This window comes from Perognathus longimembris, chromosome 20 (assembly GCF_023159225.1).
Source record: "Perognathus longimembris pacificus isolate PPM17 chromosome 20, ASM2315922v1, whole genome shotgun sequence".
Lineage (NCBI taxonomy): Eukaryota > Metazoa > Chordata > Mammalia > Rodentia > Heteromyidae > Perognathus > Perognathus longimembris.
The window spans coordinates 27,546,894-27,691,072 of record NC_063180.1 but is presented as its reverse complement, the minus strand read 5'-3'; the positions used below and the strand labels follow the sequence as shown (position 1 = coordinate 27,691,072).

The 144,179-nt window shown below is 44.8% G+C and overlaps 2 protein-coding genes across 2 annotated transcripts; one reads left to right on the top strand and one right to left on the bottom strand.

The window, feature by feature from the left end:
• The first annotated feature begins 99,439 nt into the window (after nucleotides 1-99,439).
• Nucleotides 99,440-106,312, top strand: LOC125368169. Its single transcript, XM_048369024.1, is given in 8 exon segments — nucleotides 99,440-99,449; nucleotides 100,819-100,937; nucleotides 101,073-101,171; nucleotides 101,427-101,594; nucleotides 101,944-101,976; nucleotides 102,573-103,433; nucleotides 103,435-105,014; nucleotides 105,177-106,312. Coding segments are annotated over 8 exon segments (3,951 nt in total). The 3' UTR covers nucleotides 106,258-106,312.
• Nucleotides 106,313-109,176: 2,864 nt separating this feature from the next.
• Nucleotides 109,177-142,186, bottom strand: LOC125368167 (zinc finger protein 345-like). The gene is given in 4 exon segments (XM_048369023.1): nucleotides 109,177-109,206; nucleotides 140,412-140,479; nucleotides 140,565-141,547; nucleotides 142,182-142,186. Coding segments are annotated over 4 exon segments (1,086 nt in total).
• Between the last annotated feature and the right edge of the window lie 1,993 nt (nucleotides 142,187-144,179).

Below are 144,179 nucleotides of genomic sequence, written 5' to 3'. Positions count from 1 at the left end.
TTGAGCCACAGCCCCACTGTCTGCTATTTTGTGCTGAGTAAGAGAGTCTCCCAGAGGTTTGGATGGCATCAAACCACCACCCTTAGATGTCAGCTTTCCTGTGTAGCTACGATTGTAATTGGAAATAGAGTAGCTAAGAGAATACAATATGAATATAATCTAGATAATACAACTGAATCTCAGGAATCCCACAGTGGCTCCAAATTAGATTAAGATGCTGTTCATGTAACTCCATGTTCACAAGCAATGGGAAAATACAATATATGGTCTAGGGGTGGATTCAGAAGTAATCCCTCAGTTTCTATTTCTGGCTTAACAAAATACAAGCTACCATAAAAAGTGTATTCTGACAGACTGAATTCACGTAGAAATTCCAGTGGAAAGAAGCCGAGTCAATGTATATGTATGTATATATGTGCTTAATTTTATACACTCACATTGATAAGTATATATGTGCACTGGACGGGTCCCAGTACTCACCGATGGACTCCAGCAGACAGGCAACCTCTGACATCACATCTCTCCACAGCTTCCTCTGTCCTGAGTTCATCAGGTCCCACTCTTTGGGGTGAAGTTCACAGTTACATCCTCAATGTTCAGAGGTTCCTACAACACCCAAGACAGTTCCCATTCGACAGTGCAACAGGGACAAGTTCAACAGACAAGCCTTGAGATGACGCCAACTGAGGTAGGTAGAGGGGAGACCGGGTATGCACAGAAACCAATGGTTTTCTGGCCTAATGGCAAGAATTCTTGCTTCCTTTACATGAAGCCCTGGGTTCGATTCCCCAGCACCATATATGTAGAAAAGGCCAGAAGTGGCGTGGTGGCTAAAGTGGATCAGTGCTAGCCTTCAGGCAAAAGAGGCCAGGGACAGTGCTCAGGCCACACATACCACACAGGTGATAGCAACAGACTTACAGAAGTGAAAGTGGCAGTTAGTGATCACAAATAGTAATTCTAGTAAAACTGTGGCGAATAAAGCAATGAAACATTAAGGCAATCATTAAAGCAATCAAAATCTTCTTTAATTGTTGGTTCTGGGTGTAACTGGTACTTACTAAGGATCCAGCTATCTTCTTTAAAACATGCAAATGGGGTTACTATCAGGCTTGATCTCTCTCCTTCCTTTCATTTACAAGCTCCAGCAGCTCCAGGCCCAACTGCTTGGGGCTCCTGTTATTCCAGTCAGTTTTGCCCCTCCCTAGGTCAACTACTTTGTCTAAGCCTGCTGTTTCTAGGGACCCTAAAAAGGAGGCTCCCCCATGCCTTTTACTTGTTTTCAACAAGTTGACCAAAGACCTGAAAGGACACCCACAGAGGCATCAGCTCTGGGCTCTCACCACAGGAGGGGCCCAAGCCAATTCCTCTGGATTCTCCTCCTAGCTGTCTTTTGCCTAACCTGGAGTCACTAATCTCTGTGACCTAAATCCTCATAAGCTCCTATGTGTAAGGTCCACCCTGGGAGGCTCCATGCAGATGCCCCCACTCGTTTAATTCTGCTCCCAGGACCTGAGTTACCTAGGTAACTGAGATACCTGGGAGCAGCTACCTCTGCCATCTCTGAGGTCACATCCAATCCACCTGGCCAGATCTCCAGCCTTTCCCTATATAATCAAGCTAACAGCAGCCTCCCTTCCCCTCCTCATCCCCCCCCCCCCCTGTTTCCTTTTCGCTCTATTTTCTTTTCTCTGCTTCCTTCCCCTCTGTCTCCCCACGCCTCCATCTTGTGTGGGCTGGCAGTTTGCTCTTCCCCCACCCCCACCAAATGTCTTTCTACTGGACCGTGTGTTAGGTTTCCTTCCCAGCCAACCGTCCAATATGCTCATGCCATCAATTCTGGCCTCGGTATTTCCTGAACAATGAGTCCAGTTGTCTCCGTCAAGGGACACTGGATCCCGACATCTTGAGGGACCGACACGACACGTGTCTTGTAGGTGCTTGGTGTAATAGGGAGGTCAGATCTGGCCAGTGCCATCATTAACTGTGGAGGGACTTCAGGTTGACTCCAGCTCAGATAAGAGCACAAGCCAACTCCCTGCCACTAAACCCTCCCCGACCCTATTCAGGGAAGCTCCCCTTTACTATGTTAAGTTATGTAAATTGATCACCTGAGGCCTGGGAGCTTCAAGGGAACCTGTGCCCTCCCATGGATTAGCATGTCCACCTGGGGCCCTGGAGCTTCAAGGGAACCAGTGTCCTCCTCTTTATTATGATTAGTTATGTAAATTGACCACTGGAGGCCTGGGAGCTTCAAGGGAACCTGCTATGAGTAGGCATAGAAAGATACATTAGTTCAAATAGATATTATGAGACAGACTAACTCTATTTGCCACCTGTGTGCGGCCTAGCAAGCTCTGTAAGTGTTGCATCTTCATTGGTCACCTGCGTGTGACAAATTTGTCTATGATGTTTGACTTATAGCCAGGCTGGAAGGCCACACGGACACGCGGTCCCAGCTCCCGAGTCTGGGCTGCACAGGTGTGCGCGGTCCCAGCTCCCGAGTCTGGACTCTGATCTTGCACTCGTGGTTGGCAGTTTCAGCTCCCGAGTCTGGCCTGCGACCAAGGGCAGTGGGTTCACTTTTCATTCACTTTTTTTTTTTTTTTTTTTTTTTTTTTGCCAGTCCTGGGCCTTGGACTCAGGGCCTGAGCACTGTCCCTGGCTTCTTCCTGCTCAAGGCTAGCACTCTGCCACTTGAGCCACAGCGCCGCTTCTGGCCGTTTTCTGTATATGTGGTGCTGGGGAATCGAACCTAGGGCCTCGCGTATCCGAGGCAGGCACTCTTGCCGCTAGGCTATATCCCCAGCCCCTCATTCACTTTTTACTTCCCCAATAAAACTGTCTTTTTGTCACCTTGTAGCTGGAGACTGTGTGGTGGACTCTTGGGGCAACCAGGAATCCCCTCCCTTGGGGGGGACCCCGTTTCATTGTAGCGAACCCCCACTCTACTTCAGTGGACTCTTGGGGGAACCAGGAATCCCCTCCCTTGGGGGGGACCCCGTTTCATTGTAGCGAACCCCCACTCTACTTCAGTGGACTCTTGGGGGAACCAGGAATCCTGTCCCTTGTGTGGGGGGGCGAATCATTGTAGAAAACCCCCATTGTACTTCATACTGGTGCATAGATTTGATGTCAGGTGGATATACCCACTTCGGAGGGCACGTGGATTTGACTTCAGGTGCACAAGCCTACCCTAGGGAGGACATGGGTTCCCCTGAACATTCGAGGCCTCAAGGGGTCAATTTATATAACATCATAATAAAGGGGAGCTTTCCTGGATTGGGTGGGGGAGAGCTTAGTGGAGATGAAATTGGCTTCTGCTCTAATCTGAGCTGAAGTCAGCCTCAGGTCCCTCCACAGTTAATGATGGCACAGGCCAGATCTGACCTCCCAATTACACTCAAGTAGATGGACTCCCCAACTTAGGTCCCTTCTCCTTTCCCACTCTGACTTGCTCTGCTCTCCTTGCTCTCCTGCATACTTTGTACCCTCCGAACTGATAGACTCTTGTAACAATGAAAGAGGCTATACGAGTCCCCTTGAGTAGGAAGTTACCCAAGCCCCTCTCCCTCCGGGACACGAGGACAAACCCCCCATCCTGCCATCTATTGTCATCTGGACTTTGCAGTTATCTGAACTATGCAGCCTGCAAGCAGTCACCCAACCCCACCTTGAGGGGAACAAACAAAAGGCGCCAGCCCGTCCAAAACGTCACTTGCACATTCCAAGAATCCTCGCACACATACAACTTGGCACGTATCCCTTACCAGCCCAAATTAGGATTCCTTAAAATGATTGGTAAATGTTTGTGACTCAGTGTAAAATGATTGGCTGCCTGCGTGCAGACCACGATGTGTTACTTTAAATCTATTGGTTACAAATGCGCGGGCTTTACCCTAACGGATAGTAGAGTCCTATATAAGGTCACCCTCAGAAAAGCTCGGGGCTCTCAGTTGTTGACTGGTTTACGGTCATGCTGTCAGCCCGAGCTTGCTCGAATAAACCCTTTGCTTTTGCATGAGAACGTCTCTTGGTGTCCTCCATTCCGTGGATGCGCTTCTCCACCCTTTCACTCTCACTAGACCAGGCTGAGGAGACCAACCTTATCCCTTAGAGGGTGGGGGGGGGGGGATGAGTGGGGCGGGGGGATGGGGAGTGGGGTGGGGTAATAGCTGAAATCCCTCCCCCTCCTTCAGCCCCCACCTCATTGAAGATATCACCCACCCCGCCAAGCTCCTCCTCCCTGCCTCCCTCTTCCTCCTTCCACTCCCCCTCCAGCCCTCTCTCTCACACAGCCTCTTTCAGCTGCCTAGCCTGTTGCTTGCTCTTGCCCTCTCCAGAGCCCTTCCCCATTGGCTCCTCTCTTCCCCTCGGGCCCCCTTGTTCCTACTCAGGAACAGACTGATGTGTCCCCAATTCCCGTAAATACTACCACCGACTCAGAAAAGCAGGGTGAGGAGCCTTTACTATCTCATGACCACACTGCACAGGGCAGTCAGCAGAGTGCAAGGCCAGCCTTCTTTCAGCAGAGCTTAGACAGGGAAAACCACACACGGTGCTTCACATGGAAGCCAGTGGATTTACAGAAGCAATGCCAGTAGTTAGTAATAACAGGAAACAGTGAAAAGGATTAGGGCCCCTCCTAACAAAATTGGTTACACATAGGCAACGCAAACAATGTAGGGGAACAAGAAGGGACAATCAGCACCACAATTATCTCTGGAGACTCATCTCCAATTAACCCCCAGAACACAGAAGAGTAGCTGAAAGTGGTAGAGTACTAGCCTTGGTAGCTCAGCACCATGTATATGGAAAACGGCCACAAGGGGCACTATGGCTCAGGTGGCAGAGTGCTAGCCTTGAGCGGGAAGAAGCCAGGGACAGTGCTCAGTCCTCTTGTTTTCGTTGCCTGGAGTTCATTTTGATCCATATATTATTTTGTGTGATCAGAGGCACGTGGCGTTGTTCCTTTCTATTCCTCTCCTGCAATCACATTGGATCCTCGTGAGCAGTGGCCGTGTAACAATGCTTCCCCAAAACACAGACTTCATGGTAACAGCCTCTGGACCTTGCTGCATGCTGCCATAAAGGGTGACGCCTGTCATGAGATTCAATCCTAGACAGTTTTCCGCTTTTGGGCTATTTGGTAAGATTTGGAGTGCACGTTGTGGGTTCTTCAACAGTTACATTCGTGTAGACCTTGCACATCCTTAGAAACCCTCAGGAAAAGCAGGGAGAAAAAGCACTCTGACATCACAGTCCCCTCGGCCCCTCTGAGCTCTGTTCTTATTCTGTGCTGGATCAGGTACAAGGGTCCACATTATCCACTTGAATCCCTCCTTTATGAGACAAAGCATGAGATGTGCTGTTGAACCTGGGTAACTGCAGTCGAAATCAGGACACGGGGGATGCAAGGCGAGTGAACCAATGCATACTTTATTCCAAGAGGGCCAGGGTTTATATAGGGTTAGAAACCAATTTTACAATTACAGGGTAAAAGATCAATACAGCATGACATTTGTCTCAAATACAGAAGTGGAGGAAATTTCCTACTGTGAGGGCAGGAACTTGATACAAATGCTTTTCTAATTACAGGAGGTAGTGACTACAAAGATTATTGATATCAAAACAAGGAACTGTATACAACCGAGGTAGAACTATAATTATCTCCTAGCTACTATCTCCTTAAGGCTAGATAACATCAATCTTGACTTCTCCAAATACTTGTGAAATAACAGTGAGGAGACTTTCCTGTTTACAGTGAGAATCTAGTGAGGAGACTTTCCTGTTTACAGAGAGAATCTAACACTAAAGGCAGCTGGTCTAGCAAGTCTCCTCAGGGAGACTTGCTAAGTAGGGGGAAAAAGGAGATTCTCACAACAACTGGTGGCTTCCTTTGGCCCACAAACACCAGAAATTCCTTACTGGGAATGTGTTCCCAAGGGCCTATTAGTGTGCTAATGAGGCATCAGAGTAACCGTGCCGGGGCTAAATTTTTCCATTGGTTGGAGACTTTAATTCTCCAACAATGTGCTTCTCTTGGAAAATGGGAGACTGGGAGGTGAGCTTTCCTCTTCCTTGCTCCTCCTACTATGGATGGGTACACCCCCACTGCAACTGTTAAAATGCAGTCACATAAATAAATAAATGCAAGTCCTAACACACAACTAATCGCTCTTCCTCCGAACCAGGTTTTCCCGTGTGATCTGAGACCATCAACCTGGTTCTTCTCTTCACACTGATGACATCACTATTGCGAGGATAAAGAAATACATGTAGGTGAAAAAAGAGGAGCTTTTAACAGCGGTATTTCAAGTGGTGTACAAAGATGGCGTTGAGTTCTCCTCAGTGAAACTGAAAGCGACGTTCCTCCTCAGAACTAACTACGGAAACAGAAGCCCAATCCCCAGTGCCAGTAGTGAAAGGGCAGTGATTACTGAACCCTGAAAGGGTCGAGAAGCGCATTCATGGAATGGAGGTCACCAAGAGACATTCTTATGCAAAAGCAAAGGGTTTATTGCAGGACCAGCATGCTGGGGCTCACAGAACTCGCAGGAACTGAGAGCCCCGAGTAGAGAAAACTTAAGGTTTTTATACTGTATACTACTGGGAAGTTCATCTTAAGGTCACTATGTTTTGTACAGGTTAATAAGTAGAAGTTTTACTCAAGCATGCGGCAATTTCAGTAATTGCAGGAGGAAAAACATTTCTCAGAAAGTTTGATACATTCCTGGGTGGGGGGAGTTTCGGTGGAGTCACCAACTTTACACTTGTTAAAGAAAATAATTTTCTTTTCCTTTACATTCCCCACTTCTCTTTTTGACCATTTCTAATCCTAGAAATCAGAATCCTGAACCTCATTAAGGGTGGCATACTGTTGTCTGATTATCATAAGTTTTACTTGGCCTATTTGCCCCTGCAGGAATGTCACTATTCGGTTAAGCACGCAAGGCCCGATAGTGATGGCCAACAGTAAAAGGATTATGGGTCCAGCCAACGTTGACACCAGGGTGGTTAGCCAGGGAGACCTGGTGAACCAACTCTCAAACCAACCCTGTTGTTCCTAAGGCTACATATGAGCCCAGGATTTCCAGCAGAAATCTGCTGCTTTTGATAAGAGACCCATTTGTTTTACCAAGATAGGGTTACACAGGGTGAGTAGATTTTTTTTTAGATGACTGTCAGACTGTCCTTGATAGCTTACCCTAAGTTAACCTAAGGCCTAACTTTAGTCAAATTTCCTTGTATTTTCCTGATTTCTTTTTAAGCACACTAGCTTTTGTAGGCTGAATGTCAAGACAGCTTTAGGTAATCAATGGCCCTTGGGTCATTTCACCAGGGCAATCAGTTTAAATCAGATATTTAAAACCAACATAGAAGGCTTGGCCTGTAACCATTTTTCCCAAGTGCAGTTTTTGTACACTGTTAACTCTGTTTTTCATGCCTCTAGTTTATCCTGTCTCATCTTTCCAAAACCAACTCTGGTCCCTTGGTCCTAAAGGGGGGCTGATGGGCGAAGATCACCCATCTTCTGTAACTTCTTCAGGCTGACCCAGGGGCATTGGCTTTACCTAGCCAGGAACCTATTACCTTAGTCTACTTTATCAAGGGGCTTCCAGGGTTAGATGTCTATTGGGAGCTTTACTACAAACTGAAAATTACATTCAACATTTAACTTAACTATACAGACGTTTTCGGGGCTACATCAGTATAGCCTTTTAACATTTTAGTTTGCAAAAGCATTTTCCTGACTGGCTGGGGAAATGGATTTTTGATAACCTAACAATGCCTAAATTAATTTTAGGTCCACAAGTATCCTTTCCTGAACAGATATGCCAACTCAGAATTTTCACTGCCAGTTAGGGCTTTGAGCAGACGCAGGGGGTTGGGATTTTAAGCTATTTCCCCATTTGATAATCTTAGCTTTACTACCCACTACCACAGATGACTGGCAAGTCCCTGTCCAGTTACAAAGTAGATAGACATGGGCAATAAAAGGCATGCTTGCAAACTATTCTTCTAGGACCTCCCGGCTCTGACTAACTTTTGAAAGGCCAAACAGCAGTGACTCTAGGATCTGACACCCTCTCTGCCATCCAAACAGTGGCTTACTGCCTCTGGATGCACAATCACTCTGTCCCAGGAGTAACTTTTCCATGCTGGTATAAAAGCACCTTTGGCATTTCTCTTGGTCCATCACTGGTCCATCTCTCTTGCAAACTATGTTCTTTGCTGTGCAGAAGCTCTACATTTTCATGCAATCCTATTTGTACAAACTTTCTTTGATTTGTTGTGTTCCTGGGCCCGTTGTAACAAGGACCCCAAGTGTTTCTCCTATTCTTTCCTGCAATGCAGTCAGGGTATTTGCTTTTACCTCGAGGTCTTTTGTGAAGAAATTTTAACCTCTTACTAGGTTACTGTGGTACTGTTAATAACTTCCTCTGCAATATCCAGGAAGCATTTTTATTTATTGGTTGGTTACTGATTGATTGGATGACTGATTTAGTGTTGGCATTTGAAACAAGATCCGGATACTTGGTAGGCCCATATCCTAACATTGAATATGCTTGGTCCTATAATTTAATTTTAGTAATTAGTATAATGCATATACAACAAAATAATCTGAACCTAAAGTAACAAATAATCTTTATGAAGAACAAGAATTTTTCATTGTTTTCCAATTAACTTATAATACTGGAAAAAAATGATGCTTCCTCTCAGTAACAATTTTATATATTCAAGGCCTCATTCTGATATCCATTTAAAAACTAGCTCATACATTAGTTTGTAATAGATACTGATTTAGCAAATGGACAATTCATGAATGAAATAACTGACATCAAGTACTACTTCCTGGCTGGGGATATGGCCTAGAGGCAAGAGAGCTTGCCTCGTATACATGAGGCCCTGGGTTCGATTCCCCAGCACCACATATACAGAAAACGGCCAGAAGTGGCGCTGTGGCTCAAGTGGCAGAGTGCTAGCCTTGAGCAAAAAGAAGCCAGGGACTGTGCTCAGGCCAAGTCCAAGCCCCAGACTGGCAAAAAAAAAAAAAAAGATTACTTCATGCTGGAAACTGAAAAACCAAGTTTGCCCTTCTTCTTTTATGTACCTCAAATCCTGTATGCATACAAAATGACCTCTTTCTTGTAATTATATTTGTCTGTGAGCACTAATTAGCTTTAAACTTGAATCTTGACAAAGTTATTTTGTTACAAAGCATTCAATATGTTCCAAAAATAATATGAATACCCAATATACACAAGGTACATTATACTTATGGCATATTTGTAGCCCACTTGGTTCTATTTATTAATAAAGTAGTTACCAATTGTAAAATAAAATAAAATAAAATTCAAGTATTTGCCTCTAATTGTTTCAAGTTAATTATCCTTTTTTTTTTTTTTTTGCTGGTGAGAAATTAATGGATTCTAAGAGAAAACACATTCAGTAAGTTTTAAAGGTATGAGTATGTAAAATGATGCAACAATACTCTAATGCAGCATAAATTTCATACAAGATTCAAAGCATAAAGAAAAGCCACAGAGGGGCTGGGGATATGGCCTAGTGGCAAGAGAGCTTGCCTCCTATACATGAGGCCCTGGGTTCGATTCCCCAGCACCAGATACACAGAAAACGGCTAGAAGTGGCGGTGTGGCTCAAGTGGCAGAGTGCTAGCCTTGAGCAAAAAGAAGCCAGGGACAGTGCCCTGAGTCCAAGCCCCAGGACTGGCCAAAAAAAAAAAAAAAAAAAAAAAAAGAAAAAAGAAAAGTCACAGAAGTGGGAGTTTGTTTCAACCTAAGAGTTCCAGAAAGTTGTCCTGAGGAGTGGTATTCACATGACCTTTTGAAAGCATGGACCAAGCACTAAAGGACAGCCAGAGATGGGTGTCTGCATGCTTGAAGCCCTCGCTTAAAACATCAGGGACTAAATATCTGTATGTAGTCTCTTTCCACAGATGGTAGACAGTGGCTTAAGGTAACAGGAAGACATTTGGAGCTGCCTTCTCCACCCGTTCCTTACAGGACTACAGATTATGTGGAGAAGTAGATGTTGAATCACATGCTTTCTTCAAAACTGAGCAACTTGTCTTTGATAAGAACCCAGTACTAACCACCACTGGACCACTCGTTATGGTCGCCACCGCCCTGATGATCTGACAGGCTCAGAGCTGGGAAAACATCTGATGATCGACAACAGGGCAAACCACCTGGGTTGGAATCTGAATTCTGATCCTCACAAGCTGAACTTTGGGCTGCAATTTCCTCTTTAAATGGGAATGATAATATAACCGTGGTGAAGACTAACAGAACTGTTGACTAGAATAAAGAAGGAAACTAACGTGGTATGATGAGGAAACTGAAGAGAGGAAGGGACTGAAATGTGAGAGTAAAAAAAACAAATAGTGAGTTGCATGTGCTGTGTGAGGAACTCCTCACCGAGTCCTGCTGGGGCACGGTCTGGTGTCAGCCCTGCGGATGGGCATGGCTGTTTGGTAGGGTGATTGACAGGCTGGCTCAGAAGATGTAGGACATGACTTTGCAGACAGGATTGGGAAGACTAGCATGAAGTTATTTTTGCTCTGTATATAAAACTCCCGGAACATAGGGCAAAGTGCATGATCTATCATTTCTCTGCCTGTAACATAAATTGCACAGAATTACCTTTTTCTCTATATCAGACACTAAATTTGGAATTCTTTGTGTCCATCGTGGGGCTTGAACTCTGGGCCTGGGTGATGTCCCCGAGCTCCTCAGCTGAAGGCTAATGCTCTACCAATTGAACCACAGACCGTCTTCACACATTTTCTGAGTAGTATATTGGAGATAAGAGTCTCACAGACTTTCTTCTTCGGATGGCTTTGAACCATGATCTACTCAGCCTCCTGAGTAGCTAGGATTACAGGTGTGAGCCACTGGTACCCAGCTTGGAAATATATTTTGGTCAGATTGTTTATTCAAGTTAGAAAGTATGCAGCCAGCATAATTGCAAGAATTATTCTATTAGTGTAACATAATCATAATTTTAACTGTTTACATATAAAATGCACGTTTGATTTTTTGGGAATGAAAAGTTTTTAATTTTTCCTAATTAACTAGTAAAGATATTGTATTTATTTTACTGGAGGTTGGAGCTCAGACTGATGTATTCAAGTAATACATACATTCCTGATCTTTTGATGCCTACATGAGAGGAATTCTGATGGGAGACTGGTGATACAGCTTTGCTTCCCTTTCTAGTAACTCATAACCAACTGCTTCCTCCACGCAGCCATTGAAGGAATTTAGTGAATACTGCGCTGTATGAAAATGGATGGGCTCTATGAAGCAGAATGCCTTACCTTCGAAGTAAGGATCGGGGGCTGCAGATCTGAGCTGACACCCTTCTGCTGTAAGAAAAGAGTGTACTTCAAGAACTAGGCACTTGCTGCAAGAGCAAAACAGAAGATGCTCCACAATGCTGGTGACTCCCGGGAGCAAAATGCTCTGGATCTTCTCTTGCACCTCAGAAATTTGAGCTGCTTAATGTTATGTTGATCCAGATTTTAATGTTAGATGAAATACCCTTCCTCAGCCACCAGCTTCTTCCAGATGGAAATAGTGATCAGATTGTCTTTGTGTCTCATCTCTCAAGCACATACCTGTTCATTACTTCATTGATGGATAACCTGAGGAAAATACATAAAAAGGAAGAGGACAGAAGAGTTATATGGGTATTTGGGCACTGAGTTCTACAGCTGTAGCCCTGGCTTTAAACAGAGGTTTGCCTTCAAACTTTTCTGCCAAGATTCTAGTGTCTGTGAAAGGAAGAGGTTGGCCTACACAACTAACGGACTCTCTGCGAGACACTAACTTGTACTGCTCCAAAAGTAACCCTACTCTGTCAACCAATCTCTCTTTTTCCCTCACCCTCACAGCTAGAAAATACTTAGAATATCTTCCATGTCCAGTATTGAAAGCCCCCCAGCAAGCACATGTAAAGCCATCTTGCAATAAGCTGACATTTTGACAAAACTCAGGGCCTCATGCAGGGCAGATAACCACCCCCAAGGCTAGGCAGGGCAGATAACCACCCCCAAGGCTAGGCAGGGCAGGTAACCGCCCTCAAGGCTAGGCAGGGCAGGTAACCGCCCTCAAGGCTAGGCAGGGTAGATAACCACTCTCAGGGCTAGGCAGACAACCACCCATGATTACTGGAAAAACCGCAAATTCCCTTTAAGGAAAGGACCAATTAGAACCCTGTAACTATGCTTCTTGCTTCTGTAAACCGCTTCTGCAAACCCCTTAAAAACCCCCCACAAATCGAGCCTCGGCGCGCCATCTCCCTGCGAGGACTTGGACGCCCGGGTACCCGTCCCATAATAAACCTCTTGCTTTTGCATCCATCGTGTGTCTCGCTGTTCCTTGGAGGGGTCTCTCTGACTGATCGACTTCCCCAAACTCGTGGGGGTCTTTCAGCTGGGGGCTCGTCCTGGATAGAGACCCCCACCCAGGGACCACCGACCCACCGACGGGAGGTAAGCTGGCCAGCAATCGCATTTTACTCTGTGTTGCTTCTGTGTTGTTTTTGTGAGGTTTCTGTACTGCGCCTGCGTCTGCACTAGTTGGCTAACTAGCTCTGCATCTGGCGGACCCGTGGAGGAGCTGACGAGCTCGTACTCCCGACCGCAGCCCCTGGGAGACGTCCCAGTGGTGTCTGGGGCCAAGGTGGCCCATCTGTTGTCTGGGGCCAAGTATTTGGCCCACCAGCATTCTGTGAATCCTACCCAAATAGGACTGTTTGGGGCATCTCAGCTGTCCGACGGGTACGTGGTTCTTCTGGGAGACGAGAGTAGCCGGGCTCTCACTAGGTCTCCATCTGAAGTTTTGTTTTCGGTACCGAAGCCGCGCCGCGAAAGTCTGTCTTGGTCTTGTCTCCCTGCTGTTCGTCTTGTCTGTCCTAGGACTCTGTATATCTCTTTTGTGTCAAACCTGCATAACCTGTTCTGTTACCTTGTCCTGTGTTGGCGCCGAAATTAGTAGATTGTTTATGGCATATTAATTCCTTTATGCGTTTTTTTTTGTGGTCTGTGTGTAACTGTGTCTAACCTCCCTCCACACTGGCGGGAGAAATTCCTCCTAGGCATGGGGACTAAGCTAAGAAAGTGGCAAACAGAAGACTTCCAGAGGTGACTCCTTCTCTTTCTCTTTATGTCCCCAGCAGAATTTTCCTCCCTACCTTTCCTTAGCAGCGTTGCTTCTCCAGATTTGTCAAACTGCTTTTACTCTCGCCACTTTTGTATGTTTGTCTGGTTTATGTAAAATGCTCTGAGAAGTCTAAATGATGTGGTTAATTGGACTTTGATGTAAAAGAGAAAGTGAAATTGAAAGCAGAAGGGCCTAGGACGAGAGTGAGTACCGAGGAGACTAGGTCTGGTGGTAAATTAGAAAAGAAAGTAATAGTAAATCCAATTACATACTAGAGAAAAATTATGTTGCAAAAAATTTTTTTGTCTGGTCTGGACTGTTCTTCCCTGTTTTTGTATCTCCTGACTGTGACGGACGTAATAGGACATATTCCCTCTACCCCCTTGGATTTATATTCAGCTCATTTGAAAGATGTACAGGCGACAGCCCACAATCAGAGTGTGAGTGTCCGCAAAAAGAACTCTGGGTGACCCCCACCCAGCCTTCTTCAGCAGAAAATTATTTGGTGTGCTAAAATTATCAAGCCCTGGAAAATGAGGCTGGAGAATGCTAAAATCATTTGTTAAAAGCTTTGTCTTAAAATTTGGGAGTTACAGGAGTAAGATTGGCAAAAATACCTCCTGCCACTGGAAAATGTACGGCCGATGTTAATTTTGCGCGCTTTAAGATCTTTTAAATGTGTGTGTGTATGTGTATGTGCATGTGTGAGTGTGAACATGTACAAGACTGTTAGTATGATGTAAAATTGAGTGAGTTTAAGTTTAAATTCAAATGGACATTAAGTTTGGGCATTGCCAAATGCTTTAAAGGATTATTGCATTGTTTTAAAGAGGAACTGTAGTTAAAGAAAATGTTTCATTAATTAAAAAAGAGAGAAAAAAAATTGCTTGGGTTTCTAGGAAAGGAGAAAAAAAATGGGCCTGTATGCCTATCCACAGAAGGGGTGGTCTGGCAACAGTACAGCTTAGCCAGCCCACGTGGTGGCACAGGCCCTGGAGGGAATCCACGTGGTGGGACAGCCAAAAGGGGGTGTCCTTGCATGGTGGAAGAGAAGTGGGGCCGGCACCAAGACAGTTCATCAAGCTCTGAGGAGTAGGATGAAAGGATAAAAATAGGCTGTTTGGCAGGACAGGCCATGGAGGCCTCTCTTTTGACTCTTTTGTTTTCAGGTGAACTTTGGAAACCTGGTGGTAAAAATGAATGGTTTGGCTGGAATTTTAAAAAAACTGCCCCTTGAGGTACTAAGAATTAAAAAAGTTTTTTAATGGTTAAAAAGTATATTTATCTGATGTAATTTGATTCCTGTGCTATTTTGTAATTCGGATGTATTGAAAAAGCAAAGATGCTGAGACTGGATTTCATGTGTTTGTAATTTTGGTGACTGTTTTAACTTTTGTTACAATTGTTTTGGATATCAGTTTAATGATTCAGGTACTGAATTTTATGTGATGTAATAGTAAGACTCGTAACTATCTTAAGTTACACATAATGAGGCAAGTATAAAAGTAAACTCTCATTAACTCTCTGTATGTAGGAGGAAATGGCAAAAATGGGCTATCTCACTACTTTATTGGAAAGCTGAATGGATAAGTATTTCTAATTTTGTAATTGTAATTCTTGCATTAAGGAAAAAATTGTCATTTGAGTCCAAAGGTCTTCATGCCATGTGGTAACTGGGACTAAAGAAAAAGAAAAAAAGGCTCTTTTAAAACGGGCAGCCCAAAGGCAAAGGGCAGTACCGGTTTCAGAATGCCTCTAAGCTTCAGAGTTTTTCCAACACAGATAAGAGCTAAAGTGTTAGTGTTAAACAGAGGTTAGTAAAAGACCTTGCAAATCAAGAATGCATTTCTAGATAAGAAATCTGGAAGTAAAATTGTCCTAAATGATTATTGCAAAGTGAAAAAAAAAAAAAAAAAAGGAGAATTATAGCTACCAAAATGTTTAATTGCCATTCCAGTTTCTTTGTAGGTTTTTTTTGTAACAGTTTCCAGCAGGCCCCACAGAGTTCTACAAGTTTGTCAAGTTCTACGAGTTCTACAAGTTTGTCAAGATCTAACATTGGCCCTTAATAAGTTCCAGGTAAGAGCATGCTTAAAAACTATTTCTGTGTGGACCACCTTGTTGCTTTTAATTGGAGTTAAGTGGCCTCTTGTAAGACTCATTGATCTGAAATCTGCTGTTCGAAGCCAGCCCGGGCAGAGAAAGGTCCCTGTGGGAGTCTTCGTGTCCAGCTGACCAGCAGAAGTGCTGGAAATAGTCATGAGTTGCTTTGAGGCTCAAAAATGGTAGGGTGCTAGACTTGAGCTGGAGAGCTGAGGGACAGCACTCAGGCCCTGAGTCCAAGTCCAGTGATGGACCAAGAGAAATGACAAAGGTGCATTTATACCAGCATGGAAAAGTTACTCCTGGGACAGAGTGATTGCACATCCAGAGGCAGTAAGCCACTGCTTGGATGACAGAGAGCGTGTCAGATCCTAGAGTCACTCCTGTTTGGCCTTTCAAAAGTTAATCAGAGCCGGGAGGTCCTAGAAGACTAGTTCGTAAGCATGCCTTTTATTGCCCATGTCTATCTATTTTGTAACTGGACAGGAACTTGCCAGTCATCTGCGGTAGTGGGTAGTAAAGCCAAGTTTGTTAAATAGGGGATAGTTTGAAAATCCCAACCCCCTGCATCTACTCAAAGCCCTGACTGGCAGTGAGAATTTTAAGCCGATACATCTGTTCAGGAAAGAAAGTTTGTGGACCTGAGATTGTGTCCTTATTGAGATCTGTTAAAGGCCTGCAAAGGTAATGTAGGCATTTTTTTTTGGTCATCAGAGATCAGTTCCCCAGCCAGTCAGGAAAAAGCTTTTACAAACTAGAATGTTAAAAGGCTACACTGTGGTAGCCCCAAAAGTCTGTATAGTTAAGTTAAATGTTGAATGTAATTTTCAGTTTGGAGTAAAGCTCCTACTGGACATCTGACCCTGCAGCCCCTTGGTAAAGTAGACTAAAATTATAGATTCCTGGCGAGGTAAGGTCAACGTCCCTGAGTCAGCCTGAAGAAGTTACAGAAGATGGATGATCTTCGCCCATCAGCCCCCCTTTTAGGACCAAGGGACCAGAATTGTTTTTGGGAAGATGAGACAGGATAAATTAGGGGCATGGAAAACAGAGTTATCTGATTTAAACTTATTGCCCTGGCAAAATGATCCAAGGTCCATTAATTGCTAAAGCCATCTTGACATTCAGTGATGTGCCAGCCTACAAAATCTAGTGTGCTTAAAAAGGAATCAGGAAAATACAAGGAAATTTGACTAAAGTTATGCCTCAGGTTAACTTAGGTTAAGCTTCTCTAACCAGTCTATGGAGAAAGTTGCAGGTAACCCAGAAGGTGTGACATTCTACTGGAACCGCTGGAAGCCACTACTGCCTGATACCACCATGACCCCTACCCATTGCATTTGAGTGAGGATCAAGGAGAGTCTAACAGTCATCTGGAAGAATCTACATTTTCACCCTGTGTAGCCCTATCTTGGTAAAACAAATGGGACTCTTATCATGAGCAGCTGATTTCTGCTGGAAAGTGCTTTGGATCTGCTGAAACTAAAATTTTTGGGGGGCATTCTTGAGTTAACTGGAGATAGCTAGCTCTATTAAGAAAATTGGATATTGTAAGAAATTTTCAAGCAGACTGGCCTGCTGCTAAAATCAAAGCATGTATGACAGGCTGGAGAGTCACTTCCAGGCAATGCCTGGAGTGGGAGTATTAAAATGTGTCCAGATGAATTAGGGTGTGACCTCAGAAGAAAGGGAGGTAACTGCCATCAGGTGTGCCAGATACCAAGGTAACTGGACAGAGATTTAAACTGTCTGGGGGCATCTTCATGGAGCCCTCCAGAGGGTGGATCTTACAGATGCCACTGGCCAACCTTAGGCACTTAAAGGCACTGGAATCAGGAAAAATCCACTCTAAAATAGTAACTCATGATAGTTGGCTCTGGTCTGGCTTTTTAGGAGCAACAGTCCCCATCAGGCTGACCCTTGCCCCACCTTTGTTTTCCCCAACAGCCTGTGGGTAGAGTCACAGTAAATTGCCTTGATGTAGCTGAGATAAACTAGATTCTACAAACCAGAGGAAGAGAAAATGTAGACAGTTTAAAACTCTAGCAGCAAAGAAGCCCCAGAAACTGTAAAGAGGAAAGTTAGTATAGTAAGCCTTGGAGAATAAGAAAGGGATTTAAAAAGTCAAGTGTTACAGAACGTTCCAGTAAGTCGCTGATGGCATGAGGAAGTAAAAGATGATGTGAGTGGGGATATGTTAAATTTAACTTTAGAGAGAAAATTGGGAAAACAAAAAGTTTCCTTTAGATTAAAAGGTTTTGGCATGTTAAAAGTGAGAAAGACAATCCCTAGAAAGTGAGTATGTGACATATGGTATCAGTATGTCTTAGAATTAAAGCATATGAGTAAAGTTGGTATGTAATCAAATTGGCTATAATATAAATAGGGTCAGAATTGGGACTTCGGTGTAAAACTATGTTAGTCTGTACCTGCATCTGCAGGGCTAAGGGAATTGGGTGATGTCATCTAAATGTTAACCAGAAAGATCTCATGTATCTTTAACCACTTGATTCCCTTGCCAAAATGGTTTTGTATGTAAAGCCTGGATTTGCTCATGTGTAGCCTTAGGATCAGATTTGGGATCCCCTCCCATAATTCCTAGCTTGCAATTGCATTTGTTATGAGCTTTTACCCCCTCAGAGCCCTATAGCAGGTCCACCAAGAGATCTGGCCCAAGGTAAGGGCCCTTTATGAGACTGGACCTCCTCCTGAGCCACACCCGCTACCAACTGAGTAAAGCGCCACCCACAAGCAAACCTGGATGACTGGAGCCTGTGGACTCATTCGCAGTGAGAGAGAACATTCTATCCTGGCGGCACAACAGAGGCTGTGTACCAAAAGATGGACTTGGCTAACTTTACCTTGCTAGGCCTGATATATATGGTTAGGTGCTTCCGTAGCTAGGGAGAGAGCCTAGACACTCATAAACCCTACCTATGGGTAGTCTGGTGGCTTGGGGATGAGCTACTGTAAATCCCCTGGCCACTATTATTATTCCTACTAGAGTCATGAGAGCAAGGCCCCACCGTAAAAAACTTTGAGTTGTGACCAGACCCTTGTGTGTGATTATTCTTGTCCTGATTATAGGACCCTGTATTAATAAGTTAGCTGCTTTTTGTTAAGGATAGGACGTCTGTTACACATGCCCTAGTGCTTACTCAACAATACCACCAATTAAGGCAGTATGAGCCTGAGGCCGCCCGAACAACAGCTCTCCTGGTTGAATAAAAGATTTTATTCAGTTCAAAGAAAAAGGGGGAAATGAAAGCCCCCCAGCAAGCACATGTAAAGCCATCTTGCAATAAGCTGACATTTTGACAAAACTCAGGGCCTCATGCAGGGCAGATAACCACCCCCAAGGCTAGGCAGGGCAGATAACCACCCCCAAGGCTAGGCAGGGCAGGTAACCGCCCTCAAGGCTAGGCAGGGCAGGTAACCGCCCTCAAGGCTAGGCAGGGTAGATAACCACTCTCAGGGCTAGGCAGACAACCACCCATGATTACTGGAAAAACCGCAAATTCCCTTTAAGGAAAGGACCAATTAGAACCCTGTAACTATGCTTCTTGCTTCTGTAAACCGCTTCTGCAAACCCCTTAAAAACCCCCCACAAATCGAGCCTCGGCGCGCCATCTCCCTGCGAGGACTTGGACGCCCGGGTACCCGTCCCATAATAAACCTCTTGCTTTTGCATCCATCGTGTGTCTCGCTGTTCCTTGGAGGGGTCTCTCTGACTGATCGACTTCCCCAAACTCGTGGGGGTCTTTCAGTATGATCTATAATGTGAAGTTACACCAAGAAAGAGCGTCTATCAAATCTCAAGTTGGTTACATAATGAGTAACATGATAAACCCACTCTGGTCACTTGCAGTAAATATATATCAATTCATGGCTTCCTCAAGCAGCAGTGTGCCCCAAAGTCATAGAGTTCAATCTCCTGACCACAGGTAATCTGATGAAAAATATCAGGCAGGTACTGTGTTAGTTATCCACATATTCCGTCTTCAAGGTTTTAGTCTTACCTTCTCAGCACACGTCTAAACATAGTGTTCTGGAAGCAGAGAGAACAGAGGGCAGTCCTGCAGATGGAACTGTTAGGAGCAAAGGTGAATATCTGCATGAGGAAATTGCTTCAACTTGAGATGAAACAGACACCTACAACACCCCTGTCATAGTGCAATGATTCTTGCCTTATCGGGGCCATAACAAATTGGAACTTGTTCTTTGCCCAACTTGCCTAGCCTTGGAGTCCCTGTTTCCAAACACAGCACGGTGTCTTCCCCAGATCATTGTCATCACAAGAGACCTGCTTCTCCTACGAGGGCACGAGTTCTCAGCTCTGCTGCAAGGAACTCCTTTCCAGCCCTGCTTGGTTAAACTGGCTTCCCGTAGACTCCTAAAGAAATATAACAAGCTATGTGATGTTTTGAAATTTTTAAAATACGTCTTCAAAGATTACATTAGCACTGGTCTGACTTTATGGCAATAAACTTTGTCTTCTTTTCATGTGTGCTGAAGTCAGAGCCTAGGCTCGGTCCTTTAGCTTTGTCACTCAGGGCTGAGACAGGGCTTCAGTTCTGGTTGTTGCCAGTGAATTGGAGATGGGGCAGGAGCCAAGGTATTATCCACCCGTGGGAAATTCCCGATGGCTCCATCTGCATGCAGGGGCCCAGGCAGCCAAGTTTTCTGTGATGACTTGGCATGTGACTTTTACACATAGAGAAATGTGCACACACTTACAGTGTAATTTTATTAGCCCTTTGCATTGGATGCCCTGAACCACCTGTGCCTCCCTGGAATACAATCAGCCTGGCCGCGGAGTGCCAGTCAACATGATGGTGCCATGCCACAGAATTCCACTGGGCAGAGGAGAGAAGCTGAGGAATTTTAAGGGATTAGATTGAGAGATTATAACACTATTAATGATGCTTTAAGGAAACGGGTAGTCATTTTCTTCATTACTTATTCTACAACACCTTTTGTGGCTCCAAATTGACAGGAGAAATGTAGAATGAGTGCCACCTACCGTCAAGAGAGTAGAAGTAATTCTAGGTTCAAAAGAGACCCAGACAAGGAATCCATGTAAATAAACCCAGAGGGCTTCAGAGAGGGTCAGATATCCTGAAACTATGTGTTATCTATATACACTCTGAAAGTTGCTTTAGATTGGTTTTTTTTTTTTTTTTTGGACACGTTGTGACAACTCTAAAAGTGAAATGCATTTTGGAACAGAACTATGTGTTCTGGACCTACAATAGAATGCATAATTCAAAACAGATGTTGTCTTTTCTTTTTTTTTCTTTTTTGCCAGTCTTGGGGCTTGAACTCAGGGCCTGAGCACTGTCCCTGGCTTCTTTTGCTCAAGGCTGGCACTCTACCACTTGAGCCACAGCAACACTTCTGGCTTTTTCAATACATGTGGTGCTGAGGAACCGAAACCAGGGCTTCATGTGTACGAGGAAAGCACTCTACCACTAGGCCATATTCTCAGCCGAGATATTGTCTTTTGCAGAAAACCTTAGTGGACATTTTTACGGTATCCAAACAGGTGATTGAAAAAAGGTGGTGTGATCTAAATTCAAGAATTGGGTAAAGAGTAAAAAGACAAAATCCTCACCAGTAGTCAACAAAATACTTTAAAAACCAGAATTCTGTGCCAGAGGCTGGAAGAGGACAAGTTAGAATTCTAGTTTCCTCATGCGATGGGTCAATTCCCTATGGACTAATAAGAGGCCAGGCCTTCTTCAAGATTTGGCCTTGAGGGAACTTTAAATTTCCATTTGGGGAGGGGTGCTTGAACTCTGGGACGGTGGGCTGTACCTAGCTCTTCAACTCAATGCTAGTGTTCTACCACTTGAGCCACAATGCCACTTCCAGTTTTTTGTGGCTAGTTGGAGAAAAGAGTCTCACAGACATTCCTACGTGGGATGCCTTTGAACCTCAATCCTCAGATCTCAGCCTCCTCAATAGGTAGGATGACAGGTGTGAGCCAGTGGTATACAGCTGATTTTTAGATTTCTACATCATAGCCTAAATATTTGCAGATTTTCTGATGCTTAGCAAAATCTTTTTTCTTTTGGTACATAACAAGGCTGGAACTAAGGGCTTTGACACTGTCCCTTGAGCTCTTTTGCTCCAAGGCTCTTGCTCTACCAATGTGAACCACCGCCCAATTTGGAGGTTTTCAGTGATTTAATGGAGATAAGTCTCATGGACTATCCTGCCTGGGATGTGTTTGAACCTCTATCCTCATATCTCAGCTTCTTAAGCTAGGATTATGGGCTAGGAATGTGGCTTGGCGGTAGAGTGCTTGCCTAGCATGCACAAAGCCCTGGGGTCTATCCTTCAGCACCACATAAACAGAAAAAGCCAGAAGTGGTTCTGTGGCTCAAAAGGGAGAGTGCTAGCCTTGAGCACAAAGAAGTTTAAGGACAGTGCTTAGGCCCTGAGTTCAAGCCCCAGACGGAAGCTAGGATTACAAGTGTGAGTCACTGGCACCCAACTCAAAATTTATCCCTTTCACGTGATTGTTGTCTCCAACTCAAGTGAATTTATTATACTGCAGCTGAAACCAGGGACTTCTAATAGAGTACCTGTAATTCAGAAGAACGTTTATTTATTTATTTACTTATTTTTTGCCAATCCTGGGCCTTGGACTCAGGGCCTGAGTACTGTCCCTGGCATCTTTTTGCTCACACTAGCACTCTACCTCTTGAGCCACAGAGCCACTTCTGGCCTTGTTCTGTATATGTGGTGCTGGGGAATGGAACCCAGGGCTTCAAGTATAGGAGGCAAGCACTCTTGCCACTAGGCCATATTCCCAGCTCCTCAGAAGAACATTTAAAGAAGACCCAGACACAGTCAGCTTCTGGGAAAGGTACTTGGTTACATCCAGTCAACTTTTGTAAATTTAGGGGTCCTGTTGATCTGTCCACAGAGAGCATGGATTGTTCTGTCGCAGTCTAGTGCACAACCCAGTGAAGTGGCAGCTTGCTGAGTGAGTCTGAGGAGTACTTGACCACGACTTCCCATCACCTCCTAAATGTTGTAGTTTTGGAGAATATGAGCTTTAGCTAAGAACGGAGAGCCCAGGCACCATTCCAAACTCACTAACTCCTCCAATGCCACATTGAGAGATTGTTGGCCTCTCCTCCCGAGACATCCCCCCCTCTGCCCCCACCTCATCCCCTTGATCTCTTCCCTTCTCTACCACCAGACACTATGTGTTCATCAGCAAGTCACCCACTGCTAATTGCTTTCCTCCTTTTGTAAACCTTTTTTACCTTGGTGTTGATTTCCATCACCGTAATAAAAATTCAGGACACAGACAATTTAAGCGACAAAGGATTTATTTTGATTCATGTCAAAGGATTCTCTTCTCTGTTCCTGAGACCCATGCAGTGGACACAACATGACCACAGTGGGAAAATGGAGCAGAGAATTACCACATTTCCTAGCAGGCAGGAAGGAGGCTGAGGGAGACACTGAAAATAGCAGAGAAGGGAAGGAGGAGAGGGGAGAAAGGAGGAGGATGGGAGGGAGGAGGGAGAGCAGAAGAGATTCCTGGGAGAGCCGTCAAAGCCATACCCAAAATGACCTGTTTCCTACACTCAGACGTCTACTAAATGCTCGGTATCTTGACATTTCATCATTTATTTCTAATTTTAAAAATATATGTACATCTTACAACAAACTATAATGCTATTTAATATACTTCCTAAGCACCATGTGCTACTTGTAAAGATATGCTCAAGATAACCTGAATATAGGTAATTTGAGAAGTTGTATTGAGAAGTGTTATGCCAAGTCACGAGGAGACCACCAAGAAGACCACCGAGAGCCAGACATTCCAAAATGCAAAAAGAAGGCAAGGCTTTGTTCAGGTGAGCTGCAACTCGGGCCTCGTCCTACCCACCAACACAGCGGAGGTTAGGAGGAAGCTCCTACCTGCGATTATACAGAGCTTATAAAGGCAAAAAAAAGTTACAGCAATCAGGTGTTCAAGCAAGCAAGATTAGGACACAGGTACAAACCTGATTGGCTCAGGGCTCGAGGCATTCTGAGGGTGGTTAGAGTTCTTGACCAGCTGGAACCTAATAAGCTTGTCCTGGGTTTGCTCATAGTTTATACAGACAACAAAATAGGGGTGCCTGAAAATGGGGTTTAACCCTTGAGAAGCACACTTTTTCCACATTATTGAAAATATGACACCAGTGAGTACTTACATAAAATCGGTAAAATCTTTCATTAAGGAGCTTCTCATTGTTTCTTTTCTTCTGTTGATTCCTTGGGCTTGAGTTCAGGGTTTGTGTTGGGCCTGAGCTTCTTTACTCAAGGCTAGCACTCTATCCCTTGAGCCATCATTCCACAGCTGACATTGGGGCAGTCAGTAAGAGACTCATGGACTTCTGCCTGGGCTGGCTTCAAAAAATAATCTTCTGTTCTCAGCCTCCTGAGAAGCTGGGATTACATATCAGAGACACTGCGGGCAGACACTTTTGTAGTAAATGATATATTTCCATATATTTTATGTAAATTATCTCAGGGCTATCATGATGATTTGACTTAGAGGAGCTCCCACCATTACTCTGTCCGAAGAAGATGTTTAAGTACAAACATCAGGAGTATTCTGAGGGCCTGACCAACAGACATGGTAACACGAAAGTACTAAGGAGGACCGAGGAGCCCCAAATGCCTTAGGCTCCATACCCAGGCACTCATCTTTGACATAGTCATGCCATTCCTAGACACTTGGGAAAGAGACAAAACCCTGTGCTGTGTTTCTCAGCACATTTGGGGATTTCTGCTAACATGAAGAAGTTGGAAATTATCTCAGTGGAAAGGATATTGAAGGAAGGGATGGCCCAAAGTATGGGCTCAATATCTTCTCACCTGTCAAGGAGTTCAGATCCAATGTTCTGGTTTAAACTTCATGATCAAAAGTAGAACAAAATAAATGTCAGATCTTCTCAAACTAGTCTCTCAATTATTTGAAATCTGTATTCCTAATTCTATCTGCAAATTAGGTTCTGTCTGGTTGACCTTTAGTTTGGATTGCATGTCTTCCAAATCTACATGTGGTGATTCCTCTTATTAATTTTATGCAATCTCACTATATATATTCATACATACCTATATATTGTTTAAAGATACTTTGACATCCAGTAAATCAGAAATGACTCCACTTTCTTTTTAAGATCAAGCTTCCTCAGTGAATCTTACTGTTGAAAAATACATCGTTATTGACTCAGAGATTTTCATCACTCATGACACTAAATATATACAATAGGGAACATTGCATTTACCAAAAACTTGGCTGTTAAACAAAAAAGTTATCAACTATAAAAGTCAATCATTCATTTAGATGGAATACTTAAGAGTTTTCAGAAGTTGTCACTAGAGGGTGTTTTGCATGCCATAAGTGGAGCTTAGGTGAATATTTGTTCACAAAATTAAAGACAAATGAGGTATGTCAAGTGACGTACTCTCCTATTACTTACAAATCCATTGTATCCCAGTACTGGTGGCTCATGCCTGTAATCCTAGCAACTCAGGAGGCTGATTATCTAAGGATCAAAACTGAAAGCCAGCCGGGCCAGGTAAATGCTCGAGTTAACCTAGCAAGCAGGAATTGAGGTTGTGGCTCAAATTGATAGAGTGCTAGCCTAGGGAAAAAAAGAGCTAAAGGATAGTTGTCAGCCCTCACACCAAGTTCAAGCCAGAAGACCAACAAAGAACCAAAACACAAGATTTCTCCATTAAGTGTGGATTAGGAGTTTCCTTCCTGCTAAGGCCCTTAGGGTATTTGAAACTAACATTGTAAGTACAGACTCCTACATTTGCTAGAATCCAAGCAGATTACACACATACATCTTTAAATGTGGTTGTGCATAGGGACTGACTAGCCAAACTGAGTTTGGGTCTTTAGTTGGCTTTTCTTGTTCTCTTTCAACATATTTAAATTTACACTAAAGTTTGAGTCATAGTCATAGTTCTTATGTGGATAATATTCGAATGATATAGTACCCCACACAGCTATATTCTTTCCTTTTTTATTCCCACATGACATTAAAGGGCTGAGTATAGACAGAAGGATTTCTCACATGAAAAATGATCTGTGGATTTTCATCAGTGTGCTTTGTTTGATTCTGTATACGAGGAGTAGATCAGTTCACAGCTTTCCCCCAAGTGACACCCACGGTTTCTCTCTGCCGTTTGTTCTTTGAGGAAGCCAACCCTCCATGATGACTGAAGGCTTTCCCAGAGCTATGATGTTCATAATCTTCTTGCCCGTGGATAGTCAGGCCTAAAGACTCTCACAAAGATGGTTTCTGTCTGTGGTTTCTGTCTAGTATATGTCCTCTGCTGTTGTCTTAGATGAGTTGATCGACTGAAGACTTGGCCATACCGATGAGACTCCTGAGTTCTCCCTCCGGGAGGATTGCTCTTACTTTGTAAGGTTACAGGGTGTACCAAACCCTTATACACACAGGTTGCATTTGTGTGATTGCTCTCATTTCTTGTCCTGGAATGGTTTAAATGAGATACTGAATGATTTCCTTCCCTGATGACACGCATCATTTTTTTCTCTAGTATGGTGAAAAAGACTGGAGGCTAAACAGGAAACTTTCCCACAGAAGTGACACTCATAAGGCTACTTTCCAGTTTGTGTTCCCTCATGTGCGACACGTTAAGATGGTGTAATGAAGGCTTCCCCACAGAAGTGACTCTCTAATAGGGATTCTGTCCAGTACGTATTCTCTCATGTGTGGCAAGAGAAGATTGCACAGTGAAGGCTTTCTCACAAAAGTGATACTAATAGGGTTTCTCTCCAGTGTGTATTCTCTCATGTTTGGCACAATGAGATGAATGTCTGAAAGCTTTCCCACAGGTGCGACATTCATAGGGCTTCTCTCCAGTGTGTCTTCTCTCGTGTGTGGCACAGTTAGATGAGTAAGTGAAGGCTTTTCCACAGGTGCGACATTCATAGGGCTTCTCTCCAGTGTGTGTTCTCTCGTGTTCGGCACGGTGAGATGAGTAAGTGAAGGCTTTTCCACAGGTGCGACATTCATAGGGCTTCTCTCCAGTGTGTGTTCTCTCGTGTGTGGCACGTTGAGATGAGTAAGTGAAGGCTTTTCCACAGGTGCGACATTCATAGGGCTTCTCTCCAGTGTGTGTTCTCTCATGTGAGGAACGAGAAGATGGATGAGTGAAGGCTTTCCCACAGGTGCGACATTCATAGGGCTTCTCTCCAGTGTGTGTTCTCGCGTGTCTGGCACCTTGAGATGAGGAAGTGAAGGCTTTTCCACAGGTGCGACATTCACAGGGCTTCTCTCCAGTGTGTATTCTCTCATGTGAGGAACGAGAAGATGGAGCAGTGAAGGCTTTCCCACAGGTGCGACATTCATAGGGTTTCTCTCCAGTGTGCACTACGCTATGTTTTTTAACATAGCATGGCCATTTGAAGGCTTTGCCACGGATGAGACACTCATGCCGTTTCTCTTCAGTGTGTTTTCTGTTATGTGTCTTAAGGTCACTGGGCCTTTGGGAGGTTTCCCTACTGGGAGGGCATGCCTGTGCTTTCTCTCTGGCATGTGCTCTTTCCTGACTTCCAGAATGAGACTGCTGAGTGACCGCTTCCCACACACAGAGGGGACCTTCATCTGCCCCTCCTCCAGTGGGCATGTCCTCCTGCTGCCGGAAGTGACTTGGCTGAATGGAGGGGGCACTACACTGGTGGCTCTCATCAAATTCCTGTCTATTGTCTCCTCCATCCTGCCAAATGAGCTCCCTGGATTGACCGACTACATGCCCCAGGTCACTATCCTCACATGCTTTGTCTCCATCGTGTGCAGTCCTATGGTGACTGAACTTTGAAAGAACCAAGGCTGTCCTACACAAACTACAACCATGTGATTTCCCTCCAGTGTCAGTTACATTGTGTTTACAGTGTTCATTGCTCTCAACAAAGACTTTAGCACACAGACCACAGTCACACTGTCTGTTTTCTTTGAGAGACTTACTGCATTGTGTCATATTTAACGAATTCTTTATAATGCCATTGCCATTTAGATGATCAATTTCTTTGTGGTCCATGTGCTCAGGAGTATGTGAATATTCATGGTGGTTCTCTCCCCGGTGTAGGCTAACACAGGAGATGGCTTCTGCATCCTTTAGCAAACTCTGTGTCAATGAAGAGCTGTGATTCTTCGTTTCTGTTGAGTCAATCCTGTCCAGTGAGTGCTGCAGATGAAGTGATTTCTGCTGTGGGAAGATGATGAAACATGATCATCAATACTTCACATTCACCTCTATGGCCATATCTCCACATGAGAATACTAGACTACTTAGCCTAGACATAAATCGTATTATAACTGGGCACTGATAGCTCACGGCTGTAATCCAAGCTATCCACATGGGCGAGATCTGAGGATCATGATTCAAAGTCAGCCAGTTCAGGAAAGTCCAATAAACTTCCAATAAACTATTCACGAAAAGGTGGAAACAGTGCTGTACTTGCATTCGTAGAGTGCTAGCCTTGAGGAAAAGAAGCTGAGGGACAGTACCCAGGCCCAGTGTTCAAGCCTCAGGACAAACAAAAACAACAACCAACTTATTTTTTTCTTTTATATCGCCAGCTTGAAAGTGCCAAAGACATGCTCCATGCAGGATGTCAACAACAGAAGAATCCAGTTAATTTCTAGGTAGTCGTGTGTGTGTGTGTGTGTGTGTGTGTGTATGTGTGTGTGTGTCTGTGGTTGTCTGTGTGTGAGAGAGACACACACACAGACACAAAGAGAGCAAGAGCCAGAGAGAGACACAGAGAGAGAGAAAAAGAAAAAGACACAAAGAGAGACAGAGAGAAAGTATATGCATAGAGGAAGAGAGAGATATAGACAGACACACAGATAGGAAAAATCATTGGCTTTGGACTATTTTATATTGCATATCTGAGATTAAGTTTGTTATCATTTTTGCTTTTGCTAATCCTGCGGCTTCAACTCCAGACCTGGGCACTGTCCCTGAGCTTCTTTTGCTGAAGGCTAGTGCTCTAACACTTCAGCCACGGCACCACTTCTGGCTTTTCCTGTTCATATACTACTGAGAAATCAAAGCCAGGGTCATGTATGCTAGGCAAGCACTCTACCACTAAGCCTCATTCTCAGACCCTGAGATGAAGGTTTTGAAATCCTGTTATTTTCCTTACAAAATTCAAACTATGTGGAGCTTTTATCCAAGCAATTTCCTCAGCTCAACAATGAGGCAGGCACTTGCTTTACCAGCTACTCTTTCCACTGCCAAGTTTTTACTGGTCACAATAGCATTCGCATCCCTGTAACTTACCACTGACGGGATCATATGGACCTTCCTGCTGACTTGTTGTATGTAAAGATGGCCATCTTTTCCATGTGGAAAGGAAATGCCTGTAGAAATGTTTAAAAGCATACCTGGCATGAAACCGGGAGGAGATTTTTAAAGGCACCTTAATCCGCATTTGAATAGTCATTAGATGAATCAAAGGAAAGAAAACACTTCTTAGAAAAAGCACCTCCTGTCATATTCACGATCATGAATGATATTTTCTGTCATCACTGATGCTTCAAATCAGGACTTGTGTGCTGTTGCTGAGATTTCAGCCTCAAGGCTAGTGCTCTACCACTTGAGCCACAGCCCCACTTTCTGCTTTTTTGGGCTGAGTAAGAGAGTCTGCCAGAGTTCTCCTGTTTGGATGGCATCAAACCACCATCCTCACATTTCAGCTTTCCTGTGTAGCTACAATTGTAATTGGAAATAGAGTAGCTAAGGGGAAGACAATATAACAGTAATCTAGGTAATACATTGAATCTCAGGAATCCCACAGTGGCTCCAAATTAGATTAAGATGCTGTTCATGTAACTCCATGTTCCCAAGCAATGGGAAAATACAATATATGGTCTAGGGGTGGATTCAGAAGTAATCCCTCAGTTTCTATTTCTGCCTTAACAAAATACAAGCTACCATCAAAAGTACAATCTCACAGACAGAATTCACGCAGAAATTCCAGTGAAAGAAGCTGAGTGAATGTATATGTACATATATACGTGCTTAATTTTATACACCCACATTGGTAACTGTATTTGTGCACTGGACGGGTCCCAGTACTCACCAATGGACTCCAGCAGAGAGGCAACCTCTGACATCACATCTCTCCACAGCTTCCTCTGTCCAGAGTTCATCATGTCCCACTCTTTGGGGGTGAAGTTCACAGTTACATCTTCAATGTTCAGGGGTTCCTATAACACCCAAGACCGTTCCCATTCGACAGTGCAACAGGGACAAGTTCAACAGACAAGCCTTGAGATGACGCCAGCTGAGGTAGGTAGAGGGGAGACCGGGTATGCACAGAAACCAATAGTTCTGGGCTGGGCTATGGTCTAGTGGCAAGAGTGCTTGCCTTATATACATGAAGTCCAGGCTTCGATTCCCCAGCACCACATGCATGGAAAGGGCCAGATATGGCGCTATGGCTCAAGTGGCAGAGTGAGGAAAGAGAAGCCAGGGACAGTGATCAGGCACTGAGTTCAAGGCTCAGGACTGGCCAAAAAAGAAAAGAAACCAACGGTTCTTTAGGGCAACAGTCGGGTCCCCTCAGCATGAGTGGCCTCACCACTGGCCACACTGCACAATGTTACAAAGGCCTCCAGCCCACACATACCAGGAACACTGTGGGGAAACAGGCCAGAGAGGGAAGAAAGAACAAAAACCATACCAGCAAACCAATCCAGCTCCAATGGAGAGCTGACTTGGGATGCCATGGACACTGGAGACCAGCTAGGAGACAGGACATGGGGAAACAAACATGGAGAGACAAAAAATGGCACCTGAGATGGCCTGACCCTAAATAGGCTCAGGTCTAGGGGTTGGGTCACAGGAAGCTCCCAGAGCCAGGCACTTGACTGACAGGTTCATAACCTATAGGCCAGCAAGCACACCATGAAGGTAAGATGGCAGGTAGTACAATTCACAATGTGGCCAGTGATGGCGCTAGCTAGATCCGACCTCCCTATTACAATAGAAACCTCTATGTTGGGGTCTGTCCAATTTTCAAATTTTACCCAATGCTTTCCATTTTTTCCTATATTCTACATTTATTCCCACTTTTCTACTACATGTATACCTTCAGACTGAATTCTGTTCATGAAGTTTCCTAGGGGTAACAACCAGTCATAAAACATCAAGATGGTGATGGAGGCCAGATCTGGCCAGTGAAAGAGGGCAGAAGCTGACTGCATCTCCATTATCTCCCTCAGCCCATAGCTTCAGAGTTGAGGTTCCTGCCCTGACTTCTAGGAAGATTTACCCACTCACTATAAACAACACTCATTGTCCTCCCCACCAACCCTCAATCCACCCTTCAACTCTAACTAGATGAAAGGTTGGTTCAAGCAGATACTACGCAACAGGTTGTTACTCCACTAGCCACCTGTGTGTGGCTTAGCATACTCTGCCTTGGCCTTTATATCTCTATAAAGCGGCAGCTCCAGCACTCCCCAAGTTTGGGTTGTGGCCCTGTCAGGTTAGTTTATTCTTTTCTTTTTTTTTTTTTTGGCCAGTCCTGGGCCTTGAACTCAGGGCCTGAGCACTGTCCCTAGCTTTCTTTTTGCTCAAGGCTAGCACTCTACCACTTGAGCCACAGTGCCACTTCTGGCTGTTTTCTGTATATGTGGTGCTGGGGAATCGAACCCAGGGCCTCATGTATACAAGGCTAGCTCTCTTGCCACTAGGCCATATTCCGAACCCCATTATTCTTTATTCCTCAATAAATCCATCTTTTTACTGAAGACTGTCTGTGAGTGGTAGACTAATGAAGGAGAGGGAGACCCCCTCCCTGGGACACTTCCCCCAGTACAAAGGGGTTTAAAATTAGATCAAACAAACAACTGCTTGTGACTGAGCTAGAATAAGGCTTTGGGTTTCCCTCAGCAATGCCCGGATCTCCCACTCCAACCTGGGCCACTGGGGAGAGGAACTGCAGTTATGCTCGCCGGACACCCACAAGGACCACCAGAGACCCAAACCAATGCAAAAGCAAAGGAGTCTTTATTGCAAGCTTGAGCTTGGCCCTCTGTGCACTGGACAACCTGATGCTAAGAGGCCATGATCCTAGGGCTATCAGCTGTTTTATCCATTGGGGGGGGGAAGGCAGGGACTTAGCATTCATCATAGCATCTTTTAACAAATCAACACACACAGCAGGAAAAGTATAAAATAATTCTAAAGCATGTTTAATTCTAAAATAATTCTAAAGCATGTACATTTGGTGTAGGGAAGGAATCTGGAAAGGGTCATTGTTCAGATCAAGAGACCAACAAATTTAAAATTGATTGGTTAAGGCATAAGGGTGTAGCAAGGGGGATAGTGCACAACCACAGGGTTTTATATACTGGAAACCACACCTGGGTGGGGGACTTCTGGTAACTCTAAACCTTGTTTATCTTTTCTGCTGGTCACTCTTATGGGTGTGTACAGTTTTTCTGAAAACTATTGAAAGACTAGGAAGACTCCATCTTGAAACTGCAACCATCCTGTTGTTTGTGTTAAGCTAAGAATAACCCATCACGTACACGTACATAAAACCGGGAAAATGGCTTGTTTGGTGAAACTAACTAGACATTATACAGATTCCAGGAACAGAGTTGTTTGTGCCAAAACCAACTGGCCATAAAAACCCATTTCCAGAAACCAACTGGCCATAAAAACCCATTTCCGGGATGGCCAAACCAGTTTGGGAAAGTTCCAGATACTTTTACCACCCTGGAATGTCATCAGACCAATTTTAGAGAACCCCTAGCCCAGAGCCAATCAGATTTGTCCTCGCACCCCAAACCTGCTTGCACCTGGTTCATGCTAATCAGATTTGTCCTCAAACCCCAACCCTGCTTGCACCTGGTTTATGTATATTTGTGAGTTTTTTCCTTTAAATACCCATGTAAAACTCTGCTCGTCGCCTTCCTGCTAACTTCCGCTGCGACCGAGTGTAGGACGAGCTGCGGGCTGCAGCTTGCATGAATAAAGCCTTCCTTTGGCATTTCGGAATGTCTGGCTCTAGATGGTCTTCTTGGTGGTCTTCTAGGACTTGGGCACAACACTATCTGCCCCAGGGCATATTATGGTTTTTCCTAGGTCCTTAGCCACAAAGCGATTTACAAAAGCAAAATTAGCAGTTAATAACTACTGAAAGACTAGGACAACTCCATCTTGAAACTGCAACCATTTTGTTGTTTGTGTTAAGCTAAGAATAACCCAGCACATACGTAAAACCCAGCAAATGACTTGTTTATGGTGAAACTAGCCAGAAATTGTACAGATTCCAGGAATGAAGTAGTTTGTGCGGATGTTTGTGCCGAAACCAACCGGCCATAAAGCCCATTTCCCAGATGGCCAAACCGGTTTGGGAACGTTGACTGCCCTGGAATGTCCATCAATCAATTTCAGAATCCCCTAGCCCCGAGCCAATCAGATTTGTCCTCGCACCCCAACCCTGCTTGCACCTGGTTTATGTAATTTTGTGGTTTTTCCCTTTAAATACCCATGTAAAACTTTGCTCAGGACCTTCCTCCTAACCTCCGCTGCGTCGGTGTGTAGGACGAGGTCCGGGCTGCTGCCCCGGCCTGCGGGGTTTCGTCAACAGGAGCCCGAGGGGGATTGACCTGAATGAGAGACAAACCAGACACAAGGAGGGAGACCAAGACAGGATTCTGATCAAGGTCTCAAACTTTATTTTTGCACGGCAGCTTATATAGTAATCAGCAAAGGGTAACTCACGTAGACAGGGTCATTAGGTTGCTAGGTTACAGAACCATGGGATGGTCTTTCTCAGGACAGGGACTGAGTAAAGTTTACAAGGTTGTTAATTAAAACTAGACAAGATGTTAGGCTTAACAGGCAAGGTTGTAAAAGCATCAAACATTCTTATCAGCTAAGACTTATAGTGTCTTCTTGTTAGAGCATGACAAACAGTGCCAGATTTTCTTATCAGTTAAGTTTTATAGTTTCTTTATGTTACATCCTGACAGCCATTTTGGCTCCCGGCATCTCCTCCCTTTTTATTATAATTAAAAAGCCAATTATTTGGTGGGGGTGGAAGGACCAGAACATAGCCAGCGCTTTAGAAGACAGTTTTTGTACAGTTATGTCGGGAATGAGGGCATTAACCCATGGAAGGAAGTAGGGACCCATCCCCCTAAAGTGTTTTAATGATCCTTTTTTGAGGGGAGAGGATTTTAAATGGATCCAACCTCTATGCAGATGGGTATGCTTCCACGAGCCCGAACGGCAATTGTTTATAGCCCTCGCCGGCAGATACCGCTAGGTTCTACCCTCCCATAGGTGCCCATGGCATATGTGTCTAGCCGGTCCGGGTTCCGGCCGCCTTGGGGGCACAAGGCTCTCTGTCCTGGCCACACAGGTAGCAGGACACAGTGACCACACTGCTGTTGTCCTGCCTTTGGCTGGCCAAATCCAGCCTATGATAGTGAATTTGAAGGGGTTTAGATGCAAGGGAGTCAATTTGCTGTTTTACAAAGCTCATAATTCTATTAAAAATACAGGGGCCGACAGCCACAAAAATTAACATTCCAAGCAGAGGGCCTAGTAAAGGGAGAAGATAGGGAAGGAGTCCGTTCAGTCCGGTCCACAATGGGCTGTCAAACAGTTCTCGCCTCCGTTTGATCAGGTCCTCCTGGAGCCTTTTGACCTTGTCTCTAACGATCCCAGATTTGTTGGCATAAAAGCAGCAGCGTTCCTGTAAAGCTAAGCAAATCCCTCCCTGTTCTGCAGTAAGTAAATCCAGTCCCCTCCTGTTTTGTAGGACTACTTCAGCCAGGGAGTCAATTTGATCTTGAAGATCGTTTATGGTGCTGGATAGTGCCTGAACATCCTCTATTAGCTGATTAGACAGTTTTGCATAAGAATGTACAGCTACTCCCAGGCCTGCAGTTCCCGAGCCCAGGGCAGCAGTTACACCTAGTCCTGCCAAAAGGGGTATAAGTTGAACTGCTCTTTTCTTTCTTCCTCCTATCATATCAAAACTAGGAATGGGTAATGGTTCACTACCTGGAACAATGTCTATGTCTGGAAGTAACAAAGCAACCACACACAATCCGGTCCAGTTAGCAGGAAGCATAGAGAAAGCCAAGTTTCCTCCACATACAAATATCCTTCCTTTTGGGGGGCAAAGGGGGCTTGTGGGAGAAGAATAATTAGTTACTTGTAAGCATTTGCCAAATGAGATCAGGCCCACATCTATATCTAGGCTATTATTTTGGAAATCACCATATATGCAAATAGAAAAATTACCAACAGGTTGTATTTTAAAAGGCAGACTCGGACTGCAAGTAAGATTGTTATCTGTAAAATTAATTAAGTTATCAGAGGGAATAGCAAGGGGCATGGGCGTTCCTAAAGATATGCATAACCAGCAATCATTAGCCAATTCGGGGCTGGAAGTATTTAGGATGTTAAGTGTGGCCTTTAGGATATCCGAGGTATGGACATCTAGATTTGTTTCCTTGGGCCTTGGGAGGGCCAAGGGGTGGTAATCAATTTTGGGGTAAATCTGTCTTTCTAGTTCCTCAAGCCTTTTTTGTACTTCAGCTTCTCTAATTATATCTATAGGTCCTCCTCCATCAGAGATATGAATAGGGGCTTTAGTGGGCCAACAGGCATCAGCACCTGGGGTGCCCATGCAGGAGGCTTGAGTGTATTTATTGTTGCCCACTACTTGAGGAAAATTGGACCAATCGCCTCCCTGAACTGCCAGTTTATTTTTTTGTAATATGGCAGTAAAATATCTTTTGCCATCCGTACCAGTGCATTCCTGTACAGTGGAATAACAAGAGGAGTGCATTTGGGTAACATAGCTACAACTCTGGGGACATTTTCCAGGAATACCATTATTGGATGGTATAATTTTTGGTTTATTGATGCATATCCATTCTTGTTTTCTAAAACCTCCTGCATTACTACGCTCCATCTGAAGGTATGCAGTGCTAGTGCCACAGTCAACAACATTAGTATATCGTTTAGGAATGGTCTTAAATCGTCCTCCCTGACACTCACATGGGGGACCAAAAAGGGCTTTAAGCAATTCTTGTTTGTTTATCGGGGCCCCCAATCCAGCATGAGTTGTGAAGGGCAGGGCCAACAGGATTGTTGTTATAAAGGTCCAGGTCATCATTGTTATTCCTGAAAAAGAAAAAGATGTTCTCAGGGGATCATGTTTCCCTGGAAGATAGGTTATGATCAACAGGTTTAATCAAACATTCAGGAAGCCAGCGTGCTGCACCTTCTTTGTTGTCAAATATACAAGCAGACCCTCGACCCCAGATTAATACAGGGTCCGGGCCTTTCCATTGAAAGGTCAGTGGATCTTTCCACATAACAGTAGCATAATTATGAATTGTTTGTGGATGCCAGAGACGATCGGCTGCAGATTTTCCATTAGCGTCTAAAGTTAAGAAATTAATGACAAACAAGGCATGATGAAGAATATTTTTGGGGGATCCTTTTGTGAGGTAAAATTCCCCCGTTTTTAATTTCTGAAGAGTATTTTTAAGAGTTTGGTGAGCTCGTTCAACAATTCCTTGGCCTTGAGGGTTGTAGGGAATGCCAGTAATATGTTTTATTTGTAATTGGCCACAAAACTGTTGAAAGTTTTTCCCTGTATACCCAGGGCCATTATCAGTCTTGATAAGTTTGGGCTTTCCCATGACTGTTAGACAATTAAGTACATGGGCAATAACGTTTTTAGAGGCCTCTCCAGTGTGGAGGCTGGCAAAAATAAAGCCACTAAAAGTGTCAATGGTAACGTGAAGATATTTAAGATTACCAAAAGAAGGGACGTGGGTAACGTCCATCTGCCAAATTTCATTAGGGACCAATCCTCTGGGGTTGACACCTAAGTGAGGGATTGGCAAAAAGGTGACACAATTGTGACATTGTTTGACAATTTGTCGTGCCTGCTCCCTGGTAATGTTATAGAGGAGGCACAGGGTTTGGGCATTAAGGTGATGCAGAGAGTGAGCTTCTTTTGCTCGAGCTATAGGGTCACATTCGATCAAAAGGGCAAGTTGAGTTGCTTGATCAGTTACTTTATTGCCTGCTGTCAAGGGCCCTGGGAGACCAGAGTGAGCGCGAATATGTCCTATATAAAAAGGACAATGTCTAATTAAAATATGTTGTTGGATTAAGGAAAACAATGGAGTGGCATTTGTAGTTGGTTTAATATAGGATACTGTTTCAAGTAAGGGGATGGAGTGGGCAATATAAGAGCTATCTGTATACAAATTAAAAGGAGTATTAGGTAACTGAATAAACACTTGTAAAACAGCAAAAAGCTCAACCATTTGTGCAGAGCGATAAGGGGATTGTAGGGAAGTGGTTTGGTTGTCAATAGTAAAGGCTGCCATTCCATTTGAGGACCCATCAGTAAACACCAGGGAAGCGTGAGAAAGAGGTTGATGAGAAGTTTGAGTGGGGAAAACAAGGGATTGGTATTTTAAAAATTGGAGGAGTTTATCAGCAGGGTAATGATTATCAAAGATTCCTTGAAAAGAAATGCAAGACACCGTCCAAGTGTCATCATTTTGCATTAGCCACTGAATCTGAGTGGGGGAATATGGCAATATTATTTTATAAGGGTCTCTGCCAAACATTTTTCTGCTATGTTCTCTTCCAACTTTAATTAGTTCTGCCACCCAGGTGGCATAAGGGGTGAGAACTTTAAGCGGGGAGACAGGTAAATGAACCCAAAAGAGGGGTCCCTCTTGCCAGAAAACTCCAGTAGGTGTAAAGCTGGTGGCACAAATAATAAATTGGAGGGGTTTATTGTAAGAAATAAAAGTTACTTGTTGATTTGTGATGGCAGTTTCCACTATCTTTAAGGCCTCTTGGGCGGGGGCAGTTAGTGACCAGCTAGAGGTTGGATTTGGGTCCCCTTTAAGGATGTCAAATAAAGGCTTAAGTTCACCAGTGGTTAGTTTAAAGTATGGCCAAAGCCAATTAATGTCTCCTAAAAGTTTTTGAAAATCATGCAAGGTACACAAATGAGAAATCTTAATCTGTAATTTTTGACTAGTAAAATAACAATGACCTAAAATAAGACCAACAAATACTTGCCAGAGTTCTGCTGTAACACTTAGAAAACAGCAGACTGAATGAGATCCATGTGCCATCAAATGAAATCATATTATTTAACCTTACCTTACCAGCAGGTAGAAGAGAACACAAATGAATAACAATCAAGAGGGCAAAGGATCAAGACAATGTAAAAGTCTCAGCTTCAGTGGATCCCAAGTGGCTTATGTCTTACATCCGGAATCAGTAGGCCAGCAGGAGGGATGGGTTGGATCTGGGCAAGGCTGTAGTGGCATCTCTCTGAGTCCCCTGAATAGATTGTCACACCTTCTTCTGAGTTTCCTGCAAATTTCTACACAGACTGGTTAAAGACATTTGAAACCTTCCAGTATTCCTTGGTTGTTTACCCTGAGTACTCTGGCTTTTGTTGGCTGGTGCCCTACTGGTTTAAGCAGGGTGACAACTTTAAAAGATTTTAGAAGGCTTGGGCCTTTAACCATCTTCTTAGTCACAAAATCCACAAAGGCCAAACGCCAACAAAGTCTGCTCTCTGCAGCAGCCACGACAGTGTCTGAGACATGGAGGGGGAAGATACCAATGCTTCCCCAATGCAACCCTGTGGCCACCAAACACAACTCTGATGCTTTTAACTTTGGAGTAAATCTCTGTTGCAACTCTGTCATGATAGGCCTGCTATAAATCCAACTCTAATCTTGGGAGGGGGTGGGGCAGAGCTGGGCCTGTCAAAATCTTTACAGGACTCATAGATTTCCTGAACAGTTTTCCATGAAAGAGAGAGAGAGTAAGGAATCAGTAAAACTAGGCAGTTTGGGAGCAGACTGTGGAGGCAGCTTCCTGTAGCCACGGACTGCCACAGTCCACACAGCTAGCACATGTGCATCTAGCACATATGTCGACCTGAATCCTATAAAGCAAAATATTAATCCTGGGTCAGGAAAATATAGGTTAGCAGCCACATTTGTATACTTGTTTTAAAATGACTCTTGTCCCTTGATCTTAAAAAGTTTATGAGAGCACAGAAAAAGAAAAAAAAAATGGAGAAGCAAAATCTTAATCTATACCAAAGAATTGTCAGGATTAGATGTACACTTGACTTTTAACATAGATAGAAATAAAGAATAAAACACTGGTTTTACATCATTGTACTTATATCACGTGCTGTATATTAGAACTTTTTGGAGTTTTTCTTAGATACACTTGCTTGCACCCAAACATGGGTTTAAAACCTGTTTTGTTTTGTTTTTTGTTGTTGTTGTTGTTTTACTTTTACCAACAGACATACAGACAGACAGACAAACAGACATACAGACAGTTGTGCACAAGCTTTGGGGCGCGCTTAGAATTGTTTTTTAATTGGCCATGTAAATTTTCTGGAATTCCAGTAGCAAAATGATATTATTTTGCCCATATTTTAGAACCACGTGGTTAGAAAACAAAAAACTTTTTCAGCAAACAAAAATTTTCACAGATTATCTGAGAAGCCACATTTTGAGAAACCAGTTTAGCTCCAATGAGGAGCTGAAATGGGACACTATGACCAGAGAAGTTCCAGGAGATGGGAGACAGGGCATGAACAGAAAGAACACAGACATGTGGCAAGGCATAATGGCAAAGGAGCTGGTCAGAGCCTTAGCAGGCTCACAGCAAGACAGCTTCACCTCCCAGCATTTGAATTGCAAGGCACCTTTGAATTGCAAGGCCACAGTTCCAGAGTTCAGGGTGGGCTTCCACCGCCAACCAATTCTATTGTCCACCATGTGCTGAATGCTAGAGAAAACTTAGGATTTAGCCAAACAAGCAGAATTTAATGCAATCTCCAAACTTAACAAACATTAATAACAAGAATAAAAAACCTTTCTTTGTGTCTTTTAAAACAGATGCTAAACAAACATTGGTACCTTTGGAAGCTAGCACCAGCCCATCACATATCACAAGCAGGCAGGCAGGCAGAGTTTAGAGAGAGGCAGAAAAAGAGAGAGACAGAGAGAACTTCGTCTGCCCAAGCACTCATAGAAGTTAAATAAAATATTCCAAATTTGTAAGGCTGGGCTCAAACTTGAGCAGCTTTTAGATTGTGCTCCTCCCATTGTAGAGCACTCGGTCAGGAGAAGTTACCTCAGTGGTGTTAGCACTTCCCTAGCCTCAGTAAGACGTCCGATAAAATCACTATACGGCTCATGGGGCCCTTGTCGAATCTTGGCGAGGGAGGTGATAGCAGATCCCTGAGAGGGAAGGCTTTTCCAGGCTTTAAGGGCTGCATGCTGAATTTGAACAAGCAGACCCGGAGGAAATTTAGCCTGCTTTTCATTAGTATTAAATGGTTTATCGCCTAACAATTTTTCTATGGTCCAGGATTTAGAATGGCCACCAGCAGACATATTGCGTCGGGCTATGTCCTGACATCTATCAGCATAATCCGCTTTCCATAGGAGGAAATCGCCTGTGTTAGGGTGGCTTTGGTCAGCATGGCCCAGTCATTAACTGTAAGCCATTCATCAATTAGCAATTCTAGAAGGGAGATGGTAAAAGGAGCAGTAGGGCCATATAAAGAAACTGCATTTTTTAGTTCCTTAACATGTCTGAATTTGAGCTCTGATCAAAGCCTCACTGTCCCGTCCCTCCTCTGAACTTTCTGACTAGGCAGGCTCTCCTGTCTCTGATACCTCTTTTTCACCCTCCTCTTCACCCTCTGCCTCAGCCTCCTCTTCCTCCCCCTCTTCAGGTTCCTGAGTTGGAGTCTCACTGGGGGTATTCTTTGTTGATTTAGTCACAGGGAAGGCGTGAAGAGTTTGTTTAGATTTTGGCTTCGTTTTGCTTAAAGAGGTGGGAGGAGATGTTAACTCTAAGTCAAGATCTCGCAACTGTTTAAGTAGCTGAGACCTTTCCTTTTTGGCTTGAAGAAGGGCTTTTAAGGACTGAGCCTCCCAGGAGAGTTTAGCTATTGCTTGTCTGGTTATTTCCTCAAGATCGGGGGAATCGGCAAGAGTGGGAGCACAAAAGGAAGGTGCTGTATTATAAGGAGGTGGCCGTGCGCTGGAAGCGGCCAAGGGGGGCCAGTCAGGATTATGGTATTTGGCTGCCTCCTCCCCTAAAGTGGCCCTATCTCCCGGTGGCTAAACCAGAGAGGACCGGGTAAATGGACTTTGGGCCCCTAGGCTGGGGATCACTGCTGACTTCAGGCATGGGAATGGAAACAGAAGGACAAGGAGACATAACAGAGGGAGGGCGGGGCCTTTTAGCAGGCTCCTTGTGGAGAGAAGCCTGGCTTCCTTTGAATTTTTCTTTTAGGAAAGTTTCACTATCCTCAACTACCTTGGAAACATCCGCCTGATAATGGCGGACTTGTAGAACCTCATGTATAAGATTCCAATAGGAGAAGGCCTGCACAGGTACCTTCTTGGGACCAAAAGTCTGATAATAATCTTTAAGGCAATCTCCAACACGACACCATCTTTTTTCATCTATCGTCCCTTCTTGTGGGAACCATGTACAAATATCTTCCAAAAATATAAAAATCTCTACTAAGTCTTTTTTCTTAACCCGTACTCCTCGTGCCTTGATAGAGGCCTTTAGCCCCCGGAGAAACAGCTCACACTTGCTGAGTGTTTGTCCCATAATTGCGTCGCCTCTCTTACCTCACGGATCTGTATCGCAGATGGGCATTTCTGCGGTGATCTCAGTGCGGATCTTCACTCACCGGCTGGGTGGCGATCCAATGAAGGGTGCAGCTGCTCTATGAGGTCGACGTTCAGACCAAACTCCGTTCCTCGAGCCCCACGTTGGGCGCCACTCTGCCCCGGCCTGCGGGGTTTCGTCAACAGGAGCCCGAGGGGGATTGACCTGAATGAGAGACAAACCAGACACAAGGAGGGAGACCAAGACAGGATTCTGATCAAGGTCTCAAACTTTATTTTTGCACGGCAGCTTATATAGTAATCAGCAAAGGGTAACTCACGTAGACAGGGTCATTAGGTTGCTAGGTTACAGAACCATGGGATGGTCTTTCTCAGGACAGGGACTGAGTAAAGTTTACAAGGTTGTTAATTAAAACTAGACAAGATGTTAGGCTTAACAGGCAAGGTTGTAAAAGCATCAAACATTCTTATCAGCTAAGACTTATAGTGTCTTCTTGTTAGAGCATGACAAACAGTGCCAGATTTTCTTATCAGTTAAGTTTTATAGTTTCTTTATGTTACATCCTGACAGCCATTTTGGCTCCCGGCAGGCTGCAGCTCGCCTAATAAAGCCTCGCCTTGCTTTTGCATTTCGGAACGTCTGGCTCTCGGTGGTCTCTTGGTGGTCTTCTAGGGCTTGGGCACAACAGTTGGGGGCTCGTCCGGGATCCCCAAAGACCCCCGAGACCCCAGACCCCGAAGGTGAGAAACAGCGCTGTTAATTTGTCTTGTCCTGTCCTTTGTCTAGGTGTGTGGTTTTTTTTTTTTTACTTTCATTTTCTCTTGAATACGGCCGTTCTGGTTTGTTTTATTTTTTTTAGGGATTGTCAGAGCAGACGTGCTCATATGACAGCTCTGGAGGAATTGGGAGACGTCTCAGACCCTCCACCCTTGATGGGGGACCCCTGGAACCCCGCCTTGATACTTGTAGGGCACAAATCAGTCTGGTTTCTAGCCGGCACTGACTGGGAGAGTCTCCTCACCGAGGCTCAACCTGCCCACCTTGAACTTGGGTCCATTCCTTCTGCACCCTAGCAGGAGGTCGGGGGCCGACTTGGGAGATCTCCAACTTGTACTAGTAACTTGTAACTTGTCTTTTACTCAGGCCTGTGTGTTTGATACCTTTTCTGTTGTTGTAATTGTTGTGTTTTTTGTAGCTGTCTGGATTGAACACCTGACCAGAGCTATAGGTAATGTACCATCTAGCCCCCTAGACTTGATCCTAGCCCACTGGAAGGACCCCCCAAGTCCTCCAGCCCAAGCCACCCTCAGGTGGCGGGGAGTGACCCCACCGCGCAGCGCTGTCTGTGCATTATTTGTGAGTCTGACAGTCTCTTTTGTGTCAAACCTGCATAACCTGTTTTGTTACCTTGTCCTGTGTTGGCGCCGAAATTAGTAGATTGTTTATGGCATATTAATTCCTTTATGTGTTTTTTATGTGGTCTGTGTGTAACTGTGTCTAACCTCCCTCCACACTGGCGGGAGAAATTCCTCCTAGGCATGGGGACTAAGCTAAGAAAGTGGCAAACAGACGACTTCCAGAGGTGACTCCTTCTCTTTCTCTTTATGTCCCCAGCAGAATTTTCCTCCCTACCTTTTCTTAGCAGCGTTGCTTCTCCAGATTTGTCAAACTGCTTTTACTCTCGTCACTTTTGTATGTTTGTCTGGTTTATGTAAAATGCTCTGAGAAGTCTAAATGATGTGGTTAATTGGACTTTGATGTAAAAGAGAAAGTGAAATTGAAAGCAGAAGGGCCTAGGACGAGAGTGAGTATAGAGGAGACTAGGTTTGGTGGTAAATTAGAAAAGGAAGTAATAGTAAATCCAATTACATACTAGAAAAGATTATGTTGTAGAAAAAAATTGTCTGGTCTGGACTGTTCTTCCCTGTTTTTTGTATCTCCTGACTGTGACGGACGTAATGGGACAGATTCCCTCTACCCCCTTGGATTTATGTTTAGCTCATTTGAAAGATGTACAGGCGACAGCTCACAATCAGAGTGTGAGTGTCCGCAGAAAGAACTCTGGGTGACCCCCACCCAGCCTTCTTCAGCAGAAAATTATTTGGTGTGCTAAAATGTTTTGCTAAAATTATCAAGCCCTGGAAAATGAGGCTGGAGAATGCTAAAATCATTTGTTAAAAGCTTTGTCTTAAAATTTGGGTGTTGCAGGAGTAAGATTGGCAAAAATACCTCCTGCCACTGGAAAATGTACGGCCGATGTTTATTTTGCGCGCTTTAAGATCTTTTAAATGTATGTGTGTGTGTGTGTGTGCACGTGTGAGTGTGAACATGTACAAGACTGTTAGCATGATGTAAAATTGAGTGAGTTTAAGTTTAAATTCAAATGGTTATTAAGTTTGGGCGTTACCAAATGCTTTAAAGGATTATTGCATTGTTTTAAAGAGGAACTGTAGTTAAAGAAAATGTTTCATTAATTAAAAAAAGAAATTAAGGTTAAGTGTCAGAAATTTTGATGTAAAGGTTTATCACTGTTAAAAAAGAAAAAATTGCTTGGGTTTCTAGGAAAAAAAAATGGGCCTGTATGCCTATCCACAGGAGTGAGGGGTGGTCTGGCAACAGTACAGCTTAGCCAGCCCACGTGGTGGCACAGGCCCTGGAGGGAATCCACGTGGTGGGACAGCCAAAAGGGGGTGTCCTTTCATGGTGGAAGAGAAGTGGGGCCGGCACCAAGACAGTTCATCAAGCTCTGAGGAGTAGGATGAAAGGATGAAAATAGGCTGTTTGGCAGGACAGGCCATGGAGGCCTCTCTTTTGACTCTTGTTTTCAGGTGAACTTTGGAAACCTGGTGGTAAAAATGAATGGTTTGGCTGGAATTTTTAAAAACTGCCCCTTGAGGTACTAAGAATTGAAAAAGTTTTTTAAATGGTTAAAAAGTATATTTATCTGATGTGATCTGATTCCTGTGCTATTTTTGCAATTTGGACGTATTGAAAAAGCAAAGATGCTGAGACTGGATTTCTTGTTTGTAATTCTGGTGAACAGTTAAAAGTACTTTTGTTATAATTGTTTTGGATATCAGTTTAATGATTCAGGTACTGAATTTTATGTGATGTAATAGTAAGACTCGTAACTATCTTAAGTTACACATAATGAGGCAAGTATAGAAGTAAACTCTCATTAACTCTGTATATATAGGAAGAAATAGCAAAATGTGCTAACATTTCTCACTAATTTATTGGAAAGCTGAATGGATAAGTATTTCTAATTTTGTAATTGTAATTCTTGCATTAAGGAAAAATTGTCATTTGAGTCCAAAGGTCTTCATGCCATGTGGTAACTGGGACTAAAGAAAAAGAAAAAAAAAAGAAAAAAAGGCTCTTTTAAAACGGGCAGCCCAAAGGCAAAGGGCAGTACCGGTTTCAGAATGCCTCTAAGCTTCAGAGTTTTTCCAACACAGATAAGAGCTAAAGTGTTAGTGTTAAACAGAGGTTAGTAAAAGGCCTTGAAAATCAAGAATGCATTTCTAGATAAGAAATCTGGAAGTAAAATTGTCCTAAATGATTATTGCAAAGTGAAAAAAGGAGAATTATAGCTACCAAAATGTTTAATTGCCATTCCAGTTTCTCTGTAGTTTTTTTTTTGTAACCATTTCCAGCAGGCCCATAGAGAAGGACAGATGATCCCTACAAGTTTGTCAAGATCTAACACTGGCCCTTAATAAGCTCCAGGTAAGAGTATGCTTAAAAACTATTTCTGTGTGGACCACCTTGTTGCTTTTAATTGGAGTTAAGTGGCCTCTTGTAAGACTCATTGATCTGAAATCTGCTGTTCGAAGCCAGCCCGGGCAGAGAAAGGTCCCTGTGGGAGTCTTCGTGTCCAGCTGACCAGCAGAAGTGCTGGAAATAGTCATGAGTTGCTTTGAGGCTCAAAATGGTAGGGTGCTAGTCTTGAGCTGGAGAGCTGAGGGACAGCACTCAGGCCCTGAGTCCAAGTCCAGTGATGGACCAAGAGAAATGCCAAAGGTGCATTTATACCAGCATGGAAAAGTTACTCCTGGGACAGAGTGATTGCGCATCCAGAGGCAGTAAGCCACTGCTTGGATGACAGAGAGCGTGTCAGATCCTAGAGTCACTCCTGTTTGGCCTTTCAAAAGTTAATCAGAGCCGGGAGGTCCTAGAAGAATAGTTCGTAAGCATGCCTTTTATTGCCCATGTCTATCTATTTTGTAACTGGACAGGAACTTGCCAGTCATCTGCAGTAGTGAGTAGTAAAGCCAAGTTTGTTAAATAGGGGATAGTTTGAAAATCCCAACCCCCTGCATCTACTCAAAGCCCTGACTAGCAGTGAGAATTTTAAGCTGATACATCTGTTCAGGAAAGAAAGTTTGTGGACCTGAGATTGTGTCCTTATTGAGATCTGTTAAAGGCCTGCAAAGGTAATGTAGGCATTTTTTTTGGTCATCAGAGATCAGTTCCCCAGCCAGTCAGGAAAAAGCTTTTACAAACTAGAATGTTAAAAGGCTACACTGTGGTAGCCCCAAAAGTCTGTATAGTTAAGTTAAAGTTAAATGTTGAATGTAATTTCCACTTTGGAGTAAAGCTCCTACTGGACATCTGACCCTGCAGCCCCTTGGTAAAGTAGACTAAGGTTATAGGTTCCTGGCTAGGTAAGGCCAACGCCCCTGAGTCAGCCTGAAGAAGTTACAGAAGATGGATGATCTTCGCCCATCAGCCCCCCTTTTAGGACCAAGGGACCAAAGTTGTTTTTGGGAAAATAAGACAGGATAAACTAGGGGCATGGAAAACAGAGGTAACAGTGTACAGAAACTGCACTTGTGAGAAATGGTTACAGGCCAAACCTTCTATGTTGGTTAAAAAACAAAACCCTAGCCTTATTGGAAATATTTGATTTAAACTATTGCCCTGGCAAAATGACCCAAGGGCCATTGATTGCCTAAAGCTGTCTTGACATTCAGTGATGTGCCAGCCTACAAAAGCTAGTGTGCTTAAGAAGGAATCAGGAAAATACAAGGAAATTTGACTAAAGTTATGCCTTAGGTTAACTTAGGTTAAGCTATCAAGGACAGTCTGACAGTCATCTAAAAGAATCTACATCTTCACCCAGTGTAGCCCTATCTTTGTAAAACAAATGGGACTCTTATCACAAGCAGCTGATTTCTGCTGGAAAGTACTTTGGATCTGCTGAAACTAAAATTTCAGGGGGACATTCTTGAGTTGAGTGGAGTTAACTAACTCTATTAAGAAAATTGGATATTGTAAGAAATTTTCAAGCAGACTGGCCTGCTGCTAAATTCAAAGCATGTATGACAGGCTGGAGTGTCACTTCCAGGAAATGCCTGGAGTGGAAATATTAAAATGTGTCCAGATAAATTAGGGTGTGACCTCAGAAGAAAGGGAGGTAACTGCCGTCAGGTGTGCCAGGTACCCAGGTAACTGGACAGAGATTTAAACTGCTGGGGCATCTTCATGGAGCCCTCCTAGGGGTGCATCTTACAGATGCCACCAGCCAACCTTAGGCACTTAGAGGCACTGGAAACTGGAGAAACCCACTCTAAAATAGTAACTCATGATAGTTGGCTCTGGTCTGGCTTTTTAGGAGCAGCAGTCCCCATCAGGCTGACCCTTGCCCCACCTTTGTTTTCCCCAACAGCCTGTGGGTAGAGTCACAGTAAATTGCCTTGATAAACCGGATTCTACAAACTAGAGGAAAAGAAAATGTAGACAGTAAAACTCTGGCAGCAAAGAAGCCCCAGAAACTGTAAAGAGGAAAGTTAGTATAGCAAGCCTTGGAGATTAAAAAAGGGATTTAAAAAGTCAAGTGTCACAGAATGTTCCAGTAAGTCGCTGCTGGCATGAGGAAAGACAATCCCTAGAAAGTTTGAGTATGAAGCAAATGATATCAGTATGTCTTAAAATTAGAGCTTATGAGTAAAGTTGGTATGTAATCAAATTGGCTATAATATAAATAGGTAAATAGGGTCAGAATTAGGGCTTCACTGTGAAACTATCTGTACCTGCATCTGCAGGGATAAGGGATTTGTGTGATGTCATCTAAATGTTAACCAGAAAGATCTCATGTACCATTAACTGCTTGATTCCCTCGCTGAGATGGTTTTGTAGGTAAAGCCTGGATTTGCTCATGTGTAGCCTTAGGATCAGATTTGGGATCCCCTCCCATAATTCCTAACTTACAATCGAATTTTTTATGAGCCTTTATCCCCCCTCAGAGCCCTATAGCAGGTCCACCAAGCGATCTGGCCCAAGCTAAAAGGCCCTTTATGAGACTGGACCTCCTTCTGAGCCACACCCGCTACCAACTGAGTAAAGTGCCACCGACAAGAGACCCTGAAACCATGTTGGAAGGGACCTTACATCCTGCTGCTGACAACTCCCACCACACTCAGGGCGGACAGAAACTGCAACCTGGATTCTCTTTACCCACGCCATAAAAATGACTGGAGCCAGTGGACCCATTCACAGTGAGAGAGAACATTCTACCCCAGTGGCAGATTAGCCACAACAGAGGCCATGTAGCAAAAGATGGACTTGGCTAACTTTACCTTGCTAGGCCTGCTATATATGGTTGGTGCTTTGGTAGCTAGGGAGAGAGCCTAGACTCCCATAAACCCTACCTATGGGTGGTCTGGCAGCTTGGGGATGATAGAATAGTGGGCATCAGAATTGATATATCCTCCCTGGCCTCCAGCCCGAGCTACTGTAACTCCCCTGGCCACTAGAGTCGTGAGATCATGGCCTCATTGTAGAAAAGGAAGAGGAAATTATTCCCCATGGCTTACTACCTTAATATCTACTTTATTGGGACAACAAAGCATGTATATACCTCTCCCAGAGAGAGAGCAATTGGAATTTAGTTTACGGCCTGAAACACAGGATTGTGCTTCATGTCCATAAATCCAGGGGGGAATGAAAGACTAGGACAACTCCATCTTGAAACTGCAACCATTTTGTTGTTTGTGTTAAGCTAAGAATAACCCAGCACATACGTAAAACCCAGCAAATGACTTGTTTATGGTGAAACTAGCCAGAAATTGTACAGATTCCAGGAATGAAGTAGTTTGTGCGGATGTTTGTGCCGAAACCAACCGGCCATAAAGCCCATTTCCCAGATGGCCAAACCGGTTTGGGAACGTTGACTGCCCTGGAATGTCCATCAATCAATTTCAGAATCCCCTAGCCCCGAGCCAATCAGATTTGTCCTCGCACCCCAACCCTGCTTGCACCTGGTTTATGTAATTTTGTGGTTTTTCCCTTTAAATACCCATGTAAAACTTTGCTCAGGACCTTCCTCCTAACCTCCGCTGCGTCGGTGTGTAGGACGAGGTCCGGGCTGCAGCTCGCCTAATAAAGCCTCGCCTTGCTTTTGCATTTCGGAACGTCTGGCTCTCGGTGGTCTCTTGGTGGTCTTCTAGGGCTTGGGCACAACACTACAAAATGGTGATTAGAATTTATTAGTTTCTCACCAAGGAACCACTGAAAGTCCCGCCTCTTAGCCTGTGGGAACAGGTGCGAACTCAGTTTTAGGCGCCACAGTTAGCACCACACTAAGTCAGTTGCACACATCAGCATGATTAATGAGTCGCTGGACATTGGGGAGGGTGGGTGAAGTTTTCCCATAAAAGTGGGGACTCTGAGTCCTTGACTTCAATCACAGAATCAGAACTTCTGTACAAGTCACCATGGTAAGAACTTTCCTGAGCTTTATTGATTGCGCAGGCAAGCAAATGGACCAGCAGACAAACGGATGAGCAGAAGGGAAGGGGCACTCTAACAGAGTGTGGGGCTGGGCTGAAGAGATGGGGAAACAGATCCTTGGCTGTTAGGAGTATTCGTGTGGCATTCATAATCTGCTAGTATGTGTTACTGCCCTTCTGTTTATCTACTACTTTGCTTACTCCATTAAGCTCTGCTGTTTTCTTACCATCCTGCCTTGCCCAGAAATTCTTATTCCACAAAGTCAACAACCCTAAGTGAAGAGTCCCTACATTTAAAGGAAACCTCACAAACCCTCACCAATGACTCGTGACAAACCACTTCCCATGAGGCCACCAAAAAGGAAAGCAAGAAATTCCCTGTGCTCTTTCCACACACCAGTGAATTGCAGGCCAGAGTACACGGATGATTTAGTAGCAGGACAATTTTCTGACCATTGACCACTACTTCAGAGTCACTACTTGGAATTCCAACTGGTGAGCAAGTCTTCTTAGTAGTTAATATGATAACGCACAGAAGACTGTTGGCTCTAGGCTGTAAGCTGAGCCCATTTGAGCTGCTCAGGAAGCTGAGATCTGAGGATCGGCCCTCAATGGCAGCCCAGGCAGAAGCTTCTCAAGAGTCTTATCTCTAGTGAACCACCAGGAAATACAAAGTGGGGTTGTGACTCTCTGTGGTCGAGCGCTAGCCTGCAACATAATAGGCCAGAGACAGTGCTGAGGCCGAGTTCAAGTCCTCCCACTGACAGTAAAAGAAAAAAAGATATAAACACCCGATGCCAAAGTCTCATTTCTTTAAGGAAAGCTTTTGCTACTCACCGGGGATGCCATCATCCCAAGACAGTGCTCCTCTAGGCTTTCACTCCCAGGCATTCACAGTGCTATGCTGAAGGAAGCCTGGAGGGAGGAAGAAGCCAGCAGCCACCTCCAGCCTAGGATTTCCCGCTCCAGGGAAAGTGAAATCCTGGATCATCCCACACGTTCGCCTCCACCCAATCAACAACTCTGTGGAGCACTGGGTGAACAGTCATGCCCAGGGCTGTCCTTCAGCCCCCACCCCCCAGGCCAGGCCTCTGAAAAGCAGAGACTGGCCCACTGGTGTGGTGGGGGTTGGTCCTAGGAAATTCAGAGCTCAGCCCCAGACTCTGGGGATTCAGGTGGTGCCCATTGGTGCTAAACAACACTATGTCTTTACATATCCCCTTTAGGTCTATGCAACCCCCTTCATCTGCAATTGAAAGGATGGATTGTCTCCCCTCTGGGCATTGGAAGCTGGTTGGACAGCCCTGCTGTAGTTAAGTAAACAGCTATGTTTACATTTGATCTTCATGACCTTCAGTGTGACATTTTTATTACCTGGGCTCAGGTCTCTATGACTGACTTCTTCTTGAAATAGCTGACCATTATATGTGGACGTCCATTTTAGGAGACAATGCATCCTGCCATATATTTAAAAACAATTGTTTGTCATTGAGAGGGAAGGCACGTTCCACAAGGAGCAGCTGTTTTCCCAAGTAATCCTCTTCTAGGATACATGTGAACATTTGGTATGTGAACCTGGCAAGGGTCCTGAACACAGGGCCTAGGATCTGATCCTGAGAGTCTTTTTCCCAAGGCTAGCCCACTACCACTGGAGCCAAGGGGCCATTTCTGTGTTTTTTTTTTCTAAGTAGTTTATTGGAGATAAGAGTCTGGAAGATGTTCCTGCCTTAGGTGGCTTAGGAAATTGATCCTCTAATTTCCGGCTCCTTGGTAGCTAGGTTTGTTGTCCTGAGCAGACAGTGCCTGGTGAGATAGCTTAATTACAACCACCAGGGCAGGCTCATTTCCAGGGCCCATGGACTTCTATTCAGAAGGTAATTGCCTGTGCCTCTATTATACCTTGTGATGGGAAACCTGTGTCACGAGGATATTAGAATAAAAAGAGAAAACTCAACAGACCAGTTAAACATTAATGGACAGTTGAAGAGGGCCATTGGAACCAGAGTGACCTGAGGAGTGTTAGGAGACCTGGCAAACAATTCCAGGCAGGGCTCAAGGGTCTTAAGTAGGGTTGGAGGTGGCCCAAAACAAAAAGTTTCAGGACATGCTTTGCAAGTTTGTGGTTTTGATTTTAGTAACTTACCCAGGCCTGGTTCTGGGCGCCTGCTCTGCAAACTCCCTGAGCAAGCCCGGTTTTAACCAGCTGCAGCCTGGGTTGTGAATGCAGGTGCCTTTTACCTGGGAAGAGAAGGGATACGCCTCCACGTTTTTTAGAGTGTAGAGTCCAATCAAATTGTATTACTATACTTACCATAGTGTTATGGGGTTCAGGGATCGATGATCAAAGAGACCACTCAGTCAGATGACAATAGGGGATGTAAAGAATTTTGTTGAGAGAGAAAGTACAGGCAGGGTCAAGGCTAGGACCTCAAGATGGAGCCCTGAGCCATCTCAGAAGGTTGCCTACAGGAATTTCCCCTTTATTCTAACTATAGGAATCAGTCACACACACAGGTCAGGTGTCTTGACCTTTACTGGAAATCACCTGACCATCAGGTGATAAAACAGGATGCAACTCTGCAAGGGGGTGGGGAAGAGGGGAAGAGGAGAGGAAGGCTCACCGATGTGGACAATACCTAGCAAAGCAAAACAAGTTCAAAACAAGTTTGGTAAGTAGAGCTCATGCCAGGTTACATTATACAATACCAGTCATATTTGTTCAAAGCTAGTGCCAGTCGATCGTCATTCATTGGCATTTACATCATTTCAAAAGCACTTTCAAAATTTCAATGCTATATACCAAATACTCAGGTGGGCCTAGAATTCACAACGGTAAGCAGCACTCACTCTATCGGGCTAGGAGTCTCATTTAGATGTGCTCAGCATAAGTTCACCTCCACACGTACCACACACAGGTGATAGCAACAGACTTACAGAACTGGAAGTGGCAGTTACTGATCACAACTAGCAATTCCAGTAAAACTCTGGCGAATAAAGCAATGAAACATTAAGGCAATCATTAAAGCAATCAAAATCCTCTTTAATTGTTGGTTCTGGGTGTAACTGGTACTTACTAAGGACCCAGCTAACTTCTTTAAAACATGCAAATGGGGGTAACTATCAGGCTTGATCTCTCTCCTTCCTTTCTTTTGCAAGCTCCAGCAGCTCCAGGCCCAGCTGCTTGGGGCTCCTGTTATTCCACTCAGGTTTGCCCCTCCCTAGGTCAACTACTTTGTCTAAGCCTGCTGTTTCTAGGGACCCTAAAAAGAAGGCTCCCATATGCCTTTTACTTTTTTTCAACAAGTTGACCAAGATCTGAAAGGACACCCACAGAGGCATCAGCTCAGGGATCTCACCATGGGAGGGGCCCAAGCCAATTCCTCTGGATTCTCCTCCTAGCTGTCTTTTGCCTAACCTGGAGTCACTAATCTCTATGACCTAAATCCTCATAAGCTCCTATGTGTAAGGTCCATCCTGGGAGGCTCCATGCAGATGACCCCACCGGTTTAATTCTGCACCCAGGACCTGAGTTACCTAGGTAACTGAGACACCTGGGAGCAGCTACCTCTGCCATCTCTGAGGTCACATCCAATCCACCTGGCCAGATCTCCAGCCTTTCCCTATGTAATCTAGCTAACAGCAGCCTCCCTTCCCCTCCCCACTCCCACCTCCATTTCCATTTTGCTCTATTTTCTTTTCTCTGCTTCCTTCCCCTCTGTCTCCCCATGCCTCCATCTTGTGTGGGCTGGCAGTTTGCTCTTCCCCCACCCCCACCAAATTTCTTTCTACTGGACCATGTGGCAGGTTTCCTTCCCCACCAACCTTCCGATATGCTCATGTCATCAAATCTGGCCTCAGTATTTCCTGAACCATGAGTCCAGGTTTCTCCATCCAGGGACACTGGATCCCGACATCTTGAGGGACTGAAATGTGTCCTGCACGTGCTTGGTGTAATAGGGAGGTCAGATCTGGCCAGTGCCATCAGTAACTGTGGAGAGACTTCAGGCTGACTCCAGCTCAGATTAGAGCAGAAGCCAACTCCATCTGCACTAAGCTCTCCCCCACCCTATCTAGGGAAGCTCCCCTTTATTATGATAAGTTAGGTAAATTGACCACCTGAGGCCTGGGAGCTTCAAGGGAACAGGTGCCCTCCCATGGGTAGGCATATCCACCTGATGTCACATCCATGGGCCCTACAGAATGGGTGTATCCACCAGATTTCAAATATATGTGCCAGTTCTATCTAGAATGATAGGTTGGTCCAAATAGATACTATGAGACAGACTGTCACTCTATTGGCCACTTACGTGTGGCCTAGCATGCTCTGGAAGTGCTATATCCTCATTGGCCACCTGCGTGTGGCAAGTTTCTCTGTGATGTTTGCCTTATAACCAGGTTGCAAGGCCACGTGAGTGCGGTTCCAGCTCCCGAGTCAGGGTCCTGATCCTGCACTAGTGGTTCGCAGTTTCGGCTCCTGAGTCTGGACTGCGACCAAGGCCGATCGGTTGACTTTTTGTTCACTTTTAACTTCCCCAATAAATCCGTCTTCTTGTCATCTTGCAGCTGGAGACTGTGTAGTGGACTCTTGGGGAAACCAGCAATCCACTCCCTTGGTGGAGGGCCGGGTCATTGTAGAAAACCCCCATTCTACTTTATACTGGTGCATAGATTTGACATCAGGTGGATACACCCACTTCAGAGGGCACTTGGATTTGACGTCAGGTGCATAGGCCTACCCTTGGGAGGACACAGGTTCCCAGCAAGATTCCATGCCTGAAGGGGTAAATTTACCTAACTTATCATAATAAAGGGGAGCTTCCCTGGATTGGGTGGGGGAGAGCTTAGTGGAGATGGAATTGGCTTCTGCTCTAATCTGAGCTGGAGTCAGCCTCAAATCCCTCCACAGTTAATGATGGCACTGGCCAGATCTGACCTCCCAATTACACTCAAGTAGACAGGCTCCCCAACTTAGGTCTCTTCTCCTTTCCCACTCTAAATCACTCAGCTTTCCTTGCTCTCCTGCATACTTTGTACCTGCCGAACCCCTAGACTCTCACTGGACCAGGCTGAGAACACCAACCTTAACCCTTATGAGGGAGTGGCGGGTGGGGTGGGCAGCTCCATTCTCCTCTGACCTTGGCCTCAGCTGTGGCGCCACACAGGCCCCCCCCCTGCCCGCCAATCTCCTCCTCCTCCATGTCACCCTCCTCCTCCTTCCCCTCCCCCTCCAGCCTTCTCTCTCCCATAGCCTCTTTCAGCTGTCTAGCCTGTTACTTGCTCTGGCCCTCTCCAGAGCCCTTCCAAATGGGCTCCTCTCTTCCCCTCGGGCCCACGTGTTCCTACTCAGCACCAGACTGATGTGTCCCCAATTCCGGTAAACACTACCACCGGCTCAGAAAAGCAGGGTGAGGAGCCTTTCCTATCTCAAGACCACACTGCACCGGGCCGGCAGCAGAGTGCAAGGCCAGCCTTCTTCCAACAGGGCTTAGACAGGGGAAACCACATGCGGTGCTTTACATGGAAGCCAGCTGATATACAGGAGCAGAGCCAGTAGTCAGTAATAACAGGAAACAGTGAAATTGATTAGGGCCCTGCCCCAGCCCGTGGGGTTTTGTCAACTGGAGCCTGAAGGGGAATTGACTTGAAAGAGAGACAAACCTGACACAAGGAGGGAGACCAAGACAGGATTCTGATCAAGGTCTCAAATTTTATTTTTGCACAGCAGCATATATAGTAATCAGCAAAGGGTAACGCACATAGACAGGGTCATTAGGTTGCTAGGTTACAGAACCATGGGATGCTCTTTCTCAGGACAGGGACTGCGTAAAGTTCACAAGATTGGTAATTAAAGCTAGACAAGATGTTAGGCTTAACAGGCAAGGTTGTAAAAGCATCAAGTGTTCCTATCAGTTAAGTTTTATAGTTTCTTTATGTTACAACATGACAGCCAGACCCAGATGTCCTTATCAGTTACGTTTTATGCTTTCTATATGTTATAATATGACAGCCAGCACCAGAGACCTTATCAGTTAAGTTTTATAATTTCTTTATGTTATATCATGGCAGCTTCTTTGGCTCCGGGCAGGGCCCCTCATAACAAAAGTGGTTACACATAAGCAACACAAACAATGTAGGGGAACAAGAAGGGACAATCAGGACCACAATTGTCTCTGGGGACTCATCTCCAATTAACCACCAGAACACAGAAGTGGAGCTGTAGCTGAAAGTTGTAGAATACTAGCCTTGATCTCAATAGCTCAGGGACAGCACTCGAGCCCTTAGCTTTAGATCCATGACCTCCGAGGGGCAAAAAAACCCTAAACATTTATCCTTAAGGAAAACCTAGGGGCTGGGGATATGGCCTAGTGGCAAAGAGTGCTTGCCTCGTATACCTGAAGCCCTGGGTTCAATTCCCCAGCACCACATATACAGATAATGGCCAGAAGTGGTGCTGTGGCTCAAGTGGCAGAGGGCTAGCCTTGAGCAAAAAGAAGCCAGGGACAGTACTCAGGCCCGAGTCCAAGGCCCAGGACTGGCAAAAAAAAAAAAAAAAAAAAAAAAGAAATACCTAAGTATTCTACGTATTATCTAAGTATTCTGCTCAAAACATCCATTTAATGCATAAGAGTCCATATGGTAAACTTTGGGGCTGCTACTCATTTACAAGGACAATGTACATTGTCACTGTGAGGTTTAAGACACTGCATTATTTTACAAAATAACAATGAGCCCCACAGTGGGAACACTGAGGCTCCATGGACTGCACTAATATTCCTGGCCAGGTCTCTGGTCCCATGCTCCATTTCACCTACTCCTGCTGTGGGCACGCCCCTTTCCTCATTAACATTGCCTCTGTCTCCTGTTCCTCATATTTCAGACTCTATTCCTCATTCACAGAAATGCCATCAAATTACATGCTGCTCAGACAGAACAGAGCTCCCACTGTGACCCTGGGGAAAGAAACACTATCTAAAACCATTGCTCATTATAACCCCACTGCTTGTAATTTACAACATAAGATTTCACCTGCTACCGAAATGTGTGTAGGTTGTGTTTCTAATGCACAACGTTCTATGGTCACAACTATGTGACCACATCTTCCCAAGGCCCTGAGTGTTCAAGCCAGCATGCACTCTCAGTTCTCCCCCAAGGCTGTTCGGCACACCTAGAGCACCTCTGTCCCCAAGTGAACCTAAAGGAGGTACAGAGGGACTCTCTCTGCCCAGACAAAGACATTGCCCTCATTCTACACAGCCACAGATGGAAGCTTTGTCTGCCTCCTGCAAGTAAGCTTTTCCTTCCTCCAACCATGAAGCCTGCCATCCTCTTGGTCTTCATTCTCTGCCAGGTTCTACCAGGTAGCAACATTGTGTGTGGAGGAGCTCAGGTAACAGTGCAGGCCTGGGGCCTGGTAGGATGTCAGTAGTGAACAGCTCCTCTCAACTATGCAATGGAAGGGGAAGAGGGTGGTCTCCCCAGAAATTTGGAAGGTCTTTGACTACGAGGCCTACAGTGCTGTAAATCATGCCCACGTCCACATTCTGCTTTGGCTGACGGGATGTTTTAAATGCAGAAGGAACACATGGATTTGGGTGCAACCTCTAAGCATAGAGTACAGCCCAATGGACCGAGAGTGTTGGGGGCATTGGTCTGAAAGTTTACAACAGAAAATGTAATGGGAAGCACAACTATCCCTTGTGAATCCAGACGTTCTCCTTCCATGTGGGCAGCTGTGATCCATCTCCTGTGGCCGAGTAAATAATACTTCAGGTGGGGTAGCAAGGGGCAGCTTTAAGAACAATTCTGATGTTGCAAATGAAATGGGAAAAAGAGGTGGGGCAGGGGGAGAATGCAGTTGGGTCTAAGATATATTACACAATTATCAAGAAGTTGTTTAGACAACAGATTCTGCTGCCTACCCCTGGGCAAGCATCCCAGGATGGAGAACACCACCCCCAGGAGTAACTGAAACCTCTTGTTTGTTTAAATGTTTCTTCTTCCCCCCAACTTTCTTTTTCTCACCTATATTTGTTCTGATTCCTCAATAACCAATAAAGAAAGTTAAACAAAAGCCTATTGTAAAACTAATGTTAAAGGTATTACCCTTTAGTTGGTTGGCTCCCAGCCCATTCCATTCTTCTGGTGGGTGGGGCTGGGACTGAGCTGGGCAGGGCACTTTCACCACAGCTGCTGGGTGTGTGCCACACAGAAGCCCTCCACCATTCAATGGAGGAGACACGCCCCTCTTCCATGCAGACTGTCCAGATTTCCCTCTCTGACCAAGGCTAAATGAAAAACCAGATGTCAGCCTTTACCACAGATCCGGGGTCCTGAACACAACAGTGCTCAGATCAAAAGAGTGCATGGATCAAAGTCCACGTCTGACTTTGGCCCTGGAGCATTAGTAGCCAGTCCCCATTACTGAGCATTTTCTCCCATTGCATAAAACGCTGCATTGCTTCTCTGTGACCCGCTGTGAGAAATTGCCACAACCTTAGCCAACAGAAGAAATCAGGAGTTGTCTTCTGTCAGGTTGAAGGGTTAGAAGCTTAGCACAGAGGCCAGGAATGGTGTCTCAGGCCTCTCCTGACTACTTAGGAAGCAGAGATTGGGACAAAAGGGGTTCAAGGCCAGCTCAGCTCCTCTACCCTCTCCCTGAAAAAGTGAATAAGATTCCATTTCAACAAATAAGCTTGGCATATTAATATGTGTCAGTATTCCCAACTACAGACAAGGCATAATTAGGAAGATCACATCTGAAGGCCAGTCCTAACTTAAAGACTTAGCTGAAAATAAGGAAAAAAAAAAAAAGTAAGTGTGGCTCGTGTGGTAGAAGCGCTTGTCTAGCATGTGTAAGACACTGAGTTCAAATCCAAGTACCACCAAAACCAGAAGTTTGGCATGGATCTCAGGGGACCCCAATCAGCAGGACTGAGCCTTTCTGGAAGCTCTGTGGCTCACTTTCTTCATTCAGCAATAGTGGGATATGAATCCTGTCATGTTTCTCAAGAATATGAATGGAACTGGAGACGATACCATTCTGTAAAATAAACCAATCACAAGGAAACAATACTACATGAGTTCACCCCCTAGGTTAGGTGCCTTTAATGAATTCGCTAGATACTTTAGCAAACTGACAACTCTTTTCCCATGGTGCCTTGTAAAGATTTCTAAACACTGTTCTTCTTTGAGAGAGCATAGACAGGACTTGAGAACATGTCAAGTGAAAGGAACTAGGTATGGAAAGATGAATGTGGTTATTTGCCCAATCACTGGTGAAAGCTAAAAAAGTTCATCACACAATTCATGTGCAGTAGTGGTCTCCAGAGGCAAGGAAGAGTGTGAGCAGTCTGCAGGTCACACCTGTAATCCTAGGTACTCAGGAGGCTGAGATCTGAGGATCATGGTCCAAAGGCAGGAAAGCCCCGGAGACTCTTCTCTCCAATTAACCACCAGAAACCAGAAGTGGTGCTGTGGCTCACGTGGAAGAATGAGATCCTTGGGTGAAGAGTTGAGAGACAGTGCTCAGGCCCAGAGTTCAAGCCCCATGACCATCAAACAAATAACAACAACCCCAAAACACAGTTATTAGTAGAAAAGTAGTACTAACGTTATAATTCACAAAAGAGTACTTGTAGTAAACAACAGTTTATTACACATGTAAAAAAACTGGAAGAGTAGGGCTGGGAATATGGCCTAGTGGCAAGAATGCTTGCCTCCTATACATGAAGCCCTGGGTTTGATTCCCTAGCACCACATATATAAAAAAAGCCAGAAGTGGAACTGTGGCTCAAGTGGCAGAGTGCTAGCCTTGAGCAAAAAGAAGTCAGGGACAGTGTTCAGGCCCTGAGTCCAAGCCCCAGGACTGGCAAAAAAAAACAACCAACCAAACAAGCAAACAAACAAACAAAAACTGGAAGAGTGCCAGCTGCCCTGTAGCGCACACCTGTAATCCTAGCTTTACAGGAGGCTGAGATCCAAGGATAGTGGTTCAAAACCAGCCTCGGCAGGAAAGTCCATGAGACTCCTATCGCTAATAAATTACCACAAGCTGGAAGTGGAGCTGTGGCTTGAGTGGTAGAGTGCTAGCCTTAATTAAGCACAAAAGCATAGGGACTCATAGGGACTCAGGTCCTGAGTGCAAGCCCCAGGACCCACACCAACCCCTCTCCACACCAAGAAAAAAAAAATCTAGAAAAAAGCAGAACCTGCCCACGACAGACCCTGATTACCCTGACTTTATCATTCCTTACACATTATATGCATGTACATATAATTATAATAAATATTATACTTTCATTACAGCATGTAATGGGAAAGAAAACATAAATAAGAAATTATGCTTTTAACTTTTACAACAAAGAAAAGTGGCCACTGGTCCTGACCCTTGGTGAAATCCACAGTGTATAGAAAGAGGAAATGAGTACCCACAGCTTGCCTGTAATTAGGCTAATTGCTCACCGAGTTTCAGGGCTCCAGAGCTCAGAAGCATTCCAGCAGAGCAGCTCTGCTCTTCTGTGCCTTAAGCTTCACACTGCCCCAGAGGAGGTACAGCCCCTCCCCCCTTGCTGCCCGGGGGAATAAAAGCTCAGGAGCCCCTTGAGGGTCACTGGACACTGCCTCTGGGCCCTCAACCCTGAGGCTCCAGATACTGCTTTCTGTTCCACTCCTACAAGGTGCCTGAAAAGTCAAGAAAGAGACTGAAGTATTAAGGAAATAGAAATGGGAATGGTTACAGGATTCTGGGAGGGAAGGATTTGAAAGACTGATATGAAATTTCAGTTATACAAGTTGAATAGGTCTAGGTGTCAACTAGACAATGGCCATGTCTATAGCCTTTGCAATTTTGTTAAGAGAATGGATATCATAGTGATTGTTCTTTTTTGCCAGTCCTGGGGCTTGAACTCAAGGCCTGGACACTGTTCCTGAGCTTCTTTGCCTCAAGGCTGGCACTCTATCACTTGAACCAGCACCAGTTCTGGCTTTTCCTGTTTATGCGGTGCTGAGAAATTGAACTCAGGGCTTCCTGCATGCTAGGCAAGCACTCTACCACTAAGCCACATTCTCAGTCCTCATGAACTCTCTTGGCTCAAGGCTAGTGATCTACCACATTGAGCAACAACTCCACTTCTGGTTTTCTGGTGGTTAATTGGAGAGTCTCAAAGACTTTCCTATCTAGGCTGGCTTTATACTGTGATCTCCAGATCTCAGAATGCCAAGTAGCTAGAATTGCAGGCATGAGCAACCTCTCTGAGGTTTGCCTCTCTTGAACTCAGGGCCTGGGCACTGTCCCTGAGCTTCTTTTGCTCAAGACTAGTGCTCTACCATTTGAGTTACAGTGCCATTTCTGGCCTTTTCTGAGTTGTTGTTTGGAGATAGAAATCCCATAGACTTTCCTGCCCAGACTGGCTTCGAACCATGAGCCTCAGATCTCAGCCTCCCGAGTAGCTAGGATTACAGACTGAGCCACCACTGCCTAGCTCTACTTACCCATTTTTTTTCTTTTATTCCTTTCATTCCTCTTCTCTCCTCTCTTCCTTCTTCCTTCTTCTTTCCCTCTCTTCTTCTTCTCCTTATGTCCTTCCTTCCCTTCTTTCTTCTTTACCTCTCTTCTTCCCTCCTTCCACTATGCCTCCTCCTCCTCCTTATCTGCCTGTCTGTCATCTGTCTGTACCTCTCTTTTTCATCTCAGTAATTTGGTCAGAGTCAACTGCCTGAGATGAAGTTACTGGTATGTGAATAATCTTTACTGTTTCCTTTTTAAGAGAAATGTAAGATGGCTTTATGAAAATTGCCTTCCCAATAATTCCCAATAATTTTTAAGAATAAACCAAGCCAGGCAACAATGGCTCATGCTTGTAGTCCTAACTACCCAGGAGGTTGAGATCTAAGGATTGTGGTTCAAATCCAGCCCAGGCAGGAAAGTCCAGAGACACTTCTCTCCAATCAACCACCAGAAAACCTGAAGTGATGTTGTAGCTCAAGGTTAGAGTGCTCGCCTTGAGCTAAGAGCTCAGCCACAGTGCCCAGGCCCAGAGTTCAAGCCCCATGACCAACCAAAAATTAATAATAATAAATAAAATAAACCAAGAAGCCCTCCACACTGGCCCGAACAAATTATTTATTTTCATTGAAGTATCTATTGACCAGCAAGTGCCAGCATGAAAAGAAGCTAAGTGGTTGGACTTCTTGGGTCCCGCCGCGTGTTTGCAGTCACTCATAGTCGCCCAGCCCACAGGGCTCTATGGTCACGCAGCACTTCAGGACTCTCTGGCAGAGGCCTGTGAGCTCTTTTTTGTAGCAATGATTCCCACATCTTCCGTTAAGCTTGAGTCACTTCTCATAAAAAAATGTGTTCTTGGCTACACAAGGGAAGGTGTTGTTTGGGGTTAGCCGAGGTCTGCTCCTTCTGAAGTATGTGTAGTCACAAGGCAGGTAATACGGCATGTATGATGTTTTTGAAAGCTGTTCTAGCCCCTTCTCCCTGCCAGTAGGTACAGTGATAGGGGGTGTTTTCTATGTGGAATTAGGTAAAAGACCAAGATGAATTGCTTCCTCTTTGAACATTTTTAAGCTCTCTGGGAATAGCTGCTAATACCCTTTCATCCAAATCTATTGGGCGATTTCCCAGTGTGTTCCTGTATACACCTCTAGAGTAAGGAACTGCACTGGGATTCACTTAGAGCAGGATCTGAAGCTGAGGAAAGTAATCAGGTTACAGTAAAGAGGGACTGTGTGTTTGTGTGTGTGTGTTCGCATGTGCACATGTGTCTGTGTGAAAGTGTTTACTGGAGTAGATCCTGAAAAGGCTGCTTGGAAAGGCCAGGACCAATTTCTCCTCCACATTTCATGAAAAACTAGTTTGCAGAAGACACACACTTCAGGTCAGAAGGGGGTGGTGGTGTTGGTACTGGCTCCGTAAGAATTCTCACTTATTTGAGATAGAATTCCAGTTCTGGATTTAGCACTTTATCAGTAGCAATTGTAAGAGCAGCCTGCTTTAAGCTAAGGTGAGCATCTAGATCAGCGAGGCTTGTCAGACGTGAGCGTGTTTCCAAGCTCAGCCACACAAAGCCCAGAATCCTCAGTGGGGGCCAGCTGACAATTTAATTTTCTGACTCTAGAAATCTGCCAAGAAGGAAGAGGGGCATGGGGAACAGCATGGGGTAGAGACCCATGTCTGGGTGTGTATGTACTCTGCGAGGAAAACTAAATCAGTAAGTAAACATCTAGCTGTGGTAGTTTGGGGCCATCTCAACTGTGCTCCTGGTGGTGCTGTTGTGTGTGTGATACGTGTAATTACAAACACTGCAGTGCTTCTGATAGGCTGAGTGCCTCCTGGCCCGGTGCACTCAGAATTCCAGTCAATCATTTTTTTTTTTTTTTGTTTGTTTGTTTTTGGCCAGTCCTGGGCCTTGGACTCCGGGCCTGAGCACTGTCCCTGGCTTCTTCCCGCTCAAGGCTAGCACTCCGCCACTTGAGCCACAGCGCCACTTCTGGCCGTTTTCTGTATATGTGGTGCTGGGGAATCGAACCTAGGGCCTCGTGTATCCGAGGCAGGCACTCTTGCCACTAGGCTATATTCCCCAGCCCCAGTCAATCATTTTTTGTAGGCCTTATTGTTATTATAAAGAGGTTATCGTTAAATAAGTAAGGTAGAGAGTCCATTTGTTTTGGGACAATGTCACCCCTTCCCTTGCTCTCTCCCTGTGTTTCCTTCCTGCTCCCTCCCCCAAGCTGTACGCTTCATTTTCAAGATAGTGTCCAATGAGGGCCACTGCTGCATTTGTCCACCCTTTGTCCCTCCATTTCTGTGCTTCCTCCTTCCCCTCCTCAAGACAGGAAAATGAACCAACAGAACAGAAAGCAAGGAAAACAGAAATCCTCTTGTTTTCGTTGCCTGGAGTTCATTTTGATCCATCTATTATTTTGTATGATTGGAGGCGCGTGGCATTATTCCTTTCTATTCCTCTCCTGCAATCACATTGGATCCTTGTGAGGTGAAGCTGTCTTGCTGTGAGCCTGCTAAGGCTCTGACCAGCTCCTTTGCCATTAAGCCTTGAAACATGTCTGTGTTCTTTCTGTTCATGCCCTGTCTCCCATCTCCTGGACCTTCTGTGGTTAGCATCCCACTTCAGCTCCCCATTGGAGCTAAACTGGTTTCTCAAAATGTGGCTTCTCAGATAATCCGTGAAAATTTTTTTGCTGAAAAAGTTGTTTTCTAACCACGTGGTTCTAAAATATGGGCAAAATAATATCAGTTTGCCACTGGAATTCCAGAAAACTTACATGGCCAATTAAAAAACAATTCTAAGCGTGCCCCAAAGCTTGTGCACAACTGTCTGTCTGTCTGTCTGTCTGTCTGTCTGTCTGTCTGTATGTATGTATGTCGGTAAAACTAAATACAAAAACAAAAACAAAACAGTTTTTTTTGTTTTTTGTTTTTGTTTTTTTGTCCAGTCTTGGAGCTTGGACTCAGGGCCTGAGCACTGTCACTGGCTTCTTTTTGCTCAAGGCTAGCACCCTACCACTTGAACCACAGCGCCAATTCTGGCCATTTTCTATATATGTGGTGCTGGGGAATTGAACCCAGGGCCTCATGTATAGGAGACAAGCACTCTTGCCACTAGGCCATATCCCCAGCCCCAAAAAATAAAACAGGTTTTAAACCCATGTTTGGGTGTAAGCAAATGTGTCTAAGAAAAACTCCAAAAGGTTCTTGCCCCGGCCTGCGGGGTTTCATCAACAGGAGCCCGAGGGGGAATTGACCTGAATGAGAGACAAACCAGACACAAGGAGGGAGACCAAGACAGGATTCTGATCAAGGTCTCAAACTTTATTTTTGGACGGCAGCTTATATAGTAATCAGCAAAGGGTAACTCACGTAGACAGGGTCATTAGGTTGCTAAGTTACAGAACCATGGGATGGTCTTTCTCAGGACGGGGACTGAGTAAAGTTTACAAGGTTGTTAATTAAAACTAGACAAGATGTTAGGCTTAACAGGCAAGGTTGTAAAAGCATCAAACATTCTTATCAGCTAAGACTTATAGTGTCTTCTTGTTAGAGCATGACAAACAGTGCCAGATTTTCTTATCAGTTAAGTTTTATAGTTTCTTTATGTTACATCCTGACAGCCATTTTGGCTCCCGGCAGGTTCTAATATACAGCACGTGATATAAGTACAATGATGTAAAACCAGTGTTTTATTCTTCATTTCTATCTATGCTAAAAGTCAAGTGTACATCTAATCCTGACAATTCTTTGGTATAGATTAAGATTTTGCTTCTCCATTTTTTTTTCTGTGTTCTCATAAACTCTTTAAGATCAAGGGACCAGAGTCATTTTAAAACAAGTATACAAATGTGGCTGCTAACCTATATTTTCCTGACCCAGGATTAATGTTTTGCTTTATAGGATTCAGGTCGACATATGTGCTAGTTGTACTTGCGCTAGCTGTGTGGACTGTGGCAGTCCGTGGCTACAGGAAGCTGCCTCCACAGTCTGCTCCCAAACTGCCTGGTTTCACTGATTCCTTACTCTCTCTCTCTTTCATGGAAAACTGCTCAGGAAATCTAGGAGTCCTGTAAAGATTTTGACAGGCCCATCTCTGCCCCACCCCCTCCCAAGATTAGAGTTGGATTTATAGCAGGCCTATCATGACAGAGTTGCGAGTTGCAACCGAGATTTACTCCAAGGTTAAAAGCATCAGAGTGTGTTTGGTGGCCACAGGGTTGCATTGGGGAAGCATTGGTATCTTCCTCCTCCATGTCTCAGAAACTGTCATGGCTGCTGCAGAGAGCAGACTTTGCTGGTGTTTGGTCTTTGTGGATTTTGTGACTAAGAAGATGGTTACAGGCCCAAGCCTTCTAAAATCTTTTAAAGTTGTCACCCTGCTTAAACCAGTAGGGCACCAGCCAACAAAAGCCAGAGTACTCAGGGTAAACAACCAAGGAATACTGGAAGGTTTCAAATGTCTTTAACCAGTCTGTGTAGAAATTTGCAGGAAACCCAGAAGAAGGTATGACAATCTATCCAGGGGACTCAGAGATGCCACTACAGCCTTGCCCAGATCCAACCCATCCCTCCTGCTGGCCTACTGATTCGGGATGTAAGACATAAGCCACTTGGGATCCACTAAAGCTGAGACTTTTACATTGTCCTGATCCTTTGCCCTCTTGATTGTTATTCATTTGTGCTCTCTTCCACCTACTGGTAAGGTAAGGTTAAATAATATGATTTGATTCAATGGCACATGGATCTCATTCACTCTGCTGTTTTCTTAAGTGTTACAGCAGAACTCTGGCAAGTATTTCTTGGTCTTATTCTAGGTCCTTATTATTTTACTAGTCAAAAATTACAGATTAAGACTTCTCATTTGTGTACCTTGCATGCTTTTCAAAAACTTTTAGGAGACATTAATTGGCTTCGGCTGTACCTTAAACTAACCACTGGTGAACTTAAGCCTTTATTTCACATCCTTAAAGGGGACCCAAATCCAACCTCTAGTCAGTCACTAACTACCCCCGCCCAAGAAGCCTTAAGGTTAGTGGAAACTGCCATCACAAATCAACAAGTAACTTTTATTTCTTACAATACACCCCTCCAATTTATTATTTGTGCTACCAGCTTTACACCTACTGGAGTCTTCTGGCAAGAGGGACCCCTCTTTTGGGTACATTTACCTGCCTCCCCACTTAAAGTTCTCACCCCTTATGCCGCCTGGGTGGCGGAACTAATTAAAGTTGGAAGAGAACATAGCAGAAAAATGTTTGGCAGAGACCCTGATAAAATCATATTGCCATATTCTCCCACTCAGATTCAATGGGTAATGCAAAATGATGACGCTTGGACAGTGTCTTGTATTTCCTTTCAAGGAATCTTTGATAATCATTACCCTGCTGATAAACTCCTCCAATTTTTAAAATACCAATCCCTTGTTTTCCCCACTCAAACTTCTCGTCAACCTCTTTCCCACGCTTCCCTGCTGTTTACTGATGGATCCTCAAATGGAATGGCAGCCTTTACTATTGACAACCATACCACTTACGTACAATCCCCTATTGCTCTGCACAAATGGTTGAGCTCGGCTGGGAATATGGCCTAGTGGCAAGAGTGCTTGCCTCTTACACATGAAGCTCTCGGTTCAATTCCCCAGCACCACATATATGGAAAATGGCCAGAAGGGGCGCTGTGGCTCAGGTGGCAGAGTGCTAGCCTTGAGTGGGAATAAGCCAGGGATGGTGCTCAGGCCCTGAGTCCAAGGCCCAGGACTGGCCAAAGGGGTGAAAAAATGGTTCCTGAACGCTTGATTAAAACTGTGGCTCATAAACTATCTTCCAGGGAAACATGACCCCCTGAGAACACCTTTTTCTTTTTCAGGAATAACAATGACGACATGGACCTTAATAACAACAATCCTGTTGGCTCTGCCCTTCACAACTCATGCTGGATTGGAGGCCCCAATAAACAAACAAGAATTGCTTAAAGCCCTTTTTGGACCCCCATTCGAGTGTCGGGGAGGATGATTTAAGATCATCCCCAAACGATATACTAATGTTGTTGACTGTGGCACTAGCACTGCATACCTTCAGATGGAGCCTCATAACGCAGGTTAAAAAACAAGAATGGATATGCGTTGATAAACCAAAAATTATACCATCCAATAATGGTATTCCTGGAAAATGTCCCCAGAGTTGTAGCTATGTTACCCAAATGCACTCCTCTTGTTATATCACTGTACAGCAATGCACTAGCACAGATGGCAAAAGATATTTTACTGCCATATTACAAAAAAATAAACTGGCAGTTCAGGGAAGCGATTGGTCCAATTTTCCTCAAGTAGTGGACAACAATAAATACACTGAAGCCTCCTGCATGGGCACCCCAGGCGCTGAGGCTGTTGGCCCACTAAAGCCCCCATTCATATTTCTGATGGAGGAGGACCTACAGATATAATTAGAGAAGCTGAAGTACAAAAAAGGCTTGAGGAACTAGAAAGACAAATTTACCCCCAAATTGATTACCACCCCTTGGCCCTCCCAAGGCCCAAGGAAACAGATCTAGATGTCCATACCTCGGATATCCTAAAGGCCACACTTAACATCCTAAATACTTCCAACCCCAATTGGCTAATGATTACTGGTTATGCATATCTTTAGGAATGCCCATGCCCCTTGCTATTCCCTCTGATAACTTAGTTAATTTTACAGATAAGAATCTTACTTGCAGTCCGAGTCTGCCTTTTAAAATACAACCTGTTGGTAATTTTTCTATTTGCATATATGGTGATTTCCAAAATACTAGCCTAGATATAGATGTGGGCTTGATCTTATTTGGCAAATGCTTACAAGTAACTAATTATTCCTCCCCCACAAGCCCCGTTTGCCCCCCAAAAGGAAGGATCTTTGTATGCGGAGGAAACTTGGCTTTCTCCAAGCTTCCTGCTAACTGGACTGGATTGTGTGTGGCTGCTTTGTTACTTCCAGACATAGACCTTGTTCCAGGCAGTGAACCGTTACCCATTCCTAGTTTTGACATGATAGGAGGAAGAAAGAAAACAGCAGTTCATCTTATACCCCTTTTGGCAGGACTAGGTGTAACTGCTGCCCTGGGCTCGGGAACTGCAGGCCTAGGAATAGCTATCCATTCTTATGCACACTGTCTAATCAACTGATAGAGGATGTTCAGGCACTATCCAGCACCATAAACAATCTTCAAGATCAAATTGACTCCCTGGCTGAAGCAGTCCTACAAAACAGGAAGGGACTGGATTTACTTACTGCAGAAAAGTGCGGGATTTGCTTAGCTTTACAGGAATGCTACTGCTTCTATGCCAACAAATCTGAGATCATTAGAGACAAGGTCAAAAGGCTCCAGGAGGACCTGATCAAACGGAAGTGAGAACTATTTGACAGCCCATTGTGGACCCGACTGAATGGACTCCTTCCCTATCTTCTCCCTTTACTAGGCCCTCTGCTTGGAATTGTAATTGTTGTGGCTGTTGGCCCCTGTATTTTTAATAGAATTATGAGCTTTGTAAAACAGCAAATTGACTCCCTTGCATCTAAACCCCTTCAAATTCACTATCATAGGCTGGATTTGGCCAGCCAAAGACAGGACAACAGCGGTGTGGTCAGTGTCCTGCTACCTGTGTGGCCAGGACAGAGAGCCTTGTGCCTCCAAGGGGGCTGGAACCTGGACTGGCTGGACACATATGCCATGGGAGGGTAGAACCTAGTGGTATCTGCCGGCGAGGGCAATAAGCAATTGCCGTTCGGGCTCGCGGAAGCATACCCATCTGCATAGAGGTTGGATCTGTTTAAAATCCTGTACCTTCAAAAACGATCATTAAAACACTTTAGGGGGATGAGTTCCTACTTCCTTCCATAGGTTAATGCCCCCATTCCCGACATAACTGTACAAAAACTGTCTTCTAAAGTGCTGGCTATGTTCTGGGCCTTCCACTGCCACCAAAGTAATAATTGGCTTTTTAATTATAATAAAAAGGGAGGAGATGCCAGGAGCCAAATTAGCTGTCAGGATGTAACTTAAAGAAACTACAGGGGCTGGGAATATGGCCTAGTGGCAAGAGTGCTTGCCTGGTATACATGATGCCCTGGGTTTGATTCCTCTGCACCCCATATACAGAAAATGGCCAGAAGTGGCGCTGTGGCTCAAGTGGAAGAGTGCTAGCCTTGAGCAAAAATGAAGCCAGGGACATTGCTCAGGCCCTGTGTTCACGACCTAGGACTGTCCAAAAAAAAAAAAAGAAAAGAAACTACAAAACTTAACTGATAAGGACATCTGGGTCTGCCTTTCAGGATGTAACATAAAGAAACTATAAAACTTAACTGATAAGAACACTTGATGCTTTTACAACCTTGCCTGTTAAGCCTAACATCTTGTCTAGCTTTAATTACCAATCTTGTGAACTTTACCCAGTCCCTGTCCTGAGAAAGAGCATCCCACGGTTCTGTAACCTAGCAACCTAATGACCCTGTCTACGTGAGTTACCCTTTGCTGATTACTATATATGCTGCTGTGCAAAAATAAAATTTGAGACCTTGATCAGAATCCTGTCTAGGTCTCCCTCCTTGTGTCAGGTTTGTCTCTCATTCAGGTCAATTCCCATTTGGGCTCTTGGTGACAAAACACTGAAGGCCCGGGCAGGTAAGATGACAGGTGTGAGCCACTGGTGTACAGCTGATTTTTAGATTTCTACATGATAGCCCAAATGTTTGCAGATTTTCTTTTTTTTTTTTAGCTAGTCCTGGGGCTTAGACTCAGGGCCTGAGCACTGTCCCTGGCTTCTTTTTCCTCAAGGCTAGCACTCTGCCACTTGAGCCACAGCACCAATTCTGGCCATTTTCTGTATATGTGGTGCTGGGGAATTGAACCCAGGGCCTCATGTATACGAGGCAATCACTCTTGCCACTAGGCCATATCCCCAGCCCTATTTGCAGATTTTCTGATGCTTAGGGAATTTTCTCTTTGGTACATAACGGGGCTTGAACTAAGGGCTTTGGCATTGTCCCTTGAGCTCTACTGCTGCAAGGCTAATGCTCTACCACTGCGAACCACCACCCAATTTGGAGGTTTTCAGTGATTTTTTTTTTTTTTTGGCCAGTCCTGGGCCTTGGACTCAGGGCCTGAGCACTGTCCCTGGCTTCCTTTTGCTCAAGGCTAGCACTCTGCCACTTGAGCCACAGTGACACTTCTGGCCATTTTTTTTCTGTATATGTGGTGCTGGGGAATCGAACCCAGGGCCTCATATATATGAGGCAAGCTCTCTTGCCACTAGGCCATATCCCCAGCCCAGGTTTTCAGTGATTTAATGGAGATAAGTCTCATGGACTTTCCGGCCTGGGATGTCTTGGAACCTCTATCCTCATATCTCCGCCTCTTAAGCTAGGATTATAGGCTAGGAATGTGGCTGGTCGATAGAATGCTTGCCTAGCATACACAAAGCCCTGGGGTCGATCCCTCAGCACCACATAAACAGAAAAAGCCAGAAGTGGCTCTGCGGCTCAAAAGGTACAGTGCTATCCTTGAGCACAAAGAAGCATAGGGACAGTGCTCAGGCTCTGAGTTCAAGGCCCAGGACTATGCAAATAAAGAAAGAAGCTAGGATTACAAGTGTGAGTCACTGGCACTCAACTCAAAATTTATCCCTTTCACATGATTGTTATCTCCAACTCAAGTGAATTTATTATACTCTAGGTGAAACCAGGGACTTCTAATAGAGTACTTGTATTTCAGAAGAACAATTATTTATTTATTTACTTATTTTTGGCAGTCCTGGGCTATGGACTCAAGTCCTGAGCACTGTCCCTGGCTTCTTTTTACTCAAGGCTAACACTCTACCTCTTGAGTCACAGTGCCACTTCTGGCCGAGTTCTGTATATGTGGTGCTGGGGAATGGAACCCAGGGCTTCAAGTATAGGAGGCAAGCACTCTTGTCACTAGGCCATATTCCCAGCCCCACAGAAGAACATTTAAAGAAGACCCAGACAAAGTCAGATTCTGGGAAAGGTACTTGGTTACATCCAGTCAACTTCTGTTAATTTAGGGGTTCTGTTGATCTGCCCACAGGGACCATGGATTGTTCTGTTGCAGTCTAGTGCACAACCGAGTGAAGTGGAAGCTTGCTGAGTGAGTCTGAAGAGTACTTGTGCACGACTCCCCGTCACCTCCTGAGCGTCAGAGTTTTGGAGAATATGAGCTTTAGCTAAGAATGGAGGCCACTCCAAACTCACTATCTCCTCCAATGCCACATTGAGAGACTATTAAGCAAATTAAAAACACACTAGATACGCAAGCACTTGTGAAAAGTTTTTGAAACTGCTCAGTATCTTGACATTTGCTCATTTACTTCTAATTTTAAATATATATGTGCATCTTACAGAAAATATAATGCTATTTAATATACTTTCTAAGCACCATCTGTTACTTGTAAAGATATACTCATCAGTAACCTGAATATAGGTAATTTCAGAAGTGTTATGCCAAGTCGCGAGAAGACCACCAAGACTACCGAGAGCCAGACGTTCTGAAATGCAAAAGCAGGGCTAGGCTTTATTCAGGGGAGCTGGAACTCAGGCCTCGTCCTACCCACCGACATAGCGGAGGTTAGGAGGAAGCCCCAAGCTGTGATTGCACAGAGCTTATAAGGGCAAAAAAAAAAAAGTTACAGCAATCAGGTGTTCAAGCAAGCAAGATTAGGACTCAGGTACAAATCTGATTGGCTCAGGACTCGAGACATTCTGAGGGCGGTTAGAATTAAGCATTCTCAGGCGGTCAGAGTTCTTGACCGGCTGGGCCCTCATAAGCTTGTCCTGGGTTTGCTCATAGTTTAAACAGACAACAAAATGGGGGCTGCCTGAAAATGGGGTTTACTTTCACTCTTCAGAAGCATACTTTTTCCACATTATTGAAAATATGACACCAGTGACTACTTACATAAAATCGGTAAACTCTTTCATTAAGGAGCTTCTCATTTTGTTTCTTTTCTTCTGTTGATTCCTTGGGCTTGAGTTCAGGGTTTGTGTGTTGGGCCTGAGCTTCTTTACTCAAGGCTAGCGCTCTACCCCTTGAGCCACCATTTCCACAGCTGACATTCGGGCAGTCAGTAAGAGTCTCATAGACTTCCTGCCTGGGCTGGCTTCAAAAAATAATCTTCTGGGCTGGGGATATAGCCTAGTGGCAAGAGTGCCTGCCTCGGATACACGAGGCCCTAGGTTCGATTCCTCAGCACCACATATACAGAAAACGGCCAGAAGCGGCGCTGTGGCTCAAGTGGCAGAGTGCTAGCCTTGAGCGGGAAGAAGCCAGGGACAGTGCTCAGGCCCTGAGTCCAAGGCCCAGGACTGGCCAAAAAAAAAAAATCTTCTGTTCTCAGCCTCCTGACAAGCTGGGCTTACATATCTGAGACACTCTGGCCAAGCACTTCTGATGTAAATGATATATTTCCATATATTTTATGTAAGTTATCACAGGGCTATCATGATGATTTGACTTAGAGGAGCTCCCACCATTACTATGCCCAAAGGAGATATTTAAGTACAAACATCAGGAGTGTTCTGAGGGCCTGACCAACAGACATGGTAACACGAAAGTACTTAGGAGGACCAAGGAACCCCAAATGCCTTAGGCTGCATACCCAGGCACTCACCTTTGACATAGTCATGCCATTCCTAGACACATGGGAAGGAGACAAAACCCTGTGCTGTGTTTCTCAGCACAGTTGGGGATTTCTGCTAACATGAAGAAGTTGGAAATTATCTCAGTGGAAAGGATATTGAAGGAAGGGATGGCCCAAAATATGGGTCAATATCTTCTCACCTACCAAGGAGTTCAGATCCAATGTTCTGGTTTAAACTTCATGATCTAAAGTAGAACAAAATAAATGCCAGATCTTCTCAAACTAGTCTCTCAATTATTTGAAATCTGTATTCCTAATTCTATCTGCAAATTAGGTTCTGTCTGGTTGACCTTTAGTTTAGATTGCATGTCATCCAAATCTACATGTGATGATTCCTCTTATTAATTTTATGCAATCTCACTATTGTACATATATATTCATACATACCTATATATTGTTTAAAGATACTTTGACATCCAATAAATCAGAAATGACTCCACTTTCTTTTTAAGATCAAGCTTCCTCAGTGAATCTTACTGTTGAAAAATACATTGTTATTCACTCAGAGATTTTCATCACTCATGACACTAAACACCATATACAATAGGGAACATTGCTTTTACCACAAATTTGGGTGTTAATTAAAAACTTATCAATGACAAAAGTCAATCATTCATTTAGATGGAATACTTAACAGTTTTTAGAAGTTGTCACTAGAGCGTCTTTTCCATGCCGCACCTGGAGCTTAGATGAATATTTGTTGACAAAATTAAAGACAAATGAGGTATATCAAGAGACATGCTCTCCTATTACTTACAAATCCATTGTATTCCACTGCTGGTGGCTCATGCCTGTAATCCTAGCAACTCAGGAGGCTGATTATCTAAGGATCAAATTTGAAAGCCAGCAGGCCCAGGTAAGTTCTCGAGTTAACCTAGAATGCCGGAATTGAGGCTGTGGCTCAAAGTGGTAGAATGCCAGCCTAGAGAAAAAAAAGAGCTAAAGGATAGTTGACAGCCCTCACACCAAGTTCAAGCCAGAAGACCAACAAAGAACCAAAACACAAGATTTCTCCATTAAGTATGGATTAGGAGTTTCCTTCCTGCTAAGGCCCTTAGGGTATTTGAAACTAAAACTACAGACTGTTACATTCGCTACAATCCAAGCAGATTACACACGTACATCTTCAAATGTGTTTGTGGGTAGGGACTGACTAGCCAAACAGAGTTTGGGTCTTTAGTTGGCTTTTCTCATTCTCTTTCAACATATTTAAATTTACACTAAAGATTGAGTCAGAGTCATAGTTCTTATGTGGATAATATACAAGCAAGATATAGTACCCCACACAGCTATGTTCTTTCCTTTTTATATTCCCACATGACATTGAAGGGCTGAGTATAGACAGAAGGATTTCTCACATGAAAAATGTTCTCGTGGATTTTCATCAATGTGCATCTTTTGACTCTGTATACGAGGAGTAGATCAGTTCACAGCTTTTCCCCAAGTGACACCCACAGTTTCTCTCCGCTGTTTGTTCTTTAAGGGAACCAACCCTCCATGAGGACTGCAGGCTTTCCCAGAGCTGTGGTGTTCATAATCTTTCTTGCCCGTGGATAGTCAGGCCTAAAGCCTCTCACAAAGATGGTTTCTGTCTGTGGTTTCTGTCTAGTATATGTCCTCTGGTGTTGTCTTAGATGAGTTGATTGACGGAAGACTTGCTCATACAGATGAGACTCCTGAGTTCTCCCTCAGGAGGATTGCTCTTACTTTGTAAGGCTACAGGATGTACCAAAACCTTATACACACAGGTTGCATTTGTGTGATTGCTCTCATTTCTTGTCCTGGCAAGGTTTATGAGAGATACTGAATGATTTCCTTCCCTGATGACACGCATCATTTTTTTTCTCTACTATGTACTTTCATACAGTGAAAAAGAATGGAGGCTAAACAGAAAACTTTCCCACAGAAGTGACACTTATAAGGCTACTCTCCAGTTTGTGTTCCCTCATGTGCGACACGTTAAGATAGCATAATGAAGGCTTCCCCACAGAAGGCACTCTCTAATAGGGCTTCTGTCCAGTGTGTATTCTATCATGTGTGGCACGATAAGATTGCACAGTGAAGGCTTACTAACAGAAGTGACACTCATAGGGTTTCTCTCCAGTGTGTATTCTCTCATGTTTGGCACGATGAGATGAATCACTGAAGGTTTTCCCACAGGTGCGACATTCATAGGGTTTCTCTCCAGTGTGTATTCTGTTATGTTTGGCAAGAGAAGATTGCACAGTGAAGGCTTTCCCACAGGTGCGACATTCATAGGGCTTCTCTCCAGTGTGTATTCTCTCATGTGAGGAACGAGAAGATGGATCAGTGAAGGCTTTCCCACAGGTGCGACATTCATAGGGCTTCTCCCCAGTGTGTATTCTCTCATGTTTGGCACGAGAAGATTGCAGAGTGAAGGCTTTCCTACAGGTGCGACATTCATAGGGCTTCTCTCCAGTGTGTGTTCTCTCATGTGAGGCACGGTGAGATGGCTGAGTGAAGGCTTTCCCACAGGTGCGACATTCATAGGGCTTCTCTCCAGTGTGTGTTCTCTCATGTGTGGCACGTTGAGATGAGTAAGTGAAGGCTTCTCCACAGGTGCGACATTCATAGGGCTTCTCTCCAGTGTGTAGTCTCTCATGTGAGGAACGAGAAGATGGATCAGTGAAGGCTTTCCCACAGGTGCGACATTCATATGGTTTCTCTCCAGTGTGCACTACGCTATGTTTCTTAACATAGCATGGCCATTTGAAGGCTTTCCCGCAGACGAGACACTCATGCGGTTTCTCATCAGTGTGTTTTCTGTTATGTGTCATAAGGTTACTGGGTCTTTGGGAGGCTTCCCCATCGGGAGGGCATGCCTGTGCTTTCTCTCTGGCATGTGCTCCTCCCTGACTTCCCGAATGAGACGGCTGAGTGACCGCTTCCCACACACAGAGGGGACCTTCATCTGCCCCTCCTCCAGTGGGCATGTCCTCCTCCTGCCAGAAGTGACTTAGCTGAACGGAGGGGGCAGTACACTGGTGGCTGTCATCAACTTCCTGGCTAGTGTCTCCTCCATCCTGCCAACTGAGCTCCCTGGGTTGACAGACTATATGCCCCAGGTCACTATCCTCACACGCTTTGTCTCCATCGTGTGCAGTCGTATGGTGACTGAACTTTGAAAGAACAAAGGCTATCCTACACAAACTACAACCATGTGATTTCCCTCCAGTGTCATTTACATTGTGTTTACAGTGTTCATTGCTCTCAACAAAGACTTTAGCACACAGACCACAGTCACACTGTCTGTTTTCTTTGAGAGACTTACTGCATTGTGTAATATCTAACGAATTCTTTATAATGCCATTGCCATTTAGATGATCAATTTCTTTGTGTTCCATGTGCTCAGGAGTACGTGAATATTCATGGTAGTTCTCTCCCCGGTGTAGGCAAACAGAGGAGATGGCTTCTGCCTCCTTTAGCAAACTTTGTGTCAATGAAGAGCTGTGACTCTTCGTTTCTGTCAAGTCATTCCTGTCCAGTGAGTGTTGCAGATAAAGAGATTTCTGCTGTGGAAGATGATGAAACATGATCATCAATTTTTCATATTCACCTCTATGGCCATATCTCCACATGAGAATACTAGACTACTTAGCCTAGACATAAAGCATATTATAACTGGGCACTGATAGCTCATGCCTGTAATCCTAGCTACCCACATGGATGAGATCTGAGGATCATGATTCAAAGTCAGCCAGTTCAGGAAAGTCCATGAGACTCTTAACTCCAATAAACTATTCACAAAAAGCTGGAAAGATTGGTGAAATTGCAGTGATAGAGTGCTAGCCTTGAGGAAAGGAAGCTGAGGGACAGTACCCAGGTCCAGTGTTCAAGCCTCAGGACAAACAAAAACAACAACCAACATATTTTTGTCTTCCATATCCCCAGCTTGAAAGTGCCAAAGACATGCTCCATGCAGGATGTCAACAGCAGAAGAATCAAGTTAATTTCCAGATAGTCGTGTGTGTGTGTGTGTGTGTGTGGTTGTATGTGTGTGAGAGAGACACACACACACACAGACACAGAGAGAGCGAGAGCCAGAGATAGACAGAGAGAGAGAGAAAAAGAAAAAGACAGAAAGAGAGAGACAGAGAGAGTATATATAAAGAGGAAGAGAGAGACATAGACAGACACATAGATAGGAAAAATTATTGGCTTTGGACTACTTTATATTGCATATCTGAGATTAAGTTTGTTATCATTTTCGCTTTTGCTAATCATGGGGCTTCAACCCCGGACCTGGGCACTGTCCCTGAGCTTCTTTTGCTGAAGGCTAGTGCTCTACCACTTCAGCCACAGCACCACTTCTGGCTTTTTCTGTTCATATAGTACTGAGAAATCAAAGCCCAGGCTTCATGTATGCTAGGCAAGCACTCTACCACTAAGCCACATTCTCAGACCCTGAGATGAAGGTTTTGAAATCCTGTTATTTTCCTTACAAAATTCAAACTATGTGGAGCTTTTATCCAAGCAATTTCCTCAGCTCAACAATGAGGCAGGCACTTGCTTTACCAGCTACTCTTTCACTGCCACGTCTTTACTGGTCACAATAGCAGTCGCATCCGTGTAACTTACCGCTGACGGGGTCACGTGGACCTTCCTGCTGACTTGTTGTATGTAAAGATGGCCATCTTTGCCATGTAGAAAGGAAATGCCTGTAAGAAATGTTTAAAAGCATACCTGGCATGAAACCGGGAGGAGATTTTTAAAAGCCCCTTAATCCGCATTTGAGTAGTAATTCAATGAATCACAGGAAATAAAACAATTCTTAGAAAAAGCACCTCCTGTCATATTCAAGATCATGAATGATAATTTCTGTCGTCATTGCTGCTTCAAATCAGGACTTGTGTGCTGTTGCTGAGATTTCTGCCTCAAGGCTAGTGTTCTACCACTTGAGCCCCAGCCCAACTTTCTGCTTTTTTGTGCTGAGTAAGAGAGTCTGCCAGAGTTCTCCTGTTTGGATGGCATCAAACCACCATCCTCAGATTTCAGCTTTCCTGTGTAGCTACAATTGTAATTGGAAATAGAGTAGCTAAGAGAAGACAATATAACAGTAATCTAGGTAATACATTGAATCTCAGGAATCCCACAGTGGCTCCAAATTAGATTAAGATGGTGTTCATGTAACTCCATGTTCACAAGCAATGGGAAAATACAATATATGTTCTATGGGTGTATTCAGAAGTAATCCCTCAGTTTCTATTTCTGCCTTAACAAAATACAACTACCGGGCTGGGGATATGGCCTAGTGGCAAGAGTGCCTGCCTCATATACATGAGGCCATGGGTTCAATTCCCCGGCACCACATATACAGAAAATGGCCAGAGGTGGCGCTGTGGCTCAAGTGGCAGAGTGCTAGCCTTGAGCATAAAGAAGCCAGGGACAATGCTCAGGCCCAGAGTCCAAAGCCCCAGGACTGACCAAAAAAAAAAAAAAAAATACAAGCTACCATCAAAAGTACATTCTCACAGACTGAATTCAAGTAGATATTTCAGTGGAAAGAAGCTGAGTGAATGCGTATGTACATATATATATATGCTTAATTTTATACACCCACATTGGTAACTATATATGCACACTGGACCGGTCGTGGTACTCACCGATGGACTCTAGCAGACAGGCAACCTCTGACATCACATCTCTCCACAGCTTCCTCTGTGCTGCGTTCATCAGGTCCCACTCTTTGGGGGTGAAGTTCACAGTTACATCTTCAATGTTCAGAGGTTCCTACAACACCCAAGACAGTTCCCATTTGACAGTGCAACAGGGACAAGTTCAACAGACAAGCCTTGAGATGATGCCAACTGAGGTAGGTAGAGGGGAGACCGGGTATGCACAGAAACCAATGGTTCTGGGCTGGGTATGGCCTAGTGGCAAGAGTGCTCGCCTCATATACATGAAGCCCAGGGTTCGATTCCCAGCACCACATGTATAGAAAGGGCCAGATATGGTGCTGTGGCTCAAGTGGCAGAATGAGAAAAGAGAATCCAGGGACAGTGATCAGGCACTGAGTTCAAGGCTCAGGACTGGCCAAAAAAGAAAAGAAACCAACGGTTCTTTAGGGCAACAGCCGGGTCCCCTCAGCATGAGTGGCCTCAGCACTGGCCACACTGCACAACATTACAAAGGCCTGCAGGCCACACATACCAGGAACACTGTGGGGAAACAGGCCAGAGAGGGAAGAAAGAACAAAACCATACCAGCAAACCAATCCAGCTCCAATGGAGAGCTGACTTGGGATGCCATGGAGACTGGAGACCAGCCAGGAGACAGGACATGGGGAAACAAACATGGAGAGGCAAACAATGGCACCAGAGCTGGCCTGACCCTAAATAGGCTCAGGTCTAGGGGTTGGGTCACAGGAAGCTCCCAGAGCCAGGCACTTGACTGACAGGTTCATAACCTATAGGCCAGCAAGCACACCATGAAGCCAAGATGGCAGGTAGTACAATTCACAGTGTGGCCAGTGATGGCGCTAGCCAGATCAGACCTCCCTATTACAATAGAAGCCTCTTTATTGGGGTCTGTCCAATTTTCAAAATTTTACCCAATGCTTTCCATTTTTTCATATATTCTACATTTATTCCCACTTTTCTACTACATGTATACCTTCAGACTGAATTCTGTTCATGAAGTTTTCAAGGGGTGACAACCTGTCATAAAACAATAAGATGGTGATGGAGGCCAGATCTGGCTAGTGAAAGAGGGCAGAAGCTGACTCCATCTCCATTGTCTCCTCAGCCCAGAGCTTCAGAGTTGAGGGTCCTGCCCTGACTTCCAGGAAGATTTACCCACTCACTATAAACAACAGTCATTGTCCTCCCCACCAACCCTCCATCTACTTCCATCTCTAAGTAGATGAAAGGTTGGTTCAAGCAGATACTATGTACCAGGTTGTAACTCCACTGGCCACCTGTGTGGCTTAGCATACTCTCCCTTGGCCTTTATAGCTCTATAAAGCGGCAGCTCCGGCACTCCCCAAGTCTGGGTTGTGGCCCTGTCAGGTCAGTTTATCCTTTTCTTTTTGTGGGGGGCCAGTCCTGGGCCTTGGACTCAGGGTCTGAGCACTGTCCCTAGATTCCTTTTTGCTCAAGGATAGCAATCTACCACTTGAGCCACAGTGCCACTTCTGGCTGTTTTCTGTATATGTGGTGCTGGGGAATCGAACCCAGGGCCTCATGTATACAAGGCTAGCTCTCTTGCCACTAGGCCATATTCCCAACCCCATTATTCTTAATTCCCCAATAAATCCATCATTTTACTGAAGACTGTCTCTGAGTGGTGGACTCTAGGAGGGGCGGGAGACCCCCTCCCTGGGACACTTCCTCCAGTACAAAGGGGTTTAAAATTAGATCAAACAAACAACTGCTTGTGACTGAGCTAGAATAAGGCTTTGGGTTTCCCACAGCAATGCCCGGATCTCCCACTCCAACCTGGGCCACTGGGAAGAGGAACTGCAGTTATGCTCACCGGACCCCCACAAGGTCCACCAGAGACCCACACCAATGCAAAAGCAAAGGAGTCTTTATTGCAAGCTTGAGCTTGGCCCTCTGTGCACTGGGCAACCTGATGCTAAGAGGCCATGAGCCTAGGGCTATCAGCTGTTTTATACATTTTGGGGTGGGGGGAAGGCAGGGACTTAGCATTCATCATAGCATCTTTTCACAAATCAACACACACCTCGGGAAAATTATAAAATAATTCTAAAGCATGTTTGGCGCATTTGGTGAAGGGAAGGAATCTGGAAAGGGTCATTGGTCAGATCAAGGGCCTGACACCTTTAGAACTGATTGGTTCAGCCATAAGGGTGTAGCAAGGGGGATAGTGCACAGCCGCAGGGTTTTAGATACTGGAAACCACACCTAGGTGTGGGACTTCTGGTAACTCTAAACCTTGTTTATCTTTTCTGCTGGTCACTCTTATGGGTGTGTACAGTTTTTCTGAAAACTATTGAAAGACTAGGAAGACTCCATCTTGAAACTGCAACCATCTTGTTGTTTGTGTTAAGCTAAGAATAACCCATCACGTACACGTACATAAAACCCGGAAAATGGCTGGTTTGGTGAAACTAACTAGACATTATACAGATTCCAGGAACAAAGTTGTTTGTGCCATAACCAACCGACCATACAAACCCATTTCCAGAAACCAACTGGCCATTAAAACCCTTTTCCAGGATGGCCAAACCGGTTCAGGAACGTTCCAGATACTTTGACCACCCTGGAATGTCATCAGACCAATTTTAGAGAACCCCTAGCCCAGAGCCAATCAGATTTGTCCTCGCACCCCAAACTTGCTTGCACCTGGTTCATGCTAATCAGATTTGTCCTCAAACCCCAACCCTGCTTGCACCTGGTTTATGTAAGTTTGTGAGTTTTTTCCTTTAAATACCCATGTAAAACTCTGCTCGTGGCCTTCCTCCTAACCTCCGCTGCGACCGAGTGTAGGACGAGCTGCGGGCTGCAGCTTGCATGAATAAAGCCTTGCTTTGGCATTTCGGAATGTCTGGTTCTAGGTGGTCTTCTTGGTGGCCTTCTAAGACTTGGGCACAACACTATCTGCCCCAGGGCATTTTATGGTTTTTCCTAGGTCCTTAGACACAAAGCGATTTACAAAAGCAAAATTAGCAGATAATAACTACTAAATGGTGATTACAATTTTTAGTTTCTCACCAAGGAACCACTGAAAGCCCCGCCTCTTAACCTGTGGGAACAGGGGGGAACTCAGTTTTAGGCAACACAGCACCACTCTAAGTCAGGTGCACACATCAGCATGATTAATAAGTCTCGCTCGACACTGGTGAGGGTGGGTGAATTTTTCCCTTAAGGGGCTGGGGATATGGCCTAGTGGCAAGAGTGCTTGCCCTGTATACGTGAGGCCCTGGGTTCGATTCCCCAGCACCACATATACAGAAAACGGCCAGAAGTGGTGCTGTGAATCAAGTGGCTGAGTGCTAGCCTTGAGCAAAAAGAAGCCAGGGACAGTGCTCAGGCCCTGAACCCAAGCCCCAGGACTGGCCAAAAAGAAAAAAAAAAAAAAAGAGTCTTATCTCTAATGAACCACCAGGAAATACAAAGTGGGGTTGTGGCTCCTTGTGGTAGAGTGCTAGCCTGCAACAAAACACGAAAGACACAGTGCTAAGGCTGAGTTCAAGTCCTCCCACTGACAGAAAAAGAAAAAAGATGCAAACACCCGATGCCAAAGTCTCATTTCTTTAAGGAAGGCTTTTGCTACTCACCGAGGATGCCATCATCCCAAGACAGTGCTCCTCTAGGCTTTCACTCCCAGGCAGTCCCAGTGCTATGCTGAAGGAAGCATGGAGAGATGAAGAAGTCAGCAGCCAAGACCAGCCTAGGATTTCCAAATCCAGGGAGAGTGAAGTCCTGGCTCCTCCGACCTGCGCACCTCCACCCAATCAACAACTCGGCTCAACAACTCTGGGGAAGAGTGGGTGAATTGCCACGCCCAGAGCTGTCCTTCAGCCGGCAAGGCTCAGGCCTCTGAAAAGCATAGACTGGCTTTGTTCCTTACCCAGAGACAGAAGCCAGAACTGTGGTGTGGGGAATCCAGTCGGTGAGACAAAGAGAAGCCACATTTTGAGGTAGGATAGGGAGTGTTTAGTGAAAGGCCTGCATCTGCAAGCAGATTCATGTCACAAAGTCTGACAGCCTCGGGAATACACACTTAGCACTGTTAGAAAAAGGAGCCAGGAGAGCAGAAAGACCCAGAAAACAATACCAACAACCCTGACCAAACCTAGCTAGACTTGCTAGGTTAAACAGGGCTAGGAGATGGGGCCCACACCGGAGACCAGGCATCAGGGTGACTACCCTGGTCTTCCCCTAAAATTTGGACCCCTGGTGGGGTGGGGAATTGGCCCCAGGAAATTCAGGTCCCAGCCCCAGACTCTGGGCATTCAGGCTGTGCCCATTGGGGCTAAACCTCACTATGTCTTTACACATCCACTTTAGGTCTATGCAACCCGCTACATCTGCAATTCAAAGGATGGCTTGTCTCCCCCTGGGCCTTGCAAGCTGGGTGGACAGCCCTGCTGTAGTGAAGTGAAGATCTGTGTTTAGTTTTGATCTTCATCACCATCGGTGTGACATTGTTATTACCTGAGCTCAGGTCTCTAGGACTGACTTGTTGTTGAAAAAGTTGATCATTATATGTGGACATCCCTTTTAGGACACAATGCATCCTGCCAATATTTAAAAACAGGTGTTTGTTGTTGAGAGAGAATGCGCTTTCCACAAGGAGGAGCTGTTTTCCCAAGTGTTTGCTCGTCCAGGATACTTGTGAACATTTGGTCTGTGAACCGGGCCAGGATCCTGAACTCAGGGCCTTGGATCTGATCCCGAGAGTCTTTTTCCCAAGGATAGCCCTATACCACTGGACCCAAGGTGCCATTTCTGAGTGCGTTTTTTTCTAAGTAGTTTATTGGAGATAAGAGTCTGGAAGATGTTCCTGCCTGAGCTGGCTTACAAAGTTTATCCTCTGATTTCCGGCTCTTCGGTAGCTAGGATTTTTGTTCTGAGCAGACAGTGCCTGGTGAGATGTCTTAATTACAACCACCAGGGGTGGCTTATTTCCAGGGCATGTGGACTTCTATTGGGGAGATCATTGCCTGTGCCTGTATTGTAACTTGTGCAGGGAAACTGAGTCAACGAGGGTATTAGAATAATGCAGCAAACTCAACAGACCAGATAAACTTTAATGAACAGTTGAAGAGGGCCATGGGAACCACAGTGACCTGAGGAGAGTCAAAAGACCCTGCAAACATTTCCGGGCAGGGCTCATGGGTCTTAAGTAGGGTTGGAGGTGGCCTGAAACAAAAAGTTTCAGGACATGCTTTGCAAGTTTGTGGTTTTGCTTTAAATAACTTACCCAGGCCTGGTTCTGGGAGCCTGGTCTGCAAGCTCACTCAGCAAGCCCGGTTTTAACCAGCAGAGGTCTGCGTTGTGAATGCCGATGCCTTTTTCCTGGGAGAAGCAGGGATACGACTCCACTTTTTTTTTTTAGAGTGTAGAATCCCATCAAATTGTATTACTATATTTAACGTAGTGTTATGGGGTTGGAGGATTGATGATCAAAGAAACCACTCAGTCACATGACAATCGGGGATGTAACGAACTTTGTTGAGGGAGAAAGTACAAGGGGCGGGTCAAAGCTGGGACCTCAAGATGGAGCCCTGAGCCATCTCAGAAGGCTGCTTATAAGCCCCCAAACCCCAGGAATTTCCCCTTTATCCTAGCTATAGGATCAGTCACACACGGGTCAGGGTGTCTTGACCTTTACTGGAAATCACCTCACCATCAGGTGATAAAACAGGATGCAACTCTGCAGGGGAGGGGAAAAGGGGAGGAGGGCTCACAGGTGTGGACAATACCCAGCAATGCAAAACAAGTTCAAAACAAGTTTGATAAGTACAGCTCAGGCCCAGTTACATTAAACATTACCAATCGTAGTTGTTCAAATCTAGTGCCAGTCGATGGTCATTGATCTGCATTTACATCATTTCAAAAGCACTTTCAAAATTTCAATTTTATATTTGCTGTATAGCAGATACCCAGGTGGACCTCGAACCCACAACAACAGTCAGCAGCACTCAACCTATAGGGCTAGGAGTCTTTCATTTAGAAGTGCTCAGCGTTGGCTCACCGCATCACGTACCACACTCACGTGACAGCAACAGACTTACAGAAGTGGAACTGGCAGTTAGTGATCACAACTAGCAATTCCAGTAAAAACTCTGGCGAATAAATCAATGAACCATTAAAGCAATCAAAATATTCTTTAATTCCTGGTTCTGGTTGTAACTGGTACTTACTGAGGACCCATTTACCTTCTTTGAAATATGCAAATGGAGTACTGTCAGGCTTGATCTCTCTCCTTCCTTTCTTTTGCAAGCTCCAGCAGCTCCAGGCCCAGCTTCTTGGGGCTCCTGTTATTTGACTCAGGTTTGCCCCTCCCTCGGTCAACTACCTTGACTAAGCCTGCTGTTTCTAGGGACCCAAAGAAGGAGGCTCCCCTATGCATTTTACTTGGTTTCCACAAGTTAAGCAAAGATCTGAAAGGACACCCACAGAGGCTCTCACCACAGGAGGGGCCCAATCGAATTCCTCTCGATTTTCCTCTGGCTGTTTTTCCCCTAACCTGGAGTCACTATACTCTGCAACCTGAAGCCTCTTAAGCTCATATGTGCAAGGTCCACCCTGTGAGGCTCCAGGCAGACACTCGTACTGGTTTAATTCTGTGCTCAGGACGTGATTTCCTAGGTAAATGACATACCTGAAGGCAGCTACCTTGACCTTCTGTGAGGTCTCATCCAATCCACCTGGCCAGATCATCAGCCTATCCACATCATCTGGCTAAGAGCAGCCTCCCCTCTGCACCCCCCAGTTTTCTTTTCTTTTTTTTTTTATTTTCCTTTCTTTTTTCTGCTTCCTTCCCCTTGTTGTGCCCACGTCCTAGAAGACCACCAAGAAGACCACCGAGAGCCAGACATTCCGAAATGCTAAAGCAAGGCTTTATTCAGGCGAGCTGCAGCCCGGACCTCGTCCTACAGTCCGACACAGCGGAGGTTAGGAGGAAAGACATGAGCAGAGTTTTACATGGGTATTTAAAGGAAAAAACCACAAAGTTACAAAAAACCAGAAGTGCAAGCTGCGTTGGGGTACGAGGACAAATCTGATTGGCTCGGAGCTAGGGGTTCTCTAAAATAGGTCAGAGGACATTCCAGAGCAGTCAATGTAACTGGAACGTTCCCAAACCGGTTTGATCATCTGGGAAATGGGCTTTATGGCCGGTTGGTATCAGCACAAACATCCGCACAAACTACATCATTCCTGGAATCTGTACAATTTCTGGCTAGTTTCACCATAAACAAGCCATTTCCTGGGTTTTACGTATGTGCTGGGTTATGCTTAGCTTAACACAAACAAGATGGTTGCAGTTCCAAGATGGAGTCGTCCTAGTCTTTCACCCTCTGTCTCCCCACACTTCCATCTTGTGTGTGCTGGCAGATTGTTCTTCCCCCGCCCCCACCAAACTCCTTTTTCCTGGACCATGTGGCAGGTTTCTTTCCTGGCGAACCTTCCAATACACTCATGTCATCAAATCTGGACTCAGTATTTCCTGAACAATGAGTCCAGGTGTCTCCCTCATGGGTACTGGATCCGACATCTTGGGGGACCGACTTGTGTCCTGGAGGTGCTTGGTGTAATAGGGAGGTCAGATCTGGCCAGTGCCATCAGTAACTGTGGAGGGAATTCAGGCTGACTCCAGCTCAGATTAGAGCAGAAGCCAACTCCATCTCCACTAAGCTCTCCCCACCCCACCCACGGAAGTTCCCCTTTATTATGATAACTTATGTAAATTGACCACCTGAGGCCTGGGAACGTTAAGGGCACCTATGCCCTCCCATGGGTAGGTGTATCCACCTGATGTCAAATCCATGTGCCCTTCAGAGTGGGTGTATCGACCTGATGTCAAATCTGTGTGCCAATTCTAACTAGAATGATAGGTTGATCTAAATACATACTATGAGACAGACTGTAACTCTATTGGCCACCTGTGTGTGGCCTGCATGCTCTGTAAGTGTTGTATCTTCATTGGCCACCTGCATGTGGCAAGTTTGACTGTGATGTTGGCCACGCCAGCACGGTTCCAGCGGGCGGCTCCAGCTCCTGAGTCTGGGTCCTGATCCTGCACGCAGGGTTGGCAGTTTTGGCTCCTGAGTCTGGGCTGCCACCAAGGCCGGTCGGTTCACTTTCTTCACTTTTTACTTCCCCAATAAATATATCTTTTTGTCATCTTGCAGCTGGAGACTGTGTGGTGGACCCTTGGGGGAACCAGGAATCCTTTCCCTTGGGGGGGGACCCCAGTTCATTGTAGAGAACCCCCACCCCCCTTCATCCTGGTGCATAGATTTATCGTCAAGTGGATATGCCCACTTTGGAGGGCACATGGATTTGATTTCAGGTGCTTAGGCCAGACCTGACCACCCCATTACATGTAGAAGGGCTGCCCAACTTAGGTTCCTTCTTTCTCACTCTAAACTGCTCTGTTCTCCGTGCTCTCCTGCATACTAAGCACCTGCTGAACCACTAGACTCTCACTGGACCAGGCCAAAGGTGGGGGGTGGGGGGTGGAGGGAGTGGGGAGCTAATAGCTGAAATCCCTCCCCCTCCTTCAGCCCTGGCCTCAGCAGAGATACCACCCACCCCGCCAAGCTCCTCCTCCTCCCTGTCACCCTCCTTCTCCTTGCCCTCCTCTTCCAGCCTCTCAGGCAGCCTCTTTCAGCCACATGGCCTGTTTCTGGCTCTTACCCTCTCCAGAGCCCTTTCCCATCAGCTCCTCTCCTCCCCCTCGGGACCCCTCGGTCCTACTCAGCACCAGACTGATGTGTCCCCAATTCCCGTAAACACCAACACTGACTCAGAATAGCAGGGCGAGGAGCCTATACTATCTCAAGACCACAATGCACAGGCCAGGCAGCAGAGTGCAAGGCCAACCTTCTTTCAGCAGAGCTTAGACAGGGAAAACCACATGTGGTGTTTTACATGGAAGCCAGTGGATTTACATAAGCAGAGCCAGTAGTCAGTAGGAAAAGAAAACAGTGCAATTGATTAGGGCCCCTCCTAACAAAAGTGGTTACACATAAGCAACACAAACAATGTAGGGGAACAAGCAAGGACAATCAGGACCCCAATTGTTTCTGGGAACTCATCTCCAATTAAGCGCCAGAACACAGAAGTGGAGCTGTGGCTGAAAGTTATAGAACAATAGCCTTGATCTCAAAAGCTCAAGGACAGCGCTCAGGTCCTGAGCTTTAGATCCATGACCTCCAAGGGGAAAAAAAACCTATATATTTATCCTTAAGAAATATCTAAGTATTACCTAAGTATTCTGCTCAAAACACCATTTAATGCATAAGAGTCCATTTGGTAAACTTCGGGGCTGGTACTTCTTTACAAGGAGAATGTACATTGTCATGGTGAGGTTTAGGACAATGCATTCTTCTACAGAATAACATGAGCCCTGCAGTGGGAACACTGAGGCTCTGTGGACAACCTTAATGTTCCTGACGAGGTATCTGGTCCCGAGGACCATGTCACCTACTCCTGCTGTGTGCACGCTCTGTTGTTCATTAACATTGCCTCTGTCTCCTGCTCCTCATACTTCAGACTCAAATCCTCATTCACAGAAGTGCCATCAAATTGCATACTGCTCAGACAGAACAGAGCTCCCACTGCGACCCTGTGGAAGAAAACACTATATAAAAGCACTGCTCATTATAACCCAACAGCTTGTAATTTACTGCATAAGATTTTACCTGCTGCTGAAATGTGTGTAGATTGTGTTTCTACTACACAACGTTCTATGGTCAGAACTATGTGACCACATCTTCCCAAGGCCCTGAGGGTTCAGTTCTTCCCCAAGGTTGTTCAGTACACCTAGAACACATCTGTCCCCAGTGTCCCTTAATGAGGTACAGAGGGACTCTCTCTGCCCAGGCAAAGACATTCTGCTCATTCTAGAAGGCCACAGATGGAAGCTTTGTCTGCCTCCTGCAAATAAGCTTTTTCTTTCTCGATCCATGAAGCCTGCCATCCTCCTTGTCTTCATTCTCTGCCAAGTTCTACGAGGTAACAACATTGTATGTGGAGGAGCTCAGGTAACAGTGCAGGCCTGGGGCCTGATAGGATGTCAGGAGTGAACAGCCCCTCTCACCTATGCCATGAAAGGGGAAGGGGCTCCCCAGAAATTTAGAAGGTCTTTGACTATGTGGGCTACAGTGCTGTAAATCATAACCACATCCAAGTTCTGCTTTGGCTGACTAAATGTTTAAAATGTGGAAGGAATGCATGGATTTGGGTGCAGCTTCTAAGCAAAGAGTGCAGCCCATGGACCAAGAGTGTTGGGGGCAGTGGACTGGGAGCTTCCAGATGATATGAGCCTGGACTGGAAACGTCCTTCCCCGGGCCTCTCTGCCTGTCCGTACTGGTGTGGCTCCTATGCTAGGGCCTCAGTATGACTTTGGCGCTGGAGTAAAGAGATTTGCAAGCATTGGAAACAGCCCCTGCTTTGTCTAATAACTGGAAGGGGCTCCTGGTGATGATGCCCAGGAGAACAGAGGCGCTGCTTCACACCAGTGGGAACATCTTCTCATCTTTTCCTAAGAATTCAGAACCTCACATGTTAAGGAAAGAGTAGAAAAGTCATGCGTATTTAAGAGCATAGGAGATCCTTCCTATATCTTTAGGAGCTGCTAATGTACTAGTTTGGGGTAAAACAGACAGGTCTGAAAGTTTACAACAGAAAATGTAGCGAAGCAAACTACCCCTTGTGAATCCAGAGGTTCTCATTCCATGTGTGCAGCTGTGATCCATCTCCTGTGGCAGAGTAAATAATACTTCAGGCAGGGAAGCAAGGGGCAGCTTTGAGGACATGTCTTATGTTACAAATGCAATAGGAAAAAGAGGCACTGAGTGGGGTGGGGCAGGGAAAATGGAGTGGGAATCTAATGTACATTACAAAATTAGCAAGAATGAGCTGGGAACGTGGCCACCCTAGTGGCAGAGTGCTTGTCTGGCAAGCGTGAAGCCCTGGGTGGATTCCTCAGTACCACATACACAGTAGAAGCTGGAAGTGGTGCTGTGGCTCAAGTGGTAGAGTGCTAGCCTTGAGCCAAAGAAGCTCAGGGACAGTGCCCAGGCCCTGAGTTCAAGCACCAGGTCTGCCAAAAATAAAATAAAATAAAATGAACAAGACTATGTGGAGGAGAGGGAGGGGAGAGAATGTTGAATGGGGAGACATTGATCAAGATACAGCATATTAATAAATTGCTTTGTTAAGTGGCAACTCCTTAACTACTTAAAGATAATAATAAGGCTGTACTGAAGTATAGAGAGAATAGAGATGGAAAGCCGGTTTGCTTTATCAGAAACTTGTTGAGTATTCACTATATGTTAGAAAGCAAGTGCATCAGGAACAAACCCATATGATGACTTTGATTCCTGTGTTTAGTCACTTTGCTATCCAATCCGGGTAGAAGTTGGCACACTTCTAACACAGAGCTCTCAGAAAGGAAGAGAGAGACTAGCACATGACAGCCAAGCACTGGTGCCTCACCCCTGTAAATCTAGCTGCTCAGGAGGCTGGGATCTGAGGATCCTGGTTCAAAGCCACCCTTAGCAAGAAGTTCTGAGACTCTTATCTCCAATTCAGCATGAGAAAACTAGAAGAGGTTCTGTGACTAAAAGTGTTAGAGCTCTAGCCTTAAGCACCCCAGCTCCACATGTTCAAGCCCTACTACCAACAAAAAGAAAGAGAGAAGAGTGGGACAAAGAATAGAGGGAGGGAGTGAGGAAGGGAAGGAAGGAGGGAGGGATGGAGGGATGAGCAACCCCATGATTAAAACAGAAAAACCAGAAAGAACACAAGATTTGAAAGATTAAAACACTAAGTTGAAAAGGTCTTGTAGGTACAGACTTCATAGGAACAATCGTGTTGAAGGTTTCTGAACACTGAGTGTCCTTGAATTTTATCTGTACGTTAATGAGCGTGTTTGTGCACATATGTGTGTTTGCTCATGTGAGAAGCACATTTCTTTTTTTAAAATTTGTTTATTAATTGAACACAACATTTTTTGACAAGGTGTTGTGCAAAAAGTGTACGGTTACATAGTAGGGCAGTGTGTACATTTCTTGTGATATCTTACGCCCTGTTTTTCTATCTCTTCTCGAGGTCAGGTAGACATATATACAATATACAATGTATCAAGAACATATACAGTAGCCACGTGGCCATGCCCAAGAAGGTTCTCCTAGGGCTTTAAATGTAATGTCGATATTAGACCATATGTTGACAGTAGTCTTATATGAACGTACATACCTAGCTTTTGAGCTACTGTATTCCCCTGAGAGGTCAATTTTTGACCTTTACATGTTGAGTACTTGTTTGCTTTTAGTTACATACTGTTGGGTCGCTGCCCCAATCCTGTGGAGAATACTATTTGACAAGCAGTTTTTGGTTTCACAAACTTGGTCTCTACTGTCTCTCCGTCTCCCTTTGTTAACAGTCATATATCAGGGAGATCATGCCCCTTTGTTTTCTGTGTTCTAGGCTTGTCTCGCTCAACATTATTTGTTCGAGTTCTGACCATTTCCCTGTGAATAACAATATTTCACCATTCCTAATCACTATGTAGTATTCCATTGTGTATAAGGACCATAGTTTTTGGATCCATTCATCTGTGGAGGGGTATCTGGGTTGTTTCCATATTTTGGCTATTGTGAATTGTGCCACGATAAACATGGAAGTACAAATGTCTTTTTGATATCTTGGGGTTTGCTGTTTAGGATAGATACCTAGGAGTGGAATGGCTGGGTCATAGGGTAGGTCTATATTGAGCTTTTTGAGAAACCTCCATACTATTCTCCAAAGTGGTTGCACTAATTTGCACTCCCACCAACAATGGAGAAGGGTTCCTCTTTCCCTGCACCCCCTCCAGAAGGAAGAACAGAGGCAGAGCATGACTGGCAAGCCCAGTTTGGGGATGCAGGAATGGGAAGACACTACGAAGGCCAGTGTCCAGGATCACAGGATCTTAATGAGATCACAGGAAAGCCTGGGAGCGTGCAGAGGGGAACAGGGAAAGTTGTAAGAGAAGGTATAAAGATGAGAATGCAAGCTAGGGCCCTGGCCTTGTCACTGGATGACAAGCTGACCTTAAGGGCCCTTGCTTCCTGACCTCACTGGCAGTTCTTCTGGGGAGAGAAGAGATAGCCTATGATGGTGTTCGAACACTCAACTTTGCTTCAACAGCAGATGTCTATAAGTGATAGTTTGTCTGCAACATGTAAAGGACAAGGCTCGCTCCCAAAAAACTCCCAACACGAAGAAATGTTCTCTACATAACCTGAACTGTTGCAATGAGTAATGATAGAATATTTTCACAAAGTCCTGTGTTTGGAGGACTCAATTGCTTCAGCCACAGTAAAATAGCACAAGACATGGGAACGCAGAGTAACAGGAAATTTTCTCTCTAACAGGCTGCAGGATGGAAAATGCTAGTATTGCAGCAATTGTTCCGCAGTCATTTAATGAATTCTTGCTATATTCCAAGGCTTGAAACTGATTATGAGATAAACACACACACAATTATACATTATCGCTGGGGATGAAACAGCAGATAATAGCAAGCACCAACACAAGCATATTTATACATTGAATATGGAGGAATATGGGTTCCTCAGGAAAATATACTCTCTTCCCATTTCTTTGAAGTATATTGTCCTTTAGAGTTGTATTTCAGTTCCAGTTCTGAAAAATACAGCTGTTATGATGTATTATAAAAATACAGGTATTAAAGATATATGATGAGCTATCATAAAAGAGGGGAGGGAGGGTGAAATATATTTCTCTTTCTAAAAACATTATACTCCAAGAAAAAGCAATGATACTATGCAGAACTAGTCGAGAGTAGGGAGTAAGGAAAATGAATAGAATGTAATGTGAGTAAGGAATATGAAGAGAAGGTAACATAAGGAAAATGCATACAAAGTAACAGGCTGGGAATATGGCCTAATGGGAACAGTGATTGCTTCATATTCACGTGGCCCTGGGTTCGATTCCCCAGCACCACATATATAGAAAGCGGCCAGAAGTGGTGCTGTGGCTCAAGTGGCAGAGTGCTAGCCTTGAGCAAAAAGAAGCCAGGGACAGTGCCCAAGCCCTGAGTCCAAGCCCCAGGACTGGCCAAAAAAAAAAAAAAAAAAGGCAGACACAGAAATAAACTTCAAGTCTTTGCCTCGAATTGCTTCAAGTTAATTATACCATTATTTCTGCTGGTTAGCAAAAATGGCTTCTAAGAGAAAACACACTCAGTAAGTTTTAAAGGTATGAATATGTAAAATGATACACCAATTCTCTAATGCGACATAAGTTTCATAGAAGATACAAAGTATAAAAAAAGCCACAGTAATAGAAGTTTGGTTCTACCTAGGAGTTCCAGAAAATTGTCCTGAGGAGTGTTATTTACTGTGACCTTTTGAAAGCAAGGACAAAGCACCACAGCACTGCCAGAGATGGGGGTCTACATGCTTGAAGCCCTCCCTTTCAAAATTAGGGAGAAGGGCTGGGAATATGGCCTAGTGGGAATATGGCAAGAGTGCTTGCCTCCTGTTTGATTCCCTAGCACCGCATGTATAGAAAACGGCCAGAAGAGGCGCTGGAGCTCAAGTGGCAGAGGGCTAGCCTTGCACAAAGAGAAGCCAGGGACAGTGCTCAGGCCCTGAGTTCAAGGCCAGGACTGGAAAAACAAACAAACAAACAAAATCAGGTACAAAATATCTGTTTGTAGTCTTTTTCCACAAATGGGAGACAGTGGGAGAAGGTATGAGGAAGACATTTGGGGCTGTCTTCTCCACCCATTCCTTACAGGACTACAGATTATGTGGAGAAGATGTTGAATCACATGCTTTCTTCAAAACTGAGCAACATCTGTTTGGTAAGAACCCAGTACTAACCACCACTGGACCACTCGTTATGGTCCCCATTACCCTGATGATCTGACAGGCTCAGAGCTGGGAATACATCTGGTGATCCTTAGCAGGGCAAATCACCTGGGTTGGAATCTTACTTCTGATCCTCACAAGCTGAACTTTGGGCTGCAATTTTCTCTCTAAATGGGAATGATAATATAACCTTGGTGAAGACTAACAGAGCTGTTGATTACAATAAAGAAGAAGGAAACTAACGTGGTATGGAAAGGAAACTGAAGAAAGGAAGGGACTGAAATGTGAGAGTCAAAAAACAAACAAACAGTGAGTTGCATGTGCTGTGTGAGAAACTCCTCATTGAGCCCTGCTGGGGCACAGTGTGGTGTCAGCCCTGCAGTGGCCACGCATGGCTGTTTGGAAGGGTGATTGACAGGCTGGCTCAGAAGATGTACTTTGCAGAACACCATGGGGAAGACTAGCATGCATTTATTTTTGCTTTGTGTATAAAACTCCACGAATATAGGGCAAAGTGCATGATCTATCATTTATCTGCCTGTAATAGAAAATTTACAGAATTTCCTTTTTCTCCATATCAGACACTAAATTTGGAATTCTTTTTGTCCATCCTGAGGCTTGAACTCTTGGCCTGGGTGCTGCCCCTGAGCTCTTCAGCTCAAGGCTAGTGCTCTACCAATTGACACACAGACCCTCTCCATGCTTTTGCTGAGTAGTTTGTTGGAGATAAGAGTCTAACAGACTTTACTGCCTCGGCTGGCTTTGAAACATAATCTTTAGATCTCAGCCTCCTGAGTAGCTGGGATTACAGCTGTGAGCCACTGGCACCCAGCTTGGAAATAGGTTTTGGAACAGATTGTTTATTCAAGTTGGAAATTATGCAGACAGTATAATTGCAAGAATTATACTATTAGTATAACATAACCATAATTATAACTGTTTGCATATAAAATGCATGCTTGACTTTTCGGGAATAAAGAGTTTTTAATTTTTCCTAATTAACTAGTAAAGATACTGCATTTTTCCATACTGGCGGTTGGAGCTCAGACCAACGTATTCAGGGAATACATACATTCCTGATCTTTTGATGCCTACGTGAGAGGAATTCTGATGGGAAACTGGTGATACAGCTTTGCTTCCCTTTCTAGTAACTCATAACCAACTGCTTCCTCCACACAGCCATGGAAGGCGCTTAGAGAAGACTGCGCTGTGTGAAAATGGACGGACACTGTGAAGCAGAATGCCTTACCTTCGAAGTCAGGATCGGGGGCTGCAGATCTGAGCTGACACCCTTCTGCTGTAAGAAAAGAGTGTACCTCAAGAACTAGGGACTTGCTGCAAGAGGGAAACAGAAGATGCTCCACAATGCTGGTGACGCCCGGGAGCAAAGCTCTGTGCATCTTCTCTTGCACCTCAGAAATTTGAGCTGCTTAATGTTATGTTGATCCAGATTTTAATGTTAGATGGAAATACCCTTCCTCAGCCACCAGCTTCTCCGGGATGGAAATAGTGATTGGATTTGTCTTTGTGTGTCATCTCTCAAGCACATACCTGTTCATTACTTTATTGATGGATAACCTGAGGAAAATACATAAAAAGGAAGAGGACAGAAGAGTTAGATGGGTATTTGGGCACTGAGTTCTACAGCTGTAGCCCTGGCTTTAAACAGAGGTTTGCCTTCAAAGTTTTCTGCCAAGATTCTGGTATCTGTGAAAGGAAGAGGTTGACCTTCATAACTAACGGGCTCTCTGCTAGACACTAAGTTGTACTGCTCCAAAAGTAACCCTGCGCTGTCAACCAATCTCTCTTTCTCCCTCACCCTCAAGCTAGGAAATGCTTAGAATATCATCCATCTCCAGTATGATCTATAATGTCAAGTTTCACCAAGAAAGAGTGCCTATCAAATCTCAAATTGGTTACATAATGAGTAACATGATGTATCCACTCTGGTCACTTCCAGTAAATATGTATCAATTCATGGCTTCCTCAAGCTGCAGTGTGCCCCAAAGTCATAGAGTTCAACCTCCTCACCACAGGTAATCTGATGAAAACTGTCAGGCACATACTGTGTTAGTTATCCACATATTCCGTCTACAAGGTTTTAGTCTTACATTCTCAGCACATGTCTAAACATAGTGTTCTGGAAGCAGAGAGAACAGAGGGCAGTGCTGCAGGTGGAACTGTTAGGAGCAGAGGTGAATATCTGCATGAGGAAATTGCTTCAACTTGATAAGAAACAGACACCTACAAAACCCCTGTCATAGTGCAATGATTCTTGCCTTATTGGTGCCATACCAAACTGGAACTTGTTCTTTGCCCAACTTGCCTAGCCTTGGAGTCCCTGTTTCCAAACACAGCACAGTGTCTTCCCCAGACCATTGTCATCACAAGAGACCTCCTTCTCTGCAAGGGCAGAAGTTCTCAGCTCTGCTACGAGGAACTCCTTTCTCACCTTGCTCGGTTAAACTGCCTTCCCATAGACTCCTAAAGAAACCTGAAGAAAACCATTTTTGGGAATATAACAATCTATGTGATGTTTTGAAATTTTTAAAATACGTCTTCAAAGATTACATTAGCACTGGTCTGACTTTATGGCAATAAACTTTGTCTTCTTTTCGTGTGTGCTGAAGTCAGAGCCTAGGCTCGGTCCTTTAGCTTTGTCACTCAGGGCTGAGACAGGGCTCCAGTTCTGGCTTGTTGACAGGGAATTGGAGACAGGGCAGGAGCAAGGTAATGTCCACCCATGGGAAATTCCCGATGGCTCCATCTGCATGCAGGGCACCAGGCAGCCATGTTTTCTGTGATGACTTGGCATGTGACTTTTACACATAGAGAAATGTGCACACACTTACAGTGTAATTTTATTAGCCCTTTGCATTGGGCGCCCTGACCATCTGTGCCGCCCTGGAATACAATCAGCCTGGCCGGGGAGTGCCAGTCATCATGATGGTGCCATGCCACAGAATTCTTCTGGGCAGAGGAGAGAAGCTGAGGAATTTTAAGGGATTAGATTGGGAGATAATAACACTATTAATGATGCTTTAAGGTAACTGGTAGCCATTTTCTTCATTACTTATTCTACAACACCTTTTGTGGCTCCAAATTGACAGCAGAAATGTAGAATGAGTGCCACCTACCGTCAAGAGAGTAGAAGTAATTCTAGGTTCAAAAGAGACCCAGACAATGCATCCGTGTAAAGAAACCCAGAGGGCTACAGAGAGGCTCAGATATCCTGAAACTATGTGTTATTTATATACACTCTGAGACTTGCTTTAGATTTTTTTTTTTGAAATCCTGCGACTAAAAGTGGAATGCATTTTGGAACAGAACTATGTGTTCTGGACCTGCATTGGAATATGCAATTAAAATCTTAGATGTTGTCTTTTTTTTTTTTTTTTCTTTTTTGCCAGTCCTAGGGCTTGATCTCCAGGCCTCAGCACTGTCCCTGGCTTCTTTTGCTCAAGGCTAGCCCTCTACCACTTGAGCCACAGCCACACTTCTGGCTTTTTCTATATATGTGGTGCTGAGGAACCAAACACAGGGCTTCATGTATATGAGGCAAGCACTCGACCCCTAGGCCAGCAAGCTCCCAGAGCCAGGCACTTGACTGTCAGGTTCAGTAACCTATAGGACAGCAGGCACACCATGAAGCCAAGATGGCAGATAGTACAATTCATGGTGTGGTCAGTGATGGCGCTAGCCAGATCCCACCTCCCTATTACAAAAGAAGCGTCTTTATTGGGGTCTGTCCAATTTTTAAAATTTTACCTAATGTTTTCATCTTTCCCTATATTCTACATTTATTCCCATTTTCTCCTACATGTATACCCTCGAACTGAATTCTGTTCATGAAGTTTCCTAGGGTTAACCACCAGTCATCAAACATCAAGGTGGTGAGGGAGGCCAGATCTGGAGGTCATATCTGACCAGTAAAAGTGAACAAACGCTGACTCCATCTCCATTATCTCCCTCAGCCCTGAGCTTCAGAGTTGAGGGCTCTGCCCCAACTTCTCAGAAGCATGGGAAGTTTTCCCCCATCACTGTAAACAATAGAAACTGTCCTCCCCACCCCACCCCCAATCCACCCGCCAACTCTAACTAGATGGTTCAAGCAGAAACTATGTAACAGGTTGTAACTCTACTGGACACCTGTGTGTGGCTTAGCATACTCTATAGGTGTTGTGACCTCATTGCACAGGTACCTGTGGTGAGCTTGTCCACAGGGCCTTGGCCTTTATAACTCTATAAAGCAGCAGCTCCAGCACTCCCCAAGTCTGGGATGTGGCCCTGGCTGGTCAGTTTATTCTTACTTCCCCAATAACTCCATCTTTTTACTGTAGACTGTCTCTGAGTGGTGGACTCTTCGAGGGGCGGGGAGACCCCCTCCCTCAGGTCCTTCCCCCATTACAACCTGGTTTAAAGTTAGAACAAACAAACAACTGCTTGTGACTGAGCTACATTAAAGCTTTTGGTTTCCCTCCGCAATGCTGCGATCTCCCAGTTCAACCAGGGCCATGGGGAGAGGAACAGTTGTTATGCTCAAACACCGGACCCCCACAAGGACCACCAGAGACCTACACATATGCAAAAGCAAAAGGAGTATTCATTCTAAGCTTGAGCTTGGTCCTCCGTGCACTTGGCCACCGGATGCTAAGAGGCCATGAGCCTAGGGCTTTCAGCTGTTTTATACATTTTTTTTGTGGGGGAGACAAGGACTTTGCATACACCATAGCATCTTTTAACAAATCAACACACACCTTGGGAAAATTATAAAATAATTCTAAAGCATGTTTGGTGCATTGGTGAAGGGAAATCCGGAAAGGGTCATTGGTCAGATCAAGGGACCGACACTTTTAGAATTGATTGGTTAAGCCATAAGGGGGATAGTGCACCACTGCAGAGTTTTAGATACAGGAAACCACACCTGGGTGGGGGAGTTCTGGTGATGGTAAAACTTGTTTTTCTTCTCTGCAGGTCACTCATATGGGTGTTTACGGTTTCTGAAGGCCATCTGCCCCATAACATTTATGGTCTTTCCTAGGTCCTTAGCCACAAAGCAATTTACAGAAGCAAAATTAGTAGTTAGTAACTAGAAAATTTTGATTACAATTTTTAGTTTCTCCCCAGGGAACCCCTGAAAGTCCTGTCTCAGTCCTGGCAAACTCCTGGCAGCCCAGGAAGAAGCATCTCAAGAGTCTTATCTCTAATGAAACACCAAGGAAATACGAAGTGGGGTTGTGGCTCCTTGTGGTAGAGCACTAGCCTGTAACAAAACAGGCCAGAGACAGTTCTGAGGCCGAGTTCAAGTCCTCCCACTGACAGAAAAAGAAAAAAAGACATAATCACTCGACGCCAAAGTCTCATTTCTTTAAGGAAGGCTTTTGCTACTCACCGGGGATGCCATCATCCCAAGACAGTGCTCCTCTAGGCTTTCACTCCCAGGCAGTCCCAGTGCTATGCTGAAGGAAGCATGGAGGGAGGAAGAAGCCAGCAGCCACCTCCAGCCTAGGATTTCCAGCTCCAGGGAAAGTGAAGTCCTGGCTCCTCCCACACGTGCACCTCCACCCAATCAACAACTCTACAGAGCACTGGGTGAACAGTCACTCCCAGGGCTGTCCTTCAGCCCAGAGGCCAGGCCCCTGAAAAGAAGAGCTGGGCCCACTGATGAGGTGGGGAGTTGGTCCCAGGAAATTCAGATCCTAGCCCGAGACTCTGGGGATTCAGGCGGTGCCCATTGGGACCAAACAACACTATGTCTTTACCTATTCGTTTTAGGTCTAGGCAACCCCCTTCATCTGCAATTGAAAGGATGGCTTGTCTCCCCTCTGGCCCTGGGAAGTTGGGTGGACAGCCCTGCTGTAGTTAAGTAAACAGCTATGTTTACATTTGATCTTCATCACCTTTAGTGTGACATTTTTATTACCTGGGATCAGGTCTCTAGGACTGACTTCTTCTTGAAATAGTTGACCATTATATGTGGACGTCCATTTTAGGACACTATGCATCCTGCCATATATTTGAAAACAGTTGTTTGTCGTTGAGAGGGAATGCACGTTCCACAAGGAGGAGCTGTTTTCCCAAGTATTTCCTCTTCCAGGATACATGTGAACCTTTGGTATGAAACCAGGCCAGGGTCCTGAACCCAGGGCCTAGGATCTGATCCTGAGAGTCTTTTTCCCAAGGATAGCCCTCTACCACTGGAGCCAAGGCACCATTTCTGGTGCGTTTTTTTTTTTTTTTTTCTAAGTAGTTTATTGGAGATAAGAGTCTGGAATATGTTCCTGCCTGAGCTGGCTTAGGAAATTGATCCTCTGATTTCCGGCTCGTCGGTAGCTAGGATTGTTGTCCTGAGCAGAAAGTGCCTGGTGAGATATCTTAATTACAACCACCAGGGCAGGCTCATTTCCAGGGCACCTGGACTTCTATTGGGGAGATTATTGCCTGTGCCTCTATTATAACTTGTGCTGGGAAACCTGTGTCACAAGGATATTAGAATAAATACAGCAAACTCAACAGACCAGATAAACTTTAATGGACAGTTGAAGAGGGTCATCTTAGCCACAGTGACCTGAGGAGAGTTAGGAGACCTGGCAAACAATTCCAGGCAGGGCTCAAGGGTCTTAAGTAGGGTAGGAGGTGGCCCAAAACAAACAGTTTCAGGACATGCTTTGCAAGTTTGTGGTTTTGCTTTAATTTACTTACCCAGGCCTGGTTCTGGGAGCCTACCCTGCAAACTCACTGAGCAAGCCCGCTTTTATCCAGCTGCGGCCTGGGTTGGAAATGCAGGTGCCTTTTACCTGGGAGGAGCAGGGATATGCCTCCACATTTTTTAGAGTGTAGGGTCCAATCAAATTGTATTACTATATTTAACATGGCGTTATGGGGTTCAGGGATCGATGATCAAAGGTACCACTCAGTCAGATGACAATCGGGGATGTAAAGAGTTTTGGTGAGAAAGTCCAGGCAAGGTCAAGGCTCGGACCTCAAGATGGAGCCCTGAGCCATCTCAGAAGGTTGCCAATAAGTCCTCAAACCACAGGAATTTCCCCTTTATTCTAACTGTAGGAATCAGTCACACAGGTTAGGGTGTCTTCACCTTTACTGGAAATCACCTGACTATCATGTGATAAAACAGGATGCAACTCTGCAGGGGGGTGGGGAACAGAGGACAAGGAAGGCTCACAGATGTGGACAATACCTAGCAAAGCAAAACAAGTTCAAAACAAGTTTGATAAATAGAGCTCAGGCCAGGTTACATTATACAATACCAGTCATATTTGTTCAAAGCTAGTGCCAGTCGATAGTCATTCATCGGCATTTACATCTTTTCGAAAGCACTTTCAAAATTTCAATGCTATATACCAAATACACAGGTGGGCTTCCAACCCACAACAACAATCAGCAGCACTCAGTCTATCAGGCTAGGAGTCTCATTTAGATGTGATCAGTGAAAGACCCCTACCCAGATTTCAGATTAATAAAAATCAGTAAAGCCAGCTAAAAATAAAAGGCAAGGCAGCGTGAGTCAACCCCGGCCAGGTTCTGGGAAACTAAGTCAATAACAAACACCTGGCTAGGGTTCTGGGAATGGAAGTCAATAACAGTAACCAATTCCAGGAACCAAAACCAGACGACCTCAAGATTGCGCCAGATAAACGTTCAAAAATAAGTTTTCCGAGAACCAAGGGTTGCAAAAACAGGAAAACGAAAAATATTTTCGGCTCACCAACGTGGACCAATCAGAGTCATGAAGTCTTGTCCCTTGCCTTATTTGGACTGACCAATCCCTGTAACCATGCTGTTAGCTTCTGTAAGCCCGCTTCCGCAATTCCCCCCCTATAAAAACCCCTAGGCATCGAGCTCCGGCGCGCCATCTCCCTGCGAGGACTTGGACGCCCGGGTACCCGCAACCCTCAATAAACCTCTTGCTGTTGCAGCCCTCGTGTGTCTCGTTGATCTCTGGGGGTCTCCTCAGACAGAAAGACAGCCCATCGCTCGGGGGTCTTTCATCTGGGGGCTCGTCCGGGATCGGAGACCCCCACCCAGGGACCACCGACCCACCGACGGGAGGTAAGCTGGCCAGCGATCGCACTTGTCTGTGTCTCTGTTTTTGGTGTTCTGCGCTTGCGTTTGCTTTGTTCTTGTACTAGTTAGCTAGCTAGATTTGTATTGGGCGGCTCCGTGGAGGAGTTGACGAACTCGTACTCCCGACCGCAGCCCTGGGAGACGTCCCAGTGGTCTTTGGAGGCCACCCTGGCCCATTTGTCCTCCGTAGCTTGGAAGAGAGTCAGTCCCTTTGGGGCTGCCCCGCTGACCGAGGGCTACGTGATTTGTGAAGGAGACGAGAGATCCGGACTCTCACGAACACAGTCTCCATTAGAACTTTCCCTTTCGGTTTTTAGCCGAAGCCGCGCTGCGAAAATCTGTTTCAGTTTTGTCTTCACAGTTTTTGTCTTGTCTGTCCTAGGACTCTGTGTTTTTGAAATAATGGGTCAATCTGTTACCACTCCTTTAAGTTTGACTTTACAGCATTGGTCAGAGGTTCGGAAGATCGCCAGCAACCTCTCCCTCGAGGTCCACAAGCGACCTTGGGTCACTTTTTGTTCCTCAGAATGGCCCACTTTCGGGGTGGGCTGGCCAAAAGATGGGTCCTTCAATGCTAATCTTATTTTACAGGTCAAGGCAAAGATAATGGTTCCCGGCCCGCACGGGCATCCAGACCAGGTCCCCTACATCCTTACCTGGGAAGCTTTGACTGCTGAACCCCCGCCATGGGCTAAGCCCTTTGTTTTGTTTCCTCCATCACACCCTCCCACACCCTCTGCTCCCCCTTCCCAATCCTCCCTTTACCCTGCCGTTACTGAACCTCCTTTGACCCTAAAGGACCCTAAGGCAAATGTCCCCAAGGTTCTACCCCCTGGAGACGACCTCCTCCTGGATTTGTTGACTGACGACTCCCGGTTGCCTCAGCCCCCACCCTACCCTGCCGAGGCCGGCCCTAGGGAAAGCGGGCAGCAGCCAGATCCTTCCCCTATCGCCACTAGAACAAGGGTAAGGAGGGAAGGTAATTTACCCCCTGCAGACTCTACTGCCCAGGCATTTCCCCTAAGGACGGGGGCTGTCGGACAACTTCAGTATTGGCCTTTTTCAGCCTCAGACTTGTATAACTGGAAAAACAATAACCCTCCTTTCTCAAAAGATCCCGCCATGTTGACTGCCTTGATTGAATCCATACTTGTTACCCACCAGCCTACCTGGGATGATTGCCAACAGTTGTTGCAGGCTCTCCTGACTACTGAAGAGAGGCAGAGAGTCCTCCTGGAAGCTCGGAAAAATGTTCGCGGGGCAGATGGGCGGCCGACACAGCTGCCTAATGAGATTAATGCTGCTTTTCCCTTAGAGAGACCAGATTGGGACTTCACCACTGTGGAAGGTAGGAACCACCTAATCCTTTATCGCCAGTTGCTTATAGCGGGTCTCCATGGGGCAGCTAGGCGCCCCACAAATTTGGCTCAGGTAAAACAGGTTATTCAGAGATCTGAGGAAACTCCCTCTGCCTTCCTAGAGAGACTAAAAGAGGCTTATCGAATATACACTCCCTATGATCCTGAAGATCCAGGGCAGGCAACTAACGTTTCTATGTCTTTCATTTGGCAATCTGCCCCGGACATTAGAAAGAAACTGGAAAGGTTGGAGAACTTAAGGGAAAGTTCCCTACAGGATCTACTTAAGGAGGCGGAAAAGATATTTAATAAGAGAGAGACAAGGGAGGAAAGAGATGAAAGGCTGAAGAGAGAGGCAGAGGAACGTGATCGAAAGAAGAGTAAGGACCTTAGTAGACTCATGGCCACCTTAGTGACAGGACAGAGACAGGATAGACAGGAGGGAGAGCGAAGAGGACCCCCCCGAGTGGAAAAAGACCAATGTGCTTATTGTAAAGAAAGAGGGCACTGGGCAAAAGATTGCCCGAAGAACCCCCGGGGGTCCCGGCCTCGACCCAAAACATCTCTCTTGACCCTGGACGATTAGGGGGGTCGGGGTCAGGAGCCCCCCCCTGAACCCAGGATAACTCTAGACGTAGGGGGGCAGCCGGTCACCTTCCTAGTTGATACAGGAGCCCAACATTCCGTCCTGAACCATAACCCAGGACCCCTCAGTGACAAGTCGGCATGGGTCCAGGGAGCCACCGGAGGACGGCGATATCGATGGACTACCGATCGGAAAGTCCACTTGGCTACCGGTAAGGTGACTCATTCTTTTCTACATGTTCCTGACTGTCCATACCCCCTATTGGGGAGAGATTTGCTCCAAAAATTGAAAGCCCAAATTCATTTTGAGGAATCTGGGGTACGTGTAGCCGGCCCCAAAAATCAACCTTTACATGTGTTAACTTTGAGTCTGGAAGAAGAATACAGGCTATATGAAAATAACAAAAGGAAGGAACTCTCCCTTGACCCAGAATGGATAAATGATTTCCCTCAAGCATGGGCAGAAACAGGAGGCATGGGATTGGCCAGACGACAGGCTCCACTGGTTATAGCTTTAAAAGCCAATACCACACCTGTCTCAATTAAGCAGTACCCAATGTCGCAGGAAGCAAGAACAGGAATTAAACCTCACATAAAGAGGCTCCTGGATCAGGGGATCTTAAAACCTTGCCAGTCCCCATGGAACACCCCCTTACTCCCCGTCAAAAAGCCAGGGACAGGAGACTATAGACCGGTCCAAGACTTACGAGAAGTTAACAAGCGGGTAGAAGATATACATCCCACGGTGCCCAACCCATACAACTTGTTAAGCGGACTGTCACCAGCCTATTGTTGGTATACAGTTTTGGACTTAAAGGATGCCTTCTTTTGCCTAAGGCTCCACCCAGATAGCCAGCCTATTTTTTGCCTTTGAGTGGAAGGATCCTGAATTGGGAATCTCAGGGCAATTGACCTGGACTAGACTCCCCCAGGGATTTAAAAATAGCCCTACCCTATTTGATGAGGCCTTACATCGAGACCTGGCAGATTTTCGGGTCCAACACCCAGCCTTGATGCTACTCCAGTATGTCGATGATTTGTTGCTGGCCGCGACATCCGAACAGGAATGTAGGGAAGGAACCAGAGACTTATTACATGCCCTCGGGACCCTAGGGTATCGAGCCTCCGCTAAAAAGGCCCAAATCTGCCGACAACAAGTGACCTACCTGGGCTATCTAATTAAAAAAGGAGAAAGGTGGCTGACGGATGCAAGAAAAGAGACAGTCATGAAAATACCCGAGCCCCAGAACCCCCGACAGTTAAGGGAATTTTTGGGAACGGCCGGGTTCTGCAGACTGTGGATACCAGGCTTTGCCGAAATGGCCAGTCCCCTATACCCACTCACCAAACAGGGCACGATGTTTGCCTGGGGAGAAGAACACCGGAAGGCCTTCCAGAACATCAAAAAGGCCCTCCTAACAGCTCCAGCCCTAGGACTCCCAGACTTGACTAAACCCTTCGATTTGTATGTAGCCGAAAACAAAGGACACGCGAAGGGAGTATTAACTCAAAGATTGGGGCCTTGGAGGCGGCCGGTGGCCTACCTCTCCAAGAAATTGGACCCGGTAGCCTCAGGGTGGCCACCCTGTCTCAGGATGGTGGCCGCCATTGCCGTCTTGGTTAAAGACGCCAGCAAGTTAACTTTTGGGCAATCCCTGACTATTCTGGCCCCGCACGCGGTGGAGGCACTAATCAGGCAGCCGCCAGATCGTTGGCTGTCCAATGCCCGCATGACTCATTACCAAACTATGCTCCTGGACACAGATCGGGTCCGGTTTGGGCCCGTCACGGCCATCAATCCTGCCACGTTGCTTCCATCGACGGATGAGAAAGCGGCTCCCCACGATTGTCTTGAGATTTTAGCAGAAGTGCACGGGACCCGCTCCGACCTGACTGACCAACCACTCCAGGATGCTGACTTTACCTGGTATACTGATGGGAGCAGCCTGGTGCTGAATGGGGAACGGAAGGCGGGAGCAGCCATAACCACGGAGACTGAGGTAATCTGGGCAAGGACCCTCCCACCAGGGACTTCAGCACAGAGGGCAGAGCTGATCGCCCTCACCCAGGCACTTAAGATGGCATGTGGAAAAAGACTCAATGTATATACAGATAGCCGATATGCCTTTGCCACTGCCCATATTCACGGGGAGATATACAGTCGACGAGGGCTATTGACTTCTGAAGGAAAGGAAGTTAAGAACAAAAGGGAAATTTTGGCCTTGTTGAACGCACTATTCTTCCCTCGTAAGCTCAGCATCATGCACTGCCCAGGGCACCAGAAGGGAGACAGCCCTATTGCCCGGGGCAACAGGATGGCTGATGAGACAGCCCGGAGGGCGGCTGTGATCCCGGTCCCTACATTCCCAGTCTCCGATAAGGAGGCGCGGGCACAATGGCTTGAGTGGCAGAGTGCTAGCATTAAACCAGAAGACCAGATAAAGCCCAGAGCAATGTGCCTACAGTCTAGTGCGGGTCAGGAGAAAACAGATATAGGACCATTCCTATACACTCAAAAAGATGAAGAGCTCCTAACAAACCTAGGGGCCCAAAAAGATGTAAAGAAAAAAATATGGACTCTTAATAATAAGACTGTATTGCCCAGGAACTTCGCCCGGCAAGTAATTGAACAGGTACACCAGCTGACGCACTTAAGCCCCAGAAAAATAAAAGCCCTCCTTGATCGGGACGAGAAATTTTGTTATTTTTTGGATAAGGAAGATATTTTGCAAGAAATATATAATAGGTGCCGTGCATGTGCCATGGTAAATGCTGGGAAAATAAAACAAGGATTAGGAAGAGTCCGAATGAGAGGACATCGTCCTGGAGTCCATTGGGAAATTGACTTCACTGAAATCAAGCCTGGGCTTTACGGATATCAGTATCTGCTGGTATTCGTCGATACTTTTTCTGGCTGGGTGGAAGCCTTCCCCACAAAGCAGGAAACTGCCAAAGTCGTCACCAAGAAACTACTGGAAGAAATCTTTCCCAGGTATGGCATGCCTAAATTTTTGGGGTCTGACAATGGACCAGCCTTCGTCTCCCAGGTAAGCCAACAGGTGGCCATGTTACTGGGGATTAATTGGAAATTACATTGTTCGTATAGACCCCAGAGTTCAGGGCAGGTAGAGAGAATGAATAGAACTATTAAGGAGACTCTAACTAAATTAACGCTCGCAGCTGGCTCAAAGGACTGGGTACTCCTACTCCCTCTTGCCCTTTACCGGGCTCGTAATACTCCTGGGCCCCACGGACTTACCCCCTTTGAGATTCTCTACGGGGCACCCCCTCCCTCTGTTAGTTTTTATAGTTCTGATATCTCCACTTTTGCTAACAGCCAAAATCTTCAAGCCCACTTGCAGGCCCTACAGACCGTCCAGAGAGAGGTCTGGAAGCCACTCGCTGCCGCCTACAAGGAACAGTTGGATAAACCTGTGGTACCACATCAGTTCCAGATCGGAGACTCTGTGTGGGTCCGGCGACATCAGACCAAAAACTTGGAACCTCGCTGGAAAGGCCCCTACACTGTGCTCTTGACCACTCCAACCGCCTTAAAGGTAGACGGCATAGCAGCTTGGATTCACGCGTCTCACGCCAAACCTGCTTCTGCTGAAGAAACGACCCAGAAATGGAGAGTCCAGCGCACTCAAAACCCACTCAAGATAAGACTCTCTCGAACCTTATAATACTCATTGTCTTTTTCCTATGTCGGATTGTACCTTTCTATTGTTCTCCTCATCAGGTTAAACTACTAACTTGGCAGATCTTATCACAGAACGCGGAGGTGGTTTGGGAAACTTCCCAACAGCACGCCCCTTTTACCTGGTGGCCAGAATTAAAACCCGACTTCTGTCAGCTTGCAGTTGGAGCTGACCCTGCATGGGGAGTTGGTAATGTAGAGCTAAGAGACCTAAACCGAACTGAACATCCTGGAATAATTGACGCCTCAGGATGTCGCACTCCCTATGCCAGATGTAGATGGGCTCACAATGACTTCTACGTGTGCCCCCGAGACGGGAGAGAGAGGCTCCATGCTAGTCGGTGTGGGGGTCCAGGAGACTTTTACTGTAAAGCTTGGGGCTGTGAAACCACGGGGAGTGCCCATTGGTTGAGGTCCCCATCAACAGACCTTATAACGGTCCAGAGGGGGTTCCAAAAACTGGAAGGAAAACCAACTACAGATTGCCTGACCAAGAAAAACCTATTCAAACCTGGCCTATCATTACCTCTCAAGATAACTTTTACAGAAAGAGGGCAGAAATTTGTAGGATGGCCTCAGGGTAGAACATGGGGATTAAGGCTATATACATCAGGCTACGATCCCGGGGTGATTTTTCAAATTCGTCTCAAGATACAAAATGTATATACTGCCTCCTTAGGCCCAAACCACGTTTTGCAAGTCCCTGCTGTTCGCCCCCCACTGCGAGTCCCTGCTGTTCGCCCCCCACCTCCTTCCGTAAGTACTTACGCCTTTAGTAGCACTTCTGCAATGGCCTTGGTTCGTGGAGCCGAAGCTTCTATGTCCTCTCTTGAGACAACTGACCGGGTGGTGTCCCTGGTAGGTGGTGTTTTCTCCCTACTAAATACTAGCAACCCAAATTTAACCCAGGAATGTTGGCTTTGTTTAAAACCTCAACCCCCCTACTATGAGGGAGTGGCAGTACTTGGCAACTTTAGTAACCCAACTTCACCTCCGCCACAGTGCAGTAGCACCCCCCGGCATAAACTTACCATGACTGAAATAAGCGGAACTGGGCATTGTGTTGGGGAAATTCCACCACATTATTCTAACCTCTGTGGCCGCGCCACCTCTCTGAAATCCACGAATGGCTACCTGGTGCCTCCTAATGGAACCTATTGGGCCTGCAGTACTGGGCTAACCTCCTGCCTGTCCATCAAAACCCTCAACCTAACTAAAGATTTCTGTATTTTAATTGAACTTTGGCCACGGGTTACGTATCACACTCCAGAATATCTTTACAGCCATCTTGAAGGACAAGTTAGGACAAAGAGGGAACCGGTATCCATTACTATGGCGATTTTGTTAGGAGGACTCACGGTAGGAGGAGTAGCGGCAGGGATAGGCACAGGAGCAACAGCCCTCACAGCTACTTTCCAGTTCAAACAACTACAAGAAGCTATGAACACTGATATCAAGGCTCTAGAAGAATCTGTGAGTGCCCTGGAAAAATCCTTAACATCCCTGTCTGAGGTGGTGTTGCAAAATCGTAGAGGTTTAGATATACTGTTCCTAAAGGAGGGAGGCCTGTGTGCGGCCCTTAAAGAAGAGTGCTGTTTTTATGCAGACCACACAGGATTAGTGAGAGATAGTATGGCAAAGCTTAGAGAAAGACTAAAGCAAAGACAGCAGCTCTTTGAATCAGGTCAAGGTTGGTTTGAAGGATGGTTCAATAAGTCGCCTTGGTTTACTACCCTGCTCTCTACCCTAATGGGACCTCTCATAATTATTTTGCTTATATTGCTCTTTGGCCCTTGCATCCTTAACAGGCTTGTACAATTCATAAAAGATAGAACGTCTATCACCCACGCCTTGGTTCTCACTCAGCAATACCATCAATTAAGGCAACAAGAAGAGGAATAAAGGATTTTATTCAGTCCATAGAAAAAGGGGGGGATGAAAGACCCCTACCCAGATTTCAGATTAATAAAAATCAGTAAAGCCAGCTAAAAATAAAAGGCAAGGCAGCGTGAGTCAACCCCGGCCAGGTTCTGGGAAACTAAGTCAATAACAAACACCTGGCTAGGGTTCTGGGAATGGAAGTCAATAACAGTAACCAATTCCAGGAACCAAAACCAGACGACCTCAAGATTGCGCCAGATAAACGTTCAAAAATAAGTTTTCCGAGAACCAAGGGTTGCAAAAACAGGAAAACGAAAAATATTTTCGGCTCACCAACGTGGACCAATCAGAGTCATGAAGTCTTGTCCCTTGCCTTATTTGGACTGACCAATCCCTGTAACCATGCTGTTAGCTTCTGTAAGCCCGCTTCCGCAATTCCCCCCCCTATAAAAACCCCTAGGCATCGAGCTCCGGCGCGCCATCTCCCTGCGAGGACTTGGACGCCCGGGTACCCGCAACCCTCAATAAACCTCTTGCTGTTGCAGCCCTCGTGTGTCTCGTTGATCTCTGGGGGTCTCCTCAGACAGAAAGACAGCCCATCGCTCGGGGGTCTTTCAATCAGCATAAGTTCACCTCCACACGCACCACACACAGGTGATAGCAACAGACTTACAGAAGTGGAAGTGGCAGTTAGTGATCACAACTAGCAATTCCAGTAAAACTCTGGTGAATAAAAGCAATGAAACATTAAGGCAATCATTAAAGCAATCAAAATCCTCTTTAATTGTTGGTTCTGGGTGTAACTGGTACTTACTAAGGACCCAGCTAACTTCTTTAAAACATGCAAATGGGGTAACTATCAGGCTTGATCTCTCTCCTTCATTCTTTTGCAAGCTCCAGCAGCTCCAGGCCCAGCTGCTTGGGGCTCCTGTTATTCCACTCAGGTTTGCCCCTCCCTAGGTCAACTACTTTGTGTAAGCCTGCTGTTTCTAGGGACCCTAAAAAGGAGGCTCCCCTATGCCTTTTACTTGTTTTCAACAAGTTGACCAAAGACCTGAAAGGACACCCACAGAGGCATCAGCTCTGGGTTCTCACCACAGGAGGGGCCAAAGCCAATTCCTCTGGATTCTCCTCCTAGCTGTCTTTTGCCTAACCTGGAGGCACTGAACTCTGTGACCTACAGCCTCATAAGATCCAATGTGTAAGGTCCACCCTGGGAGGCTCCAGGCAGACACTCGTACTGGTTTAATTCTGCGCCCAGTACCTGAGTTAACCTAGGTAACTGAGATACCTGGGAGCAGCTACCTCTGCCATCTCTGAGGTCACATCCAATCCACCTGGCCAGATCTCCAGCCTTTCCCTATATAATCAAGCTAACAGCAGCCTCCCTTCCCCTCCCCACCCCCACCTCCATTTCCTTTTTGCTCTATTTTCTTTTCTCTGCTTCCTTCCCCTCTGTCTCCCCACGCCTCCATCTCGTGTGGCCTGGCAGTTTGCTCTTCCCCACCCCCACCAAATGTCTTTCTACTGGACCATGTGGTAGGTTTCCTTCCGGGCCAACCTTCCAATATGCTCATGTCATCAAATCTGGCCTCAGTATTTCCTGAACAATGAGTCCAGTTGTCTCCGTTCAGGGACACTGGATCCCGACATCTTGAGGGACTGAAACGTGTCCTGCAGGTGCTTGGTGTAATCGGGAGGTCAGATCTGGCCAGTGCCTTCAGTAACTGTGCAGAAATTTCAGGCTGACTCCAGCTCAGATTAGAGCAGAAGCCAACTCCAACTGCACTAAACTCTTCCCACTCCATCCAGGGAAGCTCCCCTTTATTATAAGTTATGTAAATTGACCACCTGAGGCCTGGGAGCGTCAAGGAAACCTGTGCCCTCCCATGGGTAAGCATGTCCACCTGATGTCAAATCCTTGTGCCTTCCAGAGTGGGTGTATCCACCAGATTTCAAATCTATGTGCCAATTCTAACGAATGACAGGTTGGTCCAAATAGATACTATGAGACAGACTGTAACTCTATTGGCCACTTGCGTGTGGCCTAACATGCTCTGCATGTGTTGTATCCTCATTGGCCTCCTGCATTTGGCAAGTTTGACTGTGATGTTTGCCTAATAACCAGGCTGCAAGGCCACGCGAGTTAGTTCCAGCTCACGAGTCTGGGCTGCACACTTGCGGGCGGCTTCAGCGCCTGAGTCTGGGTCCTGATCCTGCACCCGTGGTCGGCAGTTTTGGCTCCTGAGTCTGGGCTGCGACCAAGGCCACTCGGTTCACTTTTTATTGACTTTTTACTTCCCCAGTGAAACTGTCCTTTTGTTACCTTGTAGCTGAAGACTGTGTGGTGGACTCTTAGAGGAACCAGGAGTTCCATCCCTTGGGAGGGACTCTGTTTCATTGTAGCGAACCCCCACTCTAATTCAGTGGACTCTTGGGAGAACCAGGAATCCTCTCCTTTGGGAGGGGCCAGGTCATTATAGAAAATCCCCATTCTACTTCATACTGGTGCATAGATTTGACGTCAGATGGGTACACCCACTTCGGAGGGCACATGGATTTGATGACAGGTGCATGTGCCTACCCTTGGAGGGCATGGGTTGCCTGGTAGAGTCCTCCAGGGATCAATTTACATAGCTTATCATAATAAAGGGGAGCTTCCCTCAATTGGGTGGGGGAGAGCTTAGTGCAGATGGAGTTGGCTTCTGCTCTAATCTGAGCTGGAGTCAGCCTCAAGTCCCTCCTTAGTTAATGATGGCAAAGGCCAGATCTGACCTCCCAATTACACTCAAGTAGACGGGCTCCCCAACTTAGGTCCCTTCTCCTTTCCCACTCTGAATTGCTCTGCTCTCCTTGCTCTCCTGCCTGCATTCTTTGTACGTACCGAACCTCTAGACTCTCACTGGACCAGGCTGAGGAGACCAACCTTAACCCGTAGAGGGGGGTGGGGAGATGGGGGGATGGGGTGGGGGAATAGCTAAAATCCCTCCCCCTCCTTCAGCCCCGGCCTCAGCGAAGACACCACCCACCCTGCCAAGCTCCTCCTCCTCCCTACCATCCTCCTCCTCCTTCCCCTCCCCCTCCAGCCCTCTCTCACACAAAGCCTCTTTCAGCAGCCTAGCCTGTTACTTTCTCTTGTGCTCCCCAGAGCCCTTCCCCATTGGCTCCTCTCTTCCCCTTGTGCCCACTTGTTCCTACTCAGGACCAGACTGATGTGTCCCCAATTCCCGTAAACACTACCACCTACTCAGAAAAGCAAGGTGAGGAGCCTTTACTATCTCAAGACCACACTGCACAGGGGGGGCAGCAGAGTGCAAGGCCACCCTTCTTTCAGCAGAGCTTAGACAGGGAAAACCTCACGCTGTGCATTACATGGAAGCCAGTGGATTTACAGAAGCAGTGCCAGTAGTCAGTAATAACAGGAAACAGTGACATTGATTAGGGCCCCTCCTAATAAAAGTGGTTACAAATAAGCAACCCAAACAATGTAGGGGAACAAGAAGGGACAATCAGGACCACAATTATCTCTGCGGACTCATCTCCAATTAACCACTAGAACACAGAAGTGGAGCTGTGGCTGAAAGTTGTAGCATACTAGCATTGCTCTCTTTAGCTCATGGACGGGGCTCAGGCCCTGAGCTTTAGATCCATGATCTCCAAGGGGCAAAAAACACCTAAATATTTATCCTTAAGAAATACCTAAGTATGGGGCTGGGGATATGGGCTAGGGGCAAGAGATCTTGTCTCCCATACATGAAACCCTAGGTTCGATTCCCCAGCACCATGTATATGGAAAACGGCCAGAAGGGGCACTGTGGCTCAGGTGGCAGAGTGCTAGCCTTGAGCGGGAAGAAGACAGGGACAGTGCTCAGTCCCTGAGTCCAAGGTCAAGGACTGCCCCCCCCAAAAAAAAAGAGAGAGAAATACCTAAGTATTCTATGTATTATCTAAGTATTCTGCTCAAAACATCCATTTAATGCATAAAAGTCCATTTGGTAAACTTCGGGACTGGTACTCATTTACAAGGAGAATGTACATTGTCACTGTGAGGTTTAAGACACTGCATTCTTTTACAAAGTAACAATGAGCCCCACAGTGGGAACACTGAGGCTCCATGGACTGCACTAATATTCCTCGCCTGGACCCTGGTACTGGGCTCCATTTCACCTACTCCTGCTGTGGCCACGCCCCTTTCCTCATTAACCTTGCCTCTGTCTCCTGCTCCTCATACTTCAGACTCAATCCTCATTCACAGAAGTGCCATCAAATTGCATGCTGCTCAGACAGAACAGAGCTCACACTGTGACCCTGGGGAAAGAAACACTATCTAAAACCATTGCTCATTATAACCCCACTGCTTGTTATTTACAACATAAGATTTCACCTGCTACTGAAATGTGTGTAGATTGTGTTTCTACTGCACAACATTGTATAGGCAGAACTATGTGACCACATCTTCCCAAGGCCCTGAGGGTCAGGCCAGCAGGTACTCTCAGTTCTCAGTTCTCAGTTCTCAACTATGCCATTAAAGGGGAAGGGCGTGGTCTCCCCAGAAATTTGGAAGGTCTTTGACTACAGGGGCTACCGTGCTGTAAATCATGCCCACGTCCACATTCTGCTTTGGCTGACTGGATGTTTAAAAGGCAGAAGCAACACTTGGATTTGGGTGCAACCTCTGATCATAGAATGCAGCCCAATGGACCGAGAGTGTTGGGGGCATTGGACTGGGAGCTTCCAGATGATAGGAGTCTGGCCAGGAAATGCCCTTCCCTAGGCCTCTCTGCCTGTCTGTACTGGTGTGGCTCCTTTGCTAGGCCCTCGGTATGACTTTGGCCCTGGAGTAAAGAGACTTGCAAGCATTGGAAACAGCCCCTGCTTTGTCTAATAACTGGAAGGGGCTCCTGGCAATGATGCCCAGGTGAACAGATGCACTGCTTCACACCAGTGGGAACATCTTCTCATTTTTTCCTAAGAATTCAGAACCTCGCATGTTAAGAAAGTATAGAAATGTCATGGTTATTTAAGAGCATAGGATATCCTTTTTATAACTTTAGCAACTGCTAATGTAAAGTTTAGGGTAAAACAGACAGGTCTGTAAGTATACAGCAGAAAATGTAATGCGAAGCAAGACTATCCCTTGTGAATCCAGAGGTTCTCCTTCCATGTGCGCAGCTATGATCCATCTCCTGTGGCCGAGTAAATAATACTTCAGGTGGGGTAGCAAGGGGCAGCTTTAAGAACAACTCTGATGTTGCAAATGCAATAAGAAAAAGAGGTGGGGCAGGGGGAGAATGCAGTTAGGAATCTAAGATATATTACACAATTAGCAAGAAGGTGTTTAGACAACAGATTCTGCAGCCTACCCCTGGGCAAGCATCCCAGGATGGAGAACACCACCCCCAGGAGTAACTGAAACCTCTTGTTTGTTTAAATGTTTCTTCTGCCCCCCAACTTTCTTTTTCTCACCGATATGTGTTCTGAATCCTCAATAACCAATAAAGAAAGTTAAACAAAAACCTATTGTAAAACTAATGTTAAAGGTATTACCCTTTAGTTGGTTGGCTCCCAGCCCATTCCATTCTTCCGGTGGGTGGGGGTGGGACCCAGCTGGGCAGGGCAGGGCGCTTTCACCACAGCTGCTGGGTGTGTGCCACACAGAAGCCCTCCACCATTCAAGGGAGGAGACACGCCCCTCTTCCATTCAGACCATTCGGATTTCCCTCTCTGACCAAGGCCAAGTGAAAAACCAGATGTCAGCCATTACCACAGATCCGGGGTCCTGAACACAACAGTGCTGGGATCAAAACAGTGCATGGATCAAAATCCATGTCTGACTTTGGCCCCAGAGCATTAGTAGCCAGTCCCCATTACTGAGCATTTTCTCCCATTACATAAAACAACTGCATTGCTTCTCTGTGACCCGCTGTGAGAAATTGCCACAACCTTAGCCAACTGAAGCAATCAGGAGTTGTTTTCTGCCAGGTTGAAGGGTTAGAAGCTTAGCACAGAGGCCAGGAATGGTGTCTCAGGCCTCTCCTGGCTACTTAGGAAGCAGAGATTGGGACAAAAGGGGTTCAAGGCCACCTCAGCTCCTCTTCCCTCTCCTTTTTCCTTTCCCTGCAAAAAGTGAATAAGATTCCATTTCAACAAATAAGCTTGGCATATTAATATGTGTCAGTATTCCCAACTACAGACAAGGCATAATTAGGAAGATCACATCTGAAGGCCAGTCTGAAGTTAAAGACTTAGCTGAAAAGTAAGGCAAAAAAGAAAAGAAGAGTAATGTGGCACGTGTGGTAGGAGCGCTTGTCTAGCAAGTGTAAGACACTGAGTTCAAATCCAAGTACCACCAAAACCAGAAGTTTGGCATGGATCTCAGGGGACCCCAATCAACAGGGCTGAGCCTTTCTGGAAGCTCTGTAGCTCACTTTCTTTATTCAGCAATAGTGGGATATGAATCCTGTCATTGTTTCTCAAGAATATGAATGGAACTGGAGACTATACCATTCAGTAAAATAAACCAATCACAAGGAAACAATACTACATGAGTTCACCCCCTAGGTTAGGTGCCTTTAATGAATTAGCTAGATACTTTAACAAACTGACAACTCTTTTCCCATGGTGCCTTATAAAGTTTTCTAAACAGTGTTCTCTTTTGAGAGAGCATAGACAGGACTTGAGAACATGTCAAGTGAAAGGAAGTAGGTATGGAAAGATGAATGTGGTTATGTGCCCAATCACTGGTAAAAGCTAAAAAAGTTCATCACAGAATTCGTGTGCAGTAGTGGTCACTAGAGGCTAGGAAGAGTGTGAGCAGTCTGCAGGTTACACCTGTAATCCTAGCTACTCAGGAGGCTGAGATCCAAGGATTGTGGTCCAAAGGCAGGAAAGTCCCAGAGACTCTTCTCTGCAATTAAGCACCAGAAACCAGAAGTGGTGCTGTGGCTCAAGTAGAAGAATGAGACCCTTGGGCTGAAGAGTTGAGGGACAGTGCTCAGGCCCAGAGTTCAAGCTCAATGACCAACAAACAAATAACAACAACCCAAAAACACAGTTATAGGTAGAAAAGTAGTTCTAATGTTATAATTCACAAAAGAGTACTTGTAGTAAACAACAGTTCATTACACATCTAAAAAAACTGGAAGAGTAGGGCTGGGAATATGGCCTAGTGGCAAGAATGTTTGCCTCCAATACATGAAGCCCTGGGTTTGATTCCCTAGCACCACATATATAGAAAAAGCCAGAAGTAACACTGTGGCTCAAGAGGCAGAGTGCTAGCCTTGAGCAAAAGAAGCCAGGGACATTGCTTAGGCCCTGCGTACGAGCCCCAGAACCAGCAAAAAACCAACCAACCAAACAAACAAACAAATAAACAAAAACTGGAAGAGTGCCATCTGCCCTGTAGCGCACACCTGTAATCCTAGCTGTACAGGAGGCTGAGAGCCAAGGATAGTGGTTCAAAGCCAGCCTTGGCAGGAAAGTCCGTGAGACTCATATCGCTAATAAATTACCACAAAGCTGGAAGTGGAGCTGTGGCTTGAGTGGTAGAGTGCTAGCTTTAATTAAGCCCAATAGTTTAGGAGTAGTGCCCAGGTCCTGAGTTCAAGCTCCAGGACCAACACCAACCCCTCTCCACACCAAAAAACAAAACAAAACAAAAAAAAACCTAGAAAAAACATGGAACCTACCCAAGACAGACCCTGATTACCCTGACTTTATCATTCCTTACACATTGTATGCATGTACATAAAATTATAATAATTATAATACTTTCATTACAGCAAGTAATGGGAAAGAAAACAAATTAGAAATTATGCTTTTCAGTTTTACAACAAAGAAAAGTTGCCACTGGTCCTGACCCTTGGTTAAATCCGCATTGCATAGAAAGAGGAAATGAGTACCCTCTACTTGCTTGTAATTAGGCTAATTGCTCACCTAGTTTCAGGGCTCCAGAGCTGAGAAGCATTCCAGCAGAAGTGGCTCTGCCCTTCTGTGTGTTAAGGTTCACACTGCCCCAGAGGAGGTGCAGCCCACCCCCCACCCCCGCCGGGAATAACAGCTCAGGGGCCCCCCTTGAGAGTCACTGGGCACTGCCTTTGGGCCCTCAACCCTGAGGCTCCACCCACTGCTTTCTGTTCCACTCCTACAAGGTGCCTGAAAAGTCAAGAAAGAGACTGAAGTACTAAGGAAATAGAAATGGGAATGGTTACAGGATCCTGGGAGGGAAGGATTTGAAAGACTGATATGAAATTTCAGTTATACAAGTTGAATAGGTCTAGGCGTCAACTAGACAATGGCCATGTCTATAGCCTTTGCAATTGTGTTAAGAGAATGGATATCATAGTAATTGTTCTTTTTTGCCAGTCCTGGGGCTTGAACTCAAGGCCTGGGCACTGTTCCTGAGCTTCTTTGCCTCAATGCTGGCACTCTATCACTTGAACCAGCACCACTTCTGGCTTTTCCTGTTTATTTGGTGCTGAGAATTTGAACTCAGGGCTACATGCCTGCTAGGCAAGCACTCTACCACTAAGCCACATTCTCAGCCCCCATGAACTCTTTTGGCTCAAAGCTAGTGATCTACCACATTGAGCCACAGCTGCACTTCTGGTGTTCTGGTGTTCTGGTGGTTAATTGGAGAGTCTCACAGACTTTCCTATGTAGGCTGGCTTTAAACTGTGATCTCCAGATCTCAGCATCCCAAGTAGATAGAATTGCAGGTGTGAGCAACCTCTCTGAGCTTTGCCTCTCTTGAACTAAGGGCCTGGGCGCTGTCCTTGAGCTTCTTTTGCTCAAGACTAGTGCTCTACCATTTGAGCTACAGTGCCAGTTCTGGCCTTTTCTGAGTTGTTTTTTGGAGATAAAAGTCCCATAGACTTTGCTGCCCAGACTGGCATCGAACCATGAGCCTCAGATCTCAGTCTCCTGAGTAGCTAGGATTACAGACTGAGCCACCGCTGCCTAGCTTTGCTTACCCATTTTTTTCTTTTATCCCTTTCATTCCTTCTTCCCTCCTCTCTTCCTTCTTCCTTCTTCTTTCCCTCTCTTGTCCTTTTCCTTATATCCTTCCTTCCCTTCTTTCTTCTTTACCTGTCTTCTTCCCTCCTTCCACTATTCCTCCTCCTCCTCCTTATCTGCCTGTCTGTCATCTGTCTGTACCTCTCTTTTTTATCTCAGTAATTTGGACAGAGTCAACTGCCTAAGATGAAGCTACTGGTCTGTGAATAATCTTTGCTATTTCCTTTTTAAGAGAAATGTAAGATGGCTTTATGAAAATTGCCTTCCCACACAATTATTTATTTATTTATTTTTTTGCCAGTCCTGGGCCTTGGTCTCAGGGCCTGAGCACTGTCCCTGGCTTCTTCTCACCCAAGGCTAGCACTCTGCCACGTGAGCCACAGCGCCGCTTCTGGCCGTTTTTTCTGTATATGTGGTGCTGGGGAATCGAACCTAGGGCCTCGTGTATCCGAGGCAGGCACTCTTGCCACTAGGCTATATCCCCAGCCCCCCACACAATTATTTTTAAGAATAAACCAAGCAAGGCACCAATGGCTCATGCTTGTAGTCCTAACTACCCAGGAGGCTGAGATCTAAGGATTGTGGTTCAAATCTGGCCCAGGTAGGAAAGTCCAGAGACACTTCTCTCCAATCAACCACCAGAAAACTGGAAGTGATGTTGTAGCTCAAGGGACAGAGTGCTAGCCTTGAGCTAAGAGCTCAGCCACAGTGCCCAGGCCCAGAGTTCAAGCCCCATGACAAACCAAAAATTAATAATAATAAATAAAATAAACCAAGAAGCCCTCCACACTGGCCAGAACAAATTATTTATTTTTCTTGAAGTATCTATTCACCAGCAAGTGCCAGCATGAAAAGAAACTAAGTGGGTGGACTTCTCAGGTCCAGGCGGTGTGTTTGCAGTCACTCATAGTTACCCCGCCCACAGGGCTTGCAACAGGTCAGGCCAGGCTTTGTCCCTCCATTTCTATGCCCCCTCCTTCCCCTCATAATGACAGGAAAATGAACCAACAGAATAGAAAGCAAGGAAAACAGAAATCCTCTTGTTTTCGTTGCCTGGAGTTCATTTTGATCCATCTATTAATTTGTATGATCGGAGGCGCATGGCGTTGTTCCTTTCTATTCCTCTCCTGCGATCACATTGGATCCTTGTGAGTAGTGGCCATGTAACAAATGCTTCCCCAAAACAGAGACTTCATGATGACAGCCTCTGGACCTTGCTGCATGCTGCCCTAAAGGGTGACGCCTGTCATGAGATTTAATCCTAGACACTTTTCCGCTTTGGGGCTATTTGGTAAGATTTGGAGTGCATGTTGCGTGTTCTTCAACAATTACATTCGTTACACCTTGCACATCCTTAGAAACCCTAAGGAAAAGCAGGGAGAAAAAGCACTCTGACATCACAGTCCCCTCGGCCCCTCTGAGCTCTGTTCTTATTCTGTGCTAGATCAGGTACCAGGGTCCACATTATCCACTTGAATCCCTCCGTTATGAGACAAAGCATGAGATGTGCTTCTCTTGGAAAATGGGAGACTGGGAGGTGAGCTTTCCTCTTCCTTGCTCCTCCTACTGTCGATGGGAACACCCCCACCGCAACTGCAAAAATGCAGTCACATAAATAAATAAATGCAAGTCCTAACACACAACTAATCGCTCTTCCTCCGAACCAGGTTTTCCCTTGTGATCTGAGACCATCAACCTGGTTCTTCTCTTCACACTGATGACATCACTATTGCGAGGATAAAGAAATACATGTAGGTGAAAAAACTGGAGCTTTTAACAGCGGTATTTCAAGTGGTGTACAAAGATGCATTGAGTTCTCCTCAGTGAAACTGAAAGCGACCTTCCTCCTCAGAACAAACTGGAAACAGAAGCCAAATCCATAGTGACATTAGTGAAAGGGCAGTGATCACTGAACCCCAGAACCGAAGGGCAGAATAAAAGCGTGGACCCGAGGCAGGTCCAGGCTGCTCAGGTGCCTGGAGGGAATGATAGACAAGATGGGAACATTTCAGCTCTGTTTTCCTCTTCTGAACCCACACCCCAGTACAGTCATGGGACTCCATGATTAGGCTTGAATTCATTTAGCAGTAATGCACCAATGAACATGCTGTGACTTTTCTCCAAGCATCATGGTTACATGGGTGTAAATGTAAGGCAAAGAGAGCATGTGGAAAAATATAGGAAAATGTTATACTGTTTCTGTCATTTCCAGTGTCTCTAAAATTTTCCCAGCAACCTTTTATTTAAGGAAATATTAAAGAGTATCCCTGTTTATTCTCTGCCTCCAGGATCATGCTGTGTATTGGGCATTTTTGTAATCATTCATTTTATGGTTTGAATAACTTATATTTATATATTTTATATATATATATAGTTTGAATAATTGATAATAATAGATTGAAGGTACAAATACTCTTGAGTCTCACTTAAAAAGAGATTCCTAAAAAAATGTCAATTTTGAGACATCTTTCCTCACACATTATCTCATTTTAATTTTTCTTAATATCTTGTTTTTGTTGTTGTGAACAGCGAGTCTAATTTGCTGGAAGTTTTAAGTTACAAACCTAAAGAAGTCATGTGGTGGGAAGCATGACAGTTAAGTCAATGGAGATTCCACATTAGTTCCTGTTTTCAAGCAGCTGCTCCTGTAAACTCAAAGCCTGCTCTAACTCACCAAACACGCACCTATTCCAGTCGGGTTACACTTAGTACAGAGATGGGACGACTTGAGTCCCAACCCAGGGAGCAGAAGGCTAAAGAAGTAAACACCGTCAGGGTCCAACCCAGGGCCACGTGGACCCAGGAACGTTGCAAAGAGGCCTGTGACTCCTTGTGAGCAGGTAGGCCTTGCATGTCTGCAGATGAACTGTCATCTCAGAAACATGCAAAGTGACAGGAAAAGGGTGCCATCGAACAGCTGAAATTGTCTTCTACCTTTTGACCTGGTCTTTGTTGTTATTGTTGTTGTTACTCACTGTCCCACTCCCTAGGATACAGAGACCTACGGGAGGTAATTGAAGACCCCCGTGGTACCTTTCTGGGACGCCCACGTGTACATTCACTGTGGCCTGTTCATTGCCCTTGCTTCTTCCAGCCAGCCACTGGACCCAAGGCCCAGGCCCAGTCCTGAGCAAGCCATCGTCCCTCCCTTGTGACAAGGAGATGGGCAGGACTGCAGCTGCCGCGGTCTGGGATGCTCAAGGCACTGAATCAGGAGTCGAGGGAACATCTGCTCATGGCAGGCAGCCTGCCACTGGCCACCATGGTGCCTTATCTGAGACACACAGGGTGCAGAATCCCAACTACCATGCTCTGTGTGAACTGCACTGTCTCACCCAACACTCACCATGAAGCTCATGCTCCACATAAAACAATTAAGCATTCCAGTACATTCACTAAAGAGATTTGAGCTCACTGGAGGGTGGGCGAGTGACTGTGCACGTCTGTCACAGACCATGAAACTGGCCCTGATCCCACCTGCTTAAAAACAATATATGTAAAGACTCAAAATCCTTCATTTCAATTCCTCCGTTCTCCAAGAACACACGTATTAACTTATGAAGCTGAAATCTTTGCAAACGACAGGGGGGAAAACAGGAAAAATATCAGCACAAATCTCTGTTTTGGGAAGCAGGCGCTCACTATGAATTAATGAGCTTGGAAATGTTTACAGAAAAGTTGGACAAAAGAATAGAGAGTTGGGGGTGTCATAGCAGTGACAGTAGCCAGGCACTCCACTGAGTTTTCACCTTATGAACCAACTCAAGCGCACGGCAAGGCAGATGCCCAATATTATATCTTGCGTTTAAGGATAAAGAAAACTGAGACTTGAACATTTTCAGCCATCTCTCCAAAGTCCTCAACTGGGTAAGTCTCTCTAACTTCCTAACTGCATTTTGTAAAGGAGGCTGTAATTGTAACTTTGTCTGTGACATTGTATCTCACGCACATAGATATTCAGAGTCAATTTGGCACACTGACTGTTCCTCCTTTATTTCCCCTGAAATATTTATACTAATAAGGAAAAAGTGAGCAAGGTCAGCATTCACATCTGCTGAGTCCTTGCGGGGCCTCCCACAACCTGCAAACTATTTTTTACATAAGAATAACACTAGATGCACATCCACAGTGCTCCTTGTTTTCTCTCCTAGAAAACTGACCCTGGAAAAGATCACAGGAAGTACTCCTCTATCTCAATGACTGTGTCAGAACCGTGCATTCCCCCCGAGTTCACCCATTCCTAGACCAGTCTCCATGGCAGTAGACTGCCAGACAGACACTCCAGAATACAAGCCTTTATGGATGCCAAGGATATTATCTGTGATGGCCGCCCTTGATCCTGGGAAATGGAGTGTGTAATAATGTTTTATTGATTCATTCCACTGACCAAGAGCATACTCCATTACTCTGTAATATAAATGAGCCTCTTGTGTCCTTCTAAAAAAATGTGGCATCTGTTTTCAAGAGTCTCCCTTCAAATATGGTCACAAGCAGGATGATGCTGTGTCTAATCCGCTCTCTGTTCTTCATTTTGGCTCATATGCCGTCAGGTAAGTGAGAGTGGATGGGGCTCTGATGGGGTCAGGTCATAGTGCCCATGGTTCTTCTATTCATCACCCTGAAATTAGCAGTACTGTTCAGCCAGACAGTGTTTCTGAGAATTCCTCAGACTTGGACTGACATTTTCTAAGAGACAACAATTGAATGTGGTATTTTTTTTCTTTTCTTTTGTTTGTAACTTGGTCTTACAAATTGCCAAGAGAGCTGACCTTGAGAAACAGAATTAAGACTGAGGCATTGTCATATGCAGCCTCTAATATTGTTCGTATGCCATTTTCTTGCATTGGTATTCTTTCCTAAAATCTGCTGTGCTTTGAGTTTTGGGATGTGAGGCCAGCTTTGAGTATTTCCAGTCATTTCCAGGAGGTGAGTTCCATTGGTTAAATGTATTTTCTTCTTGGGAACTCTGCCCACGCTATGTATTTCTGATGAGGCAAAGAAGAAAAGCAGTAATGGAAACAAAAATGGACTGAAACAAAGCCCACTAACAGCCATCTTCTCTTCCCCTTGCTGGCGGAATCGTATTTGGAATTTTCCGTTTACATAGAAATATCTTTGTCGTGGGAACATAATCCTGGCCATCGGGAATGGACTCCATTGGCTTTCCCCATTCCATTTCCCCATTCGCTTACAGCCCAGAGCTTCAGTCTCCCTGTGTCCCAGCTAATCAGAGTGGCCACAGGACATGCAAGCATATCTGATTCTCACAACCTCAATCTGATGAGGCCCATCAGGGCTGCTTGCCTATGATTCACACAGAATCCTCTGAAGGCATGAAAATAGTTCAAGGAACTCATTATTACAGAAAAATGATTCATAATGAGTAGCTACAGCCTTCCCTCCCCCGCCCCACACCCTGCTTTTGTGCCAGTCTTGGGGTTTGAATTCTGGGCCTGGGTGCTGTCCCTGGGCTCCTTTATTTGTTCAAGGATAGCACCCTACCACGGGAGCCACAGCTCCACTTCTGGCCCTTTCTGTGATTAACTGGAGATAAGAAGCTCACTTACTTCCTTCCCCTGGTTGGTCCTCTGATCTCAGCCTGCAGAGTAGCTGGAAATACAGGCGTCTGCCACCCTGGCCCAGTATAGCCACAAACTTTACTTTGTAGAGATCTCTTTTACAGGAGCAGAGCATTTGGGAGATGGAATGGAAGCAAATATTCTTGAGTAACTGCAAATATTCTTGGTAATATTACAAATACTCCTAATAAATTTCCATCATTGTTCCAGGTACTCTTGTATCTGTAATATGCACCTTGCCATTTACCCTTCAAAACACCCTTATTGGTAGGTGCTATTATAATCTGAATGTCATATGCCACTTATTTTGACTAGTAAACAAATTTTTAAATGTAGAAGAGTATTTACAGAATGTCCTTGGGACAAATAAGCAAGTTGTGACAAACGATTTACTGAGAATGTGCTTATTACTAGGTCCAAACAGGAATTGAGTCTAAAATTCTTAATGATATTTGCAAGAATCTTCTCAATGTTACATGATATACCTCTTATTTTTGTCTAGCAAGCATTCCATCATGTCTAGTAGGTATTTTTGTAGTCCTGTCCTTTTCTACCTGACACATAGACTTTTGGCCTATGCAAGAATGAAATAGATAGCAGAAATTGGGACTCTTGCTTATAATTCTACCCAAATGCATACTGCAAAGACAAGGCAATATAAAAAAAAGAAAAAAGACAACTCTGGACTACTATGATATTTCTATGCATGTATATACATTGTTACATCAAATTCAACCCTACTATTATTTTCTCCCCTCACCACCATCTTACAACAATGTAAAATAATTTAATGGGTTTCGTTATTCTAGTTTCATACATGTGCATGAATTACTTTGTACAATCAACATAAGCTAATCCAAAACAGAGAAGAAAAATCTAGATTGGTTCTTGAATCTACTTGCAAATCCCAGCCCTCTCCGTTCTTTTGGATTTCCACAAGTTCCTCCTCCCCAACAGACTGCCCGCAAAGGTATCTTAGCCATTTCTTCTTGGCCCAGGTGAGTTCGCTGTGTGTAAGACTTGCAGACTTGGTTGGGGTAAATGCAGAAAATCATGCATGGAGGACGAGACAGTGGCTGGAAATTGCAAGTTGAACATTTTCTGTGGCTGACGGAGGAGGCTGTCCCTCTTCAGGCCCAAGAGCTGGAGGTGGATAGATCTCCAAGGAAGAACAAGAGAAGACAAGAGATCTGCTTCCCGGATCACACGTGGAGTTTCTGGATTGACCTCATTTTATTCTCTGCTTGTGTTTGTGGCTTTGTCTACTTTTGGTTTTATGATGATCCCTTCAAAAATCAAGACATGAGTAAATACCTACTGGCAATTCAGTCAGGGACTGGTGTATATTTGTAGAGCGTTTTATAATTTATTCTTTTATAATACTTTTCTCGTATGTCTCAAGGTTGTCTATGAGGGTAGGTATTATTATCTCCCTTTCTATTGAAAGACATTGAGACCAAGGAGGTTGTTATGTACTTAGAACTGTAGTGAGCAGCCAAAGAATGATGTGCACACTATTGTCATTTTCTCTGTATCTATCTGCATGTACCAATTCTTATAGAATGAAGATAGAGACACCAGTGGCATCACCTCTATGTCACTGGAGTTAAAATGATACAGGACAGGGCTGGGGATATGGCCTAGTGGCAAGAGTGCTTGCCTTGTATACATGAGGCCCTGGGTTCGATTCCCCAGCACCACATATATAGAAACTGGCCAGAAGTGGCACTGTGGCTCAAGTGGCAGAGTGGTAACCTCGGGCAAAAAGAAGCCAGGGACAGTGCTCAGGCCCTGAGTCCAAGCCCAAAGACTGGCAAAAAAAAAAAAAAAAAAAAAATGATACAGGACACAGAAAATTCCTTTAATCCACTTGATTTCTCTTACAGTAATATAAGGCCAATTATTGATTCCACTATTCATAGTATGTCTGATGAACAATCCCATGCAGTCAGTTAATGTCTGTGACAGTGATTTTACATTTCTCCTCTTCCTTTTAAAGAAAATGGCTGGGTAGCAATTTAAAATACTTGTCACTGAATGTAAACAAATGATTGTGTTTCCTTTGCTATTTGAAGGATATTTTGTCACTTCTCAAAATAAAGGTCAACATGGTCAGTCAGAGAAGTCAAACTTGATATCTCAGTTTTAACATTATTTATGTTTTATGTGTCCCAATTTGTTTGTTTTGTGTTTTTTGGGGGGTGGGGGATTGGGTCATGGGGCCTGAACTCTAGGACTGTCCCTGAGGTCTTTAGCTCAAGGCTAGTGCTCTACCACTTGAACCACAGTGCCACTTCTGTTTTGTTTTGTTTTTTTCCCTTGTGGTTAATTGGAGAAAAGAGTCTCACAGACATTCCTTCCCGGGCTGGCTTTGAACTGTGATCCTCATATCTCAGCTAGGATGATAGGTGTCAGGCACCAGTGCCCAGCCCAATTCATCTCTTGCTATTTCACTTTGGAAAGCAATTGTTTCTCAGGTAGGGTTGTATCTTAATCTGTTTTGGGAGGTAATACATAAAGCATAAACTACCATTTTATTTATCCTCGTTTTGTACGCAGGGAAGTCAACAGTCAAGGCACCCGCAGATCTGGTGTCCAGTGGAGATTTCACCATGCATCATGGAGACACGGTCCTGTTTCTTGTGTCCTGACATAGTAGCCTTGTTATTCCACTTTCTCCAAATAATTGGCCAAGCTTCTTGAGTTCAGGATGGCAGTCAATAAAATGTCTGATTGTTAAGTGGTTAAACAGGAGAAAGGACGGACTCAGGGTATGTCCACTGGGGGTCCCATCATCGCCTGCAGGAGTCAACTCCCGCCAGAACTGCCACTTACAAGCACATCTCCTCCCTTCTTACCATTCCAGCCATGACTGTCGACAGGGATTCTTCATGGCTCTCGATTTTCATCTTCAGTTTTTCATCGGCTGTTTAGATTATTCTTGTGGAATTAATGTGGGAACTCTTCACTCCTGGTCTGTGATTCAACTTTTAAGTTGAGTCTATTATCAGACCTATTTATAGGCGATCAACTGCTTTTCAAGACATGTCTAAAATGTAACTCAGATGCAACCTAGACGATTCCTTTCATCTATGTACCTCAGAGAAGTGAGTACCTGATCTTAGGAGTTTATAGCTCTGAAATTGCCTGCTTGTGGATGTTTGTCCTGCCCAGGTCTCCAAAGCAAGGATAAAGCTGGTAGCTGAGGAGCATCGTGAAGCTGAGATATCTTCTACTCATTCTAACAATTACACTGCTTGGTTTTTTTTTTTTTAATTATTCTTGTTAAAGATTCTATTACAGGTGTTTCCTGTGTGTGTCTCAGAGTCATTGAAACATGAAGGTCATGGTTGTGTTGTGGTACTGTCTGATCTCCTGCCACATCTAGAGTCAGAAGTTTACAGATGCAGCAGTTCCTACTTTGGATGTTCATCTCGGCATGCACTGGCCCTCCCTGACTCTCTCTTTCCTCAATCTTCTCTTTCTAAGTCTTTGCCATCTAATGCCCTCTTCTTTCCTAGAAGGTCCCAAAGATACTCAGTTTTATACACACACAAACACACACACACACACACACACACGAGAATATATACTAATTCCTCATTACTTAAAAATTCATCTATTTTGGTTTCAATAGTGTGTAAAGCCATTTCAACATTCCTTAAAAAACCTAAAAGATCTACCCTAAATTCACTGTTTATCCCAAAGATTAAAATTCAGGACACATGAAAGCCAGTTGCCCAATCATGTTCATTGCTGCACTATTCACATTATGGTGAAAGGTATGCAAACAGCCAACATATCCTTCAGGGGATGAATGGATCAAGAAAGCATAGCCTCCGGTGTGGTAGATCACACCTGTAATCCCAGTCATTCAGGAGGCAAAGATCTGAGGATCACGGTTCAGAGCCAGCCCAAGTAGAAAAGTCTGTGAGACTCTTATACAGAAGGTAGATCCAACTGATAAGTATTTGTGTAAACATATTCAAGGTCATATGCACACAGACACCGTCCTATGATCTGAATGGTGGTGTATCCAGGGGAGAAATCAAATGGCATAACCCTTGTGAATAACTAACTTATATTCTAACCAAGTCAATATCAGGAAGCTGGTTCTACAGGTACGTGCATGGGGAGGTCAGTAGGGGGGTAAATAAATGAGAGGAAGCAGGGAGAATTCAGCCATGATATTCAATGCATTCCGTATGAAATTAGGAAAATTGAATGGAGGGGTGAGGTTGGGCGGGATAGGGCACAATGAAGAGAGGGCTGATATCAATCAACATACAATATATTTGTAAACTGACATATTGACTTGTAAGCCCTTTGTACAAGTACTTGAAGATAATAGACTTCTAATTAAAAAACAACATCAATGACAACAAAAGAAAAAGAATGGGAACAAAACATCTTTGGAAACGTGTGCTCTGACTGTGATTGGGCTTTGTCTTTCCCAGAAGGAAGTGAAGGAAATGCTCTTCTGCCGAGTTTTAGGAAATGGCTTTCCAGAAGGCTTCTTGGAAAATTCAACACACAGTGCTTATGTCCAATTCACCACAAAAGTATCCACAGGAGAATGCTATTGCTAGAATCTCCCTGATCATAAGTAAAGAAACCTCCAATTAGATGCTTCAAATATAGGAAAACGTTGGCTTATAATGTGATCCATAAAATATCTTAGCTTTGCACCAACTTTGAACACATTATGATTTTCCTTCAGCGAAAGAACTGTTGATGAGTTTTTAGAGAAAGCTTTCAACATTAAATCAAGTAGCATCTCCTTTTGCAAAGCAGAAATAAATGGGAAAAAATTATGGGAGGCAAATTGCTTGTCTCTATGGAATTCAGTATTTATTTGAGGAAATTTATCTTTACATATTGCAATATTTAAGTAATTTTTCTAGGCACTAGTTAATAAATACTGAATGACACTCTAAAAAGTGTAAGCTATGTGTAAGATCTGGGGGTAGAAAGAAAAGGGCCATATGGGAGCAATGGTTCTTGAAACAGACTTGACGAAAAAAATGGGAGATATCTAGGCAGAGACATAGAATAGTGTATTCCAGGTTGGAAGGCAGCGTTCTTCTCTGCCTTGCACTCTCATAAATGCTATTTATTTAACCTCTGCCCTGCTAGCCCATACACTATTCCTTGGAGCATGGAAAATAGTGACCTCTCAGTGAACATTACAAAGCAAAGCAGGCTTTCCAGCTTGTCCAATTCCAAGCAGTCAATGTCTCTCTATAAGAAAGCAGGGACTCAACCACTTCACCGGCTTTGTCATCTCCTCATGGGTATCTGGAGCCATAAGAATCTCCTTCTTCATTGTTACTGGCCTTCTTCTTCTTGTGCAACTCTTTCCAGGTAAGAGAGATGTCCTTAGAGAGATAAGGCTGGAAATCCATCTAGAATCTCTATTTCAAGAATGTTTAAAAAAAATCATAACTGGTTTTAACAAAATAGGTCACAGGCAAGCCAGTTGCCAGTTTTTTGATTTTTGGTTTTTCTGGCTAAGAAATAAAACAGTAAGGTTGCACCCATTTGGGTCACTTTTGACTGGACGGGGATCTTTAAAATGAGATAAACTAACCCCATCTGTTAGTTTAGGAAGTAAACGTTTTGCAGCATAGATTAAAGTGTATAGTTTTATGATGAACTTTCGTTCCACTTTGTAGCAGTGGATACCAATCACTTATCCTTAAATTAAAATTAGGCAAAATGAAGAGATAGAAATAAAATTCAGGGCTGGGAATATGGCCTAGAGGCAAGAGTGCAGCCTCCCATATGTGAAGCCCTTTGTTCAATTCCCCAGCACCACATATACAGAAAATGGCCTGAAGTGGCGCTGTGGCTCAAGTGGTAGAGTGCTAGCCTTTAGCAAAATGAAGCCAGGGACAGTGCTCAGGCCCTGAGTCCAAGCCCCAGGATTGGAAAAAAAAAAAAATGCAGACACCAAAATAAAATTCAATTTTATTTTTTCTAAGTCTTTGTATTTCCTTATGAATGGGGCAATACCATTCTTACTGATAGAGGCAAAGAATTCCATTTGTGTAGATGTAACACATTTGCTTGATCCATTCATGTCCTGAGGGGTATCTGGGTTGGTTCCATATTTTAGCAATGACAAATTGTGCTGCAACAAACATAGCATTGCTTTAAGCTTTAGTGTGGCCTTGTCTGTGATCCTTTGGGTAGATGCCCAAAAGTGTGGCTGGTGGGTCATAGGGGAGCTCTATGTTTAGCATTTTAAGGAACCTCTACAATGCTTTCCAGAGTGGATGAACAAGTTGAGACTCACACCAACAGTGTAGTAGGCTTGCCTTTTGGCTATATCCCCTCCAGCACCTGTTGTTATTAGTGTTCTAGATAATGGCCATTCTTACTGGGGGGAGGTGGAATCTCATTGTTGGTTTGATTTGCATTTCTTTTATGATCAGTGTTTTTGAGGATTTCTTTGTGTGCCTCTTGGCCATTCTCATTTCCTCTTCAGAGAAGTCTCTCTTGAAGTCTGTAGCCCATTTTTTAAGATGGGAGTCATTTCTTTGATGATTTCTTTTGGAAGCACTTAAGTTTTTTCAGTTCTATGTATATTTTAGATATGAGGCCCTTGTCTGTTGTATGGTCAGTGAAGATTTTCTCTCTTGCAAACTATGTTCTTTGCTGTGCAGAAGCTCTGCATTTTCATGCAATCCTATTTGTCCAAACTTTCTTTGATTTGTTGTGTTTCTGGGCCCGTTTTGCCAAGGACCCCAAGTGCTTCTCCTATTCTTTCCTGCAATGCTGTCAGGGTATTTGCTTTTACCTTGAGGTCTTTTGTGAAGAAATTTTAAACTCCTACTAGGTTACTGTGGTACTGTTAATAACTTCCCCTGCAATATCCAGGAAGCACTTTTATTTATTGGTTGATTACTGATTGATTGGATGACTGATTTAGTGTTGGAATTTTTTATCTTTTTTTTTTTTTTGGCCAGTCCTGGGTCTTGGACTCAGGGCCTGAGCACTGTCCCTGGCTTCTTTTTGCTCAAGGCTAGCACTCTGCCACTTGAGCCATAGTGCCACTTCTTGCCATTTTCTGTATATGTGGTGCTAGGGAATTGAACCCAGGGCCTCATGTATATGAGGCAAGCACTCTTGCCACTAGGCCATATCCCCAGCCCCTAGTGTTGGAATTTGAAACAAGATCCTGTTACTTGGTAGGCCCATATGCTAACACTGAATATGCTTGGTCCTATAATTTAATTTTAGTAATTAGTATAATGTATATACAGCAAAATAATGTGAACCTAAAGTAGCAAATATTCTTTATGAAGAACAAGAATTTTTCATTGTTTTCCAATTAACTTATAATACTGGAAAAAAATGATGCATCCTCTCAGTAACAATTTTATACATTCAAGGCCTCATTCTGATATCCATTTAAAAACTAGCTCATAGGGCTGGGGATATAGCCTAGTGGCAAGAGTGCCTGCCTCGGATACACGAGGCCCTAGGTTCGATTCCCCAGCACCACATATACAGAAAAAACGGCCAGAAGCGGCACTGTGGCTCACGTGGCAGAGTGCTAGCCTTGAGCGGGAAGAAGCCAGGGACAGTGCTCAGGCCCTGAGTCCAAGGCCCAGGAATGGCAAAAAAAATAAAAATAAAAAAAATAAAAAAATAAAAACTAGCTCATAGACTAGTTTGTAATAGATACTGATTTCGCAAATGAAAAATTCTTGCTTGAAATAACTGATATCAAGTATTGCTTCATGTAGGAAACTGAACAACCAAGTTTGCCCTTCTTCTTTTACGTACCTCAAATCCTGTATGCATACAAAATTACCTCTTTCTTGTAATTATATTTATCTGTGGGCACTAAGTAGCTTTAAACTTGAATCTGGACAAAGTTATTTTGTTACAAAACATTCAATATGTTCCAAAAATAATATGAATACCCAATATACACAAGTTACATTATACCAATGGCATATTTGTAGCCCAGTTGGTTCTATTTATTAATAAAGTAGTTACCAATTGTAAAATAAAATAAAATAAAATTCAAATCTTTGCCTCTAATTGTTTCAAGTTAATTATCCTATTTTTTTTTGCTGGTGAGAAAAAAATGGATTCTAAGAGAAAACACATTCAGTAAGTTTTAAAGGTATGAACATGTCCACAATGGAATTAAAAAAAATTTTTTTTGGCCAGTCCTGGGGTTTGGACTCAGGGCCTGAGCCATGTCCCTGGCTTCTTTTTGCTCAAGGCTAGTACTCTGCCACTTGAGCCACAGCGCCACTTCTGGCCATTTTCTGTATATGTGGTACTGGGGAATTGAGCCTCACGTATATGAGACAAGCACTCTTGCCACGAGTCCATATCCCCAGCCCCGCAATGGAATTTCATGCCTCTATCAGAAAGAATGACATTGCCCCATTTGTAAGTTAATGGAAGGACTTGGAAAAAATTATACTAAGTGAAATAAGCCAGACCCAAAGAAACATGAACTCTATGGTCTCCCTTATTGGGAATAATTAGTACAGGTTTAGGCAAGTCATAGCAGAGCATCACAAGAGCCCAATAGCTATACCCTCATGAACACATAAGATGATGCTAAGTGAAATGAACTCCATGTTGCGGAAACGATTGTTACATCACAGTTGTAACTACTTTCAATGTTCCATCTGTATCTGTAGCTTCTATTATTGATGATGTTCTTGTATCACCTTCCAGTGGTTGTACCTACACTATCTCTCTAATCTTATCTGAGTATTTTGGAAACCATGTATATTGCTATTAGAAGTAGGACATTGAAAGGGAATACCAAAATTGAGAGACAGAGGGTAAAAAGACAAACAACTACAAAAGCAATACTTGCAAAACTGTTTGGTGAAAGTGAACTGAAAACCTCAGGGGGGGGGGGAATGGAAAGGGGGAGGTGGGAGGGGAATATGTGAGACAGGGTAACAAACAATACAAGAAATGTATCCAAAGCCTAACATATGGAACTGCAACCTCTCTGTATATCAGTTTGATAATAAAAATTTGAAAAAAAAGAGGTATGAATATGTAAAATGATGCAACAATACTCTAATGCAGCATAAATTTCATACAAGATACAAAGCATAAAGAAAAGTCACAGAAATGGGAGTTTGGTTCAACCTAAGAGTTCCAGAAAGTTGTCCTGAGGAGTGGTATTCACACTGACCTTTTGAAAGCAAGGACCAAGCACTAAAGGACCGCCAGAGATGGGTGTCTGCATGCTGGAAGTCCTCATTTATAACATCAGGGACTAAATATCTGTATGTAGTCTCTTTCCACAGATGGTTGACAGTGGCTTAAGGTAAGAGGAAGACATTTTGGGCTGCCTTCTCCACCCATTCCTTACAGGACTACAGATTATGTGGAGAAGTAGATGTTGAATCACATGCTTTCTTCAAAACTGAGCAACATGTGTTTGATAAGAACCCAGGAAGAAGCACCACTGAACCACTCATTAGGGTTGCCACTGCCCTGATGATTCGAGAGGCTCAGAGCTTGGAATACATCTGATGATCGACAACAGGGCAAATCACCTGGGTTGGAAACTGAATTCTGAATTCTAATCCTCAGAAGCTGAACTTTGGGCTGCAATTTCCTCTCTAAATGGGATATACATAATATATATAATAATATATATAATATATCATTATATATTATATATTATATATAATGATATATTATGATATATTACAATGATATATATTATATATAATGATATATTATATATAATATATTGTATATATTATATATCGCATTATATTATATATTATATATATATTGATATATATTATATATACTGATAATATGACCATGGTGAAGACTAACAGAGCTGTTGATTAGAATAAAGAGGGAAACTAACGTGATATGGTAAGGAAACTGAAGAGAGGAAGAGACTGAAAAGTAAGAGTCAAAAAAAAAAGTGAGTAGTATGTGCTGTGTGAGGAACTCTTCACCAAGTCCTGCTGGAGCACCGTCTGGTGTCAGCCCTGCGCCCGCACATGGCTGTTTGGTAGGGTGCTTGACAGGTTGGCTCAGAAGATGTAGGACATGACTTTGCAGACAGGATTGGGAAGACTAGCATGAAGTTATTTTTGCTCTGTATATAAAACTCCAGGAACACAGAGCAATGTGCATGATCTGTCATTTATCTGCTTGTAATATGAATTGCACAGAATTGCCTTTTTCTCTATATCAGACACTAAATTTGGAATTCTTTTTGTCCATCGTGGGGCTTGAACTCTGGGCCTGGGTGATGTCCCTGAGCTCTTCAGCTCAAGGCTATTGCTCTACCAATTGAGCCACAGACCCTCTTCACACTTTTTCTGAGTAGTTTATTGGAGGTAAGAGTCTCACAGACTTTCTTCTTCGGACGGCTTTGAACCATGATCTTTAGATCTCAGCCTCCTGTGTAGCTAGGATTACAGGTGTGAGCCACTGGCACCCAGCTTGGAAATATTTTTTGGTCAGATTGTTTATTCAAGTTAGAAAGTATGAAGCCAGCATAATTGCAAGAAATATTTTATTAGTATAACATAATCATAATTATACCTGTTTGCATATAAAATGCATGTTTGATTTTTTGGGAATGAAAAGTTTTTAATTTTCCTAATTAACTAGTAAAGATATTGTATTTATTTTACTGGAGGTTGGAGCTCAGACCGCTGTATTCAGGGAATACATATATTCCTGATCTTTTGATCCCTACGTGAGAGGAATTCTGATGGGAGACTGGTGATACAGCTTTGCTTCCCTTTCTAGTAACTCATAACCAACTGCTTCTTCCACGCAGACAGGGAAGTCGCTTATAGAAGACTGCGCTGTATGAGAATGGACGGGCGCTGTGAAGCAGAATGCCTTACCTTCGAAGTCAGGATCGGGGGCTGCAGATTTGAGCTGACACCCTTCTGCTGTAAGAAAAGAGTGTGCTTCAAGAACAAGGCACTTGCTGCAAGAGCGAAACAGAAGATGCTCCACAATGCTGGTGACGCCCGGGAGCAAAGCTCTCTGGATCTTCTCTTGCACCTTAGAAATTTGAGCTGCTTAATGTTATGTTGATCCAGATTTTAATGTTAGATGAAAATACCCTTCCTCAGCCACCAGCTTCTCCAGGATGGAAATAGTGATTGTATTTGTCTTTGTGTCTCATCTCTCAAGCACATACCTGTTCATTACTTTATTGATTGATAACCTGAGAAAAACAGATAAACAGGAAGAGGACAGAAGAGTTAGATGGGTATTTGGGCACTGAGTTCTACAGCTGTTGCCCTAGCTTTAAACAAAGGTTTGCCTTCAAACTTTTCTGCCAAGATTCTGGTGTCTGTGAAAGGAAGAGGTTGACATACATAACTAACAGACTCTCTGCTAGACACTAACTTGTACTGCTCCAAAAGTAACCCTGCCCTGTCAACCAATCTCTCTTACTCCGTCACCCTCACAGCTAGGAAATACTTAGAATATCTTCCATGTCCAGTATGATCTATAATGTCAAGTTTCACCAAGAAAGAAAGCCTATCAAATCTCAAGTTGGTTACATAATGAGTAACATGATGTATCCACTCTGGTCACTTGCAGTAAATATGTATCAATTCTTGGCTTACTCAAGCAGCAGTGCACCCCAAAGTCATAGAGTTCAACCTCCTCACCACAGGTAATCTGATGTAAAATGTCAGGCAGGTACTGTGTTAGTTATCCACATATTCTGTCTTCAAGGTTTTAGTCTTACCTTCTCAGCACACGTCTAAACATGGTGTTCTGGAAGCAGATAGAACAGAGGGCAGTCCTGCAGATGGAACTGTTAGGAGCAAAGGTGAATATCTGATATGGGGAAATTGCTTCAACTTGATAAGAAACAGACACCTACAACACCCCTGTCGTAGTGCAATGATTCTTGCCTTATCAGGGCCATACCAAACTGGAACTTGTTGTTTGCCCAACTTGCCTAGCCTTGGAGTCCCTGTTTCCAAAAACAGCACAGTGTCTTCCCCAGACCATTGTCTTCACATGACACCTGCTTCTCCTGCAAGGGCACAAGTTCTCAGCTCTGCTGCGAGGAACTCCTTTCCTGCCCTGCTCAGTTAAACTGGCTTCCAGCAGACTCCTGAAGAAACCTGATGGGTCTATTACCTATGAACTAATAAGAGGACAGGGCTTCTTCAAGATTTGGCCTTGAGTGAACTTTAAATTTCCATTTGCGGAGGGGTGCTTGAACTCTGGGACGGTGGGCTGACCCTAGCTTTATCAACTCAATGCTAGTGCTCTACCACTTGAGCCACAGTGCCGCTTCTAGTTTTCTTGTGGCTATTTGGAGATAAGAGTCTCACGGACATTCCTACCTGGGCTGGCTTTGAACCTCGATCCTCAGATCTCAGCCTCCTGAATAGGTAGGATGACAGGTGTGAGCCAGTGGTATACAGCTGATTTTTAGATTTCTACATGATAGCCTAAATGTTTGCAGATTTTCTGATTCTTAACAAATTCTTTTTTCTTTTTTTTTTTTTTTGGCCAGTCCTGGGGCTTGGACTCAGGGCCTGAGCACTGTCCCTGGCTTCTTTTTGCTCAAGGCTAGCACTCTGACACCTGAGCCACAGCGCCCCTTCTGGCCATTTTCTGTATATGTGGTGCTTGGGAATTGAACACAGGGCCTCATGTATACGAGGCAAGCACTCTTGCCACTAGGCCATATCCCCAGCCCATAAATTCTTTTTTCTTTTGGTACATAACGAGGCTTGAACTAAGGGCTTTGGCACTGTCCTTGAGCTCTTTTGCTGCAAGGCTCTTGCTCTACCAATGTGAACCACTGCCCAATTTGGAGGTTTTCAGTGATTTAATGGAGATAAGTCTCATGGACTATCCTGCCTGGGATGTCTTTGAACCTCTATCCTCATATCTCAGCTTCTTAAGCTAGGATTATGGGCTACGAATGTGGCTTGGCGGTAGAGTGCTTGCCTAGCATGCACAAAGCCCTGGGGTCTATCCTTCAGCACCACATAAACAGAAAAAGCCAGAAGTGGCTCTGTGGCTCAAAAGGTATAGTGTTAGGCTTGAGCACAAAGAAGTTTAAGGACAGTGCTTAGGCCCTGAGTTCAAGCCCAAGGACCAGGGTAATAAATGAGGAAGCTAGGATTACAAGTGTGAGTCACTGGCACCCAACTCAAAATTTATCCCTTTCACGTGATTGTTGTCTCCAACTCAAGTGAATTTATTATACTGCAGCTGAAACCCGGGACTTCTAATAGAGTACCTGTAATTCAGAAGAACGTTTATTTATTTATTTACTTATTTTTTGCCAGGCCTGAACCTTGGACTCAGGGCCTGAGCACTGTCCCTGGCATCTTTTTGCTCAAGGCTAGCACTCTACCTCTTGAGCCACAGAGCCACTTCTGGCCTTGTTCCGTATATGTGGTGCTGGGGAATGGAACCCAGGGTTTCAACTATAGGAGGCAAGCACTCTTGCCACTAGGCCATATTCCCAGCCCCTCAGAAGAACATATAAAGAAGACCCAGACAAAGTCAGCTTCTGGGAAATGTACTTGGTTACATCCAGTCAACTTTTGTAAATTTAGGGGTCCTGTTGATCTGCCCACAGGGAGCATGGATTGTTCTGTCGCAGTCTAGTGCACAACCCAGTGAAGTGGCAGCTTGCTGAGTGAGTCTGAGGAGTACTTGAGGACGAATCCCCATCACCTCCTGAGCGTCAGAGTTTTAGAGAATATGAGGTTTAGCTAAGAACGGAGAGCCCAGCCGTCACTCCAAACTCAATAACTCCTCCAATGCCACATTGAGAGATTGCTGGCCACTCCTCCCGAGATATCCCCCCCTCTGCCCCCACCTCATTCCCTTGATCTCTTCCCTTCTCTACCACCAGACACTATGTGTTCATCAGCAAGGCACCCACTGCTAATTGCTTTCCTCCTTTTGTAAACCCTTTTTACCTTGGTGTTGATTTCCATCACCGTAATAAAAATTCAGGACACAGACAGTTTAAGCGACAAAGGATTTATTTTGATTCATCATTTCAAAGGATTCTGTTCTCCGTTCCTGAGACCCATGCACTGGACACAACAGGAGCACAGTGGGAAAATGGAGCAGAGAATTACCACACTTCCTAGCAGGCAGGAAGGAGGCTGAGGGAGACACTGAAAATATCAGAGAAGGGAAGGAGGAGATCAGAGGGAGGAGGAGCATGGGAGGGAGGAGGGAGAGCAGAAGAGATTCCTGGGAGAGCCTTCAAGGACATACCACAAATGACCTGTTTCCTCCACCCAGAAGTCTACAAGTGTTCCACAACAGCCCAGTCCACTGAGGACAAAGTTTTTTGTTGTTTTTTTTTGCCAGTCCTGGGCCTTGGACTCAGGGCCTGAGCACTGTCCCTGGCTTCCTTTTGCTCAAGGCTACCACTCTGCCACTTGAGCCACAGCACCACTTCTAGCCATTTTTTGTATATGTGGTGCTGGGGAATCGAACCGAGGGCTTCATGTATACGAGGCAAGCGCTCTTGCCACTAGGCCATATCCCCAGCCCCGGGGACAAAGTTTTAAAAGCAGAAGTATACTGGGACTATTACACTATCAAAACACAAAAACATGGATATATTCTATTAAGCAAGTTAAAAATACACTACTTATGCAGGCACATGTGAAATGCTTTTGAAATTGCTCGGTATCTTGACCTTTCATCATTTATTTCCAATTTAAAAATATCTGTACATCTTACAGCAAACTATAATGGTATTTAATATACTTTCTAAGCACTATCTGTTACTTTTAAAGATATGGTCATCAGTAACCTGAATATAGGTAATTTGAGAAGTTATATAGAGAAGTGTTATGCCAAGTCGCGAGAACACCAAGAAGACCACCGAGACCCAGACATTCCAAAATGCAAAAAGAAGGCAAGGCTTTATTCAGGTGAGCTGCAACTCAGGCCTCGTCCTACCCACAGACACAGCAAAGGTTAGGAGGAAGCCCCTACCTGCGATTGCACAGAGCTTATAAAGGCAAAAAAAAAAAAAAAGTTACAGCAATCAGGTGTTCAAACAAGCAAGATTAGGACACAGGTACAAATCTGATTGTCTCAGGGCTCCAGGCATTCTGGGGGTGGTTAGAGTTCTTGACCGGCTGGACCCTAATAAGCTTGTCCTGGGTTTGCTTATAGATTAAACAGACAACAAAATAGGGGCTGCCTGAAAATGGGGTTTGATTTAACCCTTGAGAAGCACACTTTTTCCACATTATTGAAAATATGACACCAGTGACCACTTACATAAAATCAGTAAACTCTTTCATTAAGGAGCTTCTCATTTTGTTTCTTTTCTTCTGTTGATTCCTTGGGCTTGAGTTCAGGGTCTGTTTGTGTGTTGTGTGCCTGAGCTTCTTTACTCAAGGCTAGCACTCTACCCCTTGAGCCATCATTTCCAAAGGTGACTTTGGGGCAGTCGGTAAGAGTCTCATAGACTTCCTGCCTGGGCTACCTTCAAAAAATAATCTTCTGTTCTCAGCCTCCTGACAAGCTGGGATTACATATCTGAGACACTGGAGCCAGGCACTTTTGATGTAAATGATATGTTTCCATATGTTTTATGTAAGTTATCTCAAGGCTATCATGATGATTTGACTTAGAGGAGCTCCCACCATTACTCTGCCCAAAGGAGATGTTTAAGTACAAACATCAGGAGTATTCTGAGGGCCTGACCAACAGACATGGTAACACCCAAATACTGAGGAGGACGGAGGAGCCCCAAATGCCTTAGGCTGCATACCCAGGCACTCACGTTTGACGTATTCATTCCATTCCTAGACACTTGGGAAGCAGACAAAACCCTGTGCTGTGTTTCTCAGCACACTTGGGGATTTCTGCTGATGTGAAGAAGTTGGAAATTATCTCAGTGGAAAGGATATTGAAGGAAGGGATGGCCCAAAGTATGGGCTCAATATCTTCTCATTTATCAAGGAGTTCAGATCCAATGTTCTGGTTTAAACTTCATGATAAAAAGTAGAACAAAATAAATGTCAGATCTTCTCAAACTAGTCTCTCAATTATTTGAAATCTGTATTCCTAATTCTATCTGCAAATTAGGTTCTGTCTGGTTGACCTTTAATTTGGATTGCATGTCATCCAAATCTACATGTGATGATTCCTCTTATTAATTGTATGCAATCTCACTATTGTACATATATATTCATACATACCTATATATTGTTTAAAGATACTTTGACATCCAATAAATCAGAAATGACTCCACTTTCTTTTTAAGATCAAGCTTCCTCAGTGAATCTTACTGTTGAAAAATACATCGTTGTTCACTCAGAGATTTTTATCACTCATGACACTAAATATCCTATACAATAGGGAACATTCCATTTACCAAAAACTTGGCTGTTAAACAAAAAAGTTATCAACTATAAAAGTCAATCATTCATTTACATGGAATATTTAAGAGTTTTCAGAAGTTGTCACTAGAGTGTGTTTTGCATGCCATACCTGATGCTTAGATGAATATTTGTTCACAAAATTAAAGACAAATGAGGTATGTCAAGTGACTTGCTCTCCTATTACTTACAAATCGATTGTACCCCAGTGCTGGTGGCTCATGCCTGTAATCCTAGCAACTCAGAAGGCGAATTATCTAAGGATCAAAATTGAAAGCCAGCCGGACCAGTTAAGTTCTCGAGTTAAACTAGAAAGCGGAAATTGAGGCTGTGGCTCAAAGTGGTAGAGTGCTAGCCTAGAGAAAAAAAGAGCAAAAGGATAGTTGACAGCCCTCACACCAAGTTCAAGCCAGAAGACCAACAAAGAACCAAAACACAAGATTTCTCTATTAAGTATGGATTAGGAGTTTCCTTCCTGCAAAGGCCTTTAGGGTATTTGAAACTAACATTGTAACTACAGACTGCTACATTCGCTAGAATCCAAGCAGATTACACACATACATCTTTAAATGTGTTTGTGCGTAGGGACTGACTAGCCAAACTGAGTTTGTGTCTTTAGTTGGCTTTTCTCGTTCTCTTTCAACATATTTAAATTTACACTAAAGGTTGAGTCATAGTCATAGTTCTTATGTGGATAATATACGAGAAAGATATAGTACACCACACAGGTATGTTCTTTCCTTTTTTATTCCCACATGACATTAAAGGGCTGAGTATAGACAGAAGGATTTCTCACATGAAAAATGTTCTCATGGATTTTCATAAGTGTGCATCATTTGAGTCTGTATACGAGGAGTAGATCAGTTCACAGCTTTCCCCCAAGTGACAGCCACGGTTTCTCTTTGCCGTTTGTTCTTTGAGGAAGCCAACCCTCCATGATGACTGAAGTCTTTCACTGAGCTGTGATGTTCATAGTCTTTCTTGCCCATGGAGTCAGGCCTAAAGCCTCTGACAAAGATGGGTTCTGTCTAGTATATGTCCTCTGGTGTTGTCTTAGATGAGTTGGGTGACTGAAGACTTGCCCATACAGATGAGACTCCTGAGTTCTCCCTCCGGGAGGATAGCTCTTACTTTGTAAGGTTACAGGGTGTACCAAAACCTTATACACACAGGTTGCATTTGTGTGATTGCTCTCATTTCTTGTCCTGACAAGGTTTAAATGAGATACTGAATGATTTCCTTCCCTGATGACACGCATCATTTTTTTCTCTGGTATTTACTTTCATATGTTGCAAAAGACTGGAGGCTAAACAGAAAACTTTCCCACAGAAGTGACACTCATAAGGCTACTCTTCAGTTGTGTTCCCTCATCTGCAACACGTTAAGATGGCGTAGTAAAGGCTTCCCCAAAGATGTGTCTCTCTAATAGGGCTTCCCTCCAGTGTGTATTCTCTCATGTGTGGCACGACAAGATTGCACAGTGAAGGCTTTCTCACAGAAGTGACACTAATAGGGTTTGTCTCCACTGTGTATTCTCTCATGTTTGGCACATTGAGATGATGTAGTGAAGGCTTTCCCACAGAAGTGACACTGATAAGGTTTCTCTCCAGTGTGTATTCTCTCATGTAAGGAACGAGAAGATGGATCAGTGAAGGCTTTCCCACAGGTGCGACATTCATAGGGCTTCTCTCCAGTGTGTGTTCTCTCGTGTCTGGCACGCTGAGATGGCTGATTGAAGGCTTTCCCACAGGTGCAACACTCATAGGGCTTCTCTCCAGTGTGTATTCTCTCATGTTTGGCACGTTGAGATGAATCAGTGAAGGCTTTCCCACAGGTGCGACATTCATAGGGTTTCTCTCCAGTGTGTATTCTCTCGTGTCGGGCACGGTGAGATGGGTGATTGAAGGCTTTCCCACAGGTGCGACATTCATAGGGGTTCTCTCCAGTGTGTATTCTCTCATGTTTGGCACGTTGAGATGAATCACTGAAGGCTTTCCCACAGGTGCGACATTCATAGGGTTTCTCTCCAGTGTGTATTCTCTCGTGTCTGGCACGGTGAGATGGCTGAGTGAAGGCTTTCCCACAGGTGCGACATTCATAGGGGTTCTCTCCAGTGTGTGTTCTCTCGTGTGTGGCACGTTGATATGAGTAAGTGAAGGCTTCTCCACAGGTGCGACATTCATAGGGCTTCTCTCCAGTATGTATTCTCTCATGTGAAGAACGAGAATATGGATCAGTGAAGGCTTTCCCACAGGTGCAACATGCATAGGGTTTCTCTCCAGTGTGTGTTCTCTCGTGTCTGGCACGCTGAGATGGCTTATTGAAGGCTTTCCCACAGGTTCGACATTCATAGGGCTTCTCTCCAGTGTGTATTCTCCCATGTGAGGAACGAGAAGATGGCTGAGTGAAGGCTTTCCTACAGGTGTGACATTCATAGGGTTTCTCTCCAGTGTGCACTACGCTATGTTTCTTAACATACCATGGCCATTTGAAGGCTTTCCCACAGATGAGACACTCATGCGGTTTCTCTTCAGTGTGTTTTCTGTTATGTGTCTTAAGGTCACTGGGCCTTTGGGAGGCTTCCCCACTGGGAGGGCATGCCTGTGCTTTCTCTCTGGCATGTGCTCCTTCCTGACATCCAGAAAGAGACTGCTGAGTGACCGCTTCCCACACACAGAGGGGACCTTCATCTGCCCCTCCTCCAGTGGACATGTCCTCCTGGCGCCGGAAGTGACTTGGCTGAATGGAGGGGGCAGTACACTGGTGGCTGTCATCAACTTCCTGGCTAGTGTCTCCTCCATCCTGCCAACTGAGCTCCCTGGGTTGACTGACCACATGCCCTAGGTCACTATCCTCACACCCTTTGTCTCCATCATGTGCAGTCCTATGGTGACTGAATTTTGAAAGAACAAAGGCTGTCCTACACAAACTACAGCCATGTGATTTCCCTGCAATGTCAGTTACATTGTGTTTACAGCGTTCATTGCTCTCAACAAAGACTTTACCACACAGACCACAGTCACACTGTCTGTTTTCTTTGAGAGACTTACTGCATTGTGTAATAGCTAATGAATTCTTTATAATGCCATTGTCATTTAGATGATCAATTTCTTTGTGTTCCATGTGCTCAGGAGTACGTGAATATTCATGGTGGTTCTCTCCCTGGTGTAGGCTAACACAGGAGATGGCTTCTGCATCCTTTAGCAAACTCTGTGTCAATGAAGAGCTGTGAGTCTTCGTTTCTGTCGAGTCATTCCTGTCCAGTGAGTGTTGCAGATAAAGAGATTTCTGCTGTGGGAAGATGATGAAACATGATCATCAATTTTTCACATTCACCTCTATGGCCATATCTCTACATGAGAATACTAGACTACTTAGCCTAGACATAAATCATATTATAATTGGGCACTGATAGCTCAAGGCTGTAATCCTATCTACCCACATGGATGAGATCTGAGGATCATGATTCAAAGTCAGCCAGTTCAGGAATGTCCATGAGACTCTTAACTCCAATAAACTATTCACTAAAAGATGGAAACAATGCTGTACTTGCAGTGGTAGAGTGCTAACCTTGAGGAAAGAAGCTGAGGGAGAGTACCCAGGCCCAGTGTTCAAGCCTCAGGACAAACAAAAACAACAACCAACTTATTTTTTTCTTTCATATCGCCAGCTTGAAAGTGTCAAAGACATGCTCCATGCAGGATGTCAACAGCAGAAGAATTAAGTTAATTTCCAGATAGTGGTGTTTTTGTGTGGTTTTTTTTGTGTGTGACAGAGACACAGAGGGAGCAAGAGCCAGAGAGAGACACAGAGAGAGAGAAAAAGAAAAAGACAGAAAGAGAGAGACAGAGAGAGAGTATATGCATATAGGAAGAGGGAGACATAGACAGACACATAGATAGGAAAAATCTTTGGCTTTGGACTATTTTATATTGTGTATCTGAGATTAAGTTTGTTATCATTTTTGCTTTTGCTAATCATGGGGCTTCAACTCCCGACCTGGGCACTGTTCTGAGCTTCTTTTGCTGAAGGCTAGTGCTCTACCACTTCAGCCCCAGCACCACTTCTGGCTTTTTCTGTTCATATAGTACTGAGAAATCAAAGCCAGGGCTTCATGTATGCTAGGCAAGCACTCTACCACTAAGACCCTGAGATGAAGGTTTTGAAATCCTGTTGTTTTCCTTACAAAATTCAAACTATGTGGAGCTATTATCCAAGAAATTTCCTCAGCTAAGGATGAGGCAGGCACTTGCTTTACCAGCTACTCTTTCCATTGCCAAGTCTTTACTGGTCACAATAGCAGTCGCATCCCTGTAACTTACCACTGACGGGGTCACGTGGACCTTCCTGCTGACTTGTTGTATGTAAAGATGGCCATCTTTGCCATGTGGAAAGGAAATGCCTGTAAGAAATGTTTTAAAGCATACCTGGCATGAAACCAGGAGGAGATTTTTAAAAGCAACTTAATCCCCATTTGAGTAGTCATTCAATGAATCAAAGGAAAGAAAACAATTCTTAGAAAAAGTACCTCCTGTCATATTCACGATCATGAATGATAATTTCTGTCATCATTGCTGCTTCAAATCAGGACTTGTGTGCTGTTGCTGAGATTTCTGCCTCAAGGCTAGTGCTCAACCACTTGAGCCACAGCCCCACTTTCTGCTTTTTTTTGCTGAGTAAGAGAGTCTGCCCAGAGTTCTCCTGTTTGGATGGCATCAAACCACCATCCTCAGATTTCAGCTTTCTTGTGTAGCTATGATTGTAATTAGAAATAGAGTAGCTAAGAGAAGACAATATATCGGTAATCAAGGTAATACATTGAATTTCAGAAATCCCACAGTGGCTCCAAATTAGATTAAGATGCTGTTCATATAACTCCATGTTCACAAGCAATGGGAAAATACAATACATGGTCTAGGGGTGGATTCAGAAGTAATCCTCAGTTTCTATTTCTGCCTTAACAAAATACAAGCTACCGGGCTGGGGATATGGCCTAGTGGCAAGAGAGCCTGCCTCATATACATGAGGCCCTGGGTTCAATTCCCCAG